Source organism: Canis lupus, chromosome 1, assembly GCF_011100685.1.
Source record: "Canis lupus familiaris isolate Mischka breed German Shepherd chromosome 1, alternate assembly UU_Cfam_GSD_1.0, whole genome shotgun sequence".
Taxonomy (NCBI): domain Eukaryota; kingdom Metazoa; phylum Chordata; class Mammalia; order Carnivora; family Canidae; genus Canis; species Canis lupus.
In genome coordinates, this window is record NC_049222.1 from 12786704 (window position 1) to 12930882 (window position 144179).

At 36.4% G+C, this 144179-nt stretch overlaps 2 long non-coding RNA genes across 9 annotated transcripts; one reads left to right on the top strand and one right to left on the bottom strand.

The window, feature by feature from the left end:
* Positions 1-2495: 2495 nt before the first annotated feature.
* On the bottom strand, positions 2496-52503 carry LOC119870704. 2 transcript variants are annotated; one of them, XR_005353359.1, is made up of 3 exons: positions 52244-52503; positions 51124-51207; positions 2496-3334 (listed from the first exon to the last, which is right to left on the bottom strand). It is a non-coding gene; the product is annotated as an uncharacterized LOC119870704 (long non-coding RNA). The 2 variants fall into 2 exon arrangements; XR_005353358.1 differs by lacking the exon at positions 2496-3334 and adding an exon at positions 36566-37464.
* On the top strand, positions 52126-117521 carry LOC111093764. 7 transcript variants are annotated; one of them, XR_005353364.1, is made up of 8 exons: positions 52126-52332; positions 53009-53094; positions 53429-53573; positions 60516-60561; positions 92652-93171; positions 93253-93433; positions 97797-97911; positions 116286-117521. It is a non-coding gene; the product is annotated as an uncharacterized LOC111093764 (long non-coding RNA). The 7 variants fall into 7 exon arrangements; XR_005353362.1 differs by having other exon boundaries at positions 92652-93433; XR_005353366.1 differs by lacking the exon at positions 97797-97911 and having other exon boundaries at positions 92652-93433.
* Positions 117522-144179: the final 26658 nt, after the last annotated feature.

Genomic DNA, 144179 nt, shown 5'->3' on the forward strand with positions numbered 1-144179 from the left:
GGTCTCTGTTTGCTTGAGTCCAAGAATGTTAGAGTTCCAATTTGGTTAGGGCCAAAGGGAATCAATGTCTAGACCCTGTCCTCCACCTCTCCAAGGGATAAGGACATACATGTGCTTCATCACTTATGCTGGAAGCCCTAAACATTTCCAATCGGACTTAATACTAGATCTGGGAAGCTTTAATTTGGCTCCTTGACACTGATGGCTTTTCTTTTGAGTTTGGTGTTAGTACAGGCAGGACTGTCCAATGATGTGAGTATAATACAGCTTCCCATGGAAAAGTATCTTTCTACTTTTAGAAAATAGGAATAGAATATTCCATTCACCTCCATGTCCCTAGTTGTTTGACATCTGGTATTCCTTAAAATTCCTATTGAAAAAAAAATGCCCCTCAAATGTAGGCTATCTTGCAACAGAGTATACTTTGTAATGTTTGTACAATTAAAAAAAGAAGAAGAAAGAAAGGAAAAATAGACAGTGTAAGCTAAATTGTGTCCTCCATCTCCAATTTGCATGTTGAAGTCTGAACCACCCCCAGTGCCCTAGAATGTGACCATGATCATATATGGACATAGGATCTTGGCAGAGATAATGAAAATGATGTCTTTAAGGTAGGCCCTAATCCAGTCTGACCAGAATCCTTATAAGAGGAAATTTGAACACAAAAACATACAAAGAAAAGATGATATGAAGACCCAAGGTGAAGACAGTCACCTACAAGCCATGAAGAGAGGTCTGGAACAGAGCTTTCCCTCACAGCCCTCAGAAAGAACCAACTCCAACAACACATTGGATTTCTAGCCTCCAGAACCATAAAAATAAAAAATAAAAAATTCTATTGTTTAGCCCACTTGTTTGTGGTTCTTTGTTACTGCAGTTCTAGCCAACTAACAGAGTAAAACAGTAGAGGAGCAAGTCCACAAGAATAGAGACATACACCCCGTGCCCAGCAGAGCACACTCACCCGGGCACATGTCACTGGGGAGAATGGAAAAGTAATAGACTCGTCCCTTCAATTAGAGGCTTCTCCTTGTTAATGTGTTCTCTCTCCTATAAAGCCAATATCTTATCCCAGCCAGGAACTAATGTCTTCAAATTGATATTAGTATTCAGGCAATGGTAATCCAGGGGAAACCCATCTAGTATGAAAGTCATTATCCTTTAGATTTAGAAGTACTCAATTATCTATTTCTGCATAGCAGACCAGTAGTGTAAAACTACACTGGGTTAGGCTCACAAATTTTGGGACCAAGTGTACTTGCAATGGCTTGTCTCTGCAGGAGGATACCTGAGGTCTGGGCTGGGAAGAATCAAAAGGTGGGAGGAACAGCCTGCAAAGGAGGAGATGGTGCTCAAACTGGGAACCAGACAACCACACAGTGGAATTCTGGCTGGAAGCTATAAAGCATGAGTTTGACTCCAAATTCACAATTGGTTTGTTGTGTGACCTTCTGTGGGTCATGCAATCTGTATGAGCTTATTTCTTTACTTTAAAAATGAACATGCTAGTGCATACGTTTCAGTAATATTCATACAAATTAAAGATTAGACACAAAATTTCCTAATAGGGTATATGATAAAGAGTAAATTTTTGTTCTAATAACTTGTTGAGGTATAATTGATGTGCCATAAACTGCATGTATTTAAAGTATATAATTTGATAAGTTTCATCAGTGTACATGACCTATAAGCCATCATCTCAATTTCTTGTGTTCTTTTATATTTCCTTCTTCCCACTGCTCCCCAAATGTTCCACTGAATTGTCCCAAGACAATCACTGATCTATTCACTGAGACTATAGACTTATACGTTTAGAATTACTCAGTGCATACTCTTTTTTCTGAATTCTTCTATATTTTGCTTAATATAATTATTTTTGACACATCTATGTGGTTTCTTAATCATAATTTGTTTATCCTTTCACCTGTTGACAGACATTTGGGTTGTTTCTAGTTTGAGTGGGGTAACAAAAAATAAAGAACTATGAACATTTTGTATAAGTTGATGAAATTCCCTTTTTTATTTATTTATTTTATTTTAAAGAGAAGAGAGAGAGTGTATGTGCGTACAAGTGGGGGAGGGGGGGCAGAAGGAGAGAATCTTCAAGCAAACTCCCTGCTAAGTACAGAGCCTATGTGGTTCAATCCCATTATCCATAAGATCATGATCTGAGCCAAAACCATGTCAACTGACTGAGTCATTCAGATGCCCCTTAGCTATTGAAATTTCTTGAAAGTCTTGTCAAAAGTTTAGGACGTCATCTTGAAAACAATGGCAAGCCATCCAAAACTTGAGAGCCAAAGGTGTTCGCTTTTTCACATTTTACATGTTCATCCAAATCTGTGTAATGACTGATTCAAATCCTATTGATTTATTTATTATATTATTTGGATGTTTTAGAACATTCCTCACAAAATTGTCTAGCTTCGGGGTTCTAAAAGATTGAACATCCAGCAATGACCATTTCTCAATTTATTTAATTTTAACTACAAATAACATCAATATTTACAGACCTCAAAAAGAACATTTTGTAAAGTTTTGCATGAATTCAAGGATAATATCTACAATTTATAATACAAATAAATATCCATCTTTTTTCTTAAAAGCATTTGAGAACGGAGTTCCTATTTCTCATAACTGGGCATTTCACATGAGCTCAGAGAAATATGAATTAAATTCTGCGCTTAATTTTTCTTTATAGGTTAAAAATAATATTCTATTGAATTTTACTTTTTCTTAAGATAGTGGAAAAATTAAATCTATTAAATTAACTGTATTGCTGTATTTTCAGAAGATAGCTCATGGGCAATGCTTTCTCACTTTATCATGATATGCCATTGTTCATAATTATTTTAACTTGCATCAAGTGTATTGTAATTCATTCTTATTCTTGAAAACCTACATTCAATACCTGAGCCTCCAGAGCTAATCCACGAACTTCTAAATGGACAAACTAATCACATTTCTAGGGTATTCAATTTACCTTTGTCCTCCCATTTAATTTACAATAGGCGTTACAGTATTTTGCATCTTATCTATCAGACAGAAGCCATCTCCCTAAGTAACTGCTCTGAACTTGAAGATGACATAGAAAACAGAGTGACTCCTGAGTGATAAATTTACAATAACCATATAGAACTTGGCTATAGAATAAGTTATTATTTCTAAAGTTTCTCAGTTTTCAAAAATCACTCCAAAAAGGCATAGCATTGGATCAGCGTTTTAGCTCATTTCAATGGGAAACTGCTGGAAAGTAACTCTTGTTCACAGAAGACTTGAAGAAAAGTTCAACTTTTCAGATGAATCAAATACTTTTCATTCTCAAAATATAGTCCTGAAAAAAAAAAAAAACTGAAATCACTAATTTTAAGTTCTTTTTTTTTTAATTTTAAGTTCTTATGTGTTTTTAATGCCCAATCCATCTATCTGTAGGTACATTATACACATTTTTGAAATTATACACATTTTGTTCTTATACTACTTTTTGCTTATTTTTGTAAGTTTGGGGCCTTTACTCCACATTTCAATTAACACCAACAAATATCCAGACAACAACAAATATCCCAGAGAAATACAGCACAGAAAGGGTTTATTTTTATCACTTTACCCACCAAAATAGTGATGTAATTCTGAACAAGTGCTGGGCAGAAGCACATGCTGTGTTTTCCATTTGAAGCAACAATTAAACCCATGCTGCAACTGATAACCAATTAAAAATAAGCATTTCTAAGAATCTAGTTTGAAGCTGGGAATCCATGAAAGAGATTATCATTTAAAAGACTAGCCCAGGTAAAATGAGTTCATGCTGTAGGAATACAGAGAGGAGAAAATATAAGAAAATAAAGAAGAAAGAAAAATAAATAAATAGCTTGATACAGATGGGGAAAGAATAAAGATACGAATAGGAAAAAATATAGAAGAAGGAAGGACAGACAAAGATATTCAACTAAAAGGACTCCACAGTGCATGAATAGGCACCAAATGAAGCTATTGGCAAAGTTAGATTCAGCAGTAATTTATTTAAGAAATGTATTCTCAATGCCAACCATGCACAGTGCCTGAGTTCTTTTTTTTTTTCTTAAGATTTATTTATTTATTCATGATACACAGAGAGAGAGAGAGAGAGGCAGAGACACAGGAGGAGGGAGAAGCAGACTCCATGCCGGGAGCCCGGTGTGGGACTTGATCCCGGGACTCCAGGATCACGCCCTGGGCCAAAGGCAGGCGCCAAACCGCTGAGCCACCCAGGGATCCCCTGCCTGAGTTCTTTATACAGAACTCTCAAGAACCCAACAATCTAATTGGAAAGATCCAACATAAGCCAAAACTCTGCTTCTCAAAAGTAGCCTTTAACCACCTTGGTCAGAATTAGAAGAGTTGCTTATTAAAAATGCAAATTGGAGCCCCAGTGTCCAGTCTAGATCTACTGAATTTCAATCTGAACCCCTCCCCAAGTCCAGTGCAAATGCACATTTTATTTAAATCTCCTAGTTGTCACAGACAATGCCTGTTGAAATCTGAGAAATCCTCAGGAAGAGCACATGAAGTAATCTGAGGAAGGTACAGAAAAAAATGCATCAGAGATCAAAGACAAATGACTCTAACAAGAGAATCCCTGAAGTCCCTAAATCTGTAGAAGTTACATCTAGAAGGCCCCTAATAGCATGTTATTTATTTCATGCAGTCAGCATTCAGTTTTCCCAAAGAAAACAAAAACCACTAATTCTCATTAATGAAAACCTTCCTAAAGTCTGTGTGAATTGGGCAGGTTTCAGAGATCTTCTTTCAAGGGGGTGAGGATATTTTTTTTCTGACTATATATCAACAAATCTCCAAACTGATCTCATTGTTAAAGGTAATATCTATACCATGGGTTTTACTAATCTTTTTTCAAACAGCATTCCCAGAATACTATTCCAAGAATACTATCCTTTTTCCCCATAGGGCCGTAGGGATTTGGAAAAGGACTAAATTATTACATGTCATACCTTAGTTTCAGAATGTATTAGATACCATAGAGAAATATTTTAGGGAAATCTTACTTATGTTCAATATTTACAAATGTGCCTGGCACTGGACCAGGAATAAAACCTATACAAAGAAAAGAGTCTTGAATCAACTAATCCAGAAGCAGTATTCTTTAGAGATTGAGACTATATATAATATGTTCCTAAACATATGTTTCTTTTTATATTCATAGGCAGTAACACAAAATTAAACAGGATTGGAATGGTCCTGTAGATGGAAGTGTTAATATTTCAAGGAGATAAATACTAATCACTAAACAAGAGAAATTATCTACTGCCCTATTTCTAACTACATAAAAAAGCATATTAAAATTGCAAAACAAAACAAAACAAAAAAACCCTAATACATAAAGGTTTGATCCAATTGACATCTCAAATAATATTATAAGTTAAAGAATGTTTATCCCTCTGGTGGGACAATTCTAGAACAGAGGGGTGACCTGCGTAGCTTTAAAGACAAACCTCACTTATCTCTCCAAATGGGATAGCAATGCCAAGCTTTATCTTGCATTTATTTGAAAATAATTGATTTTCTTACAGACTGGCTCTCTAGTCCTCTAAGTAAAAAGAATTTCCCGCGCCTTCAACCTTTTGATTACAGAAATCATTTTTTTTATCCACATATCCTGAGAGAATAGCAATTGCCCATTATGGTTCATACTGTCATAAAACAGTGTTGAGCCAATAGCAGCAGGCATAGAATTCCTTGACTAGCCAAAAGAAAAAAAAAAAAAAGTTTATGTGAAAAAAAATCTAGTAAATCGAGATCAAGCAGAAAACCACGTTATTGAAGGCAAGTTCAACAGCATGTAGAACTTTCCTTCTTTGTGGCTGGGACGATGTCCTGTAAGATGACACCCCTTCCCAAAGTCACTGAGTATTCCTCTTGAAACACTGTGGACCAGACAAGGGAAGAAGGGAAGAAATCTTGTTTACTCTTTTGGTGTTGTGCACCTCCCATCTCTTACCACAGGGAAATATGTTGAAGAAATGCATTGATTCCTTGGAGTGCAAATGACATAACTTCTACGGACTTTTTTGCTGTAATTTTTTTCTAGTTCAAAATAACCTTTGAACTAATGATTCAAAAAAATCCATAGTTTTCTTACCTTTGAACTAATGATTCAAAAAAATCCATAGTTTTCTTTGACTTCTACTCTTAAATAGTTCTCCCTAAGATCTCCAACCTAACCAAATCTTGCTAATCACAAGTTTATTTTTTTAGTTTATAGCTTTTTTTTTAAGATTTTATTTATTTATTCATGAGAGACACAGAGAGAGAGAGAGAGAGAGGCAGAGACACAGGAAGAGGGAAAAGCAGGCTCCTTGCAGGGAGCCCGAAGTGGGACTCGATCCCAGGTCTCCAGGATCAGGCCCTGGGCTGAGGGTGGCGCCAAACCGTTGAGCCACTGGGGCTGCCCTAATCACAAGTTTAATACTAAAAGTTGTACTAATTTAAAATCTGAATAGTTCTCAGTCTGTAAGCATATTTACTCTTCATTATTATTCATTACTCTTCTTTATTATTCATTATTGATCTTTGGGATTTTTCTAGATTAATAATATGATGAAAAACATAAATATCCTCATTTAAACAAAAAGCTACTAATATGTTCTATATCTTTATAGTTCGCTTTTCTCAAAGGCCTTCAAAGAAATAATCTACATGGCCTATAATGGGAGAATGTTTAAATAAGGTATGACACATTCATAAACTTCAATATCACGTAGCCTTTACATTTACTAATAATTTTAGTGGCATATGTGTTTGTAAAATAATGTAAATATGAACTTACTTTATTAATACATATTTTTATTCTATATTTTGAGAAAATAAAAAATAGGTAACAGAAAAAACTACTAATGAGTATTTTAAGATGATGAAAATATTCTACACTCAGACTGTGGATATAATGGTGTAACTCCATTATATACTTAAAAACCACTGAATTGTACATTTTAAATATGTGGAAATTATAGTATGTGAATAGTATCTCAGTAAAGATGTTAAAAATACCAAATAAGATTATTTCAAATAAATTTATTAAAGAATAATTTACATAAAATACCTGTTTTATCTACACAGTTTGATAAACTATAACCAAAACAAATGTTTTTATTAACAAAATCATGCAATAGAAGATTTCCTTTTGCTCAGAGTATTGTCCTATACTCCTTTCTAGTCAATTTCTTTTTTAATCCTCAACTTCAAGAAAGCATTGGTCAGATTTGTCACTATAGATTTTTCTGGAGTTCCATATAAATGGAATCACACAATACGTATTCTTTCACTTGGCTCAGCATCATGTTTTTGAAACTATATGCATCAATTTTTGCCTCTTTACATTGATGATTCATATTCCATTCATCTCTTGACAAATTTGGGTGATGTTTACAGAGCTCTAGTATTAGGCTACTACAAACAAAGCAACTACAAACATTTACACATATATATGTGTTGCTACATTTTTATTTCTCTTGGGTAAGCACTAAAAAGTAGGATTGTTGGACTATATGGTAGTCTTGTTTTTTAACTTTCCATGTAACTGTCAAACTTTTCCAAAATAGTTGTAGCATTACAAATCTCATTAGCCATATACGAACATTCTTTCTCAGCCACATTTTCTCCAGCTCTTGGAAAATGTCATTATTTTGTAGTATTAGTCATCTAGGGAGCTATATAGTGATTTGTGTGTGTGTGGTTTGAATTTACATTTTCTTAATGAATAATGATGTATGCAAATATTATATTCTCTCTTATAATAATGAATATAATCGTTATTACTGGACATTCTTGCATTTTTCATTTGTGAAGTATCTGTTCATATGTTTTTATTGGGTTTTATCTTATAATTAGTAGGTTAGGACTTGCAACCTATCTGTGGGTTACCTGGTCAACAGACAGCAACATGAGTGTGTGCCTTAGCTGTAGAGAGCCACCTCATGTGAAGACATACTAATCCTATGGAAGTTTCTTTACAAATATTGCTTTCTTTTCTTCTTTTCAAAGGAACTGATCCCTAACATCTCAGAACCGTAATTAAAAAACCCAACCTGCCACATGGTCTAAATATGCTTCCTGTTTTATTTAGTTTTTCTTGTAATTCTTTTTTATTTATAGCTGTATGGGCAACAACAAAATTAAGCGCTGCATTTCTTCATAACTGGTTCTAATAGTTGAAAAGCATAAACCACCAAGAACATTTGGTAGCCTTGATATGTCAGACCCTACCTGAAAATATGTTCTTTACCCATAAATGATGGGACTTAAGCAGCTGTGAATGAGTTCCAGTTTTGAAAACTTAAATAGCATAAAAACTGTGATAGCCTCTTTGTAACACTTTGAAAACCATGATTTAATTTATTTTTTTTATTCAAAGAAATACTCAGAGAACTCCTTCATTTGCATGGACTCCTCACCCTGGAAAGTAGATTAGTTTAGTCTTTATAAAAATACAAAACAAAAAGGCTTTGTTGTTCTTTGCTCCATTTTTTGAGCAAAGCTCAAGCTTGAACCCTGCTTGATGCCTGTGCTCAGCCCCCATTTCTCTTTATGTGCTAAGAACTCAGCTTGGCAGTCTAACATCTATTTTCTAAGCCTGCTTCTTTTACCTGACTTCCATCTCTGGATTTTGCTGGACTTTTGTCCTTCTTAATAATCCTTTGGCTCAGTTCCTGGGCCCAATCCTGGTTCAGACTCCTGTGGTGTGCCCTGTCATTGCAGCCTTCCATAATTTAGTGGTTATGTTATGCACATGAGATGACAGTGAGCATTTATACCAATAAAGTATCTAGTCTTATTATGCCATTTGTGCAGTCACACAAATATACAGAAAGACAGATTTTAAAGAACTTAGTCAATGAAGATTATATATGGTATGTTCAGTATAGTTGTATATTAATTAAGTAAATGTTCCTCTACCTCAAGCATTATTTAATCTTACTAAATTTGCTTTAATTGGTTCTCTAGCTCCAAGCACATCCTCTCCTTCATAATTTATGTCCATTCTCTCAATCTCAGCAAAATCCAGGCCATAAAACCACAGAGAGCAGGGCAATGAAGGTCAAAGAAGATTCCAGAGCCATGCAACAAAAAAAAAAAAAAAAAAAAAAAGAAAGAAATATAATTACCAGAATTCCAATCACTGTAAACAAAAAATGCTGATAAATCAAAGTCCCAAGGGCTTCCAAAATTTCAATCACAACTACACATACAGATTTATCCATAAAAACACACATGTATTCATACATAGACTCACACACAACACACACACACACACAAATACACACACACATTCTCTATATTTCTTTAACATCAAGGAATCAAGTTTCCTGAATTAGCTAAAGAGAATATAGGATATTCAGAGGTGTCAAAAATAATAATAAAAGGAGAAAAATGTATCTTGCATCTAAAACACACCTTTTATTCCTTCTAGAGGAATATCGAAAAAGAGAGAGAAAGAAAGAGATAAAGAGAAAGAAACATATACTCCTCATGCAATGACCTTTTATAAGGGCACAAAAAGTTCTCAGCACCACCATTATTCCCTGAGTGCTGTTCTTTTGCACTAAATTACCACCTGAAATTCTTCTTTTTTATCCTCCCTCTGCTGAACCTCAGAGGTGAGTCTGGGTACTGCTGACATGGCAGGTATAATGCAGTCAGTAAAAATGCTTCACAACAAGCACTCTTACCATTGACCTTCATCCCCTGCTTTGGAGGAGAAGCATCTGGCAGCTTTGTATTACAATATGGGCAAAGCATTGTACACAGCCCTAGGACTTCTCTCCTTCATGTCAGAAACCCCCTTTAGCAAAAATTAATGAAAGAGGAAATGGGGCATGAGGCCTAACTATACTGTTCTCTCTCAAATTGAGGATTTAAGGCTTTGAGTCATATTAAGCATAAGCATCTTAAAGAGACATTTCCTGTCATATATCATCATTTTAGTGGAACAGATTTTCACAGAGAATACAATCTGATTAACCAATTAGAAGAGTTACTTTATGTATATGCGACAGTATGAACTAGACAGTGTTTTTTATAAAATGTTCTTTTTCCACTATCATTTGCATATAAACCAAGTATTCCATTTCCTTGACTTTTGAAGTGTTATTAGTGAGCACATACAGCCTGCCTTTGCTATGTAGATTTCTAAAATTTGATATTTTACCATTAAAAGTTCCCCCAATACTGGGGCCATTCAAACTCAAATTTTAAAAACTCCAGGCTCTCAAACACCCTTCTGCAAGAGTTGTGGACCCCAAGTGGAAGCTGGTGAATCTGGAGACAAAATGTGTCTATGGAACCAAAAAAGGATTTGAGCTACTGTGGAAGCCTAGAAGCTGGTAGGAGACAATGTAAGGTGATCAAACATACATTTTGTTAAAAGGAGGACTTAAATCTGCTGATTACTTCCATCAGAAACATAATTTAGTCTTACCAAATTCACTTGAATTGGTTCTTAATTGAATTATTGAATGTTGGAAGGCAGTTCTTCATGGGTCTTCTACATTGCTGCAAGTCTTGCAATGCACTGACTGCTCTTTGTTCCAGACTATTTTTACAAGGTTGTTTGGACAGCAAACAGTCTTTGGAAACAGACTGACTATGCCCTTCTATAGCAAAAGGTAGATATTCTTACACTCTAGTATCATAAAAGATAATCTCTCCCTTCCAGAGCTAAGGGCAGTCATGCTTATGCTATTTATAAAAGATGTGAAATCCTGAACCTGAGTTCTTCTCCTGTAATGTATTTTTGTGCAAGCATCCTCTGGTCCTTGTCTTATTTGCCATGTGAACTTGGGCTCAAGGAATTGGCACAAACATGCTGATACTCGCTACTGTTACGGCTGTGAGTCATTCTTCTCTGACCTGGGTTTTGTGTCTCCTATCAGCATCCATGAAAGTAGAGAATACTGTGTGCTCAAAGGAATAAAATCATACACTGTTCAATTTTCTGGACAGATTTAATGATGAAAATGGGATATTAAGAGACAAGGCTTTTTAAAAAAGGAAATATGAGGGTCTTGTGGGCCAATTAATAAGATCTAAGGGAAGTCCCTGGGAATCAGTACTAAACATTTTGACAAAATTGTGTAGTCTAGTGGTAAGTAAACGTTTTTTTTTTTATTTATTTTTTATTTTTACTTTATTGCCAATTAAATGAGGGGTACTAACTAGGGAGGTGGTTACAGAGTACAAGAGGGCTGCCCAAAGTATGGTTAACACCCCTCTGGGTGAAGAACTTCCTAGCTAATCTGCACCGTTGGCTAATAAACCCATGCAAAATTCAGAGACCTGCTATCTGGTTTAAATTTCCTGAGAATATGTGAATTGATGCGAAGTACTTACGCCCTCTGGCAGCCAGGGAAAAAGTGTTATCTCATCAGCAGTTGTAATAACTAATCTTAAGAGATGTCCTAGATTGGCAGAAGGTTCTTCTTCCTTTTGGACAATAGTTACAAAGATATGCTTCCACACCAAGCATAAAATGGAAAAAAATTTTCACAATTATGAGCATAAATCAAGTAAATCATCAGAAGTCTGTATGGGTCACTAGTGAAATCAGTAGGAGATGCACATAACATCTGGAAATATTGGAATGGAATGGAATGGAATAGAAATAGCTGGGTTGTCTTATAGCTCCTGTATCTATGATGTCTATCATAGCAATCTTAGATATATTCAGAGAAGACAGTAAACAGTCTCAAAGCTTTTGGCAGCAGGTCTTGCTGTAAGGGAGTTTTGTCCCCTATCTAGAAGACTTCCTGAGACAGACAAACTTTTGTGGGAAACGTTGCCGAGGCACTAATTAATATTCAAAAACTCTTACTACTCCAGATTGAGTTTTCAGTACTGATAAAGGCAACCCATTATAAAATAGAAATAGACACACAAAAAATTTAGATAAATTATTGAAATTATCTTTCACATCCTGGAAAATTTCTCTCACTTGCAGAGAGAATTTAAGCAATGCTATCTTCATAATGGGGACAAGAGACGCTTTGGATTAAGGAGGACTCCTCAAAAAAAGTCACCCTATGTGATCCAAGACCAACTTAGCCAGAAGGCACAAAGGACTTTTAAGAGGTTTCTAAGTCCAAAAGAGATAGGATCAGCTAGGCAGCTCTTACTGCCCAATATAAAGCACTAGGCAAGCCTACTGGAAGTTTGTTTGGTTGACCATGAGTTGCCACCATGAGGCTCAAAACAAAATGGGAAGGCTTGTTTGATGAAGTGGTGCCACTTTCTATGTGTCCCTAATGCCTCCCACGCCATTCACCATTATCTAAGCTATTTTAAGTGGAATAAAGCTGTCTAAAGGAGGGGCTAATATCTCCATTACTCTAAGAGAGATCAAAAGCCATATATCTCCTTCTAACTATGCTGGGCGATTTGAGGGGGAAGAGAATCAAACTCTTATGGCTTTGATAGATATGTGTGCCCAAATCACAATCTTCTCCAGACCATGGAAGAAAAAGACACCCATATTTAACTAATAGGGTTTGAGTGAGATGGGGAAGAGAAGCTAACGTGACCTTGTGGTGGGATGGTTTGGGCCAATTAAATGTAATGTTATTTCTCCACTTAAAAGTAGGGTAAGAATTGATGTATATGCATATTCTTCCCCAGCACGTAAATGTTAAGGGAGAGTCTTCAGATCAAGAAGAGCCTGGGAAAACACAACATATAAATCATTTCCCTAAATCCTCCTTTGCATCATTTGCAATTGATGGTTGGTCAGCATCTAGTATGAATGCCTCTAACTCTGATGTTCAAAGCTTATGTCCAAAGCTTTCACTATATACATGACATCTTGCTGGTTAGCAAATCAGAATCATCAGTCGCAACATCCCTGACTGTGACGGTATCACAATCCCATGTGCAAGGGCATTAATAAACCCTGAAAATTTCAGACCAGCCTGACAAATTAAATGTCTTCAGACTAAGTGAATGGATTCAAAACACTTGGTACCTCTGCCCCCCCCCCCCCATATGTGTGTGTGCATGCTCTCTCTCTCTCTCTCTCTCTCTCTAAAAAACAAAAACAAAAACAAAAACATTCTTCTTGCTTTTCATATTGGACAATGCATCCTTTGTGTGAACACAAAGCAACAGTCTGCGTTGGAAGTGATCCAGGAAACTATGTATGGTACAGTCTCTGTCTTTATGCCTCCACAGAGCACTAATGACTTCTTTGACTGATGACTCTGTCAACTGGGCATTTGTCAAAGAGAGAAGCCTCAATGTAGAGGCAGCCCCTGGGTATCAGCCTCATTCCATCTATGACAGGATGGTCAGGATTACTCCCTTTGAAAGTGATTATTGGGGGCAGCCCAGATGGCTCAGTGGTTTAGTGCCACCTTCAGCCCAGGGCCTGATCCTGGAGACCTGGGATCAAGTCCCATGTCCAGCTCCCTGCATGGAGCCTGCTTTTCCCTCTGCCTGTGTCTCTGCCTCTCTCTCTTCCCTCTCTTTTTCTCTCTCTCTGTCTCATGAATAAATAAATAAAATCTTAAAAAAAAAAAAAAAGAAAGCAATTATTGCACTGCCCTTGGGTTCTTGTTGAAACTGCTGTCTAACTTAGGTTAACTTGGACTTAACAACTAATGAGGTAGGAAGGACCCAATAAGCCTCACTTTTTATTTATTTTTTTATTTTTTTATTTTTTTTAATTTTATTTATTTATGATGGTCACAGAGAGAGAGAGAGAGAGAGAGAGGCAGAGACATAGGCAGAGGGAGAAGCAGGCTCCATGCACCAGGAGCCCGATGTGGGATTCGATCCCGGGTCTCCAGGATCGCGCCCTGGGCCAAAGGCAGGCGCCAAACTGCTGAGCCACCCAGGGATCCCAAGCCTCACTTTTTAAATAGAAATGTTATATTCAACAGTGCAACTGGCCTGGCATTGTCCCCCATATCTCCACTTTACTTGACAAGTGGCAACAAGCACTTTGGGAGCAATTTAATTCCCCACACCACTGTCTTACAGAAAGCCGTTTTTGTTCATGGGGCTCTTGATTCCTACAGGATGCCCTCAATGTCTAGGCCTGGTCCATAGATGGTTTAACTAAGCCAAAAGCTAAAGGCATCTACTGGGCTTCTGCATTTGTTCAACCTCAATGCTAGTAGTAAAGAACAGAAAATGGTACGGTCACTGTGTCCAATGGACACAACTCAAAACATTTTTGTAACTCTGGCCTTTACTCACCTTGATGAAACTTGATATAATTTCATTGAAGCTTGGGTACTTGTCAGTACTCTAGTGTTTGGTCTGCCACTTGGAAAACTACAGACTGGCAAATTAACACTCTACTCATTGGGGCCATGAACTGCAGAAACTAATCACAGCTCCTGATCAAACCATCTGGATTCTTCATGCAAATGCCCAAGTTAAATGCCCTTTATCTGATGAAACCAACTGAACTCAAGCTGCTGCTTCAGCCTGCATCAAACAAAATACTACCATTTCTCCCTGAGCACAGCAACACATCCTCTACCATAGACTATTTTTGATGCAGAGATACTGCTCTACGCCAGACTCTTGACTTCTGGAAATGGTTGACCCCTTTGTCTCACACTGAGGGAGGCTGCCCTGCATGAGGTTCTGCTTTTATCTGATCTCAGCAGATTTACCAAATCATACTTTAGGCTTTGTCTCAGTATTATCAGCAACGTCTTACCACAGCAGACACTTTTACAGTTTATGGTATCCTGGTTGGCCCAATCAACCAACTCAAGTCACACAAATGTGATTCATGAAACTAATCTGTGTCACATGTCTGGCATATCAAAATATTTACAATGTGATAATGATGCACATTTTATTACAAAATCCATGCAGCAATGGACTTTCCATTCTCCCAAATATCCACAGTTATCTCTGCATTTATCTAAGCATTTGGCATTGTTGCTATTTTCACTTTAGCGATTCTAGTATTGCGTAAGGATATATACCATTTTGGTTTTAGTTTGCATGTCCTAAATGGCTTATGATGTTAAACAACTTTCCATGTCCTTGTTATCTGTATATCCTCTTAAGTGATATGTTTGTTCATGATTTTTGCCCTTTTTCTAAATGAAGTACTCGGGTTTTTCCTCCTGAGTTTTGAGATCTGATAAAAATCTCATATGTATGGTATTCAAATATTTTCTCCCACTGCACCTTGTATTTTCAACCTCTTCACTGGGTCTTTCTTGAGAGCATTTTTTGTAAATTTTTTGAAGTTTAATTCATTTTTTTTCTCCTTTTTTGAGTCATGCTTTTGACATTAAATCGAAGAGCTCTTTACATAGTCTTAGATTCTGGAGATTTTCTCCTATTTTTTAACCTAAAATTTATAATGTTAGATGCCCAACTACTTGAGCACCACTTATTGAAAAGACTATCTTTCTTATAATGAATTGCTTTTGCACCTTTGTCAAAAATCAGTTAGGTATATTTGTGTTGGTCTACTTCTGGGTTATCTACAATTTTTCTCTTCCTACATTTCTAGTCTGTGTTGTTGGTGCTTACATATTTAGAATTATTACATCTTCCTGGTGGATTCTTTTATGATAATTATATGTCTATGTCCTAGTAATTTGTTCTAAAGTAGATTTTGACTATTATTTGATTTCATCTTCCTTAAACTTACCTTATAGCTGCTACTGTCTCTCCTGGATACTCTTCAATCTCATGTCAGTATATTTTTATCCAAAGTAAATTCTACAGTAACCAGTATTTATACAAATATAAATTTGTATGTTCACATATAATATGAAGTTTAAAAAAAAATCCATTCCTCCAAAAAGTCAATACTTTTACATCATATCTTAACAGAATTATTCCTATAGTATGATTTGACATGTGCACAAATTCTAGGAATGTACAAATCAATTGTGCATTCATGGGATATTATTAAATATAAATATAAATATAAATATAATGATGCCTTAATTTTAAGTGCATTTGCCCTTCAAGGTAGAATGTGAACGTTTTCAAAGTTATAACAATTCAAATGTTACCACCAGGCAGTGTTTTCCCATCTTAAAGCAATAGTTTAGATGAGGGTGTCTTACCACTATTAACAAAACATCTGTTGGAGGCTCAGCAATTAAGACAAATAGTTTCCTCTCTAATTGTTTGAACGTGAAATGAACATTCTGTTATTAAGAGAAGCTCAGGCCATGACAGATATGAAGCTGAGGGAGGAAGATATGAAGCTATGGGCAAGAGGATCCTACCACTACTGAGTAGCTGAGAGGCACCTTCTGTTGTTGACAGTGAGGTCAAGGAAAAACATCCAGGCATTACTAAGAGATTGCTACAAGAACAAAACAATTCTCTGTCTTAAGAGGAAAATGAGCTGATGCAGCACTTTTCCTGTTTCTCAGTAAACTCTGAGTAACCCCACAATGATGGATATACTAGTGATGACATAAACCCTTCCGAATTTAATGTCTTGTTTGAGGTGATCCTCTTTTAGGCTTAACGATCCAAAAATATATTTTGCACATTCTTCAGCCTAAGTCACCACCTGATTAAATTTTATCAATGATGTCATTCAATTATCTCAAATGATTTAAATCCTTTTTCTAATAATTTAATATATAATAGTTTTAAAGATGATCACTACTAAAATGCCTCATTGAAATCTTTCTCCAAGAGCTGTTCTATTAGCACAATGAAAACCAGGATTTCATTTTGCAATCTCATGATAGAGAAATGAGCTAGGCTTTCGGCATATCCATACCAAATTGTTGAAAAGTCTTTGGAAGTTGTAATGCAGATCTAAGTTGGCAGTTTAAAATCTTCTGACCTCTTTGTGACTCTCCTGAAGTGAGCTCCTTCAATGAGACCAATGACAAGAGAAATGGTCCATGCTGGATTGATATTAAGGCTCACCTCTTTTCAATTCTTTTTTCAGTAGTCTCAGAGGAGGGAAAGGATCAGACATGCTCCCTTAATTTTGTTTCCTGGCAATTAACTCCCAGAATAACACCAAATAATTACAACCATAACACTGCAGAGAAAGTTAGAGGAGCAGTAAATGTTGCTAAGCTGTGAACTTTGACAAACAAGCCTCCATAAATGGTGCAAGACTGCCGGCTCTGTGCCTGGTTACATGCTCTGCACTGATACTCGAAAGAGTTGTGCAAGACAACTAACTCATCATGCTGAACGAAATCTAACTGCTTGAGGTATGACATTGTTTTGGGAGTAGAGGACAGGAAAATAACACACAGAAAGAATCCATGACGAGTGAAACCAGCAGTACCTCAAGTTAAGCATCTATTCATTTACTGATCTATTCCTCTATTCATCTTATTTTCTTTGGAGAAGGAGAAGGAAAAATGAATAATCTTCGTGTGTTGTTCTCCCCAAGGGTACACGGCAGAGTGGCCCTGAGCTCTGGCATGCGCTACGTAAGTGGGAAGGGAAACATCTGTTTGCCACATCGATGACCAAGTATCTCCAGACCCCCAGGGCCCCTCGACTCCCGCAAACATGTCAGTCAAAGGCACCACTCACACAAGTTCACGTCATGTGTATTCTTTATTACTGAGAATCTAAATCTGTTAGGTGTTTTAACTTCAACCTTGCTCCATTCCCTTCCAATTATCCCTCTTTCTTTCTTCAGTAAATGTTTCTCTTTTACCCAGAATTTCTCCACCTCAGCAATGCTGACCTTACTCAGGTCACTTTGAGGAGTGATCTTTGCAGGCAGTGAGTGTTCTGTTACCAAGGCCTTTGTCAGTTTTACCCATTCTCATACCAAATTTCATTCTAGGAAGGCCATGGATAAAACAATTAATAGACAAAAAATTTGAGGTAAGCTTTTAATGAATTCATAAATACCTCCTCTAATTAATCTTTCATTTCCATAGGCAGCTGTATTACCTTAACCCTAGAGTGAATAACAGGGATCTCACCAGGGGGGTGCTAGACAAACTGTTTTCTGGAGATCTTTGCGTCTTTTTTTCTTTTTTTAAAGATTTTATTTATTTATTCATGAGAGACACACGAGAGAGAGAGAGAGAGAGAGAGAGAGAGAAAGGCAGAGTCACAAGCAGAGGGAGAAGCAGGCTCCATGCAGAGAGCCTGAGGTGGGACTCGATCCCAGGACTCCAGGATCACGCCCTGGGCCAAAGGCAGGCGCTAAACCACTGAGCCACCCAGGGATCCCCTGATCTTTGCATCTTTAAAGAAATTGCAAAGTAATTCCATTTAAAAGATTTTCTGTTAAAAAAAAAAAGTTAAAAGTTTAACTTGAAAGTTAAAAGCTTTCTTTTAATAAAAGCTTTCTTCTAATAAAAGTAGGATTTTTTTAAATCTTAGAACTTTAAAAAACAGTTTAGGATCTAATAGTCTCATGTAGTTTGGGAACAGCCATTCAGCAAAACACTCCTAAGAGTTCCAGACTTCAAATGAAGAATGAAAGGGGCAGTCATGTAGAAGAAAAGCCCTATGCTAGTTGGGAGATGGTGGTACCTGCATCTCACTGCATATAATAAATACATGCAGGTGTGTTCTTCCTCTTGATTTCACTGAAGAAACAGTGTCAATCTATTTGGGCCCCAATCTTGTCATTCAAAAAACACATGTTAAAAAATTCAGAAGCAGCAATCCAGTAAACTTCGTAATTGGAAAAAAGTTTAATAATTCAAAAACCAAATAGAGACAGATAGAGAAACTAGGATTCACCCTGGCATAAGTAAAAAGCAAATTCGCTGGAAATGCATCTATAAGTACATGGAACTATATTCCCTAGAATACTGGAATATACATTCCCAGGATTTTTAAATGAAAAACCATATATTGAAAAGAAAAAGTAAATGTGATGAAGATGTGAGGAATATAATTACTTGGATGTAGATATCTATATGCTCCAGAATATAACCTAGTTTTAATTATGATACACTGATAGGAATTTTCTTTTTTTTTTTTGCTTGTGTTGATAATGTTTAGTTCTTGATAGTGAAAACATTATTAATAAATACGTTGATCTTTGACACAGTTAACATGTCTGTGAGAAAACAAATTTTCAGAACATGAGGCTAAAACCCAGACAAAGCCATCCATTGTCATGTATTAGGTAAAAATATACAGGTTTCAGATTAAAATCCTGGAGAGTATCAGTCTATGTAGTGTCATTAAATATCATGGTATCTTTTCAAACATGATGTAACCTCAGTATGCATTTACCTAAATTCCACAACATGCTTTTTAATCCAAATTTCCATAAGTTGTTCTCAAAAAGAGTCAAGTGATAATAAAGATATCAGTTATGAAAAAGTGCCAGAAGAGTTCACTTCGGTTTACATGGGTTGTGATGTGAATTAACTTGAGAATGACTCCTTAGATACATTGCTGAATTCATGTCCCCAAAAGTGTGGGATCTAAACAAATAAAACATTAAATCATAGTAAGGTAGTCTCTTGACCTAGCATTCTTTTGATTTTAAAGTTTTATTGAGTTTTAGATATCCCTAAATATGTAAGCCATTATAACCTCATGGTATAGGTCCTGGTATGGAGTCACAGACATGCAAAAAAATACTGGAAAGGACAATTCAATACTGAAAATATTTAAAAAGTAATTAAATATTTCTATTTTTAATAAAGCTTACACAAAAATGTATAAAGTTGATCCCTTTATAAAGTAATTCAAACTTCTTGAAATTTGTATTCTCTATTCTTTCTCTTTCTAAACATGTAATATATGGATATATGTATGTGTTTATGATATCCACACTGAATATGTATCTGATATATTTATGTTCTATTTATTGAACTCTCTCTACAAATGTATTCAGGTATATATGCAGACATAGACACAGTAGCGCATATATGCTTGCGCACACACACACAAATCTCGTGTATTCAGCAGCTGCCTTAGGCAAAAAATGTTCACCTAACCTTCTCAGTACCCTTTCTCTTTTCATTAGGTAGATCAATTTAAACTACCATGCTTCTTTAACTGTTTTCCTAATTTACTCATTAGCAGCAATTCTTTCTCATTTGGAGGGTGAGAATTGTAAAGATGAAGAAATAATTTAATTTCCTTCTTTCTGTCTAGTAGGTACTACTTCTTAAGTATTTCTGACTCTCTCCAACATTTTTTTTTCTCTCCAACATTTGTATAGATTCCACCCCTTTAGTGATTCACAATCCAATCAAATCCCATTTTTCTATATCTTTTCTACCTCACAGGAGTTGGTCTTCCTTCTGATTCCTGCATTAAGGGGGGCAACTCAAGATCACGCTACTTAATGAGTGGGAAACTTTGGGATAGGACGCAGTTTTCCTAGTCCCTCTTAACCTCTGGTGTGGAAATAAAAACATACAGCATTCTGAGTATGAACTAGCCTATCTTTTCTACTGTCTATGGAGAGAAGTCAAGAAGAAATAGACCTTCTTGCTAAAGTCAAGAGTGATCTCAGTTCTCCTGACGTAAGACATTTTTACAGGCTTACACTTTTCAGAGATGAGTCAAGAGGACTCAATAGCTGCAAATAAGACTCCTCCCATGTTCATTTTCAGAATCTACAACACGTCCTAAACCTTTTCTACTTGACCCATCCCTCTATACTCGTAAAATTCACAATCTTGCAACCACCTCAAAAGGTTCTCCTTCATCTTTTCACGTATACAATTCTCCACAAAAAGATTTAGACTCCTCACACAAACATGGCTCATATTCCACTCCCTCCTTTGTGTGTCATAACTCCTGAAACCTCTCCATTGTACCCTTTGTCAGCAGTCTCACAGATCATCACTCCCCCATCACTTGTGTATAACTGTAGCTACTATCATTGTAGCTTTCCTCAACACTACTTTTCTCTTAATTCTGGATTATTTCAATACACACGTAGATAATTGTCCTAACTCTCCTGCTTCTACATCCTTGGTGATCTTGCCCTTTACTTCTCCCCTGCCACTCATTTAAATGGTCATATTCTAGACCAGTGGTTCTCAATCCGGAAACAATTTGCTTCTCCAGGGAATATTTGGCTAGATGCATTGTTGGTACTCACAACTGAGGAAGGGAGGGTGGCTCCTACTATTTAATGAGTAATTTAGTGAGCATCCTGCTAAATATCCTACATGGCACAGGGTAACCTACACACATATACACACATGCACACACACACACAAACACACACACACTTCTTTAGTCTGAAATATCAATAGTTCTGAGGTTGAGAGACCCTGCACTAGAACTTTTCATTCATTACCAGTAAGTGTAAACTCTGTAACACAAATTTAAGAAATCCTAAATTCAGACCATCTCCTGCTAACTTTCTAGCTCATTTCATCACATATTCCAGCTCTAATAATTCTTCAACTTCACTTGGACTACAATTTATAGAGTCAGCTTGCTTTTGCCTTTGTACTTTACATATCTGATGTTTATTTTCCCACCTCATGCAGAATAAATTCTATGGACAAACATTAAAATCTATCCCTTGTATATAGTCCTGTCTCCCTTGCTCTTCACTGGCCTTATTGAACTTCAGTAAAAGACCATTCTTTGGCAAATCCATAACCCTAGTACTTTTACCTTTGCTGTTACTACACAAGTGCACTTTTGTAGCTAAACATGGCTAGAGAAAAACACAAATCTATTTTGATTGGTGTCTTTTAATCTGGGAGGTTGAATCTTAATGGCCAAAAGTTATGCCATGTCTCCTAGTCCATTTATTCTCTCCCTCTCCTATAGAAATAATTCATGTTTCCCTTTCTTTTTACTCCTCAAATATCCAACCTACCTCCACAATCTCATATTTCTATAATGGCATACTTGCTACTTTTCTATAAAATTGAATAATCAGATAAGGACTTCCATGGACTCCTACTACACTGTTCACTTGCCGCTGTACTCATATGCTTTTTCATTCCTATTACTAGCGATAAGTGCCCATTTCTCTCATCTAAGATAAAATCTCTATGTAGGCACCAGATGTTTACCACTTGCTAACAATAACTACCTAGTAACAGAGTCTATTCTATCCCACACCCTGACATTTATGTTCTCTGCTGTGTCATTCTCATAAGCATATATAAAATTTATAATCTCCCCCCCTCACAAAAACATCCCTTTTGGCTCTTCCCTCTCCAGCCATTCTAATATTTTACTGTGTCCTTTTTTTGGTAAAAGTTCCTTGAAAAGCTATTTACATTCACTTTCCCCATCTAACCAAAAAGGGTTCAAATGCATTAAGAAATCAGTGCTTTTGAAAACTTAGGTAAAAAGTAGATCTTGGGATCCCTGGGTGGCGCAGCGGTTTGGCGCCTGCCTTTGGCCCAGGGCGCGATCCTGGAGACCCGGGATCAAATCCCACGTCGGGCTCCCGGTGCATGGAGCCCGCTTCTCCCTCTGCCTGTGTCTCTGCCTCTCTCTCTCTCTCTCTCTGTGACTATCATGAATAAATAAATAAAATCTTTAAAAAAAAAAAAAAAGTAGATCTTGTTTCTTAAGGTTCCTCCATTTCCATAAACTCACATAGGACATATTTTAATTCTCTATATAGTATTTTCTGGTAAAAACATAGAATAGTTGAAAAATTATAATTTTTATCTCAGGACTTCTATTTTCCTCTATTTTTGTTGTATTCGTCTAAAAACACTCACGTGCCCTGTCTGAACAGCCTCAATTTATTGGCATGACAGTTATGATAATGGCAACAATGTGCATCTAGGTTCAGAATTAGTCTGTAAATTTCAGGTGCAGATGAACATTTGACTACAGGTCCAAATTTGGAGGTAAGAACACACAAAATAAAAGTAACCTAAACAAACCGGAAGTATTTTGAGGTCTAATCCATGTATAGAGTTATAATAACTAGTGTGACAACTTCTATAGAGATACTTAATTCTCTCCTGAAGTCTTTTAAAGAATGGCAGTGGGTAATGGAATTCCGTAATAATCCAGCAGATGGAACTTTTTTCATCTTATCTTCTCTGTTTTTCCTCTCTTTTCACTTCCACTTCTGTGTACGTAGATATGTATTCTTACACCCTCAAAAGTTTCCCCAAAATCATACCTTCATGTTCTTAAAAATCCATCCAGAAAAGAACACTTTCCTCCTACTTCTCATGTACTAACATAATTTTATATAAAATAAGTTAGTTTACTTAGATGTCTTCAACATCTTTCTTATTTACCTCTTATCAGTATTTGGTATTCAAAGGGATAATGAAAGATTAATCCAACAAAAAGATATATTCCCCCAATATAGTCCCCCAAATACAAGACAAACATGATTTTCCAATCTCAAATAGGTTGTGCCAACCCCTTCTCATTTCATTTATGTCTAAGACTCTCCAGAAGAATATGGTTATGCCCAAATGGCCAGACTTGTCTAATGCCTCAAAAACAGACATTTCTAAATACTACCAAAATGTGATTACTCTAGAATAAGCACTGTGAAATTAGTTCAGCAACTAAAAATGAACATCTGATGGAAGCCATTATGGACTGAACATTTGTGTCCCTTAAAAATTCATAAATCACTGAAATCACACCATTTCAACAGCACAGAAGGTATTGATGTTATCTGTCAGGTAAAATGGTATATAGCTAAAATGAAGCCTTGGCTTGATCTCTGCCACAAACACGAGTACATATCTCTTTCTATATTGCAACAGTTTTTAAACTTGTAAGGTAGGGCCAGTCATCATATACTCACTTAAAAAAAGTCCCACACTAAAACTTATCCAACCAACTCTACATTCTCTCACTCATCTATTGCTTTGAGACAGCAATTGGCCAGCCAGTACCATATCTGGATTTGGACAGAGGCTGATGTCTGTAACTTTATAGATCTAGTGTCAATATTTCACTTCAAGTACTAAAAATTTTACCTCACATCTTCTGTTTAGTGTCTCCTTCAATCACTATATATCAATAGCTTACAAATCCTTCACCATGAAAGAATCCAGGGTTATTGTTTTCCTTTGGTAGGATTATGGGTATAAGTAATCAATCTTTCATTATTTCTTAAGAAATTTTAATGAAAAATGAACAGTACACCTAATCTATTCAATTTTGCATTTATCAATAAACTAAGTGACATAATTAATTGCCATGAAATGTCCATTATCATGGATTTGTACAGTTATGGATGCTCATGTTAATATTTAAGTATAGATGTATTTTTTATTTAGAAGCAAATATTCAAAACTGAAACATTGATACAGAAAGCAAGAATTTTTAATGTCATTTTCCTGACTGTTTTGGAGTGATTAAGTATGGCTATTAGTGTCCAAAATTTAGTATTATGTTTCTATGCTTCTAACTCTATATATTCTGTCTTGGCTGTATTTGAACAGAATTATTCATTATTAAGTTTATTAAAGAGTAAAATCACAAAATTTTAAATTTCATACATTATAGTAAATTGAATATTTGAACAACAAAACACCTATAAAAACAAATGATTTAGCTAAGTATTTCTTCATATTTCCCAATAACTCTGGACTTCTCAACAGTTTCTATATTATCTCAGAGTTAAATGACACTGGTATCTGAGATGTCAATATATTGACACCACAACAAAGTGTAAGTACAGAAGCTAAATTTAGAATCCCTTCATATTTATGAAATGTGCATATGAAAATTTTCCATTCTAATATTTAAGTCATCCTGGACTGCTAAAAACTGGAATAATCCTGAAAATGTAATGTTTTCACCTAAAAATAATTACTTAAAATATTATTATGATGATACATTCACATTTTTCAAAGTTCTCAAAATTGAATTTTCTCCCTTTAATCATTTCACCCTTTCTCTCTCCATTTCCAGACAAGTTAGAATTTTTAAAAGCTTAAGAATTCCAATTCTTATGTAAATGTTTCGGTTTCATGAATTTGAAATTGTACCTTTGGTATTAAAGATAGCACTTTTTATGAAGTTGATTATTTCATAAAATAAGTAAACCCTCCTAAAATTTGTTTTCTAATTATATTGATTTGGTGAAACAAGAAAGTTATGATTTCAATAATTTTGAGAGCCTAATCCACTTCACTTTTAGTTTGCACTGAGAATTGTTTTCATTATTTATCCTTCCAAACATAAATATTTGCAAACATAATCAGTAACAAACAACATAGGCATGAAGTGATATTAATGCTACTTGGATACATCAACATAAGTGGTCTAAAATGAAACAGTATTAACAGAATAAATGAAACAAATAGAATACATTTTTTTCTGAAAATTTTATAAATACAATTAACAATAAAATTGATATTATTATCTTCAATCCATCTACAAAAATCTACTTCATATATATTGGGAATAGGGATAGTTATAAATTATAAGTGTGTACTTTCATAATAGTTATATTTCAGAAACCATAGAAGTTTTAAATTTATTTCGCATAGTAAAGGAAAATACCTATCATTAATGTTTTGATTATACTTCTTATATTTGATTTTTAAAAAGACATTTTATTTAATTTTGTCACACAAAATGTTTCATATTTGACAAATTTACTCTTACCCAAGTATTTTATGCTAACCTAAGTCTTTAATATTTAACACAACATATCAATTACAACTATGTTGTCAGCTATGAATGTTCTCCTGTATATGAATGATTTCCACTTGAATGTGCAATTAAATCTCTTTTTCCAGTTTTATTGAGAAATAATTGACATATATCACTCTATAAGCTTAAGGCATATAACTTGATAGTTTGATTTATATATATTGTGAAATGATTACAACAAGTTCAGTTAACATCTATCTTCTCATATAGAGACAACAAAAAGGAAAGGTAAAGAAAAAAGAAAAACATTTCTTCCCTGTGATAAGAACTCATAGGATATTCTCTCTTAACCACTTTCTTCTATATTATAGTGTTTGCATGCCAGTATATTGTACATTATAACCCTAGTATTTACCTTAGAACCAAAAGTTTGTACCTTTTGACCATATTCCCCAATTGCCCTCCCTGTCCCATCTGCCTCTGGTAATCACAAGTCTGATCTTGTTTTCTATGTTGTTTTTAGATTCCACATATATGTGAGATCTTACAGTACCTGTCTTTCTCTGACTTATGTGACTTAGCACGATGCCTTCAATGTGAATAAATAAAGAAGGTATTATATATATATATATATATATATATACTATATATATATAAAATTAATACATACACACACATATATATAACTTCTCTCTCTCTCTCTCTCTCTCTCTCTATATATATATATATATATGCCTTCTTTATTCATTCATCCATCACTAGACACTTAGATTGTTTCTATGCCTTGGTTACTGTAAATAGTTTTGTTATGAATATAGGGATAGAAGTTATCTTTTTGAATTACTGTTTTCATTATCTTTAGATATATTCCCAGAAGTGGAATTGCTGGATCATGTGGTAGTTCTGTTTTTAATTTTTTGAGGAACCCCATACTGTTATCCATAGTGTCTACACCAATTTACAATTCCACCAATAGTATACAAGTGTTCCCTTTTCTCCATATCCACACCATTTGTTATCTCTTATCTTTTGATAGGCATGTAACAGGCATGATGTGGTATTACATTGAAGCATATCACTAATAAATAACTAGTGATGTTGAGCATCTTTTTATGTACTTGTTGGCCTTTCATATATCTTCCTCTAAAAATGTTTGGGTCCATTTCCCATTTTTAATTGGATTTATTTATTTTTATTTGTAAATTTTTAAATTTATTTTTGCTATTGAGTTGTATGAAGTTTTTTGTTTTTATATAGATGATATGTAATGTTACATTAGTTTCAGGTGTACAACATACTAATGTATGAGTTATTTATAATTTGAATATTAACCTCTTATTATATATTGTTTGCAAATATCTTTTCTCATTCCATAGGCTATCTTTTCACTTTGTTGATAGTTTCTTTTCCTGTGCAGAAGCTTTTAAATTTGATGTAGTCCTATTTATTTTTAAGTTTGTAGTTTGTGCTTTAGGTATCATATCCAAAAAATAATTGCCAAGAACTATGTCAAATAGCTTTATTCCTATGTTTTCTTCTAGGACTTTCATAATTTCAGGTCCTACATTTAGTCTTTAATCCATTTTGAGTTAATTTTTGTGAGTGGTATATGACATAGGCCCAGTTTCATTCTTTTACATGTGAATATCAGTTTCACAGCACCATTTATTGAAAAGACTGTCTTTTCTCCAAAATTAGTAGAAACACTACTAATTTTTGTATGTTCGCTTTGTGTCCTACTTTACTGAATTTGCTGATTAGATCTAACAGTTTTTTGGTTGAGTCTTTAAAATTTTCTAAATATAAATTCATGTCATCTTCCAAAAGAGACGATTTTACTTTTTCCTTTCCAATTCTAATATCTTTTATTTGTTTTTCTTACCTGAATGATCTGGCTAGGACTTCTAGTCCTGTTGAATAAGAATAGTGAAAGGATCATCTTATCTTGTTCATAATCTTAGAGAAAAGCTTTCAACATTTCACCACTGAGTATGACATCAGCCTTGGGCTTGTCATATATGGCCTTTATAATGTTGAGATATGTTCCTTCTATCCCTAATTTGTTAAGATTTTTATCATTATCGTGAATAAATGTCAAATTTTGTCAAATGCTTTTTCTATATCTGATGATATAATTCTTCTCCTTCATCCTATTAATGTGACTTATTACATTGATTGACTTGCATGTATTGAACCACCCTTACATTCCAGGGATAAATTCCACTTGATCATGGTGTATGATTCTTTTAATGTGCTGCTGGATTTGATTTGCTAGTATTTCACTGAAATATTTTGCATCTATTCCCATTAGAGATATTGGCCAGTAGTTTTCTTTTTTAGAGTTTTGGTTTGGGTATCAAGACAAGGCTGGTGTTTTGGTATCTCTTCTGGCTTAGTATCAGGATAACGTTGGCCCTTCTCTTTGATATTTTATAAGAGTGTAAGTGCATCTTTTATAAATATATTTGTACATTGCCTACAAAATATAACAAGAACTAAAAATATTTCCTATATATTGGAAAGATAGCTATTCAACTCTAATTATTTATCTAAATTTACATTATTTAATTTAAAAGATGGGTATTTAAATTACATTCATTACTACAAATTGTGTTAAGAGTCAAATTATATAAATCCCGTAATAACACTCATAATAATGAATAGTATGAGTTTAGACACATTAAGTAATTGACAATTGGCTCCCAAATCCTGAGATATGCAGGCAAGCTACTAATGCAGCCATCCCTAAATCATTTAAAGTCTCAATAATACCATCCTGCATTTTAAACAATTTGAGACTCTTATTATGTGGTACACACTACAGTGTTTTACTGTTATATATGGTGTTGGTGTCTATGTGTATATGAGTATTTGAGGATGGTGTTTTCATTGTATATAAATGCTTTTATAAATTCAGAAGTTTCTAGTCTTTCTCAAACATTTAAAATAAGTAGTAAAATACGATAACTGATAATCATTTGGGGCACCAGGTATCTAAAGAACAATTCAGGTTATATAAAGAAGATGTTAAATCTAGCGATTTTCCCACATTTATTTATTTATTTTTTTAGCTTCATATCAGTTCCGTGTCCTTCAGTCACTTTATCTACTTTTAATATTTCAAGTATAGTGTATCATCTGTAATTCATTTCCCTGGTAGTATCTCATCCCTTTTTATTTAACTGCACAGAAGCCTCAAATAACTTGGAATTTACTTCATGAAAGGCAATATGGAGTAGAAGCAGATCATGTGGGAGTTTTCACTACCCACTTTCATGTTTAATGCTAGTGTTTGTCATTACCCTAATTCATGGACTAATGTAAATGAAAACATTAGTACACACACACACATTAGATACTAGTTTCTGTCTGAACTATAAAAAAAAATTTCTATCAAAATTTGAACATCTACTTATGTTCAAACCATGGTGTTCACTACTATGCATGTAAGTGAATGTGGCACCTGCAGAATCTGCCTTACAAAGTTCATAAGCTCATGGCCAAGGTCAATCAGGCCCATACTTAATACTAAGCCCATAAGCAACATAAATTGAGCGTGCTATATTTGAAGCTATAATCTATTTTGATAAAACACATTTCTCTTACATGAATTAGCACTTACTGTGATTGTTAAATAGGATAATTTTGCCAGTGTAAGCTGAGCATTGTTGGTCCATATGCAATTTGAAGCTAGGATAGTTTGTACAGAATTTTAATCTTCTGTGGGAAAAAGAAAAACCCTCAATGTGGCTACTCCACAAACAGGGGCACTTTAAGCTGCACAGAGCCTTCATCTATACAGAAGCACACCTTGCTGTCACCTCTGGTAGCTGGCACTTTCTCCTGTGCTCTGAGCTCTATGTCCATCTGTATTTGCTCAGAGCTCAGAAGCTATCATCTTGACACTATTTTTAAATGCATTTTAAAACTCCTGAAGCAGCATTCAGCCACACTGAGGTATCTGGCTACTCTTCAAATTACCTGTTGACAAACCAATAATTGCTTTCGATAATATTCTGAATATAAAGTGGCATAGATTTTGAGTGGTCTGGCTCAACCTTAAACTTCTCATGGGACTTGTTTATGATAGAATGAGATTATTTTTTCAGGAAAGCATATACTCTCTTACAGCAATTCAGAGTACCTTCATTAGAAAATATTTATAAGTATACTATCTAGAATATAATTAAATTTATTATTGAAACAAGCAAGAATGATCTGTTTAAATAACAAAAATAATGCACTTACTGTCCTTAAACACAGATTTACAAAAAGTGATGCTCTATGTTTTGGGTTTGGGTACCCATTAAAAGGAAATATGACCTATTTAAGGCCTCTTAACAGTGGAAAACAGCTTAGAAGCAGTATGTGGGTGAGGGTCAAGTCACTGTGCATCATTTCAAAGGTCAGACACAAAAAGGAAAAATGGGAACAGGACTCTGGAATGCAGGCACACAGTGGCTGATGTGAAACAAAAACGGAAGCCCAGAAAGTAGAAGTCTCAGTTAAGGTTTCAAATAAACACACATGCACACACACACACTACCACCACCACCACCAACAAAAACAACATTAACTTAACAACAAACCTAGAGGTGTTTTAAGGCTGCAACATGACTTCTTATAAATAAAGGATATTAATTACTGATTACCATTTGCCATGTATTCTTTCCCCTCCAGGGAAATCCATTCCTGTTGTCCACCATCTATTGGCAGACATCCACTCTCTACAAGGTATGCTACTTCCAATAAGACAAACTATCCCACGTAATTTTGCTAGATAACACTAGTTCCTAAAGGGTCTTTACCTCCTGCTCACAGGTACTTCCAAATCTTACTGACCACTACCATGTCTGTGATGTGTTGGAGACCTAGAACTGCTGAAGCAATTTCTTTTTTCCCTCTAGGATCTTCCATATAAATCATAATCAGTCAAGTGCTAATATATCTGTGGTGGGCACTGAAGTGTACCACACAGACACTCAGGGCAGAACACTCATTCACTGAGGTGCTGGGAAGATTGGGTGGTATGAGCCCAAAGCCCAGTTTCTGCAGATGTTGCCCTTAGCCAAAGGAAGGGCCTTTGCTTGAGGCTGTAATTCTCCTCCAGGTGTAGCCCCCATTCACTGCTTGGTTGATGTAGGGGTAAGAAGGCCTACTTCTTTTCTTTCATGAACATCTCAAGTATTATATGGATATTGTCCAGAATCAGAAAATTCCCCCTTTTCCATTTTTTTCCCAGAAGAGTTTGTATAGAAATATTATTTCTTTGGTAGCATTCCCCACTGAAGCCAACTGGGCCTGGAGTTTGCTACATGAAAAGGTTCTAAAATACAAATCTAATTATTTCAGTGTAAGTCTATAGTTACAAGTTACAGTGTTCACAGGGCATCAAAAATAGTGTTGTTTGTACTCCAATTCCACAGTTTTTAAAAGAATAAGGTTTTCTTGGTTCATAGGTACTCCAGACCCTTGTCCCACTATTCTATTACTTTTCTTATATAAGGCAAATATGGTATAGGGCAAATTTGGGTACAGGAGAGCCTAAATTGGGAATTAAATGATGCCATCCTATACTTATATATATATATTTTTTTTCCTTTAAACTAAGCTCTAATGACTAGGTTAATCTTGTCCATCTGATTATCTCTTTCTTTGGTTAAGTTCTATTTTAGATCTAATTTCCTAGAAAACAGAACTTGAGACCAAGCTCACATGGTAATGCCTCATTGAGAGGAGGGTTCAATTGAAAGAAACAAGAATGAGGGAGAAAGGAAAGTAGGGGATAAAAAGAAAGTATGCATAAAGATAATGTTATATATAGTCAAACTGGCCACACAATATCTCAGGAAATTAGAACTAATTTTTGTTTTTCAGGATACCTTTAGGAACACTATGTAAAATTGCTGTTAGAATAGGCCATAAGTAGAAAAGTAAAAAACCTTCTCTTCCAGTTCCTTTATATCACTTCTCTTACATCAGTCCAAATTTACTCAAGAGAGAGAACTCCAGTGTCTCCAACTCTCCAGGACTTACTTGAGATATTCAGAGGTTCTGTGTGTCCCATTACATTGGGGTTTGGAATCAAGAACTGCTATGGTTTCCAAAATCTTGTCATTGCCACCAGGAAGTCTGAGTCACAGATCATGATAGAAGATGAGCTAACAATGGTGGGATGAAACTTCATGACCCTGCAATGATGACCCAAGGCATTTTTGATCCTTTCATCCAGGAAGCAGGGCAAGCAACCAAGAATAAATTGGCATCTAGAGTGAAGGACATCTATCTGCAAGGGCAAATAAATCCAAACTGGGGCAAGTTCACTCTGATGAACTTCTCACAAAAACAGGCTCTGCTGAGCCTCAAACACCATCAGTTCTTCTTCTATGTTTCAGATGTATCTGCCCAGGAAATGACACAGCTACATAGTTTAGGCTCAAGTTAGGAATTCCTGACCAGAACCCTCTCTAAGATGAGATCAGGAACCCAACTATTTATTTGAATTTTAGTACTGCTCTAGTTTTCTAGGTTTCTTCCATGTTCTTCAGACTCTTATAAAATCAGCATTTAGGAAGGTTACTCTAAGCCCTAGCCCCAGATATCTGTTCATGCTAGATTTTGGTATTAGTAATGAAGCTCAATGCACCTGCATCCCAGGGAAAAGGTGTGTGAGCTTACAAATAGATAAACTGTTACTTATATGGCTAGAAGATAGGGTGCCATGGTGGCTTCGTAAGGTCATAAATACAGATGCATATCTTTCATCTGAAAGAGCGCTTTGAAGCCATATCTGTAGATACATTCCATGCAGAAATATCTATCAATCCAACCCTAGGGTAGAAAAATGGAGTTCTCTTTCTCTAAACGTAACAACAGACCTTTTGTAAAGATTCTCCCTAAGTTAGGTTTCTCTAAATCTTTCTCATCTGACCTCTCTGGAAGACTTTCTTTTAGAATTTGAGAATTTTGGAAAAGCATTCATTCCTTTCATTTAGCCTGGCTTCAGATAGGAGTTTATTTTTCTTTTTCAGAAGTTTATATATTCATTTTAAGGATTTAAAAAGATGCAGTAGACATAAACTCGTGTGTTCATTTTCTCAATTCTCAGTTGCAGAAATCTCCTATGAGTGCTTAAATAAGTCATTTTATCTTGTAGCACCTGTATAGTTGAAGACTAATTCTCACTGACTTCAACACAAGTCATTATGGTAAGTTTAATTTTGCATCCATTTTAAAAGCAGAGTACACAGCTGGGAACTCTCTTAAGGGCATCTGTAACACAAACTACAGCCTTCTCCCTGTAGACTCATCATGTCAGGCTTAAGACTCATGGCCTATGGCTGCCACAAAAAGCTATGAATATATAATACAAACTGAAGCTCAAGAGCCCCCAATGAATTATGCTGTGAAACAATTTATTGTGCCTACCCAAAGATTCATTCTAAAGAAATAAAAAGACCAAGCCATTACTGGGTTTTCTTTCCTCCACTGATACTGACTCAATATTTCAAGTGGGATGAAAATGTATACAGTAATTGTTTCATTCCTGATAAATGATAAAAAGCTGTGCAATTTCCCCCATACACACACACATACACCTGATTCCAGAATTTCGCAGAGTCTAGAGACACTGTGCAGAACTCCTCCCATTCCATAACAAACCATCCTGAAAACTTAAGCGTCAAAGAAAACTCTCAACTCTTTTGTGCCCTCTCTCATACTTCCAAAACAAAAGCAAGCTACGTACATATGGAATACAGAGGGTCCCTGACTTAATGATTCTTTGACTTTACAATGGTGTGAAAGTGGTACTCATTCAGTAGAAACCCTTCAGATTTTTCATTTTGATCTTTTCCCAGGCCAGGGATATGTGGTACAATCTTCTCTCACAAGTAAGCCTCAGCGCCCAGTAGCCAATGATCAAGACGATCAACAACCAATACACTGACAACAATCTGTGCCCGTGCACGGTTCTGTTTTTCACTTTCAGTGCAGTATTCAATAGATTATATGAGATATTCAACACTTTATGATACAACCAACTTTGTGTTGATTTTGTCCAACTGCAGGCTAATGCAAGAGTTCTGAGCATGACCAAGGTAGGCTAGGCCAAGCTATGGTGTTCAATGGGTTAGCTCTATGAAACGCATTTATGACTTGTGTTATTTTCAACTTATGATGGATTTAGCAGGACATAACCCCAGTGTAAGTCAGGTGAGACCTGTACTATTTGTTGGAAGCTGACAGCTGCATCATTTTGGTTTTTGGATACTTTTTGGTTTGGGGGGTTTTTTGGTTTGGTTTTTGTATCATTCACTTCTTTTTCCATACTTGTAAGTGAATGCCTCAGGAAGATATTATTTGACAGAAATAAACTCACCGGGCCCAGGCTTTCTGATTGTTACCACCATACCTAAAAGCTGTGGCTGGTATCCGATTTCATTACAGTCACTAGCAAATATCTAGAAGCAAACAAACAGCAGCCAGACAAAAAGCATTAATTGAATTCCATTCAACCTGACTTAATTAATCAGTTAACCAGCAGACATAAGGTGGTAAGCATTTACTGTATCTATTATTGTGAACTTAAACTGATGCAAGCAAACAAAGGGAGGTAACAAACAGATATAATTCAATTAACAGCCACTGAATTCTTTGTTCAGATGATCTGCCTGTCAGAAATTCTTAATTATCCATAGCTCCAGCATACCAAATCAGGAAACATCTTCTAATTACCTATTGAACATTATTTTATTAGTTCTACTTTCCCTTGTATTTATCAATGACTAAATTACATGTATATATTTTTAGGCATTTCCCATTAAGTTAAATCAATATATTGCCATCCTGATTTTAAAGATGAGTCCATGTAGAAACAGAGAAATCCAATTTGTGCAAAAACACAACTAATTAGAAAACCTTTGGTCCTCAATTTAGAATTATACTACCTCCTGCATATCACAGTGAAAAATAATTTTTCTTTCTTACCTTATTTATCAGATGTCTCTCTTCTACATTGACTAAGACACTTGCCCAGACCATTTCTCTACGCTAAAATATTTTACTTTTAGGCTTCATACTTTCTATGACATTTCCAGGGTCATAACAGAGTTGTCACCCTCAAACCTCATACAGAAGCTTATCTCCATTCTTCCATCTGCAAACAAGAGTACAATTTCCTCTGATTCCCTATAATAATGTCAAGTTGACTCATTGAAGCTGCCAGTGGAATAGCAGAAAAAGTTAATACCTATTTCCAAGGAGTATAAAATTATTTTTTTTAAAAAAAGGTATTTGTAAAAGAAGAATAAATTAGTAATACTTTCTAGTGCTATTGTGGAGGATAATATAATTATCAAATGTAAAATGTGAGTCCCACTTAAACATGCAGGCACTTAGTTAATGCTTGTTATTGTTGAAGATGTTTTTATTATTAAAGGCTATCATGAGGCCAGCTCATTCCTCTACATTCTGTTCATTTATTAAAATTAGACATGTAAATCATATTTCAGGTCCTCCCCAAATTATAGTTTTGAACAGACCAGATATACCAGATGGGAGACAAGAACTATTTATTTTAAAATATCTATGGGAGAAAAAAATAAAATATCTATTTGACATAAGAAAAATCATTCATTTCAAAATTTCTTAAGTATTACATCCAAAAAGTACTTGTGTCTTGGTAACATAAGGAAATATAAATGCTCTTATTTTTGTCCAGTTATGCTGAAAGGGGTACAGAATACCAACACATTTGTAATGGTTAATCTCCAACCATGTCTAATCATTATTTTCCATTTATTTTTAGGCCTAAGATTGTCAAACCCCAGTGTTGAAGTTACAGAAGAAAATTAAAACAATTCTGGGACAAAAAAAAAACTTCCCCTAACCTTGTAGTTCTTGAATTTAAGGTACTTATTTCTCTTTTTCTACAAGACTCATCTCCTCCCTCCTCCCTTTATTGAACCAATGGCTAATGTTGCAACAATCATGGAGATTAGGGGGACTAATATATTTGGAAAAAGAGAAAAACTATAATAATGTGTGTGGTAGAAAATTGTGTAAGGAAAAAGTTACTCATACATAATTGATTAAAATGCGATTATTTAAACCCATTCTGGAAGGCTACTGGCAATAAAATAGAAGTATAAACTATGAATGTATTATGAGCAATGTGTGTACTTCCAGTACTTCTAGTAATCCAGTCTATAGAAACAGAAAGACAGAGATTTTTGCACTTGTGAGAGACCTCTAACTCCAGCCCAGGCAAAAAGGGAGACTCACTGATTCATAAACTGTGAATTAAATCTGAAGAAAGGCTGGAAGGTTACCCTGAAAATATGAGAAACTAAGGGCTAGAATGTTTTCAGTGCTTTCTCTCCCCACCTTAACTCTTTCTCTCTCAGTCTTGCATCTTCCACATTGTTTCTTAGACATAAAGGTAGATCCCAATCTTTTCACTTTGGAGCAACCACTGCCAGAGAAAGAATGGGTAATTCAGAACAAGTCTCTATAACTGATTCAAACAATTTTAGCAAAGAAACCTGGGTCTTCAAGGAAAATCACTGATGTCAAGGTTACCATTTATATGGGGGTGAGACGTACAAGAGATCCTTGTAGAAAGAGAAAGGAGGACATTGGGCGCAAAACATGTATGTATTACAGATGTAATATATGTATCATATACATTAAATATGATATAATGCATCATATATAAAATCAATACACATGGATTATAGAGCTCACCATGAAAAATAAGCAAAATCCTTCTGTTTTTTAAAAAATATGTTATTTATTTATTTATTTGAGTGAGAGAGAGAGAGATGGGGATGGGGGGAAGAGGGAGATAAGTAGACTCTGTGCTGAGTGCAGAGCCCCAGGCTAGGCAGCTCATTCCCAGGACTCTGAGATGAGGACCTGAGCAGAAATCAAGAGTTGGAAGCTTAATCGACTGAGCCACCCAGCTGCCCCAGGCAAAAGCCTTAATATAAAATATCTCCACAATTTTTTTTAAGATTTTATTTATTTATTCATGAGAGGCACAGAGAGAGGCAGACACAGGCAGAGGGAGAAGCAGGCTCCACATAGGGAGCCCGACGTGGGACTCCATCCCAGGTCTCCAGGGTCATACCCTGGGCTGAAGGCGGCGCTAAACCGCTGAGCTACCCAGGCTTCCCTCCACAAACTTTTTATAGGAAAAGATTCCTTTACTGAGGCACAAAAATAATTACAAATACAAAGCTTGAAAAATTAGACAACATTAAAATCGGATCTTCTGTTCAGCAAACCCATGGGTAAGAAAGAAAAATGGCAAGGTGAAATGAGATGATATTTACAGCACATGTGAGTGATAAAGTAATTGTAATTCCATCATATAAAACATTTCTACAAATTAAAAGTAAAACACACAAAGCTGATATCATATAAAACAATGAAACTTCAAGTATCACTTTATAAAAGACGAGTCCAAATGGTCAATAAACACAAAACACACTTTGCTCCATTAGTTCTCTTGAACTTGTATCAGAACTGTGCAACTCTCTAAATCCCCTCTGTTTTACCTTGAAGTTTAGTCATGCCTTTCAATCTGGCTCAGACAGTGTCTTGCCTTAAGAGTGTGTCACATATTTCTGCCTGCTTCAGGGCTTCTCCAATATTGAGAACACCAGCAGAACCTACTGTGCAAGTGTGGAAGTGCAAGGAAGGCTTGGGTAATCTACTACTGGAAGAGGACTACAGTCAATAAATAATTATCCTTCTAGTAGATCCTTGAGCAGAGGATTCTGAATGGTATTCTGTACACTTTTCCTGAGGTCCAAGAAAGGAATCAGCCGTCGTTGCTTTCAGTGGTCTCTAACATTTACTTATGTTCGGTTTTCATTTTTTCAGTCGGTCACCAAGGTCATTCTTTCCTGGTTCCATGGATTGCATCCTGAATGTAAGTTCTTTTCTTGGGCTCTGTTTCCAAGAATAAACTCAAACTAAGATAGACATACAAGTTGAGGCCACAGTAACATTCCTTTAAACACACACCGGAATAAATTTAAATTAAAACCCACAGTTGGTAAGGATATAGATCAACACTCTTATACAGTCCTGGTGGGAATGCAATGAGTATACATATTTTGGAACATTCACCAAAATGGACCACCTTACTGGACCATAAAACACATCTTAACAAGTTCAAAAAGGCAAAAATCATAAAATGCCTATTTTCAGTTGGAATTAAACTAGAAATCAATAACAGCTTAAATTCAAAAACACTTGGGAGACTAAACAATATACTTATAAAAATAGCACATGGGGCAAGGAGAAATCTCAAGAGAAATTAAATTCTATTTTGAACTAAATGAAAATGAAAACTCAACTTGACAAATTTGTGGGAAATACTGATAGTGCTTAGACATAAATTTATATCATTGAATCCATCCATATATTACAAAAAAGAAAGATCTAAAATCAATAATCTAAGCTTCTACCTTAGGAAACCCAAAATGAAAAACAGAGAAAAATAAAATTAATTTCAAAATAAGCAGAGAAAGAAAAATAAGAATTGTAGTAGAAATCAATGAAATTGAAAACAGGAAGAGTAGAGAAATCAGTAAAATTGATATTATTTCTTTGAAAACATGGCTAATACTGACAAGCCTAACATTAGGCTAAGAAAAAAAGAGAGAAGAAACAAACTATGAAATATCAGACATGAAGGAGACATAAATACCAATCCTAAGGACATTAAAAAGATAATAAGGGAAAACTACGAACAAGTCTGTGGCCACAAATTTGATAATCTAGATGAAATGGGCTAATTCATTGAAAGACAAGATCTGCTAAAACTCACATAAGAAAGAGATAATATGAATACCCCTCTACCTACTAAAGAAATTGATAAAATAATTAATAATCTTCCAAAACAGAAAACACCAAGTCCAGATGAGTTCACTGGTGAATTCTATCAAGCATTTAAGGAATTTTTTTTTATTCCCTCTAATCTCTTTCGGAAGACAGAAGCAGTGGGAATGCTTCTTAATTCATTCTATTAGGACAGCACTACTCTAATACAGAATCAGACAAAGACATTATAATAAAAGAAAGCTAACAGATTAATATTTTCCATGAACATAGATGCAAAAATTCTCAACAGAATATTATAAAATTGAATGCAGTAGTGAAATGTATGAATTATACACACCAATTGGGATTTATCCAGTTGTGCAAGATTGGCCAACATTTGAAAACATATTAACATAATGTATCACAACATATCATATCAAAAGAAAAGAAAAATCACAGTCATTTCGATAGATACAGAAAAGGCATCTGACAAAAATCCAACACCCGTTTATAATAAAAACACTCAATAAATGAGCAATAACAGGGAACTTCCTCAAACTGATAAAGCACATCTACAAAACTTATGGCTAACATCATACTTAATGGCCAGAAGCTAGAAGTTTTCTCACTAAGATCCAGAACAAAGCAAGAATGTCCCCTCAAACCACTCCTTCCTAAAACTGTACTAGAAGACCAAGCTATTACAATAACAAAGGGAAATAAAAAATAGACTAACTGGAAAGGAAGAAGTACAGCAATCTTTGCAGATCATATTTATGCAGAAAATTCAGAAGAATCAACATAAATAACTCTAGGCACTAATAAGCAATTATAGCAAGATTATAGGATACAAGGCTAAAGTATCAAAATCAATCTAATGCCTATTTACCAGCAATGAACAAATGGAATTTGAAATTAAAAACACAATACCTAATATATTCTCACCCCAAAATAGAATCCTTAGGTGTAAATCTAACAAAACATGTACAACATCCATAAGAGGAAAACCACAAAACTCTGATGAACAAAATCAAAGAGTGAAATAAATGGAAAAATATCCCATATTCTTGGATAAGAGTCTCAATACTGTCAAGATGTTATTTCTTCCTAACTTGACCTATTGATTCAATGCAATCCCAATCAAAACCCCAACATGTGATTTTATGGATATTAACAAACGGATGTTAAAGTTTACATGAAGAAGCAAAAGACTCAGAATAGGGAACACAATATTGAAGAAGAAAACAGTTACAGGACTGGCACTACCTCAATCAAGAACTTACTATAAAGCTACAATAATCTATAAGATTTAATATTGATGAAAGAATAGACAAATAGATCAGTGGAAGAGACTACAGAACCCAGAAATAGACCCATATCAATAACATTCCTCTGATCTTTGAAAAATGAGCAAAGGCAATACACTGGAGCAAAAATTGTCCTTTAAACAAATGCTACATCAAAAACTTCTGATATATGACATGCCACCCTTCCCAATACTGCTGTCTTCATGGGGAGCCCTCCCCACAATCCTGACTCTAATCATTTGTGCCTTTCTCTTGTCACTCTGTACACTACTTATACTCACTGTAGTTTAGGGAGAGCTAATTTTAAGCATGTTCAACGGCAGCTCCCCACCGGTTTCACTGTCACTGTTAAAGTTAATACAAAAGCAACTTCACTGGACGTTTTCTTAATGGGTAAAGGTCTTTTCAAAGCTAACCCTTCCCCACATGTGGTACAATATGCTGTTTTATATCTACTCCTCAACAAAGTATATTCTCTGCTAAAATAAAAATAAATAAAAAATTTTAAAGAATTTTAAAACTGGTGCTATGTGGAATATGCAAAAAAAAAAAAAATGAATCTAGACATAGACCTCATACCCTTCACAAAAACTAATTCGAAATGGATAACAAACCTAAATGTAAAATGCAAAACTACAGAACTCCAAGAAGATAAGAGGAAATCCAAATATTCTTGGGTATAACGGCTTTCTAGAAAAACACCAAAGGCACAATCCATGAAACAAACAATTGATAAGTTTGACTTTACCAAATTAATTGATTTTGTCAATTAAATTACTTTATTAAAATTAAGCATTTCTGTTTTATAAAAGATACTCTCAAGGAAATGAAAAAAATACTTGCAAAAAATATCTCATAAACGACTGTTATCAGAATTCTTAAATATATAAGAACTCCTAATGTGTAAGAACTTTTTTAAAGATTTTATTTATTTATTAATGAGACACACAGAGAGAGAGAGGCAGAGACACAAGCAGAGAGAGAAGCAGGCTCCATGCAGGGAGCCTGATGTGGGACTCGATTCCGGAACTCCAGGATCATGCCCTGGGTCAAAGGTAGATACTCAACCACTGGGCCACCCCGGCGTTCCATGTAACAACTTTTAACGTATAAGAACTCTTAAAACTCAAAATTGAGAAAATCAACAACTACATTAAGAAAATGAGTCAAAAACTTTAATAGACACTTCACCAAAGAAGATATGCAAATAGAAAATAAGCATTGAAAGAAATGGTCCACATCATATCATTAGTGAATTGCAAATTAACACAACAACTAAAGTTCACTATACATCTATTAGAATGGCCAAAATCCAGAACACTAGCAACAGATGACACCAAATGCTAGGAAGGATGTAGAGCAATAGGAATTCTCATTTATTGTCGGTGGTAATGCAAGATAGTACCGACACTTTGGAAGATCATTTAGCAGCATATTATACACTGACTGTATGATCCAGCAATCATGCTCCTTGGTAACAGGAGCTGAAAACTTGTATCTACATAAAAACCTGCATACTAATGTTTATAGCAACTTTATTCGTAATTTCCATAATCTAGAAGAAACCAAGATGTACTTCAATAGATGAATGGACAAATAAACTAGAGTACATCCAGACAATGGAATATTATGTACAAAAATGAGCTATTAAGCCAAGAAAGAACAGAAAGCAACTTCAATGCATATCACTAAGTGAAAGAAGCCAAACTGAAAAGACTACATAATAATTATATGGTTCCAAGTATATGACTTTCTGGAAAATGTTAAAGTATACATATAGTAAAAAGATCAGTGGTTGCTGGAGTTCAGGAGGGTGAGAAGGAAGTATAGGTAGAGCACAGATTTTTAGGGCAATGAAACTATTCTGCATAAAACTATAATGGTGAATACATGTCATCATATATTTCCCAAACCCATATATAAAATATCAAGAGCAAACCTTAATATAAGCTATGGACTTCAGGTAATAATGATATATCAATGTAGGTTCATCGATTATAACAATGTTATCACTTTGGGGGAAGGGGTTGTTGATAATGGGAGTGGCTATGCAGGAGTGGAATCCAGGGATACTAGGGAAATCCCTGTGACTTGGTTCAATTTTCCTGTGAACTTAAAACTACTGTAAAAAATAAAGACTATTTTTTAAAAATCATGGAAATTAAAAAAAAATAAAATAAGGATAGAGGGTACATTCTGTGGAAAATGAATAACTGGAATGGAGCACTAGTAGAGTTTTAAGAGTATGAAGACTATTTCAACTCTGTTTTTTACTTTGATGATGGTTACCCTAGTGTTTGTTTTGCTGCAAACCATTTACCTTTACATTTTTATTTTGTGCACCTTAAGTATATAATATTTCAAGGCAACAAATACTGAAAAGCAAACAAACAAAGATGAATAAGGCAAGAGTCTAGAGAGTAGAACAAGTTTACAAGGAGAATGATTGAACAGTATCCCCCCATGGAGCTAATTAATTCCTCATTTTTGTTCCCAAAATAAAATAAGGCCACTCAGTTGAACTTGATTTATCTCTAGGCCCAGGACAATAAATGGAAAAGGTTATATCTAGTACTCAAGTTTGACTGCCTCCCAGGAGCCATGCACCACCCCTTACATCCCAAAGCCTACCCTTGGTCTATAACATACGTTTATGGACATTATTTTTATCGCTCATAGCTACAATAACATTCCTTGAGGCTATATGGCACTAAGGTCTAAATATAGATGTGAATGGTATAATCCGGACTCTTGCTCATAGCTGTCCTAAACCTTGAGGCTAATTCATGAACAGTTTTCCTTGGGTTTACTATGATTCTTCTTTGATTTTATTCTTTTGTTCTTAATATATCTTGATTTTGATCTAAGACACTCGTAGAGCAACTGCAGACTCTTTTTAAGGTAACATGTCATAATCAATTCTCATCATTTAGAATGGCATTATTAGATATGTTTAACTTATCCTCAGCATACTAGACTTACACATTCATGTTTTAGAGTTGCTTTTGGACAGGATTGGTCCTGTCTGAAATAATAGCAAATATAGGTTGACTCAGATGGTTACATAGAGTAAGATTAAAGTGCCAGGTGAAATATCAGGTTTCCTTCATTAAAACACACACACACACACACAAACACACACACACACACACAAAACACATAAAGCAAAATTTAAAAAGTATAGTGCTTTAAATTACCTCTTTAACATTTGATTCTTCCAGAAGTCTTAAAATAATATTCTGAAAGTGGAAACCTTTCTTCAGGACAAGTACTGATTACTTTAGATCAAAGGTTGACTCTTTTTAATGATGTAACAGTATGATTTGAATGACCACAACAAAGTCATAAATCATCTGGAAATACCAATAGCTACTTAATGATGTAACAAAGTATTTCCATGAAAAGTCTTTCTCATTTATGTGTATGGAAGAAGGGGTTTCTTGTGACTCTTCTTTTATTCTTAGGTAGATACTAACTTAGAGTCAGTCCTCTGTGTTGGCATGAGTCTAGAAGGACCATGATTTCCCACCATTCTTTGCTGGTGGTAGAATAGTAATCCATACAAGAACCAGAAGGCTAGCTTCTACGTGGACCCACATTATTTTATACTAGAATTATGTTTGGCATATCTTGCTTAATTTAGAAAGCAAATCCCAAGATTTTTCTAAAAATCTAAGAAAAATGTTAATAATACCCAGGGAAGGTAAGTTTGTGGTAAATCATTTGTCCTGCAGAAACATAAATAAACTATCCAAAGAAAAAGTTCAATATGTGCGTAAAGAAAAAAACTAGAAATATTTATATTCTGTGATCCATTAATTCTAATTCTAGAAATATTGTGGACATGAATGTGTGCACAGAGATGTCCATGTTTAACAATAGCAAACCAGTTGAAACAAATTAAATATCCAAACATAGTAGAATTATAGTTTTTAAGAATTTTGAAAATATTTAACAATTTTTTAAAAACAATATATAGTAATAATTATAATATATTTACCTACCCCTAAAAATAGCAAATTTTCAAATATAAATGACATTTGCAAAAAAGTACTGAAATAGAACTATATTTGCCAAAATATTAACAAGTAATATCTCTGGATTTCAGATGTATAAAGACAAGTCTTTAGAGAAAGGAGTAATCCTGAGACTATCTTGTTCTTGAAGAGAGTCCTTCCTTCATCATTGTGTCCTGTGTCCCCATAGATTTAAGAGGTACAAGGTTTCAATGCCACATGTAGTGCCCATGGAAACTTATGTTTAATACTCCAACTGCACTCATCTTAATGTGCACTTTGGCACTCCTGTGAAGCCAGAATTTTTCTGAAATTTGCAACATGTTTATCCTAGAGCCTGTTTTCTCTTGCTTTCACACATGTATCCTTAGGTGACTCAATTAGCTCTTTTACTTTGCTATTCTGCAACCAGGACACAGCATTATTGAATTTAGCAGCTCTCCTTGCCCCACTATTGAGGTAAAGGTGTTTGACAATGGAACATCTTAACTCCAGATTAAAAAAAAAAAAAAAAAGCTGTCACGTTGACAACTGAGTTTGATGAAAAGTTAAACACACACACTGACAGTTATTTGAGGGTATTAACAGTTCTGTAAACATATCCAGGATTTTAAGACAAGACATAAATAAGTGATGAAATTCTCTGAAATGATTCCATTTTTAAAACACTGGGTTTGGGGGCATCTGGGTGGCTTAGTCGGTTAAGCACCTCAGCATAGGTCATGATCTTGGGGTCATGAGAACAAGTTCTGTAAGGCTCTACACTCAGCGCAGTCTACTTAAGGCTCTCCCCACTTCCTCCTCTCTCTCCCCTCCCCCCCTGCTTGTATGCACTCTCTTTCTCTCTAAAATAAATCATCTTAAAAAAATCCAGCATAATAGTATGCAATTAATATTCAAACAGAAAGTGTCTAATATTTATATCTGAACTTTGGTAAATTTGGAAAATTCTGCCATTTTTACACTTCAATACATATGAAAAATAGAACAAGTGCCAGAGTGTTTATGGAAGGCAAGAATTCAGAGTTAAAAAAAAAACAAAATGAACATTGACAACACTGGTGAGAAAGAACTGACAACAATAATGTAATTCCTGATATTGCTAGTGCTGTTGCATTAAGCAAATTTGGTTTCAGTGACCCAGTCTTAAGGACATAACGTGTAATATCACAACCTTGGGTGAAGGTAGCCCCATTTCTGCCTGTCACTTAGTGGAAAAGCACTAAGAGAAGAGGATTTGGTCATGATATGCAGCTGCCCTGGCACACATGCTCTCTACTTGGATGATACTTTGTGGTTCAACCCAACTCCTTCTCGAGATAAGTGACTAACTTGGGAAATAAGTATTTCTAAAGCCATTTTTCCATGAGGAGTCATGCAACTGACATCTATCCCCAGCCACCTCTATCTTGAAGGACAGTGCTGGGGCCATGATATTATGATGCCTGCTAAGGGTTCAAGAGTTAAAGGGACTAGAGAACATGTTTCTCTATGTCCTACACTTATTCACAATTATTCACTAAAATAAGTAAGTTTATTTTTAAAAGACTGGTTTTAAGGGCTTAATTCTCAAAGCCTATGTTACAGAGTTAGAGATAAATTGAATAAACTATACCCATTATCTATTATTCCTCTATTTTCAATTACTCAATAGACAGCCAGAAAGCCTGTACTAATTATCATTTAATGATCAAAATTATGGGAATAACCATTAAATCCCTACAATGATGATATTAGGGGAAGAAACTAGAATGCATGAGAGTCAAATATCACAGCGAAAATTTGAACACAGGCTCACCAAATTTTGGGCCCTTATTGTAATTCTTCTTCTTCTGAAGCCCCCCTTTTGCATTCTTATATGCAACTTCTCATATATCTAGAATGATAGAATGAATTCTGCACACTTGCTCCAAACAACTAAACTTTACATCATGAAATAAACATGTAATATATTAATAATTTTTATTTGTTAAATATTGCATATGGTTCCACATACAGGTGATATTTTTTGTGTTAATAAGACAGGGATAAAATGCAATAATTATTTGTATTTCACATATACATACATATTTTTATACAAAACCTATAAAATATATTTTATATATTTTATATATAAGAAATCCACAACATAAATAGACAATACTGAATGTATCAAACTCTTCCTAATAAAGTGGGGTCAATTGACCTGTAATTTGGTTTATTCCTATAGGAACTGACTTGGATCTGACGCTTTATAAAGATTCTTATATTTCCTTTTTATAGGTTTATCTTCTGGCTATTAAGCTATTCATTGGTTTTCTCAATGAGCAGCACATAAGTCTTCCCTTCCTAATTTGTTCTTTCTAATTGCCTACAGTCTGAGATCTTATATAATCTTGATTGTTAGACTCTTTGCAAACTGCGATAAGACGATGTGTGCAGAGATCTGAGAGGCTCATCTATTGGTATAGTAGAAGTGAGTTCCATTTTTCATGAGAGTTTGTATTATTGACTTGAAGTCTTCTATTTTGGCTTCTTACAGATATTAGAGTTTGTTACTGATGTAGGGAAGTAACAGAGAATTGGAAAAATGAAAGTAAACCGCAAAAGAGAGAATAGAAAACTGTTCTCAGAAAATTCATTAAGAATATAAACACTCAAGTATTTGTGCAATTTAAAAATCTCCAGAAGCTATCTACCATTAACGAGCGAAGTGCACTATACAAATGCCAACATACAAAATGCCAAGTCTTGACCATATTCCTATGATCATACAGAAAGAATAAGAAAGTATCTCATTCGAACACCTGTCTAATCTGGTGGTCAGCGTTTGTTTCTGTAGGAGGAAAAGGGAGGCTCTCTGCTCCACAAAGAGGTCTCTCCTGCCTCTACTACTTCCCTCTCCCTTCCTCCATTCTCTCAAGATGAATAAAGCATTAATCTATTGTTTCAGGATGTAGAATCATATTTGAGGGCATATACACCCATGTGTAGGAACTAACTGAATTTCCTGGCCTCCTTCCAAGATATGACCACCTACTGTCTACCTTTATATGATGAGAAGACCCAAGAGGCCTTAACATAAAAAGCCATGTCCTCTTTCCCTGTCCTCTCCCATAGGAAATGAAGAGATAAATTGGCCCAAGCCTACCATCCTAAGATAGACATCTTTGGCTACATTTTTCCCCATTTGAAGACTTAAGTATGCTGGCAATTCCTTCACATTCCAAGATTACGCAGGCAACCAGAGGATTGTACTTTCTCAAAATTGAGATTTAAACCTTAAGGGCAAGAATGGCTCCTGAAGGCCTCCAACATAAAACTTGTGCCTCTAGCTGCTCACTAGAACTTGGTTATCTACCCAACTGGCAATAAAATGACACCCTGATTCTCATTTACTCTTGCCCCTTTTACACAGTTCCCCTGAGGATTTCATTAGAAGAGAAGTGATTGGCAGGACAGGACTAGAGGAACTCATTCATTCTTTAAATAAGCACCATCAAATATAACATAATCAAACCCCAACCTGGCTTCACAATCCCCTAAACATATACATGAGTTGTTTTATTGAGTATCTACCACAGTGTTATTGAAAATAATGATGAATGTGGATACATTTAGAGTAAAAAATGATGAATAAAGGAAAATTTTTACATTTATCATCTTATTTAGAGAAATGGTAACATTTTATGAATCTCTGCTTTAAGGATACACGAAAGGAACTCATAAACTAAACTCTGAATGAGATACACTATACCTTCTAATGAAATTTGCTCAGTCCCTCTGCTTGTTCAATTTTCCTTGATTTGTTATGAAAAATAATATTTTCATCAACCTATTTCACAGTAAGTTGGAGTACCTTCTGGCATAATATGTTTTCAGTTAAATAATAGCATTCATTAAAATTCAAGTTCCCAGAAGGCAGAAACCTTGTACTCTATTTGGTCTATATTATACTTAATGGGTTTGTCTTTTACAGCACCAATGGTTATGATGATAGCACACAGTCTCCAACAGCAAAATAGCATACACATCATGGTGAGCTTGTTAGGAAACCCGCAGTTGGGAGATTCTAAGAGTTGCCTGTTGGCTAGTATTGACTTCCAACGTGAGATAAAAATGCATCACATATGTCTTCCCCACCGTGATGGGCTTACCACAGGAAAGATTAAGTAATGTTTTACAGTCCAGTAACAACTTGACAAAAGAGAACATAAAAATGGGTCCTTACATGTTGTTAAAACACAGAGATACCAGAAAGGGACTTCTCTCCAAGAGAAAAATAAGTTACTGTATAGAACCTTGGTGTCCTCTCAAAATCAAACACTGTTGCTCTAACTAGAACTACAACCCGGGGTGGCAAGAGGGTGCCAAAGCACAGACAACGGAGCCAGGTGTTCTCCCTGCAAGCAGCTGCTGCCTAGTGATTCACAGTTTGTGAAAGCAAATTTCCCAGTAACAGAGATGCCTGAGTTCACCCACGGCCAAGAAGCTTTCTATTTCATTTGAACAATTCTGTGAATGGGGAAACATAGACAGTGACTTCTCCAATCCAAAAGGCTACAGGGACAAACTAAATATATCTGACATGGCAGGAGAGACCCGACAAGGGAATCAGCTACTCCTGGGACTTCTGCGAACTGGTATTGATCAAACACATGTCATTTCAATTCTCTACCTCTCAGTTCCCTAACACATAATATCAGAGGATTAGATAAATCATCCCGGCTTTTAGACTTCACAATTCTAATGTTACTAAATACCCACAACTCTTTAATATTTAATAAATTATATCCTTTCATGTAATATCCATGTCATAAATAAGGTGACTGATGTATTCAAAGTATCTGGACAAACAGATAATGGCAAGAAAGGAGACAATCTCTCCAAATCCAAGGATTACACTTTTGAAGACCATTAACAAATTTGTTCACTGAGAAAACTAAAATTACTAAAAGGAGAAATGTAAGTAGAGGAACAAAGCAAAAACAAACTGTAGTGCCAAGTCTCCATGGAAACTGTGAAGAGTAAGCACGTATGCCACTATCATGCTGAGAAAAAAAGTGTTATAAGCATACAGTTTGCTAAATTGCTAAAATTTAAATTTTTTTAAAGATTCCAGCAACTATATTCTAGATAGTAGTACTCTCTAAATATTTGATTGTTCCATCAGCATTATTATTTGATGACATTGCCTGTTGTTTCACTGAGATCCTGCTGATTCCTGAGCATCATACAGTCCTGGAAATGGAAAGACATAAAATGGCATGTAGTCCACACCACTTGATACTTAGCATCCTACCAATGGGCCATTTTATGTACCCCCTGTTTTTAATTGTATAGGGCATGGCAGATACTCATGCATGATCAAAGCTTAAGGTAGGGATTTACTTGACTTAGGAAGCAATGCTCAAAATAAAGAGATGGGAGCTTACAAAAATATTCTGGTCTCACATTTATAATGAAACTTTCTATAAGCATGGAATATGGGAAATTCCCCAAGTTGAGAAAAGTCATTTAAACCTTGTCCCTTGCCAAAAAAGGAAACTCTCAGAAGATCATTTCACATTCATGAGACTTCCACGTCCCAGCAAAGACCCCTCTGAGAAGAGAACTACTACATCCTCGGCAGGTCAGCACGGAACCTGTATGAGACAGCTATCTCACTGCGTGCTAGAAACAATTGCTTTTAAATTATTTTAAAATGAGAAGAAACACTTTAACCCCAAAATAGATTGAAGTTAATAGAATAAATGAAAGACCTATGCCAACCAATTTAACTTCTTATCAGACAGGAAAAAGGAGATGAACGTCAATCAAAGACATGTTTTACACAAACACTAAGCAACTCATTTGTTTCGATTCACAAGCCATGCTCTCTATCAGCTCAAAATGTGGTCTGTTTCCCATGCTACCCTCAATCAATTTTAAGGGAATAGGAATTATATTATTTATTTATTTATTTATCCATTATTTATCAAGCGTAATAACTTGCCCGCTTCTCTTTCACAGAATAGTTTTTCATTTCCATTTTGGCTTTATAGTAATGAGTTTTAGGAATTTTTCTTCTTTGTGTTTTATCTTTTCAAATTTCTTTTTTCAGTATTCTTTCTCTCACTGGATGCATAATCACTAAAGAATAACTATGTATAGTCACAGTACTAGATACTAGGTAAATACATATATAAGTAAGACACCATCCCTGTCTCAATTAGTTTTACAGTGGGAGAGACAATGTAAATAAAGCATTCAATGAATTGTTAAAGGTACAAAAATAAAAGAATTATACTGTAAAATTAAGAAATGCAAAGGAATGGCTAGGCATTGATATCTACGGGAGGAGTGGAGGTCAGAAAATCATTGGGGGTAAACACTGGAGCTGCAGGTTGAGCAAGAAATTAGATGTAGTAGTAAAGCACTCTGGGCAGGCAACGTATTAGCTCTAATATTAGCCCAATTACATACACATTAGGAAGCTTCATCCTGTCCCACAGCTGAAACTATTGTCTTTTTTTTTTTTTTGGTTCACTTTATATGCTTTAATTTGAATTAGATTATCCATATTTGCCTTCAAGACTTGGATTCTGTAACCTGTTATATCCATGCTGCTGTTGAATCTCACCAGATGGATTTTGTAGTTCAGTAATGTCCATTTGATACTTTAAGACTGTAATAAATTTAATTAGACCAGAACATAGGCAAGGGACTGGAAAACTGAATTAGAAACTTTCTGAAAAGTATTGACTTTTTTGTTATTTTCTTTGAACAGAAACAAGTCTACTGCAATTTCTAATGTCAACTTGGTTTTACTTAATACTTTTCCTCTTTTTTAAAGGAAAACTATCTTTGCTTCCTAAACGACACAAAATTTAAGAGATTTATAAGTTTCCGGATTTCATCACTTCTAATGTGTGGACCTTAGATGTGTGGCTGGTCTTAGAACAGTACAACACACTAGTAAGGTCAGTGAGCTCTGTACCATACCAGACAGAAAAGTATCTGTAATTCCTTACACTACCTCTTTTTAATTGTTCTTCTTCATCTCCAAAAATGAGAGCAAGAAAGGTAGGCTAGAAAGACAATATTTAGTTTCTCCATGAAATACTATTTTTAAAAGAGATTAACCCAGGAATCGTGGTGTCCAATGGTAGTCCTTAACGTTCACAGATCAGAAAATAGAATATCCTCTCATTACCCAAACATCTTACTTATTAACCAATCTACATAAACAATTACATTACTGGGATCCCTGGGTGGCTCAGTGGTTTAGCGCCACCTTCGGCCCAGGGCCTGATCCTGGAGACTCGGGATCGAGTCCCACGTCGGGGTCCCTGCATGGAGCCTGCTTCTCCCTCTGCCTGTGTCTCTGCCTCTCTCTCTCTCTCTCTCTCTCTGTGTGTGTGTGTGTGTGTCTCTCATGAATAAATAAATTTTTAAAAATCTTAAAAAAAAAAAACCAAAAAACCAATTACATTACTCACACTGGAGGCGTGGAGTGTGCCCCATTCCTTGTTCTGATGCCAGCAGGCCACAGGGTTAAGTTCTAGGGCCAAACTTCCATATACCTTAAGAATAAGTGAAGGATAAGTTTTCTTGAAATATCAGAAAGATTTTTCATCACGGCTGAGGCCATTTTATAGTATAGCAATTCCTTTTTCCTATTTTAATTAATGAAACTCATCCTTAAGAACATGTGCAACAAATAAAAGGCTCTCAGGGCTTGGGACTGGTCTGTGATGGATACTGACTCCGCCGGGGTTATCACCCAACACCCTAGAGCGGCATTTGCTGTGCACCCGTCTCCAGGATGCTCGTTCCAGGGTCAAGAACCAATTCAGAAAATAAATCTTCCAACGGCCATGGCAGCTCTTGATCAGACACGGCCTCCGGTGCATCTATGCTACCGAGGAAGGCGATGCGCTTCCGCACACGTCTTAGCAGAAGCCGGTCCTCTTTGTCCGTGAACTTCCTGCTGCGTTTCTGAGAACCCCGCTCTCGCCTCTCTCTGACCCGCAGCGGCATTAAGTGAAGAGCTTCGGGCACCTTCCTACCGAATCATCTTGCCACCCAACAAAGAAGGGACAGAATTGGGTGGAAAAATGTCTTCGGTCCACGTAGCCAAACAGCGCCGCCAGCCGTACTTCACGGGATTTGTTCCAGTTGTCATTACCGGAGCGTAGACTCCAAGCGCGCCTTTCCCTCCACCTGCGGCCCAACTGGGAACCGGATATGACGTCGCCTAGCCAATCAGCTCCGCGCTGCCGGGCCTGACCTCCAGGTCGGGCGGTAGAAGAGGCCCGGGCCCGGGGTGTGACGCGGACCCAGCCGTGCCCTCGGGCTCGCAGCCAGCGTGGAGCGGAGCCCGCCGGGAGCCCCCCCCGCCGCCCCCGTCCCCCTCCCTCCCCCCCCGCCGCCCCCGTCCCCTCCCCCCCCCTGCTGTCCAGCACCGCCCCCCTGTGAGGAGCGCGGCGTCGGCCATGGCTGACGCCAGGCGCGGCTCAGGCCCCAGGAGCACGTGGCGGTGGCGCTCCCAGCAGGGCTGTCGCTCGGTGGCAGGCTCGCTGGAAGTGAAACAGGCGGAGGGCGCGGCCCGTGCCCTACCTGAGGTGGCCGTGGTGTGGACTCCGAAGCAGATGGTCTGGGAAAAACTGCCCTGTTCATGGGGCAAGAGCTCTTCCTTCCCTTCTCAGGTAAGAACCCCTTGAGCTTTTGAATATTCTGCGCCGCCAGCAACCGTGAGCCCCCGAGCGGCATCACGCAGCCCCGTGGGCCAGACTTCTGATGAGCCTGGGGTGTCAACCCGCCACCCTGCCAAGGCGAAGCAGGGGGCCATGGGCGCCGCCATCTTGGTGGCAGCGCGAACGGAATGCTGGGATCTCGAGTCCTCTCCCCATTCTCGACTCACCTACCCTACTTGGTACGTTGTTTAAGAGTTTGAATAAAGTACTGTCAGAATGTAAATGTGTACTATATAAAACCATCACCACGTTCAAGACAGCAGACATTTCTGTCACCTTCAAAAATTTCTTGGTATTCCTTTGTATCACTTCCACCAATACATCCCCAGGCAATCACTGATAGGCTTTCTCTCACTACAGATTAGTTTGCATTTCCAGGAATTATCTGCAAATGGAATCATGGACTATAACCTTTTCTCTTCTTATTTTTTTTTTCCTGGCTTCTTTCAAAGAGAATAACCATTTTGAGATGCTTGTTTATTTACCAATAGTTTGCCACGCACACCCACACCCTCACCTTTTTGTATTTATTTTTAAGTGTACCATACTTACAATCCATCACACTTAAATAATTCATCAACACTTAAAATTTGTTGATTTTGTCTCATGATAAACACTTGGTTTCCAGGTTTGGACTATTGGATATGAAGATGGTACAGCTTTGATGTAAACGTCCTTGCACACGTTTTTGGTTTTGTTTTTAATTTCTCTTGGGTAAGTGCCAAAGAGTCACAGTAAATGTATGCTTCTCTTTGTAAAAGAGTACCGAGTATTTTCCAACATGCTTAGACCTTTTCCACATTTCTACCTTGAGAGTTCAAGTTGGTCCACAACCTTGAGAACAAAAATCATGGTAAGAGTCTTTCAAGTGAGTATTAGTAACTATGATTGGTTTGTGGTGCTATGTCATTGAGATTTTAATTTGGCAGTTTCTTTCCTAAGTAATACTGTGCATTTTTTCATGGGTTTATTGGACATTTGCATATTTTGTGAAGTGTCTGAGGTTTTATCAAATTTTTTTAAAGATTGATTTGTTTGTTTGTTTTAGAGAAAGAGCATCATCAGTGCACATGTGTGGAGGAGGGGCAGGATCCCAAGCAGCCTCCCTGCTGAGGGCAGAGAGTGAGAGGTGGCTGGATCTCGAGGCCCACCAGATCATGACCTGAGCCTAAACCACCAACTAAGCCACCCAGGTGCCCAGGGTTTATCAATGTTTTAAACTCATGGTTTGTGGTCTTAACGTTGAATTGTAAGAGATACTTTTACATTCTACGTACAGTTTCTTTGTGTGATAAATGTCTAAGTACTTTTCTCCCAATCTAATTCTTGCCTTTTTATTTTCACAATAGTGTCTTTCAGGAAAAAAAAAAAAAAGATTTCATTTTCGTGAAGTCAGACTTATAGATATGTGATGATGTACCCAGTTCTAAAGCTATGTTTTCTGTTATCTGTGTTCTATCTGAAAGAACATTGCCTACCCCCAATTTTTAATCATTTTATTATAAGAATTTTATGATTCTTAATTAAACATTTAGATCTAGAATCCATTTTAAGTTAATATTTAAGTATGGTATGAATTAATGGTCAATTTTAAGAACTATATGATATCCAGTTCAATTTGTTAAAAATAATAATTTCCCCATTGAATTCCTTGAAGCCTTTATCAACAATTCCAGACTTCTAGAATCAATTTAATGGTGTGCTGAATTATAAAGAGCATTGTCCCATCCTTTAGTAAAAGAAACTGCAAATTAACAAATTTTTCTAAGCTATCAGAGAGGGTGGTACAGAGGAAATTGGTTAATGAAAAAGGGGCTACCCAGGAGAACTTTTCAGGTTATGTAACTATTCTGTATGAAACCGTAGTGTTGGGTACAGTGTTGGCATTTGTGAAAACCCATAGAGAGTGAACATCACGGTATGCAAGATTTAAAATATCAACCATAATGTCAAGGGATCCTAACCAAGAGTACAGAAAGTGACATATAAAACTAAACGTATTACAGTATATAGTGCAGTATGACTTCATTGAAGAAAGTGAAGGTAAAAAGTGAAGGTAAAAATGAAATGACTGGGGAATCCCTGGGTGGCTCAGCGGTTGAGTACCTGCCTTTGGCCCAGGGAGCGATCCTGGAGTCCTGGGATCCAGTCCCACAATGGGGTCCCAGCATGGAACCTGCTTCTCCTTCCTCCTGTGTCTCTGCCCCTCTCTCTCTCTCTCTCTCTATGTCTATCATAAATAAATAAATAAATAATAAATAAATAAATCTCTTTTAAAAAATGAAATGACCTGAGTAGCTTTGTAAACAATGTTTCTATTATATATTGTTAAGGCTACAGATAAAAAAAGAACCATATATAAAAATTGTACTGTACTTATTAAATTGATTTCCCACAAGAGTATGGATTACCAGCTGAGACTACTTTATATGTATTCTATGGTTAAACAAAAAAGTAAATAAATCATAGTTAATGGTAACCAGTTTCCTCATTGTCAAATAAAACAGTTAAAATTAAGCAAGAGAGGAGGTCTAGAATATCCCGTGGTTAGATTAGCACTAGAGACACTTCAGATGTGTGCATAGGCATAGTGTTGGGTAGATAAATGTATTTCTCAGCTCTGTCTACTGACAGGGCCTATAAACAATAACATATCAGTAGCTCACACTGAGAGCTTAGCTCTTGGTTTCCAAATACAATTCGCCAGTAAGTTTAACCAAGGTCCTGTGGAAAAACAACTGATTCTTGGGTCTTAGGAAATATGGCAAGATGATTTGGGAGATCTTGAAGTGCCCAAAAGGAAGTTAGTTCAAAGAAAGCAAGGTGAAGCTGGGGGGTGAATAAAAAGGACACAGAAGCCAATTAAGAAAATTCCCAGTGGCTATACCTGGAAAAATTTGAGCAATAAAATAAATGATAATAATGTATTACAACTCAGGCACCTGGATGGCTCAGTGGTTGAGCATCTGCCTTTGGCTCAAGTCGTGATCCCAGAGTCCCAGTGTGGAGGCCGAGAAAAATTAAGGCCATCCCACCTAAAGTTTAGCATTAGCACAAGTACAACCATCTTAGGTCCCTGTGAATAAGAGCTGAACTTTACAGGAAAAACTGCAGAATGTCCTCAATGTCCTCAGCAGGTAATCCCATATCAGAAAGACAACAGAGCCCACGCCCGTGGTAGAAAGTCCCATCTTAGAATGAGAACAGAGCTCAATGCCCTTGAAAGCCCCATATCAAAATGTAAACAGAACTTGAGAAATTCTTCCATCCCTTCTGAAAATCCCCTAGACCAGCCTATAAAAAACCCAGCTGTAACCCACTTCGGGGTCCAAGTCTCTGCTCCGCTGTGTAGGGTATACTTGGACCCAAGCTCAAGCTTGCTAATAAACCCTCGTGCACTTGCATCAGTGTCAGCTCCTTGGTGGTTTCTCAGATTCGCAATCTTGGGCACAACACCTAGGATCGAGTCTTGCATCAGGCTTCTCCCTCTGCCTGTGTCTCTGCCTCTTTCTCTGTTTCTCATGAATAAATAAATAAAATCTTTTTTTTAAAAAGTAAAATTGTACTACAACTCAAAGAACAAAGTAAGTATATATTCATTGATATTGATATAAATAAAAGGTTAAATGAATAAATAAATATGGAAGAAGGAAAAAGTCTTCCTTAGTGAAAAATTCCAAATAATACATGTAGACAGTCGCCCTTCCAAGGGAGTCGAACTTAATTCCAATCTGCTTGGCTATACATTGGAATTAACAATTCATTTGTAAAATGTAGAGGATTATACAGGAAAAAGAGAAACTTTACAGAAGAGGAACCTGGCAGATATCAACTTCATCAAGTGGTCAAGGTTAACAACTCTCCCATCATGAGTCATGTTCATACTATTTATCTCCTGTTATCATGCAATGAGAAGATGTATCAGTCAGTATTCTCCAGAAAATAGTAACAGCATCAGATAGATAGGTGAGTTGGAATGTAGATACATGGATAGTAGACAATAGATAGATAGGGTGATATAGCAATATAGATTTATCTAAAGGATTTGGCTCAGGTGATTTAGGGGACTGGTAATCTAAAACTTGTAGGTCAGTGGAAACTCAGACAGAATTTAATTCTGCACTCTTAACACAAAATTCCTCCTTTTCCAGGAAATCTTTTTTTGCTCTTAACGCTTTCAAGTGATTGGATGACATCTACCCAAATTTTTTAGAATAATATCCTTAATGTCATTTGATTGTTGATGTTAATCATATACACAAAATGCCTTCACAACAACACCTACATTAGTGTTTGATTAAAAAACTGGGAAATATAGCCTAGCCAAGTTGACATGTGAGACTAACCGTGGTAGAAGTGCACCTCACCTTTGTGGTATTCTTTCCCCCACACCTGTAATAATCTCAATGTAATCATGTCAGGCAAACACAACTTGAAGACCATTCTACAAAATACTTGACTGGTAGTCTTTAAGAGTTTCAGTCATGAAAAACAAGAAGACAGAAAAATTCTCACAGGATGAAGTAGACTAAAAAGTTAAGATAACAAATGAAATGACATATCCAGGATTAGATTCTGGAATAGAAAAAGGACATTAGTGGGAAAACTGGTGAAGTCTAAATGAAGTCTATATATTCACTAAATGAATATATTGTACCAGAGTGAAATTCTTAGTTTTCTCAAGTGCACCATGGTTATGTAAGATGTTAACATCAGGGGAAATTAGGTAAAGGGTATACAAGAACGCCGTTTATTATGTTACCTAATATTATGAAAAACTAAAGTTATTCCAAAAAATTAATTAAAAATAAAGTAGTAGATCAACTGGAAATATTTTAACATATTATAGGCAGAATAAATATTAACATTTTATATAAAAATAATCCAATTTTTTAAAGTACCATTTGAAAAATAAGTAAATGAAAAATAGCCAATTACCTAAAGACACTTAAATCCACTTGTAATAAAAGTGACTTTAAAAATTTGAGATAATATTAAGTGTTTATCATATTTCCAAATAGTTTCCTATTCATTGTTCCCCAGATACAGTGAAAAGATCCATTATGGATACTATTCAGCCATGTGTATTGGTACAAGAATACTAGAGGAATTCGATATTCCATATAAAACCTCAAAAGATACCTATCATGTGATCTAGAAATTATTGAGTTAGACTTTTAATTTAAAAAGATAGGGGCAAAAAAAAATAAAAAATAAAAATAAAAAAAAAAATAAAAAGATAGGGCAGCCTGGGTGGCTCAGCGGTTTAGCGCCACCTTTGGCCCAGGGCCTGATCCCAGAGACCTGGGATGGAGTCCCACATCGGGCTCCCTGCGTGGAGCCTGCTTCTCCCTCTGCCTGTGTCTCTGCCTCTCTCTCTCTCTCTCTCTCTCTCTCTCCCCCCCCCCCTCACCCCGTGTCTCTCAGGAATAACTAAATAAACAAATAAATAAATAAATCTTTAAAAAAAATAAAAGATGAACATAATTTATGCCTAGATAGACAAAGAAGTGAGAAGCAAAGCATATCCAAAAATAAGGAATTTATTAAATGTAATACAATAAACTCATACAATGAAAAATTATATGGGCATTAAATTACCTGGTAGAGATATATTTACTGCTATGGAAAAATGTTTGAAATATATTGACATTTGAGGGGCACCTGGCTGGCTCAGTTGATAGAGCATTCAACCCTTGATCTCGGTGAGTTCATGAGTTCTAACCCCATATTGGGGGTAGAGATTATAAATAAATAAATAAATAAATAAATAAATAAATAAATAAATAAATAAATATTAAAATAGATTGGCATTTGAAAAACAGCGTTCCATGTATGAATGTATATGTGGCAAGTTGAAATAAACATCTGGGATATGTGCTAAGGTCTCTTTATCCTTAAGTACACTAAAATCACCTCACGATCCCTCTATTAACTGTTGCCAAAAAAGTTAAGCGTTCTGGTTCATGGAATCTGAGCCCCTCTGATGCATTCTCAATCTCTTTGATACTCAGTCAAGTTTCTTCACCTCTCCTCTCCCCAGGATTAATCTGAATTCCCACAAGAGATTAAGTGTCTGGGTCACTCTAGGGAGGGTCATCTGGTCTGAGTGCTGTCCTCCATTCTAGTAGGTAGCTCATTGTTTTGGCTCTTGTTTTTTGCTTAGAGTTCTGCTGATGCCTTCCAACAGGGCTTCTGGTCCTGGAGAACTCACTTCTGTTCCTACTCCCTGATTTATCTAGATAGGCAAATTTACTTCATGCATTTCTGTTCTGTTCTAGTGATACTCATGGTAACTTTTTTACACATTACAAATTAGGTGTAGAACTGGAAACATAAGGGATTTTACCTGTTCCTCAGTTATTGCAACTCTACTTTTTTAGGTACCATATTGGCAAAAGAGTTGGTTTATCCTCTATGAAGACAAATATTCACCTAGCTCTGTGGTGAGAAAGGAAAGGAAAACTCTCAAACTTGCTCAAAATAGTATCCCATTAGAATTAGTAGCATTCCTTTCCAGATGAAAAGAAAATGCAAAAGAAAAAGAACAAATGGTAATATATCCAAATGTACACAAAAATGACCCCTAGATACCAAATATTAAAGATGATTCCTATTTTTATGTATATCAGGGTGTTCTAGTTTGATTTTTAAAACCCGAATATTTATTTTTTTTAAATATTTTTTCCCTAGGAACAATAATTCCTAGGCCCCTTCCTTCAAAATTATAGTTCTATTATGTTCAGAGAATTTTTCAGCCAGGACAACTCAAAGATCTTTTCCAGAGCTGTGTTGCAAGCTTTGTAATTGTTTTAGAATTGATTGCTATACAAAATAGGTTTATGTGTTCTGACAGTGTGTTAATACAATAAAAGGAATTTTTAGTAGCAAAGGAGTTACAATTTTTCATTTGTTGTAATAAGTTTTTTTTTTCTTTTCATTGCTGTCTCTTTGTAGATAAAATGGGATTTCATAAGTTCTTGTTTTTCAACATGGGTTTCTAGGAAATTTTTTCATCACGATGCCTTGTTCAAGGCTAAATACAGCTCAGAGAAAAATACATCCAAAAAAAGCCTTAAAAAGATTTATTGTGTTGTGCTTAATGGGAAATATTGTTACCATAAAAATACATTGTAAGTTGTAACCTTGAATGTTTGTTTACCAGAATACTTGAAAGTAAATGTAACAGTCTTATTTTCTAAAATAGATAAGCTACTTTTCCTCTGGTATCTATGCAATAGTTTCAAAACAATTTTCTTAGGAATTAAGTACCTGTTTTAGCATCAGTCAAATATTTTAAATTTATTTATCATTCAAATGTAAGCTATGTAGTTTGGAATATTCATCCCCTAGTACTAGAAATGCTTTTATTCCTTTAATGTGAACCATACAGTCCCCACTGATTGCCAGATTTCTTCCTCACTTTTAAGTACCAAAGTTTCTATTTGTGAAATTTCATAGATAGACAAATGTATATGTCTGAGGAAGCTAGTAGCCACCAACCTCTGATAGAAGCAAAAAACTGACTTACATGATATCTGGCCCCTTGTGCTTACAAACCTGGACACAGGAACTTTGGAGTGAGCCGCTGTGCAAAACGAAAACTTTCTATGCCCAGTTTTGCCAGTGAAAACTGGTAAAGAGATGGGAAGTCTTGTGTGGCATTCAAAACCTTGTAAATATTTAGCAATTGGTGAAATAAAACCTGACATGAGAAGGCCTGGACAAGACAAATTTGTCCAGCTTAATTTCCTACCTCACAACTGCTGAGTAGGTGACCTGAGCAAGATATACTCCTCTGTCGGCCTCTGCTTCCTGGTCTAGCTGCAGACACTGGTTAATTCAAGGATTTTCACCTCCAGCAGTGGAGAGAAGGCTATCAGGAACTGTCTCGTTCATTCAACAGTAACTGCGGTGCCAGTCACAGTCATGGGCATTGGGCGTGTAATTTAGAACAAAATCACATGTGACCCTCTTCTAATGGATTAAGCGGCCTAAGGAGGGTGATAAGTAATAAACAATAATTAATATTTATTATGTAGTAGGTAGTATTACAATTGCCATTAATAATCCTATAATTATTGTTTAAATTAATCATCACTATTTTTACATACCCAACCTATATTATTTTCCAGAAAAATTTCAAGACTAATTTATTCAATCCTCACATAAACCAGTATGGTAAGTACCATCATTATCTTCTCTTCGCAGAGAATCTGGGGCACAATGCATTTCCAGTAAAACCACAATTTCCAGTAGCTGGTGGTTGGTTCTAAAGAGGAATCTGACACAATGAAAGGGGGCAACAGGGATAGGATGTTCGGTATATATGTAGTTAGTTAACTGTAGGAATCCCCTCTGAAACTTGAAAGTTGAGAAAGAAGCCAAATGAAGAACAGAGAGAGGATTGCTTAAGGCAGAAGTAATAGCAGATGAAAAGATTCAGAGGCAGGGAAAGAAAAAAGGCCTGTGAAGTAAGTGAAATGAGGCATTTGGCTTTGAGAAAATATGCACGAGAAAGGACAATTAGATTGAGTCCAAATTGGACAGACATTTAGGTTCTGGGACCAATTTCCTTTACACTCACCAAAACCCCTCCACCCTATGCTGAAAATCAATTAGGTATGCCATCTTGATGGAAGTGCATTATACCTTTGAATCATATGGAAGCAAAATAAAATTTGAGTCCAGCTCACTGCTGCAATATGAAATTCCTAAGGCTGTTTCAAACCTTAGAATGTTTGCAAGATAATTTACTGATTCTATGCATCTTCTAGGAAGGTATAATCATATCTCATATCAAATTACTACCCACACCCATAGCCTGTTTTGCCTTTAAGCAATTCTGGTTTCCCCTAAATACATCTAGCTTATTCCCAAATCCATACTTTTGAGTATGCTTTCATTCATCCAAATATACTTATTAGTGCCTACCTTGGGCCAAACACTGTACAAATCCTAGAGATGCAAAGATTATCAAGATAGATTTTGCTGCTACTCTACTGCAGTTTATAAGCCAATGGGGTAACAGGCAAATACATAACAAATAAAATGTAATAGGAAAAATAAAGTATTGGAAACACATGCAAATACAGGCAGGTAATATCTAAGTTGAGATCTAAAGAAAGAGTATCCTTTAGGAAAAAGTTTTGGAAAAAATGTTGATTTAGTGCAAGCATTGGCAAACAAAGGAAATCTGGCCTTTACCCTGTTTTATTTCTTTAAATAAAGCTTTATTGAGATACATGCATGACCATTCATCTTTATTTTGCCTGTGAGGGCTTTCATGCTAAAGTGGCAGAATTAAGTAGTTGCAACCGTGACCGACCGTGTGACTCACAAAACCTAAAATAGTTACTGTCTGGTCCTTTACAAAGAAAGCTAGCTGGCCCCTGCTCTATATAAATGGGAAGGTGTAGAGATGAATGAAAATGAAGAGATAAAGAAAAGTAGAGATCCCTGGGTGGCGCAGTGGTTTAGCACCTGCCTTTGGCCCAGGGCGCGATCCTGGAGACCCAGGATCGAGTCCCACGTTGGGCTCCTGGTGCATGGAGCCTGCTTCTCCCTCTGCCTATGTCTCTGCCTCTCTCTCTCTCTCTCTGTGTGACTATCATAAATAAATAAAAATTTTTAAAAAATACAGAAAAGTAAAGAGTAAGAGTGATAGCCTTAACTAGAGTTAATAAAGATGAGGATCCTCAACATGCCCTCAACCCTCCCCCCTAAAAAAGAGAAAGGAGTGAAGGAAGAAGGAAGGAAGGAAGGAAGGAAGGAAGGAAGGAAGGAAGGAAGGAAGGAAGGAAAAGAAAAAGAAAGAAAAAAAAGAAAGAAAAAGAAAGAAAGAAAAAGAAAGAGAAAGAAGAAAGAAAGAAAAAAAAGTTAGAATACAAAATGTTTTTGAAATAGATGCAATAAGACTTAGTGATTCACTGAATCACTGAATGTTGGGCACATAAATGAAAGTTGTAGATCCATGTGGGCATTCCAGTTGTAAAGCCAGTAAGGAGTTCCATTTGTAGATGTTGATTAGAGAAGAAAAATGTTGGCTTGACGGTGCAGTTTTCTGACTTAAGCAGATGGTTGGTAATTGAAACCATGAAAATGAATCAGATTTTTTCATTCATGTCTAGGGAGATCATGTGTACGTGAGGATCTAGTACAGATCCTAACATAGAGCAACATTTAAGAGTTGGGTGAAAGAAGGAGCACCTGGGTGATGTAGTCAGTTAAGCATCCGACTCTTGATTTCAGTTCATATCATAATCTCAGATGAAGCCTCACATTAGGCTCCATGCTGGACATGAAGCATGCTTAAGAGTCTCTCTCTCCCCCTACCCCTCCCTACTAGCTCTCTCCCTCTCTCTCTTTCCCTTTCTAAAAAAAATAATATATATATATACACACATATATATGTATGTATGTATGTATGTATTTCCATATATTCTCTCTCTGTATATATATAGAAAAAAAGAGGTGATGGAAAATGAGACTGTGAAGAAAATCAGGGGGATATATTGACTTCAAAGACAATGAGACAGTTTCAAAAGGCATGTTAAATGTTGTGTGCAGGGTGCTAATTAAGGGGCACTTAAAGGATCTAGCTTTGGAAAAGATGGGAAGGGACCATTATTAGAAAGAAAAAGAAGGAACACTATGTGGCAGATTTAATGACAGCCTTGTCTCATCACATAGGGAGCTCTGGAGCTAGAATGGCCCTTCAAATTGATCAAGGTCTATACAGTCCTACTATGATTAGTCCCTGGGATTGGTAAAGATGGGAATTGGCAGAGAAGCTCTCTGTGGCTAAGACTGACACTGAAGGGGTTTTCAGCTGCAGACTGTCTGATAATAGCACACCCAGAAGCATAACCATCAATTCCTTCCTTGAAAGGGAATTTGAGAATCATCGTGCATGCATTTAAGTTTGTTGGGATGTTGAAAGAAAGTTCAAGGAATCTTTTTCTTTATTGACTTTGATTTTATTTTTCCTGCAAAGGAGCAGGTAAAGGTAGCTTTCTTACATTGACATCAAAAGAAGTGATAGATTTGTGGAGAATGTGGAGAATGGATTTTAAATGATCTTTCTTTAAACTTATGATTATAACACCAGCTCTTTCAAAGAATGGCTCGGAAGAGACTATTCCACAAGCATCCACCCTTTATTCCCTCTGTACAGTTCAAACCACGTCTTTAATTTGTGTATTTCTCATACTCAGAAAACCTACTTTTTCTAAAATAGGAATAAACTTTATCTTCCCAAATAGAATTTAATACCTTAAGGATGATGATCATGTTTCCCTTTGCTTATTTATAAATAGAAAACTGAATACTATAATCCCTCCACAAAACCACCTACTGAATATCCCTTATTCTACACAAATAACATTGAATTTCCCAGTAAATAATGAAAATAACCATGTTAATATTAACTTTATGTTCATGGCTAAGGCTACAAACACTCTCAGCAGCACCGTGAGTCTGGATGGAGGAGGATTTATCTGATTTCTTTAATATAATCATATTATATTATGATTCTAATATTTTTAGAATCTAATATTCTAACTTCTAATATTTTTAAGGAGACAATTAAATGGTTCTATTCCTTTTAAGATTAAAACTTGATATTTAAATACAAGAATGCATTTCTTATCATGTTCTTCCATGTTCATCTATGAAATATGAATTTTTATCAGAACAGGACTCATAAAGGAAAAATACTAATTACATAATACTGTTTTTATATTCTCCTTAATTTTTGAAAATTTAGAGCTAATCTGTCACTATGTTAAATAGTGTGAGGAATAATTAACCAAGTACATGATACTCTAAGTAGAAATTGAATGTTTTGTTTGTATCAGTATCCAGATAACAAACATAAAGGACAAGACAAGGAAAAAAATGGAAATTTGATGGAAGGAGACCTAACTGCATTACTATAGGGATGTAGGTTATCGACATGGTCATTTATATTCAATTAATACATTTAATTTACTTAAGTAAATTTATGTGTTTCATTATGACCTAGCTTAATCTGACAGCATGATGAAAATTTAGTAACTAATAGAAGCAAATAAAGGATCAGTAACTTTATACCTTCTGAAAATTATGAACTATTACATTCAGCATAATTCTTAAAGCTAGAATCATTCTAACTCACTAGCCTTTAAACTTGAAGAACAATAGTCAGAAGTACTCACACAGAGATAGCAATCATTATTTCTTTATCATCTCCTGTATTACCAGCAGCTGATTCCTGAATTTGAAGCCTGGTTTCTCTATTTAACTACATAATCTCAGTCCATTGATTTACCTCTGAGCCCTACTTCTCTCATCTATACAATAGGACCATGACAATGCCCATCTTAAAATGTTGTAATAGAGACAGAATGAGTTAATATATGTGGAGAATGGAAAACAGTTCCTCACAGAGTGAATACTCAATAAGTGCTATTACGCCTATTCTTATTTTTATAATCATTATTATTATTCATTATTCCACATGCTGTTATTCATTAATACTAGTATTAACATTGCACTCTTAATGTCAGAAGCTATGGCACTTGACATACGACTCAGGCTGTATCTCATTTAATCTATACAATGCCAATTTTAGGAAAGCATATTTATATTCATTTGAAGGAGGAGAAAACAGAGCCTCAGAGAAGCTAAGATGGCAGCTTAGAAAGAGTAGAGCTGAAGTTTGAATGCAGGATGACAGGAATTTTACTAGATCAAAAGTTTCTAAATATCTAAATCCACCAACATCAAAAAATTAAAAATGGCTCCTTCTTTCTTTTTTTTCCCCTTCTTTCTCTTTTTAAGATAATTTGTTTCACAAAAAATAGGTAACCTTTTATTTTCCTGCAAAAAATAATAATAATAATAATAATAAAATAAAGCAATGCATTAGATTCAGGTTGAAACCAACTTTCTAGATGGATAATAGGATCACTCACATGTTGATAAACCAAATTGTTACGACTTTGCATGACATTAAAAGTTGTACTATCTTCCCTTTCACAGAAATAAACAACTGGTATGTTATATGTAGTATTTGCTCATTCAACAACCCTTCTGGAAGATCACTGCCCATAGGCACTATTCTAAGTGTTTAGAAAACTATGATAAATAAGACACAGCCCTCCCCCCCCCAAACCATGCAATAGTTTAGGTGAAAGAAGAAACAAATTATCTTAGTATAAGAAGAGGAAATACTGTGGTAAGTACAACGTTAAAACCACAGAAAAATATAGAGGAACCGTGATGCAGAAACTAACTTTAGATGCTTATCTGGGGCAAATTCCCTGGGTAAATTAGAACCAAGGAAAGCAGTACTTACTGTTAGCTGCATTTTGGTGAATGATGGTTTTAGAACTAGCTTGCTTGATCTCACATGAATTTGCGGTACTCAGACTCTATTTGTGGGAAATGTGTTCTCTGAGAGTTTTCTTCCAGAGGAATTTGTGTGTCCTGCTAATCACATTGGTCAAACCCCAGGAATCAGTAGAGGAAGAATTATAGTAACCAAATCATGAGCACATACCTTTGATATCATACCTGATAGTGGAAAATCAGGAACGTTTTGATATACTCACACTAAGGGTTATAAAAGAGATGTTTAAAAAAAAAAAAAAAAAGTTAAAAATACTGATAGACTCTAAGTACTGACATGGAAATACTTTTAAGTATTTAAGTATTAAGGGCATATTTTAAGTAGGAAGAAAAGCAACTCTCAGGAAAACTAAACAAAATAAAACTATCTAATGATTTCATTTATATATGTAGATGTATATAAAATCTAGAATAAATGTGAATGAATAAAATATTATTTATGTGGTAGTAAAAACACAGAAAGAGTTTAGAAGGATATATACCAAGTTTTTACAACTGGTTCCTTCAGGTGAAGAGTGGCTTCAAAAGAAACAGGAAGAGAAAGGTTACTAAATATATTTTATACTTTTAATTTTTTTGAAAATTATATGTAATTCAAATATATACATATTATAAATAATTTTAAAATATGTATTATATTTCACAAATTCCTGGTACATAGGTGTTCAGCAAATATTTATTAAATGAATTTTAAAATATGTTTTATTATATGTATATATATGCCATATTTTTATGTTACCATTACTTGGGATTGCCTGGCTTGTCTCCCCTTAGAATTATTAGGTCAAATTGAATCTGGTAAAGTTTTATTGAACACTATTAGGGGAAGGGAAATTTGGGGATACAATTTAATACCCCCAAACAGCTATTCTGCTTTTTCTTAGTTCTTAAAAATGATGCTAGTAAACTTCACACTATTAGCAAAGTAATTTCACCAAATGTAGAATAGTGTCTAATAGATACTATTTGATCTGTATAATGAAATTTGGTCGAGCTTTGATTCTACTCCATCACAAAGGAAAGCAAATTATTGTTCCTATATGCAGGCTTTATTTGCTAGTGTCATTTATAATGTTAATGGAATGGTTTTTGAAAGCACTACCTTAAAAGAAGACAATTTTCAAATGTTTCATCTCTTCAAATATGTATATTTAATAAATTCAATGGAAATATGTATAATTATGAATGATGGGAGTTAAACTCACAAATTTAGAAAATTCAAAAGCTAATATTTAAGAAACAAAGCCAATTTTGAACATGCAATAAAGTGATACACATAAGTTTTAAAAGTTGATATACTCTAAAATATGTGTAAGCTTATGAAGCAATACAGTAGATCATCACAGTAAAGAATCTGTCTGAACTAATTCAGAGACTATACCTAATTATTATCTAATAATTAGGCTCAAAGAAATATAGACTTGAAGCCATGATATTTTCTCTACCCCTAATCACCAGAAATAAATAACAGAGTTTTCAGCAGGGTATCCTAAATGATTAATTCATTTTGTTTCCAATCAAAGGGAAAAACTGCTACTGGGAAAACATTAAATCATATAGGTCAAATACAGAAGAGACTCACAGAAACCCAAAATGGTTTTATAAACTCAAATACAAATAAAACAATTTTACTTGGTCAGGGTAGGTGGGCAGGTAGTGTTGGGATTTTTTTCTAGTCTGCTGGTTTTGAGACTGTGAGGTGATGTCTATGTATCATTGTTCATCATGTATGCATAATTTCCTAGAGACATTTTATAAAAATTCTTGCTCATTATCTCATTACATTTTAGGTGAATATTTAAGTTTCTGTCTCCTTCCAGTATCTAACACTACAAATGCAAGTCTCTCCTATGAATCAAAAGTAAGCCAGCAAAAGACGTTTGATATCCAGTTTTAAAATGGTGGTAGCTTAGCTTATGATTCTTCGTAAATAATATTTGGTCTTGAGACTTTAGTTTCTATAAAAAGTAAAGGAATAATTTGCCTAGATGCAGTTTATTTGTTATTAAAATAAAAATATTAATTTCATATTTGTTAGGCATAAAGTAAATAGCTTTATATATAGCACCATCTGTAATACTTAAAATGGGCAAACTGGGAATATTAAGGGTTTATATTCCCACTTAAGTATTGTAGATCTGCATACAAAACGTTTGTTACAGATGCTTATACTCAGAAAATACACAAAGGGAGTTACGAATGTAGAAAACTTTCTCCAATAGTAAAAAAATGTAGAATAATATGTAAGCATGTACAAAAGTTTATTACTATTCTTTCTTCCGGCTTCTGAAAATGTAAATTAAATATTTTAGTATACCGATGCTGACCTTTTCCTCCATTAGTTCTTGTAGTGGATGACTTTTATTTCTGTAACCTACTTTTGACTGTTATAGATATTTTGCAATGCTAAAGAAATTTTAGAATCAGCTTGTCATTTTCTACATCCTTCCTAAATAAATAAATTTAATTTTGACATCCTGCTAGCATTTTGAGTGGAATTCCTTTGAGTCAGTTGATATATTTGGAGAAAACTATCATCTTGAGGATCCCTGGGTGGCTCAGTGGTTTTGCACCTGCCTTTGGCCCAGGGCGCGATCCTGGAGTCACAGGATCAAGTCCCATGTCGGGCTCCCGGCATGGAGCCTGCTTCTCCCTCTGCCTGTGTCTCTGCCTCTCTCTCTCTCTCTCTATGTCTATCATAAATAAATAAAAATAAATCTTAAAAAAAAAAGATAGAAAACTGTCATCTTAACAACATTGACACTTTTGATCCAAGGGTAAGATATATCTCTCCATTTACTTAGATCCTCTTTTATTTATCTCAACAGTACTGTTTAGCTTTCATTGTACAAGTCTTCCACATGTAGTTTTAACTTATATCTAATCGTTTCATGTTATTTTTAAGCTACTATAAGTAGTAATTTTTAATCATCCATTTTCTGAATTTTCCTTGCTGGTATAGAGAAGTACAGTTGATTTTTGTATATCGAGTTGTGATTATAGATGGTATTTTCCAAGAATAGCCATACTAATATATACTCCATCTGCCATGCTCTTCTTATAATGTAATACTGACAGTATGCATGTGATTTGTTGAATATCATAGATCTAAAAGTTAAAATTTTTCATTAATTTTTTAGAAATATGACCCTTATTTATTCAATTTTATTTGAATATCATAGATCTAAAAGTTAAAATTTTTCATTAATTTTTGAGAAATATGACCCTTATTTATTCAATTTCCCCTACTTTCTGGGACTTACATTCTATCTCCCTTTGTATTATCACAATGTCTCAGAGCTTCTGTTTGTACATTTCAACCTTTTTCTCTCTCAGTGTGGATAGTTTCTATGTCAATATCCTCATGTTCAATATCTCTTATACTGTTTTTAAAGCTTTGTCTTTGCCGATTCCACTACTTTATCAATTCCGAATCTCTTTATGATTTTTCTCCAATTTATGCTAAGATTTAACTGTTTCCTCACATATTTAGCAATTTTTATAGGATGGTGAACATTATGATAATTATATTATCAAGAGTCTGAGTTTTGTGTTCTTATTTAAAAAGGTAGAATAGAGTTGTCTTTTATTAGGCAGTTGAGTTTATCTCTTAATTGGCTTATTCATTTTAGACTTTGCCAGAGTTTATCCACAGTAGTCTTTATTCCAGGTATGTTTTATCCTTTCCAGTAAAGTGTGTCTCCATTCTGGTCTCTGGACTTAATGCCAATGTTTAATAAACAACTGTCCATTATTCCTTTGTTGGCACTTTAATGTCTCTAAGCCCTTTTTCCATCTGGGAACAATTCTTCTTACAGCTTCCTGATAATTGCTCTATGCCAGTTCTCCTAGAACTAGCTTGCTTCTAGAATAAAGCCAAGTTGAATAGATTCTTCTAGAACCAGTGTTTGCACAGCTTAGTATTCAGCAAAGACTCCAGAAGATTCCAATAAATACTTGTTGATGTCCTCTACATGCGTTGCTCTAGTCTCTATGCCATTGCACCCCAGTTACCTGCCGCTTCAGTCTCCCTAGTATCTGATCTTTACCTCTTCGAGGCAGCAGTATTTCTGCGATCTACTTGAGCTTCCCCCTTCCTGTGCTAGAGCCCAGAGCAGATTCACAGTGAAAGCCAGGGCCATCAAAGGACCCACTTTGTTTCTCTCCATTCAGAGTCACAGTCCTGTTCTGTCATTCAGTATTTGAAAACAATTATTCAAATATCTAATTCTGTTTTCTCATTGTTACTGAGAGATAAAAATTTCAGCATCAATTACTCATTATGTTTTGTAGATAATAAGAATCAAAAAAGTAGAAAGATATTTCCAGAAGAAATCTATACCCAAAATGGGAAAAAGAAAAAGAAAGAAGAAAAAAAAGGAAAGAAAGAGAAAGAAAGAAAGAAAGAGAGAGAGAGAGAAAGAAAGAAAGAAAGAAAGAAAGAAAGAAAGAAAGAAAGAAAGAAAGAAGAAAGAAAGAAAGAAAGGAAGGTCAAAATTGGAGGTGGTAGGGATGAGGTGTGTGGAAGTAATGTTATTAAAACTGGATTTGACTTAATTTTCTAAATTTCCTGTATATACTCATATTTCCCTTTTAGGGAAACCTTTCTTAATGAAGCTGTCTGTAAAATGGGAAGTTCTCATATGCTATGGAAGAATAACAAAATAAATGGAATCAGGAAATATTGAGAACCATAAAGAGAAAGGTCAAAAGGAAAGAAAAGGCAGTTAAAAACATCAGCCCACAAATTTAATGTAAGAACACTGTCATTTATTGAACATCAAAATTTCTAAGTATCATCCTTATAGAGCTATAAGATTAATTTCCCCCCTTCATGTTGCTGTATTGTAAGAAAGGTTTAATTAATTTTTTTTCGGTTCTCAAATGAAAGGCACACAGTAATTTGTTGGGGTATCCAGATAACTTCTGCAACATCCTTCCATGAATTCCCTGTAATTATTGTGCTATTTAATGTTCATAAGTAGTACACTTCACTTTAAATATCTCTAAGCACATGAAAACTAAAAGATGCTAGTAATTAAAATATTTAATTACGCCATGTGAAAATTATATAAGATTTGAAACTCAGCAGATGGAGCTGGTTTTGTGGAGAACACTTTCCCCAGCACTTAGGGATGCGATAATCAATGACTACAATCTTTGTTGTAATAGCAAGATGCAAAGCCAAAGCAAAATCTTTAAAATGTGGCTCCTCCAGCTAAAGATTTTCAGCTCCTCAAACCCCTTCCATGTTGTAGGAGTTCGTTAATATTTCTGAAAATGAGAGCTTCCAAAAGCTGAACAACAGGAGGGCATACTTTCATGAAACATGCTTGTGATTATCACCCATTATCACTTCAAAAAGACATGATTTCTAAAGCTCTTTAAAAGCATGCTCCTCATATTTTCTTCACCCAATAGTTTAATGTCTAGTATGGAATTTATATATGGACCAACAAAATTCTGTTAAGAACTGAGGAACAGAATCTGAGAAAGAAACTTTCAGTGAGGAAACCGACGGAGGGCAACACACAGCCTGAGTTAGTGAGGGGAGTTTTTAAACGTTGAAAGTGAAAGAAAAAAAAAAAAGGGCAGAGAAAATAAGGGTCTGCTAACAAATAGGGAGGGACATAAAAATCAATGAGCCATTGATAATGGGTTTTATATGGCTCTATTTTTTAAAGAGAAAAATGAAGAAAAGAAATTTGGGAAATTGGTAAATAATGACAGCCTGGTTAAAGTTGTTATTGATGAAATGTAGGTCAGAGGATGCTGGTCATGGGAACTGAATAAATAGCTCACCATACAGTTGGAGAGGAGTGTCTAATGAGGTACTATTAGGATGGATCATCATCCTTTTCCAATTCAGCATTATTCTTAATGACATAGAAGGAGTGAATAATACATGACTGAGGTTAGTATAGGAGTTGAGTCAATTGCTGCTGGAAATATTGCAAATAGAAAAGAACCATAAAGCCAATGGATTTAATAAAAGCAAGTGTAAGTATATAAGCCAAAATTATCTCTGCCAAACAAATAAGATAGCCAAGAATTTTAATAGAAGAAGAAGGAGAGCAAATAGAACCCCATTGGATATTCACATATAATTTCTTAACTAGTCATGCACACACCTCCTTTGTCCTTAGACTGTTACTCAAAGTAGATCCCCTACAGACACTTCATATACATCAACTGATGTCAGAATAATGGTATACCTGCAGACAGGGCATCTACACCAGGGAAATGCAAGTCCAGCCCTCAGGTATAGATAATTCTGGATCATACAATTAGCCACTATTAAATAAAGTAATTAATGAAGAGAACCCTAGAGCTCTGTATTCTGTAGGATTCTTTAAGTAGTACAAGGGGGAAGAGAAATTACCTAAGGAAAACTTTCACATGACTACCTAGAAATGAAGAAAGTTAGAGAAGGTGATAGCAAGAAAGTGAATAGATGACAGAGTTTTAAGAAGGAAGTGATAACTTGTGCCATATGATACAGAAAGGTCAAATAAGATAGGAAAGAAATGTTGGTGTTGAATTTGGCAATTAGGATGTCATCTAGGAGAATTGACAGATGGTTTTTGTGCAGTGGCTGGAGTACAATCTGGAGAGCTGTGATGGATGAGTGCTTGGTTGTAAGAAAATAGAGCAGATAAACTATTTTTTCAAGAAAGTGAGTCCTGATGAGAAAAAGTGAAATAGGATGGTAACAGGAGGAAGACATAAAGAATAAAAGTGATATTTTAAAATCAAAGCTTTTATTGAAAGTAAAAGTAGACAGGGAAAAAGAGCTTAATAATTTTTCATGACTCAGGTCAAAAGCCACCTCCTTCGTAAAGCTTTTGTGATTGCTCCTGATTCCACCTCCAGCTAATGTAGGGTCTTCTTCTTTTGCTGTGCCTTCTCTACCTTGGCACACCACCTTGCCCACACCTCAATCTTAACACTTTCCATAGTGTGTTCCAGTTCTTTTATCCACGCCACACAATTGAATTTCTTCAGAGCAGAGATTATGACTGCATCCTCAATTTCTATCACAGTGGATGTCACATCTACTTTGATTAATAAAGTTGTCATGATAAATGAAAAAATTAAGAGTCAATACTATTTTCTTTACCATATGGAACTCTTAGTTAAAACTTCACTTCAAAGCAAGAATATGGATTCTGGCAAAGTAATAACAAGAAACAAGCTGAAGAATCAATAGGGCATAAGATCAGAAAAATAAAACTGAAAATGTGAATCCAAGATTAAGAAGGGAGCCACAGTGATGAGTAGACTAAAACAAACCACCACAAATGTTATTACATAAAACACTGAAAATCAAGGATCTTGAGGATAGAAACTAAATCATAAGGAGAACTTTTGAAATTCTGAAACTTCATTCCTTCTTACATCGAAACTTCCTAAGTATATAAGGGAATGGTTCATAGGCCAACAATTGATAGAATTCCATTTTCAGTCTAGAGAGCTAAAAGAAATGTGCTTCTTTAAATATTGATATAACTTGAAAGAGGAGTGGTGATTTATTGAGAACCTCTTTATTGGAGAGAGTTAAAGTCATATGGAGCACATAAATGGGAGAAGCTTTTCTTTGAAAAGACAACGTTGGTAACACTAGAAACAAAAAAGAAATCTGTAAAGCGCTTAAGATCAAGATGTTTAATAGCGGGCTTAATATAAGATCTTGGGATCCTTTCCATCCTGTGTCATGTTAAATAGTCAGCAATGAAGGATTTAAGATCTTTGCTAGCATCAGAATTCTTGAAAGACTGTAGCGTTGTCAACATGACATGTTTACGACCCTGAAGTCATGAGCAGTATGACTTCAAGTTCTTAAGGCTTTTATCATCCTTATGGTGCAATAGACATGATTTGAAAATTAACGGTGCTAAAATACAGATCAGCCATGCCACCAATTGAAATCAACCACAGGTAAGGGATGTATGCACTCCACTTACCAATGAGTCCCCCTAACACACTACATGAATTATTAGCCAAAAAAAGTGAGATCATAAATCTTTTTGGTCCCTGCGGCTAATGTTAAAAATAATCTGACAAAAAAATTGTAGATATGTGGTTTATATGAACAAAGACCTTGAAACTTTGACTTTTAACTCTATTTTACTATTTGTAACAAGCTAAGTGTCTTACCACAGGCCACTAACAAAATACTGGGTGACCTGTAAACAACAGAAATTTATTTCTCTCACTTCTAGAAATCTGAGGACAGAATTCTGGTGAGGGCTTTCTTTGGTCTGCAAGTTGTTGACTTCTTGTATCCTTTCATGGAGGAAGAGGAAAGAGAACTCTCTGGGGTCTCTTTTATAAGGCCACTAATCTCATTCATATGAGGGCTCCACCCTGAGGACTTGGTAACCTCCAAAAGGTCCCACTCCCTAATACCATCACATTATGGGTCAAGATTTCAACATATGCATTTTGGGAGAACACAAACATTCCACCTGTAATAGTAAGCATCCTCTATGTCAAGGAATACTCATGAAAATTTGTTTAGTAAGCAATGAAAATCCAAAAGAAATTTTCACTTGTTAAGACGATTACATCTTTGCAGTTCTGACAGTGAATAGGATTCTTTTTCTTTCCCTATAATTTAGCAAAAACAAAGTTAATACTTATGTTTCATGAGCAATTACCTTTCAACCATGACATGTTGTTTATTCTATTTGCCCACATTTCTTAATATTGCTCTTAAATTGCTGAGCCTACATGATGAAACAATGTGATAAGATTCCATGCAGTATGAGATTTTTGAGAATATGGCAGGATTCTTTGTAAGCCTTATTTTTAACAGAATCTTCTTTCCTTAAGTCCATATCATGTAGCACCTGCAGGGGGCAAACATGATGCCTGATGATAGGAGACTAGACCCTCGGTCCACTCAGGATACTCTCCAGTTACCACCAGTGTCTTTAGCATTCATAAAACAATAACCAAAAAAAAAAAAAAAAAACAAAACAAAATAAAACAGAATTTTTGGGTAACTGGAAAATAATAAAAGCAATAAGAAAGGAATTTTATTAACATAAAATTAGGCCCTCAGTATAATTTAAGATAGAGAATACCCTATCCCAGCGTATGCTGCCTCTTCCTCACATCCCATCCCTACCTCAGTGCCAGGCTATGCCACAAAGGTAAATGGAGAAAAAAAATGGAAGAGAGAAGAGAGAAAATTCTGATTGAGTTAAGAGATGGTCTAAAACCACTGCCAGAAGTACTTAATCTGGTTGGCTCAGTTATGCATCTGACTCTTGATCTTGGTTCAGGTCTTGGTCTCAGGGTCCTGAGTTCAAGTCTCACGTCATTTTTTTTTTTAATTTTTATTTATTTATGATAGTCACAGAGAGAGAGAGAGAGAGAGAGAGAGAGAGAGGCAGAGACACAGGCAGAGGGAGAAGCAGGCTCCATGCACCGGGAGCCCGACGTGGGATTCGATCCCCGGTCTCCAAGATCGCGCCCTGGGCCAAAGGCAGGCGCCAAACCGCTGCGCCACCCAAGGATCCCCCATTTTTTTTTTTTTCCATTTTTTTTTTTTTAAAGAAAGAATGAAATGCTAAATCCACTTCAAATTTGAAAACACAAAACCAAATGACATCAAATATAAACAAAGGAAAGGAAGGCATTGAAAATTGCACATGTTTTGAAGAGGCTGTCTTCAAAACACTTGATTCTGAAGGAGACAAAAGCAGGCAGGATGGAAGTAGCCCCCTTTTTCAGATTGGGTAGTATAAAGCTAGGAACCTAAAGACAAAATGGAACCAGAGTCAGAGGACTCATGATTCCTCTCTGTATCGCCAAAAATTCTAGAGAAAAATAAACTAGATTTTCCAGAGTTTGCTATACTGATTATGGAAAAATTGACAAAATTCAACTGAGCCCTACATGTAGATTAGTTAGTAGCATTGCATTAGTATTGATTTCCTGGTTTCAGTAATTGCACTGTGGTAACATAAAATGCTGATTAGGAGAAGCGGGAATGAATGATATATAAAAGTTGCAACTCTTTAGTAAGCCTCCATTATTTCAAAATTAAGTGTTAAAATGAGTGTTACACACGCAAAATTACTCATGCAGTTACCCATATTTTAGAAGTGTGAAAACAGCATAGCCCGTGTGCTCATCGAGGGGGTAAAAGGTGGGAGTGACATCTCCAAGTGACCTAATTGGTGCTGTTCTGGGACTCAGCACCAAAAACCACCTGTTAGAATTTAGGAAGGCGTGGTGTTGGCAGGCAAGCTAATTTATTATTTATTTTTTGATCAGAGAAACACCTTTTCTCATTTTCTATTTTTGCTCTGTTTTCTATTCAATAAGACTGCCAGATCTGGTTCCCTTGTTCACTTCTGGTCCTGTTCTTCTCTAGATACTCAAAAATATCACAGCCTTTTTTTCTGACTGACCCTCCTAAATCTCAACTGTTCAACTCTCTTCCTTTTGCCATTATTATTCCCTTTACTCTGGTTTCTGCATTCTAAAGTGACTCTAAGACTATCTCACAAAGTCTGTGAGTATAATAACTAGGTGGACTGTTTCTGAAGCTAACAGATCTGTAGCCACTCTATGAGCCAACTGAGAGACGCAAGCATTCTTTCTTTAGTCTCACCAACATGAATACAATTTAGCTTGGAATCTATGGATTAACTAAAAATTAGAGCATCAGAATAGAAATCACCTTTTTTTTTTTTTTTTTTTAAATTTGTGTCAGGCTAAGAGCTTCACACTTTCTATTTGTGAGGTAGGTACTAACCCCCTCCTCATCCTAGAGACAGGGATACTAGGGCACATACGCACCAGCGATTTGCCCAAAGTCACAGAGATATTAAGTCATAGATTCTCTAGGGTTTGAACTCAGGAGGTATGACTTCAGTATCTATGAACTATTTTGTTTCTGTAGTCCAATATTTGATACTGTTTCTGAAATAGAGCGAAAACATAGACTCCTTTAGTCTAAAAATGTCATTTTCCTATTGATGCTAAAAATTTCTGCAACAATATAAAGAAAACCATGCTGAATGTTTGCAAGCTTAAAGGTGCACCTAAGAAAGGCCCTCTTTTTCACAATACTATGGATTTTAGTTTCTTGTTGAAAAGTACAAAATTGGGTCAAGGATAAGAAAGCAGTGGATGTGTAGGATGAGAGGAGGGTATATTCTCTGAGGTCAGAGAGCACTGTGTTCTCTGACCATTGAAAAATGGAAAGGAATAAAAATGATAAGTTAAGCCTTGGAACAAGCAAATTCCAGCAAGAGACAGCCCCACCCTGAAGAACCTCTGAAGGAGGAGCAGTGGGAACACCCTGCCGCCAAGAGACAGGCCTGAGGGGAGTCCAAGGGACATTACCCCTCTGAAGTAATGAGTTTCCAGCAAAGTATGGGCTCTCTATCCATCTTGCAGTTGTTTGTGGACACTGGGGAAGAAAGGTGCACATCTTAAAGTCTGCTTTGCCACTCTTAGGCACAGATCTCCATCCTGAAGAAGACATGGTCAGACTCCTGACAGAGCAGCGCATGCACACGAGTCTGGACCCTGCATCATCTCTCCTGTCAGTGTGCCACAAAACTTGGATTTGTTTATTTTCCTTTGATCTGCTCTTTGCATAAATCCTTCATGGGGATTCCTATGAGAAACTATGACAGAGGAAGTTGTTATCTCTAATGGCTCTGTAAATTGTTAACTTTAATGGATTAGAACTGGAGGCATTTTCAACTCGGTGATTTCCAGGTAGCTGGGGAACAGAGCAAAAGACGTTTTAGGCTCTGGCTGCAACTTCAGAGTTCAAATCACATTAATGCCATTTGGTCAGATCTACTGAAAGAACAATCCAAGCACAAATCCTGCCATTGCCCTGCGCTCCCAGCGTCACTGGCAGATGACTCATCTATTTTTAAGTAGGTTCCAGTTTGGGTAGCTCTGATTGAAAATCAGAATGATTTTGTCCCATTGCATGAACATTGTATATATCATTTTATTTTATTCTCAAAAATTAATAACAAGATGGATTTTTCTGAATATATAGTTTTTCACCCTAGTTTCGTGGTACCTGAGGGTGACCGCTCCACACACAGGCTTTGTTTTACAAGTGTCACCTTCCTTCATGATTTTGTCCAGGAGTACTCAGGTCACGTAGCTCTGGCAGCTGTACTTGACTTTGGTTCCCAGAAAAGGATTCTCGTAGGATCGTGTCAACTTTTTAAAGGGAAATGGATTTTCCTGGGTGGGGGTATAGCCAAGTATAACAAGTTCTTTCCAAAAAAAAAAAAGAACTGTCATTTATCTTGAAGTGAGAAAATGGATGACTTCTGAGGTCAGGAGAAGGTAGTTCTGGTCCTGGGATTGCTGGGAGCAGAGATGAAGAAGAGGAGCCATTTTTCCGTATAGTCTTTGGCCAAAACCACAAACCCATCAAAGCCCGCCCTCATGTGTTTTAATACCCAGCAGCCTGCTCAATCGTCCTTGCTCTGACTCCCTTTCTCTGAGAAGGCAGGGGTACTGGTAGGAAGGGATGGGTCTGCGAGCCGTGGAGTGGATAGCAATAGGTAGACATGAGGCTCAGTACTTTGAAGCCCAGCATTCCCCTGATCCTTGCTACCAGCTGAGCCAGTCCATGTACCCCTCTCTGAAGAAGCAAACTTTATTATTTAAGTCACCCAGTCTGGGGTACTTTCTTATGACAGCCCTGGCTAACTAGTTACAACAGCTTTGAGTACAATAATAAATTCTAGCAATGTGAAACTGAAACGTTTTTATAGGAGTATTATCTCTGAATCTGCTCTACAAGCACGAAAGTTGAATTGATTCCTTCCGTTATTGCTTCCAGTGTGCTAAGAAGTCTCGTAGGGGCTAGAAAGAGCAAAGAGCAACATCCAAAGCAGTCCCCTAACCTACTCTCAGGGACTGTCTCACCCCAGCAGCACTAACACAAATGGCTTTCCTTCCTCCGGAGATTTCAGAATGTGCAAAGTTCCACCAGGGCCACAAATCAGACATCTTAGAGGCTCCTCCTCTGGCCTCTGTTGTTTTCCTTTTTTAAGTTGTTGCCTTGGGAATTGAGGGAGTATTTACTCTGAAAGTTTAACTCTACATTTACTGCTTAAAAATCAAAACAAAACAAAAAACTGTTGGGTAGACCAGAAAGTTTTTGCAAAAATGTCACATTTAGCCCCCCTAGTGTCAAGAAAAGAGTGATGTATCAAAAAAAAAAAAAAAATCACTGTTTAAAACAGTACATCGTTACAAAGATTCTTGATAATTTCATGGCACAGTAATAACACACTAAAAATTTAATCACTATTCAGGAAATATAAAAATTAAGCGGTATTCAATTACTTCATTCCTAATGTCATAAAGTAAATGTACTTATAATGAAAGGAACATTGGATAATAAGTTAGGAAACCATGACTTTTGTCTCAATTCTGCAATTTTCCTTGAAACTTAGGCCAGTGGCTTGACCTTTTTCATTCTCAGGAGCCTCTTTTGCGTAAAGGATAAATTGTAAATAGTCATGAGGTTCCCTTACTGCTTTAAAAGGTTTATATTGCCATGCTTATTCTTGTAATTAGTAACATTATTGAATACTGGCTAGTTTATTTATAGAAAGATTTTCCCCTCCCCTTTATCACACAGAGAAGGCAGGACTTACTCTGGCAAATCATTCCTTAAATAACACACCCTTCTGATCAGAATGAAAGCTCCAGAGTGGAAAAAATTTTATACCTGAGGAGTGGCCTATACTTCCAGTGTCCTTTGCAGGACAGTGGCAGTCATTGCTTGTGTCTACTAAGTCTTTATCATTCATTCACTAATTCAGGCACACGCTGTATTTATTTAGTCATCCAACAGACATTTATTGAACACCTACTGTCTACTGACTCAAACAATCAGTGACCTCGGTGGAGACTAAAGGACTTCAAGATATTCCTTACCATAGAGATAAACAGAATAGTCAAGGAGAAAGGAATAGAGGAAGGATCAGCTGAGTACAGGAGCCAGAATAACTGGTGGAGAGTTTCATGTTTCAGCATAAAACAATGTATCAATAACCAGTATGGATGAGTCAGTGCCTTAAATACATTATACCTGAAGGTTGGTTGTTGAGAACTAGTCCTGGGCACTGAGATTAGATTGCATATCTAACAGAGATTCACCACCTCTAGATATGTGGGAAGAAGATATGTAGAAACTGGCAACTGAATAAAAGAGATGTCTTCAGGGACAGGACAGTGGCCAGGGCCTGACCTCTCAATCATTTTAACATCTTGAATAAGAGGGCTGGGTGACAGAGATAATTTAAGAAAGAAAGTAACAATACTAGCCCTGGGCAAAGAGTTATAGAGCAAGAGGAAAGACTCATTCTTCCCAGTTGATTAGAACTTTGAGAAAAAAGTAGCATTTTCCCGGAGCTTGACCTGAATAGGTTTTGACAAGTGCAGACAGAGGGAAGTGGTTGACCCTGTCAAGGTAAGTGTGTGCTGTGGAGGGGGCAGATATGGCAGCCCAGAGTGAGGTTACTGGAGAGTTAACAGATTTATTTACTGGAGGGGCAGGAGTGATATTAGATTCGGCTAGAAGCACGGGCTTGAAGAAGGCATTGGAGAAATGAATTAGATAGTATATTTTTATGTAGGCCAATGGGAAAGATTTTAAATGATGATAGTATTTTATAGTATAAAATACTGAAAAATAATCAAATAGGTTAAGGACTGAGAACGAGCCACACGATTGCATTTCAAGAAGCCTGGCTCTTGAGATAAAGCTGTGAATTTTCATGCATTGGAAAATGACAAGAACTTAACCATGTTATGTAAGGCAACACTTCTACTACAGTTTCCATGATATTTACAGAGGATACTATTGTTGAATTACAAGTTTTACCTCAACTTTTGTGCATAATGATGTTTTTAATTTTTATCCTCCTTGATTGGCTTTTATCCTGGCCCTATGCCTAATCAACTATTGCTTGGGACCATGCCCTTGCCTACCTCCAGTATCGCCTTAGCTTTGCCTATGTCCCTACTTCACACACATCCTATGTTCCATTAATTAAAAGTTAGCTGTTATTCCCCAGACATACTTCTCTTCCTCCTATCTTCATGCTCCCTCTACCTGGAATACACTTCCCAAATTCTAAGTCTTCTATTAAGCTGAGCATCACCTACCTTGAATAATTTTCTAAATCCATATGCCTGAAATACCTAATAAATAAATATATTTCCTTAACACTTTTTAATACCAGGTGTTATCATTAGTTCCATGATTTAAGTTTATCATCTATTGTATTTTCAAACACTAGGGCTTAAAGCTACCTAATTAATATAGAATAGTATAATAGTTATCTAATGGGATTAGAGTTTAGCTGTATCAGCCAACATTTATTACTGACTCAGTAGATTACATTACTCATACTACTACTATAAAAGAGTATCTCCCTCCCTACAAAGAGTCAAAATGTGCTGAGCTGCTCCTTGTGACAAGTGATTTTATAGAATTAGTCACAGTCATTTAGCGTGTGTTTATGCATTACCTTTAAGAGATGAGAAGCAGTTTTATTTATCTTTTGAAAGCTAACTAAAAATCCATTGTGGGAGTCAGCTCAGAGAATTGTAGTACCTATTCTGTGTTCTCCACAGAGAAAAGGCACCTGTTGCCAAAGTGCTAATAATGTGTGCAAATTTGTGCACAGCGTCGCTTGTTAATGCTACTTTCAAAATAGACTTTTCTTTTTATGGGAGACAAGTAATCAGCATATCAGCACCCCAACTCTGGAATTATTAGAATAACTTTGAGTCAACACAGGAAATACGGGGAAATATTTGCAGCAGTGCTCCAAAAATACAACTCAATATGCAAATGTAAGTTGTTTTCCTTTTTTAATAATATACTTATTAGATTTCCTCTTGGACTAGTATTTGAAAGTAATAAAAGACAATAATAAATTCCACAGAAATTTTAACCAACCTCACAACTTTCCTCCTCTATAAGGTGTATATGCAAACAGGGAGAGAGAGATATTTTATTAATGAAAAATATAGGATGAATTCATGAGCAAAAGAAAAGCAAATTTTCATTTCTTATCTTTGCTTACTTTCCCTTAGGCTTATTATTCACAAAGATCCCACAACTTACCTCAAGCTCTAGATTCCTAAACTCCAGGCAGGCATCAGAAGATACTGACATAGTCCCCAGTATTAGATAACAAGAGGCAATATTAAAATAAACATTTAAAAAAATCTACTCTAGCCTTCAAAAGGATCTTGCTCTGATCCAGATTCTTCAACTAAGTAGCCGTGTGCCCTCAAACAAGTTATTTCTCTCTCAGATCCCATGTCAGGACTTAAAACTACAATATTTCTGTATTTTCTTTTGATCCCCAAACCCTGCCTATTCTCAAATTCATGGGCATCCTTAAGTCTCATAAAATTTACACCTTTTCTTAACAGACAATTTCTTAAATGTGAAATCATGTGAAACAAATCTACCTGAGAGATTGTCCTCCAGAACCCTCTTTCTAATCTTGTATTCCCATCCTCCCAAATCTCCCATGATTTCATACATACCGTTCTACTCTTCGGTTGCAAGGAATTTAAAGATTTTTGATCCCTTTATTCTTTTTCTACCAACTCCTACTGGCCTCTCTTCCCTCCCAGTACCACCTAGAAAACAGGAGCAACCATCAACCCTACTTCTTTCCCCTCTGGTTTCTCAATTACCTTGTTTTACTGCACTTTCCTACTAAAACTCTAATTCAGGAATCAATGTCAGTGCCTGCCTTATCATTTGCAGTTGTGGTGACCAAGGATTATTGGGGGATATTACACAACCATGCAAGTTGTTTCCCCAAGAAGTTTGTGTCTTCGTTCTGATGACTTGTAAACACTCTCATTCTCTTCCATCCCCTTCTTTGAATATTCCAAGCTTTCACAGATGTCTTTCTTTCTTTTTTTTTAAAGATTTGTTTATTTATTTATTCATGATAGACAGAGAGAGAGAGAGAAATGGCAGAGACACAGGCAGAGGGAAAATCAGGCTCCATGCCAGAAGCTCTATGCGGGACTCGATCCCGGGACTCCAGGATTGTGCCCTGCGCCAAAGGCAGGCGCTAAACCACTGAGCCACCCAGGGATCCCCCACAGATGTCTTTCTTAATACTCAAACCCCTTGCCTACAATTACCAACAGAAAACTTACCTCATTCATTAAATTTAAAAAAAGAGAGAGAGAGACTACCTGTGTCAATTAACATTGACTAGTCCCCTTCCTACAAGCCAATCTACATCCACATCTGAGACCATCACAGTCCTCTGGCCTCTCTTGGTCCCTCCCATTCAGGTCTTTATCCCACCCTTGAATATTGTGTCCAGAGTGTTTCCCCTTCCATCAATCGCTCTCTCTCTCTTGTATCTTCAACATTCTCCTTTCTGCTTCTCCTTTTAGCTTCTAAATATTCCTAAGCCTCCCCTAGCATCTCCCAGCCAGCTACTGCTTCATGTACGGCCCATTTTAATCAGCAATTAATGAAAGCTTTGTTGCCACACTGTCCACAGTTTCACAGCACATTCAGTGCTCCAGGGCCCTGCATGCCACCTGTTTCTCTCTCCAATGCACTGAAACTGCATTAGTGGTCTCCTAATTTTAAGTCCAGTGAAAATTGTCATTTCTGAGTTTACTGAGCTTCTCTGCTGCTTTTGGGAACTCTACTTACTCTGTCATTCTTCACTTTCTAATCTTCTGGTTTACCTTATACCACAGTATGCACTGTGCTTTTTGGGGAAGTGGTGTCTCTGACACTTTCTTCTCTCTATAGAACTATCCTATCTACAAGTGTTCCAAGTTCTTGTTCTCAGTGTTATTCTTTGTGCCTTGATTATCTTGACTTTATATATTATCTTGGTTTATCTCATTTATTTCTAACGATTAAACACTTCAGACATTGAAAACTCCCAAATGTATTTTTCCATCCTGTACTTCTCTACCAAGCCGTATACTGAGATCAATATCCAGAATATATTCTTCTAGATATCTCACATAGGCATCAACATTCATCAGGTGGAATGTTAATTTCTCATCTTCTTTCTACTGATTTCCTCTAATATTTCTTTATCACACCATCTTTTGTATTTTCTCACTTTTAAAAATATAATCAAAATTATTTTCCCTAATTTTGCCTCTTAAATATTTTCTATATGTCCGCCCCTTCCCATTCCAAATAAATGTTTTTTTTAATTTTTTATTTATTTATGATAGTCACAGAGAGAGAGAGAGAGGCAGAGACACAGGCAGAGGGAGAAGCAGGCTCCATGCACCGGGAGCCCGACATGGGATTCGATCCCGGGTCTCCAGGATCGCGCCCTGGGCCAAAGGCAGGCGCCAAACCGCTGCGCCACCCAGGGATCCCCAAATAAATGTTTGACATAGAGTACCACTGTCTATCATTTGGCTATTGTGCATTTCTAATTGTTTTTCCAATCTCTGGCTTTGTCCCCCTCAAATGTATCCTGCAGTTATTTAGTTGCCAGAGGAAATTAAAACCTAAATGTATGTAAATACTTATCCCTGTTATTATGACAATCTGTATGTATTTGCCTTATAGCTAGAAAGTGTACTCATCAAGGTAAGAAATCAGACTTTATTTATGTTTGCATTATTAGCAGAGCATCAGGTGCCAAATAGAAAAAAAAAAAAAAAACAATAGGAAGATGTTGAACAACACAGAAAGCAATGTGATTTTTCTTAAAAGAGTATTTAATTTATCCATCGGAGGGGAAAAATTATAAGTTCCATGAATTCAATTTATTGTATCCATCCAATAAATGTCTGTTGAGTACATATTCTATAGTAGACTCTGGTTATTCATTGGTGAAGAACATAATCTATGTTTTTGAAGTTTAAGTTCTTGATGGAGGATATGAATAAAAAGCAGGCATCATGGAGAAAATATAAGCAATGGGTTATAAGAACTCTTGTAGAAGGTGGCTGCCATTCTAAATATTGTAGACAGGGTATCTTGCTTTGATGTCTGACAAAAAAATTTTTAAATGAGATGAGGAAACAGACAACTTAGGCAAATATTTGAGAGCATGTTATAAGGGAGGGAGTAAGAAGTACCATGACCTGAGGATGTCATTTTCCAGTGAGATTGAGGAAAATTAAGGAGACCATTGTGGTTGGAGCAGATTTAGTGAGGGACAGGAGATATGTGGCTAAAGCAAATGGCCTCATAATCAATGGTACAGACTTTTAGGACCATAGAGGGATTGCATCTTGAAATTGACAGTGGGGACAAAGAGAACACTTACCCAGATTCAGGCACGCTGGGATGAGGGCTGAGGGAGTCAGAACATCTTCCACCTGAGTACCTACAGAGGAAGCCACATCCTTAAGGGAGATTTAAGTTTCATTGAGAGTGGGTGTAGGGTAATTTTTAGAGAAGAGAGCAGGGAGTTTTATTTATGATGGACCATAAATTCCAGAAAGCTCACTAGAGAGGTTTTAGGTTTAGGGAAGATGGAAGAAAGAGACATAATAAAGGATATGCAAAGATATATAGTGATTAAAATGTGTGCAGTGAGGGAAAACCTGGAAGCCTGGGACTCCCTGTGGTGATTGATACAAACAGGTAATGGGCTTAATGAGATTAGTTCTGGCTGGTTTCAGAGTAGGCAGGTGTAGGGAGGCTGTGTGATGGGGGAATGGGTTTGGGGATAAAGTTTTGGAAGCTCAAATGGGAAGGTTTTATCCTGAATATGTGCTCTTATTATCCCTCCAGATTTCTATCGATTTGTTGTTGACAATTTCGGTATGAAAAAAAATCTGTTTTGTTCAAATGTAAAGAGAAATGAAATATCCTTGCGTTTAGAATAAAAATTTTGTAACATAAATTTATATTTAAAATACCTCATGGTTTATTTAGAAGTCTGAAAAACACTTTAACTAAATTCATGTTGTACCTGTTTTAAGCGCTGAATTATTTCAGTTGTATTTCAGCTCTCTAAAATATATATATTTTCCCTTGCCTGCTAGAATTTCCACTCTTGAGTTCATTGTCTCAATTTAAGTCACATTCTCAGAAAAGAGATGACCTCTATCATTTACACAGGTGGAAGTCATTTTTCCAAGTCCTCCAAAAGATGTCAAGATGATTAGATGTGCAAGAGATTATTGGGAGAAATGCCTGTGAGGGGAAATGAGAAGGGGGCCAGAGGAGGATGGGAAGCCATCAGCCTAGTGCAGATCTCAGCCCTGTGATAGGGAGAGATAGAAAGAAAGTCTTAGATTACAGAGCAGCTTAAAGACATTTTCCAGAGACTGATGAGAATCCTCAAGCCAAAGTCTCCAGCCAGAGGAGCACTGTGTCTCATAGGAAAGAATCTGCCTTGATATCCTTGCTGCATTGAGTCATTGGCTGGGAGCAGCCAACAGGAGTATCACCTTGGTGCAGATGCAGCAAAGGATTCAGAGCACCCCAGTGTGGCCTTTAGTCAATCGTGGTTACTGCAGTAGGAAATCTGAGAGGCACATTCTCTCATCTGCTACAGTAAATTAGCAGGCATTTTCAAATTAAGTTCAGTAAAGTATCATGTACGAAGGGCATGAGATAATGCTCCAAAGACAAGTATTGATGTAGAAGAGGGTATCCAGAATGCAGGAAGAATCCTTTGGGCAAAGAATGGTGTTATGATTGAATTTGTGTCCCTTCCATATTCATTTGGTGAACCCACATTACTACAGGAGGTGATGGTATATGGAGATAGGGCCTTGAAAGAGGTGATTAAGTTAAAATGAGGCCTCTAGGGTGAGCTGTAATCCAATCTGACTGGTGTCCTTGTAAGGAGGAGAAATGTGGACACACCAGGGATATGTGTGCACAAAGGAAAAACCATGTGAGGACAGAGCGAGAAGGTGACCATCTGTAAGTCAAGCAGAGACGCCTCGGGAGAACCCAGACCTGCCAACACTTTGGTCTCAGAGTTTTAGACTCTAAAGTTAGGAGAAAATAAATGTCTTTTGTTTAAGTACCCAGTCTGTGGTGTTTTGCTACTGCAACCCCACCAAATGAATACAGATGTTTCAACACCTAGAGCTTTGAACGATGGAATGCCTACCCTACAGAATAACATGCCATTGTCACTGGAGCTGCTGGAATTTTCTTTCATTCATCAGGGAAAGTTTCTGAGGAAGTACTATTTGAGCAAACTCAAAGTCGAGGCTCTACGCATGCAAAGGTCTAAAGTCACAGTTACTCTAGGCAGAGAGAAACACAAGAGCAGAGGCTCTGAGTAAGGAAGAAAGACTGGGTGAGCACCTGTCAGTGGCAGGAGGAATTCCTATAGTATGTTAGCTACTTCCAGGGGCTCTGGGTCACAGGTACAGGAGTCGCCATTAACAGTAAGGCCCACTAGTGCCACAGAAGGCATCATCTACTTAGACACTTCCAGGGTGGTCCATGCAGGAGTTGGAAAACGGCTGCTCATTGTGTGTGGCTAGATAATCTTTAGAGACCTTTCTTAATTGTATTGCGGAGAGTTTTGTTAACATGCAATTTAATGAGATTACAACAGATTGGCAATGTATGTAATCCTCTTCTTTAAAAAATAAACAATGTGGGAAAATGTAATTTGTGTCTTACCTGGCAGCTATAAAGAGCGTTGTTTGTAACACATTCTAAAAAAAAGGATCTGATTCTTTCCAACTTTGTTCAAGAAGTAATGCCCTTAATCTTCCAAACTTATTAAAACTAGTATAAATACAAGATAATACGCTTGAAAGGGTTCTTATACCTAATTTAGTAAAAGCAGAAAAAGATTTAGTTTTTCTTATTTATGATGCATACTCTGTACAAGTCCAATTAAAGACAAAGTTTGTTCTTCATATAACAAGCTGAGAGTTATCAAAATTAACACCTGAGGCCGTCGTGAAGTAGAAATAGATGTAGGTCAGAAATAGCCAAAGTAATAGCTACACATTTAGAGACTAACAAATTGAGGATATGTATATAAAGTGAATCATGTAATTTCACATTTTGAAAAGAATAAGCTCAGACCTACATTTGGATTAATATTTCACAGCCCATTGATCTACAATCTATGTGGTACCAGGAAAGACACCTGATTGTCAGTGTCGGTTATATTGGTCAATTCCACTTTTAAGCCATACCCAGGTAGCAGTATAATAATTTACTTGAACATACAGATTATATCTCAATAAGTAATGGACTAATCACATGTGTTACAGTGTGGTTTTACTTTGAGGATAAAGAGGCAAATAATATTACTGAAAATTGGAAATGGGACACATTCCAATTGGTGGAAAGAATAAAAAGAATTACACTGAAATGTTTACCAATAATGCTCTGCCTTTGTACGGGACTTTGACAATCCATTTCTGTTGTCCTACTGGTATTCAAGGAAAAGTGGAATTCAAGGAAAAATGTTCTTTAGAAATAGTAAAAAACAGACCATGGTTTATCTTAACTTAAAGATTACATTGTTTATGCTTACTTCCCCTGAGCTGTCTGCAGCAGAAATTTAATTAATCTAAACACAATTCCAAGCTTGAGTATTTATGCAATTTCCCTGAAAGTGGCATCAATGAGAGGGTTAAGAATTTGAATTTGAATTTCAGCACCACCCTTTATTATCTTTGTAACCATGAAACACTTACCCACTTTGCATCTCTCAGTTTTCATATCTATAAAATTTGAGTAATAATAGTAACTTATCAAGGGGCTCTTATGAGGATTAAAGGTATTAATTCACGTAAAGCACTTAAAGCAGGCATGCCGGAGATAAGTGTTTGATACATATTAGCTTTCCTATTGCCTGAACTACAGAAAACATCCAAAGCAAAAGGATGCGATGGCTGGTATGCTTGGATGTTTGGTTTACAGCACAGCCCAGCCCAGGGACACATTCTCTAGTTTCTGGAGCTAGCTCAGAATCTAATTCTGATCAAAAAATGTCACAAAACTTGCAGAGGCTCAGAGCTTCCTGAGATCTGCAGACAGATGGGCAGGTGAGTTCTGTTGAGCCTTCTCCCTCTCTTGACATAAACCTTGACCAAGGGGTCTCTTTGCTGTTTAACACCTTTTGATCCCACACTATAAAACAATGAAGCTACTAACATTCCATTTCTGTGAACAGTTTTCACTGCTTAAAAGCCTCCAAGTACCCTCCACTGGAAGACAATGACCAAACTCCTTAGCGAGGCCTATCATACTTATCCAACATGGTCTGCCTTGCATTCACCTTTCCCCAGAATCATTACCTGCCATGGTATCTTCTTCCCATAAGTCTCTGTTATAACATGACTGACAAAAAAAATCACATGAACGTGCTTGAAAATGGACTTTTCTCCAGCCAAGACTCAATGGCTCTAGCCTTTACTCATACTGTAACTACAACCCCTGTGAAAGACTTTGAGACAGAACCAACCAATTCAACTACTCCCAAATTCCTGATGTGTTGTTGTTTTAGGCAATGTGGCACTTCGTTACATGGCATTTTTTTTTTTTTTTGGCTACATTGTTAACATGATAACAGATAACTGGTACGCTAATAAAAAAAGAGAAGAAGCCACAGGTGAGAAGCTTGGAAGTTGTCACTCCATCCTAACAAGTAAAACATGAACAGACTGAAAAATCAACAACTCTTCTTTTTTTTTTTTTTTAATTTTTATTTATTTATGATAGTCACAGAGAGAGAGAGAGGCAGAAACACAGGCAGAGGGAGAAGCAGGCTCCATGCACCGGGAGCCTGACGTGGGATTCGATCCCGGGTCTCCAGGATCGCGCCCTGGGTCAAAGGCAGGCGCTAAACCGCTGCGCCACCCAGGGATCCCAATAACTCTTCTTAATGCATAAGAGAGTGGCGAACACAGGGCAAACTGCTGCCCCAGGATTGGATAGGCTGAAGCTTGAGTTAGGAAGGTGGAAGAAGAGTCGAGGTTAGAGGACAAGGTGCAGCGTCCACTACTCTACCGCCTTCAGGACGGGCAGGCAAGGTGAACGAGCAGGAGAAGCAGTTGGAGATCCTAGTGTGTACTTCAGCAAAGCTAAGAGGGTGACAATGAGAGGCTTAAGGTCCAGGTGCTTGTGACAAAGCCTGATTGGGATCCCAAAGGTTGGAATCCCTGGAGGAGTGAAGAGAGTGGAGCGGAGGACATTGTGGTGATCAACAGTGGAACAGACAAAACCCCTGGCAACCAAGAAGTTAATGTTTTGGCTAAGGTATGAGCCCTAGCAACTAACCCTTCAGAAGATATAATGGATTGGGGATCCCTGGGTGGCGCAGCGGTTTGGCGCCTGCCTTTGGCCCAGGGCGTGATCCTGGAGACCCGGAATTGAGTCCCGCTCGGGCTCCCGGTGCATGGAGCCTGCTTCTCCCTCTGCCTGTGTCTCTGCCTCTCTCTCATCTCTGTGTGTGTGTGATCATAAATTAAAAAAAAATTAAAAAAAAAGAAGATATAGTGGATTAGGTGCATAGGAAAAGCAGCTGCTGTCATGCCCAGGTAGGATGATATGTTGCCTAGGACTCCAGATTACCCTTGAAATACAGTGCTTGGGTAGCTGCAATAACAGAATGTCCTCTGTGGTCTCAGCAATAGTCAAAGCAACTGTCAAAGGAGTCTGGGGCCATCCACTGGAGTTTCCAACTGGTGACAGATTGGCAGATTGATTATATTGGCTCCTTCCCTTCAAATAAGGGCTCTAAGTATGCCTTGGTTTATATGGACATTGTTTCAGGTCTCACCCAGGCTTTCCCCTGTAAAGGTGAAAACCAGGCTGCCACCATTAGGGGATTAGGAAAACTGAATACCATAAATGGATACCCATGTTGAACATGTTTGGAGGTCATATTTCACAGGCCATGATGTACAAGACTGGGAAAAGAACATGCCATTGAATAGAGATTCCATCTCCCCTATAACCCATAAGCAGAAAGGTTTCCTTTCCTGTAGAAAGGAAAAATGAAGTATTAAAGCAGTAAATTAAATTACTAACAGCTAAAGCCATCTCTTGGCCAAGTTGACTAAAGCACTGTCCCAGGCTTTGATACATTTGAATGATCAGCCAGGAGAGCCTGCTGCCCCATATGCCAGATTAGGAGCGCCTGCCAAGTTCCCCAACACCTCAAAGGTGTGGAAGTCACAGAAGATGAAGTTGGCCAGACTCTTACTATAAATCAATGTGCTATGCTGCAGAGAACACCAGGCCCCTCAGGCCTAGGAAAGGTGTCATCTACTGGAGTTCACAATGGAATATCCCTCCATGATGGGCGAGTTACTTTGAACTCCTGGGTGAGGGAGAACTACCCAGTCTCCACTAGGATCCCAAAGTCCTGCTGCAAGCTGGACCTATGGAAACACACTGTACCTGGAATAGAACACACAGCATTGCAAGAGGGGAGAATGCAGTGGTCCCGATCTGACGTATCCCATCCCCATCATATCTCCTCCTGCGTGAGGGGAGCTCTGCCTCCCCGCCACTAACGTGTATGAATGGACAACCAGATGAAGTTTCTAACACAGCAACCACATCTAAGGATCAGGCCACAGACACAATTCTTATAGAAGGGGAAGGCCTTCCCATACAAGTTCCTACTAAATATCTTTCTTTTCAACTTTGGACTTTTGCTCCTTCTGTGGTGTCTGGTCCTGGGTGGGCACCTGATGAAAATGCCTTTCTATAGTGGACCCCCTTGTGGGCCTGGTGGACTGTTGAATGTGTTGGCAGCTTCTCTAGCTTTGTCCCTTTGCCATGATGGGTATCACCGCTTCAGGCAGGGGACTGGAAACAAGCTAGAACTAGTACTCCATTTTTTTTTTTTTTTTTTTTAATGATAGGCACACAGTGAGAGAGAGAGGCAGAGACACAGGCAGAGGGAGAAGCAAGCTCCATGCACCGGGAGCCCGACGTGGGATTCGATCCCGGGTCTCCAGGATCACGCCCTGGGCCAAAGGCAGGCGCTAAACCGCTGCGCCACCCAGGGATCCCTAGAACTCCTACTCCTATTGCATCTGCTATTACCAGTGCTGATCCAGAAGACTGCCTGGTGACACACATTATCTATAACACCAGGCTTGGGTATTCTTTTTCTGTCAGACAACACAGGCAGCCCATCCAACTGCTGATCAGGGAGGCCCTAAAACTACCACCAATGGAACCATGGGTGGCCACACTCAGACTTGGGATAAGTTCACGTGGCTCACCCCAGCGTATGGCCATCTGACCACCAGGGCTCCCATCTGCTGGGAACAGAAAAATCACTTTAAACAGAATCAACCCAGTTGTATCAGGAATATGAGATAGAGATCACTGGAACCATGCAGTCATTCTGTCACATTCAAGGACAGCAGATGGTCTGGCAATGACTCACTACTCGTCCTCAGGTATTCCTTGGGTTGCCCTGAATGGGACCCAGTGGCCATGTGGCACAATCTTTGACCTTGGGCTTCCACTTCTGTGGTTGGGCCGCTGCACCCCAGTTTCTCCCTGGACACAGAGGAGAGTCCACCCCTCAGTAACAAATCTTCCCAGCCTCTCCTCAAGAGAGAGGGCATATTCTATTTCTACTCATATGATCATTCAGCTGCCATTGTTGCCCTCCTCATTGGTTTGAGGATTGTGATAGCACATTTAGAAGCCCTACAAAATTCACTAACAAGCCTTAAATGATAGCTTGGCAATGCCTGTCCTTACCGAACACTGAAAGGTCTCTAATTGGTAAAAGCTGTCCTCCAAAACAGAATGGCCTTGGCCATTATTATTGTGCAAGAAGGTAGCTGTGTCATTAATGAAACAGACCATTGTGTGTTCATACCTGATGACTCTGCTAATGTATCCTTTTTCTATTAAATCACAGGAGGACGCAAATAAACTCTCTGTGTAACTCAACTCCCAGCGTGGAGGACTCAGTAAATCAGTGAGCTCCTGGTGGAAAAAAATTACATATTTTGGGAATCATTATCTCAATCTGCATTTTCTCTTGGGTGAACCTGTGTTGTTGTGGTATCTGCCTCCACTACAGCCAAGGGAGCCACCTCCAAGTGAAGTCCCTTGCTGACGCTGCTGGGCACATTGCAGAAGATTGTAAGAGGCAGTCTTGAGGGTTGGAGTGTCTGGGAAGGTCATTGAGAGGACGTGGCCTCGGGTCAACCCACCAGTTGGCCCTGGGCTCCTGCACCTTCTCAGTCTTTGGAACAAGCACGCTGCCTCCCATTTCCACAGCCAGCTGTCTTCAATGGTACAGCCTTGAGCAAGCAAGTGTTTTTGAGCAGCATACGTGGTGGAACCCCACTCAGGCCTCTTTAGAAACGTTTAGGATTCTGGCGAGTAGGTGCAGAGATCTATAGATCTTGCGAGCACCAAGGCAATCCTCCTAAGTAAGTGCCCTTGCTCATTAAACCTGTGCCTAGGGCTCTGGAATGGCTGTCTCTCTCTTCATCTGCCTGCCCTCTATTTAGGAGGCCAGTTCCAGATCTTACCGAAAGAACCCCCCAGTTTGTGAACCAGCATTTCTGGCCAGTGGACCTGCTTTGCCTGAAATGTTAAAAGAAGTTCTTTAGAGAGAAGAAAAATAATACAGGTCTGAAACTTGGGGGCTACACAATGAAAGGAAGAGCATCAAAGAGGAAATAAGTGAAGGTAAAATAAAGACATTTATTTCTCTTATTTTTTTATATCGCTGTGCTATACATTAGATTCTTAGAACTTGTATCTCTATAACTGAAAATTCGTGCCTGTTTGTAGATCTACTCACACAGAAGTAAAAATGAATGACAATAATACAGGGACAGGAGGGAAGAATCAGGATTATTTTGTTACCGTAAGAAATGTATTTACTTATTTATTTAAACAAATGCTTATTTCTTATCCTAGAGAAGGGAGTGGGGAATCTTAAAATTGGCTCAAGATTTTTTTTTTAAAGAGATGTTAAGGGGTGCTGGGGTGGCTTAGTTGGTTAAGTATCTGCCTTCAGCTCAGGTCATGATCTCAGGGTCCTGGGATCCAGCCCCGTGTAGTTATCAGGCTTCCTCTGCTTTTCTCTCTGCCCCTCCCCACTGCTTGTTCTCTGTATCTCTCTGTCTCTGTCTCTGTTTCTGTCTCTTTCTCTCTCTCTCAAATAAATAAAATCTTTGAGAGGAAAAAAAGTATCAAAATATAAATGAACAGAAAAAATAGTGGTTTTTTTAAGTTGACAAATCAGGTAAAAGAGAAAATATCTTTTAATTTTCTTGTGAGAACGAAAGCTTAACAATCAATATGTTCCTAGTTTCAAAAGAATCTACATATGTCAAAAGTAAGAAGGACATATGGACATGGAAAGCTGAAGGTTAACGCTGACATATCTGGGAACCAGAATGGGAACACAGAGAAGGGGACACGATCTAGTCAATTAGTATTGTCGGTGGCCACTGCTGTGATATAAGTGTGTGATGTGGCCTTTTGCAAACAATGTGACATTTCTGCAGATAAAATAAATATGGGCAATTGCATATGTATATAAGTCCTATGAGATGTGTTCTAAGAAATGATCCGTGTTAGAAGTAAAAGAAGCCTTTAAACTGGTAAGTGCAATATATGTCCTTGGCTTTTCTAAAAGAACCAAATATTATATTATTTGAATATTATCCAGTGATGTTTTCTGGAGTTTTTAAGTGTTGGGCTATTCACTAAAAGCTAGAGTTCTTTGTAAATACTTTAACGAGGAATCTCAAATAGAAGATGCGAATGTTGTGTGATACTCTGATCTGAACACAGAGACGGATATAAAATCTAACTTTGCAAAAGTAATATTGATTTTACTAGTAAAACCAAATTAGAACAAGCACACAAGTATTTTCATTCTTAAAAAGGGAAGTGAGCTTATATGGTTCCAAAAGTACCCTAATGACAATTAGAAGATACATTTGTGTGGGAAAGGGAGACAGAACATAAAGACTCCTAACTCTGGGAAACGAACTAGGGGTGGTGGAAGGGGAGGAGGCCGGGGGGTGGGGGTGAATGTGTGACAGGCACTGAGGGGGGCACTTGACGGGATGAGCACTGGGTGTTATTCTGTATGTTGGCAAATTGAACATCAATAAAAAATAAATTTATTATAAAAAATAAATAAAATGATGCAAATATTTAAAAAAAGGAAGATACATTTGGACTCACCTTAACAATTCAACCAACAAAATCCAAAATGAAAGAAAATTTTCTTCTTCTGTAATAATTTGTCATGAAACAAAGATCAACTATCAGATAAGGCAATTATAATATTTTTGTATGCTTTTAAAACTTCAAATTAAGTGCAGTAACTTTTTTTTAAGATTTTTAATTTATTTATTCATGAGAGACACATAGAGAGAGGCAGAGACACAGGCAGAGGGAGAAGCAGCTCCTCGCAGGGAGCCCAATGCAGGACTCAATCCCAGGACCCCGGAATCATGCCCTGAGCTAAAGGCAGATGCTCAACCGATGAGCCACCCTGGTGTCCCAAGTGCAGTAGCTTTTAATTATTAAATGTGTTTAATTTCTAAATGTGTTGTACTTTCTTGAAATTACTAGATTAATATATTTAGCATTTATTTTATGTGTATATATCATGTAAAAGTTATGTTACATTTTATTTTTGATGGTTAGTTTTATGTGTTGGCTACTGTACCCTTATTTAATCAACGCTAATCTCCGTGTTGCTATAAAGGTATTTATAGATGTTGTTAAAATCTACAATAATTTGACCTCAAGTAAAGAAGGTTGCTCTCAATGATACAGGTAGACCTCATCCAATCAGTAGAATGCTTTAAGGGCAAAAATTGAAATTTCCTGAAAAAAAAAAAAAGAAATTCTGCCTCAAGACTAAGACCTCAGACTGTCCAGCCTATAGGCCTGCCCTACAGATTTCAGACTTGCCAGCCCTAACAATTACAAGTTGATTCCTTAAAATAAATTTCTAAACACACACACACACACACACACACACACACACACACACCATTGATTTTTGTTTCTCTGGAGAACCCCCACTGATACAGTATTGAAATATAGCCTCTTACTACAGTATTTGTACATAGTATTGACACCTGCTATTATGATTACATTTTTTAACAAAAAACCTTTAGAACTGCTAGTTAACCCTAGAAAAAAAAATGACTTATTGCTTATCATGGTGATTATCTATTATTATTCTTGAAGATTAACATGTAGCAGGAGTTCAGAAACATGAACAGGCACTTAACCACAAAGAATGGAGTGGAATGGAATCTGAACAAGTCAAATCTGGTTAAGAATATGGTTGGGGGCATTCTTCTCATGGTTTCCTTGGAGACTTAGGGACTACAGAGTGGGGAGGAGAAATCATTTATAGTGGGCTTTGTTCCCTACTCACAACTTCCAGTTTTCAACAGTCTAGCTGACCCTGCATTTGATTTATAGATCAGGTCTCTATACACAACTTTATTCAAACATAGGATCCCACTGCTGAAGATTGAAAAGCATTGCCTTGCCAAATAAACTGCAATCAGCTTAGAGAGGAGGCATATGGATAATAGAAGTGAGGACATGGATATTGCATAAACAACCTCTTCCTCCTCTTTTTAAAGAAAATACCGCAGATTCCTGAAGTCTGAGTTTGAGAGTTTTTTTTTTTTTTTCTTTTCTGAAAAACAGGCATCATTGTAGATAGAAAAGTTTTCCTAAGTTAGAAACTTTTTTTGGAGGTTTTTTTTTTTTTCTTTCTTTCTTTCTTTTTTAAACAGCCTCTCAAAGAGAATTATCAAAATTAATTTTACCAAAGGAAAATATAACCATTTTAGTGAGAAATAAGTATGAGTAAACATAAAATTATTAATTGATGTTTTCTTCTCTCTGTTGTCCTAATGGTTTAAGAATCACATAGAGCCAGTGTTCATCAGAGCCTTTGCCACATTCTGCTTCTGTGGTTATGATTCTGTCAGGTTTTCCACTCTAATAAAATCTCTGTTTGGGGATTTATAATTTCATTTCAAGTCTTCCCTACAGAATGACAACCTTTGCCTGGGAGACAGCTTCTTTATTTTAAATTCAGAGGAATATGCCAAGTAGGTTTTTCACTAATACATGTATAGTTCAGTTTTCCTTTAATAAGATGTTGTGTTTATTTTTTCATAATTCAACAACTGATTTAATATCAGGCCTCTTTAGGAAGTCTGAACTCAAGAACACAGCAAGTCCTCACTCAACCATCATCAAAATAATGCACCGAGGTTTAACTTTTTGATACACTCAAGCCTCATGTCTCTAAATCTCTAAATAATTTAATGTGACCTTACATTCTTGGAGAATGGAGAAATTTCCTGAGGCTAAGCCAGTTAAAGTTGCTTGGCATTTGTGCTATTTTGGGAGGTAATAAGCTATTCCCTTCTTGTTCAGTGTCACAGACCCCAGTGTTTACACCATATTATAAAACCTGATGACAGACAGCATAGCACCAGCTGGCAATGTGACCTTTCTTTCCCTTAGTGATTCCATACAAAACAGGCACTTTCCTTTCACTCTGTCTTTCTGCATTCTTGGCCTCCACTTTTGTATGTTCCATAAATTAAATGAGATTATACATATGAGACACAGTGAAGTGTGATTGGAAGACATTTGCATGATTAGATGGCTGCCTGTATTCTTAGCTTCCTCCCCTGATGCCTGCTGCCTGCATTTTATTTATTTGGTTGATAGGCAGCAGGGTAAAGCGAGAAGTGTGTATGTTGTAACAACAGGCAGATCAGGATTTGAACTCATGTTGAAACATGAACCAGTGGTGTATGATGGTATAGTGGTTTGACCTCTCTGAGCTGTCGGGTCCCTCCTCTGTAAACTGGGGATTTAAAAACTCACTTCTGATCGTATGTTTATGAGTTTTATAAACTGTTGGCATCCAGTAGGCACTCAGCGCATTACAGTTATAATAATAATTGTAAGGATTAGTTTTTACAAAAAAAGTAGTATTGATGAACACTTTCATCTTGATCATTTCAATGCTTGCCCACAGTAATGGGGTAAACTGGATCATTCATCACCTGCCACCACCAGAGGATGGAGGAAACAATCACCAGAGATAACCTGAAATATGGCCAAATGGAGAACTGCCTCTAGATTGTTGACTGGTAGGCACTCAGAGCTTTGTGTTATTTACACTCTTTTCTGACACTTGGTGGATAACTTTATGTTAATTCCTGTGTTCATCAGAGTCTAGATAGTGGCAGAAAGAAAAGGAGAAGGGAAAATATTTTTAACACTTCTAGCTTAAAAAGAAAACTCTAATAAAACTGCAAGTTCCTGGAGGAAAAAAAAGTTCAGATTAATAAATGGAATACAGTTCTAGTTTCTCTGTACAGCATGAAGCATTAGAGAGATTACAGACTTAGCATCAAATAGGCCTGGATTTAAACTTCATCTTGGGGCACCTAGCTGGCTTAGTCAGTAGAGCATCTGACTCTTGATCTCAGGGTTGTGAGTTCAGGCCCCACGTTGGATGTGGAGCTTACTTAAAAAAATTATTAAAAATAAATAAACTTCATCTCTGCAATTTCTGCTTCCCTTCCCTTATTTATTGCAAGGGAATAACCTGAAAAATACAAAAGGGGACAGAGTTTATGAGGTTGATGGACAATATTGGGAAATACTGTCCTCAAATGTTAAATCTTAAAACTTGGACCTACTTGTATAAACTTGGAAAGAGTGTCTTCACATATTGGGATATCACTATAAAAATTCCTTTTACCCATAATATCAATGCTCGGATAGCAGAACAAGCTATTACAGGAATGTTCAAGAGTCCATTACAACCTAAACTGGAAAAAAATTTAAATAAAACCCTAAATTCTCATTGATTCTTTCCCATAACTTATAAATTTTAGAGTTAATGCTGCTCAAGTACCTGTTTGCATCCTGCTTTTAAAACCCTCAGTGCTCAGTGGGTTAGCTGCTCTTTTGTATACTCTAAGCAACCTTGGCTTTCCATCTCAGAAGGAATCAATGGGGGTGAGGGGCAGGAATCTTCTCAGCATATTTTGTTCTCTGAGACAAATACACCAGTCATTCAAAAAATTAAAAAATGTTGTTATATACCACACGCTTTCAAGTAACTAAGTAACAATGAACTCAACATTAACTCTGTAAACATTTCAATTTATAAGGCAATATTCCTTTTTATTTTGTTGCTGACCTGTATAGAGACACCAAAAAATTCTAGAACACCAAAAGATAAGTCAAAGAGTGGTTAAAATAAACTAAAAATAGTTTTTTTCCCTAGAATACATTAGTATCAAGCAAAAGGAGATAGAAGTCAATAATTATAATTTGATTTTCTACAAAATGAAAAGCATTATGATAAAAAAAAAACTATACTCCTTAAGTCTTTACCAGCAAAAACCTTCTCATCTAATAATTACCCTTTTACAACAAATGTCATATTGGCTGTTACTCCTTTCTCGGGAAAGGATGTAAGCCATACTCTTAAACAGTGACACTGGTCGCATTCCACATTGTCAGTATAAAGACAACCTCACTATATGCCTGAAGAAATTAGTTTTTCTTAAAATTAAGTCTTCTAAGTGATAATTTTGTCATAAACATTTAAAACATAAGACTACTACATTCAAAACAAGCAGTAACATAAAGAACAGCCTTCAAACTCAAACACCTGGAGATTTCATTATCTGCTTTGTGCGTTTCCGCAACTCCATGTGCCTTTCATACAGAGGAGTTTATTAAGAGCAGGGTAAACAAAAGGCTATTTTGCTAGGCAGGGAAAATTATTCAGCATTTTTGGGAAATATCCAGAGACTCTATTGTTTTCTCATGTGCTGCATCAGGAAGAGTTTTGGGTTATCAAACATAACCCCATGCTCTCAATTGAATCACTCCCTCATTCATATGTAATATCAATAATGTCAATGGCAGTGTTGTTTCTGAGTAATATATCGATGTACCATGATTCATGTAGAATTGAGGAAGGCAGAAATTGCTGATAGGAAGTGCATTGAATTGGTTTTGTTTCTAGTTGGTAGCTGTGGTGGTTGGATATTTGAGGAAAGAAGGCAGAGGAGGAAAAAGATAAGAGCTCCTTTTTCTATAAATCAAAAAGTCAAACTACTGTAATGCACTCAATTGGAGTTAAGAATTAAAACAAAAAAAGAGAGGAAAGTAAAGAAAAATTGATAGGAGAGGCTGATTCAGTACTCTAAATGCATACTAATAATTTTAGCAGAATAAAGAATACCTATTACAAAGTGAGAGTTACCATTAAACTTGTAGAAAATAATAAGATAAATCCAGAGTTACCATTAAACTTGTAGAAAATAATAAGATAAATCCATTAAAATCAGAAGAATTAAAGAGATACCTAGTTTTATCATCACTATTTAATATTGCATAAACATAATTCAATGCAATGAGATAAAAATACAGAAATCAGACCTACATATTGGAAATGAGCAGATAAATTTGCACACTATGATTATACATAAAATTTGCAACGAACTCAGTAAAACACTGTTCAAATTCATTAAATTAGAGAAAATGAGCAACATAAAACTAATACAAAAAATGGATGTAAGATAATTCTAAACAGAATGAAAGGGTAATGTGTATTGACATCAGGTGCTAGTGCTAGAGAAGGCACAATATACCAGACTTTATGCAATGCCCAATGTAGTATTCATGTATATAAGCCCAAATCAGTAGAAGTACGAAAAGAGAATGATAACTCTGTATCGTAGAAAATGAAGTATATTAACTGTTTGTGGATAATCTATAAAAATCTATGATGATACACTATATACATCCATACATACAGATACACATTCAGAGTATAACTTCAACTCATTCTCTAACACAGAAATTTAGAAGGCCACATTCTCTAACCACAACTCAACAATAGTAGAAATTTAAAAACAAAAGGATTTCTAAAATCTAAACACTTGAGAAAATTAATATGCTCTTTTATAAAAATTATTATGTCAAAATAAACCATAAACTAAGAAAATGTGAAATGTGATATAATAAAATGTCAAAAGTTGTGACATTATCTAGCTGTCCTCAAAGGGAAATTTCAATCTTTAAAAGCTTCTGTTACTGAAACTATGAAACTATTTATGAAACTAAACAGTGCATTTAGCATAAGAAATAAATTTTTTTTAAAAAGGAAAGCAAAAGATATGGATAATGAGCAGAAATTAGAAAGGAAAATAAAGAAATAATGCTGATAAATGAAGCAAGAGCCAGTGCTCTCAAATGGTCATTAAAACATCCAAAATCCTAGGAGCACCTGGGTGGCACGGTCAGTTAAGTGTCCAACTCTTAATTTTGGCTCAGGTCATAATCTCAGGGTCATGAGCTCGAGGCCTGCATCAGACTCGGTACTCAGCTCAGAATCTGCTTGAGATTCTCTCTCTGTCTCTCCTTCCGTCCTTCCCCCATATCACACTCTCAATCAATCAATCAATCAAATCTTTAAAAAAAAAAAAATCCTGGCATGAATGTAAAAACACTCCCCTCAAAAAGGTATTGAAACAAAGGCTGAGTGAAAATGAGTATAAGAACAAAATCACTAGGGTGCCTGGGTGGGTGGTCAATTAAGTGTCCAATTCTTGATTTCAGTTCAGGTCAAGAAATTTCACACTCAGGGGTTTGAAATCAAGCCCCCTTTCAGGCTCCACATTCCATGCAGAGTCTGCTTGAAATTCTCTCACTCCCTCTTCCTCTACCCCTCCCCATTCTCACCTTCTCTGTCTCTGCCCCTCTCTCTCAGATGATAAACAAAATCTTTTTAAAGAATAATCTAAAACCTTAACAAATCTATAAAAGGGAAATACGTGACAGGAAATGTACTTCAGGGATCCCTGGGTGGCGCAGCGGTTTGGCGCCTGCCTTTGGCCCGGGGCACGATCCTGGAGACCCGGGATCGAATCCCACGTCGGGCTCCTGGTGCATGGAGCCTGCTTCTCCCTCTGCCTGTGTCTCTGCCTCTCTGTCTCTCTCTGTGTGACTATCATGAATAAATAAATAAAATCTTTAAAAAAAAAAAAAAAAGGAAATGTACTTCAAAGTATACAAAGTAAAGTCAAAGAAAATGAATTATATTTAAGGAACAGGAGAAAAACTTTTTTAAATGAAGGGAACACAGCTATAAAATACTAATATATTTTGAAATGCAGACAAAATAGAAAATTTTCTGTGAAAATATGAATTACCACTATTTTTCAAGGACATTAAGAAAATGAAATAGAGCCACAACTATGACGATCAAACAGCTACTCCCAAAGTACACTAATCAAGAGTTGTCTTGATTAAGTTTTATCGTCAAAGAAAAATTATTCTGGTGCTATTCATATTGTTATCGAGTGAAGAAAAATATTACCATAGATGCAGATGTCCTAAATAAAATACTAGCAAATGGAATCCATCAGGCTATGCCTTACACAGAAGAGTTTATTAAGAATGCAAGGATTACTTAGCTTTTGGAAATACATTATTATTAATTATTAGTATTATCATAACAAGAATACATTTAGAGTCAAATGATTTATTTCAATAGCTACTGAGAGGTAAGTTGGTAAAATGAATCATCTTTTAATAATAAAATTCTTTAATAAATAAGAAAAAGTTATCTTCTTTCTTAACACAATAAAGAGTGTCTTTAAAACAGTGAATATCGGGATCCCTGGGTGGCGCGGTGGTTTAGCGCCTGCCTTTGGCCCAGGGCGTGATCCTGGAGACCCGGATCGAATCCCACGTCGGGCTCCCGGTGCATGGAGCCTGCTTCTCCTATGTCTCTGCCTCTCTCTCTCTCTGTGTGACTATCATAAATAAATAAAATTAAAACAAAAACAAAAAAACAGTGAATATCCCCTTAAAAGAAAAAAAAATAATAAAGATAAGGCTATCATCTGTAATCATGGCTTTTAGCTAACAGTCTTCACTAGGTCTAACCACTTTATGAAATATATAATTTCCTTCTAGGAATATATATATATATACATATATAATAAAAATATGTAGTATATAAAATAAAAATTATACAAAAATACAATATATATAAATTATAAATATAAAAATATATATTATATATGTATATATATAAATGTTCTTCTAGGTAGTTATACTACTACTCAGTCTCAGACACAGTGAAGACATTTTGGAGGGGGCTAAGATATCCTTTATTATATTTATGATAGACCAGCAGGGCTTCCCTATTTAATTAATTCTGCAACAAATATTTAATGCCAGATCTCTGCCTCTCACTAAATAAAGTCTTACAACTTTTAGCCACCAAAGTATGTTTTACTGAAAAGCAGTTGTTTAAGATCATAGCACCAAACAGCCCGAGGGAATCACCACTGTATCACTTACTCATATGACTCTGGGTAAATTATTTACTCTTCCTGTGGATCTGTTTGCTCCATAAATGGGGATCATAATGATACTCCTGTTTCTTAGGGTAGTTGAGGATTAGGGGAACTGATGAGCTAACAAACATATAGAATGGTGTTGGGTTATGATAAGAACTGTATAAATGAATGCTGTTACTACTTAAAAACTGAGCATGATTTATTATCCCAAGGATAATTATTTTCATTTTTTTTTCATCTTATTCTCATCTTAAGGCTTAATTGGGAAAATAAATGTTTTACAGTGAGTAAAGAACACTATCTCCTTCGATATTTTCATTATAGTCTTCATCAGAAATCAGAGAACCCAATGGGATTAGATAATAGTAATAATAATAATGAAGTATCCATTCTTATTATTTCTATGTACCAAAGCACTCTTTTTGGGAATTTAAACTCCTTAGTGATAATGTTAGAGTAAGAGAATATGCATGTATCCCAACATATCAGGAAAAGTTACAAATTATGGTATCTATTTTGTTCTTCTGCCTTATTCAAGAGATTAAAACACACTCTGAGAGTCATATGTCAACATATATTGAAAGGTAATTCACAGGAAGCAAGAAAAACTGGGTGTGAATATAAAGGACCCATCCTATAGACTATAAATACTCCTTTAGCTTCTGAAGGCTCTTTTTAGGGTTTAGTCTTTTTGGTTTCACATGATTGCTTCCGTACCATTAGCAGTGAGTCTATTCAAATAAAAATAAAAAGTAGCACTTAAAAATGCTCTTTGGCACTTCAAAAGGCCATATATTAGAGAGCTAATTGGTATAGCTTTTACAACTTTCACATTGATTTTTTTCCCATTGATTTTTTCCCCCTCCTTTGAGCTGTCTTTTCATCCTGCCACTACTATGAATTCGGCTTTTCAGTTCTTGGGGAGTAGATTGCATGCAAGAAAAGATAGTCAGTGAAAGTGACAAGCTTCCCAAGAACTTTTGTTCTTCTGTTCTGCCATATTTTAATTTTGGGCAGGTAGAAATACTTGAGATTGTACTGATTGCATTACATTGGAAACCTTTCTTTGGGGGCTTAAAAATTTCCATGAAAATGAGATGTTTTTGCAGTTCAGCCTGGGAGCATTGAATTTCTCATGGAGAAAGAGTCTCCCATCTTAAAAGAAAAATTGAGGAATGACAAGATTTACTTTTGAAAGCTAATTTCCTTCTACATGGAGTCATGAGCTAAATAAATATAAGCATTTCAGGCAGCCCGGGTGGCTCAGCGGTTTAGCGCCGCCTTCAGCACAGGACATGATCCTGGAGACCCGGGATCGAGTCTCACATCAGGTGCCCTGCATAGAGCCTGCTTCTCCCCTCTTCCTGAGTCTCTGCCTCTCTCATTTGCTCTATGTCTTTCATGAATAAATAAATAAAATCTTTAATATATATATATATGTATATAAGCATTTCAGAAATAGGTATTCTGTTCTATTTTCCATCATCACTATCATCATCAAAAATATGTTATATATCTGATTATGTAATTCTCTTGTTTTATAACAATAACTTTCAGTACATTATAAACATTCAATAACATGAAACAATAGTTGAAGAAACACATTGCAGAAGGTCCTGAAAACAGTTTGATGAAAAAAATGTAAGAAATGCTTCCAAAACACATAATTGCTTCCAACTTAGTATAAAATGTGGTGGAGTCTCCTCAAGGGTGTGTCCGAGTTTCCTCTAACTTCCAAATGAACTAATCACCCTCCTTCTCCTAGTTAATGTTTTTACATTAAATAAAATACATCTCCTAATCACCCTCCTCACTTTAGTCAATGTTTTTACACTAAATAAAATACTTAGTTTTGTATGAGATAAGGCAGGGCTAGCAGACATAGGGAAGATAGATCTGTTGAAGAGATATTTAAAGGGAAAATCAACTGGTCTTTGTGACAGGTTACAAAGAGAAGGGGAGAATGAGCTGACCAAGAGAGCTCCCAAGTTTCTGGTGGCTCTGCAGTGTGGGTGGAGGTGCCATCCATTAGGAAGAAAAATGTTTGAGGAAGATGTGATGGGGAGTGAATATCAGGAGTTCAGTTTCCAACATGATGATTCTCAGGTATCTTGGTGACATCCAAGCAAAGATGTCCAGTAGACAGTTGGCTGGAAAACTGCAGAAATCAGGAGAAATCTGAACGAGGTATGTCATTTGGTTAATGTTAAAGTTTGGATGGAGGATGCCATCAGAGGGAAATATTGGTGGAAATGGAAGAAACACCTGCTTCCACTGTAACAGGAATATAAGACCTAGAACATAAATTGTATCGTCACTCTCTTTTTTCAATAATTTCTCTTCTACCACTACAGAAATTTCCAGATCTTTAGAATGCTCTTCTGTTCTTTTTTATTTCAATGTCTTTCCTGCAATTCTTGAATCATCAATTTATGCTAAATATATTAATACATTAAAAAAAAACCTTGCTTATTTTATTGAAAGTTCGTTTTTGTTAAATAATGCAAGTATATTTTTAAAGCACTAAATGTTTCATATAAAAATACTAATAGTAGTTCCCTTCTCCATTCTTCTTAATCCTGAGGTCTGATACCCAGAAGCAGTGTATTCAACTCTTTTTCTTGTTCTAAACGATGTGCATATGCTGACATTTTTCTGTTTACAAAATCCAGATAGTATTTCCTGGATTTCTCTTCTTGTAGTTGAGGATTTGTCTCTGTTAAATATTGCTCCCATACACTTCCCTGAGTTCTATCTTTCTTATATGTTAAACCTCTTGAATTCTTTTTTTAAGTGTTTATCCTCTAAAATGTCTAATATTTCCCTTTTGTTCTTTAATTATTCCTTTTTACTCTGGTTTCAGGGATAGGCTATCTTTGCTTCTCTGAAGTTACTAATTAAATATTTTTAAAGATTTTGGTTTGTTTCCTGAGCTATCTTTTTTTCCACAAAACTTGTTTGTTTTTTTGTTTGGTCTTGCTTCTCTCTTTTATTATAGAAGCTTCTTCAAAAGCCTGATGGCTTGGGGCTGTCTTTGCATCTTTAAGAACAAGGCCCCTGGAAAGGTGATTGAAACTCAGTGTGGGGATCAACCTTGTAGGCTGTGACTTCACCTTAAGGTGATCAGACATGTGTTGCCAGTACAGGAAGCCTTTCTTGGGGGAGCTCAAAGGATAATACTTTCATTCTCTGTGGTATAATTGTAGGTGTGCATAGTATTAATCCCTGGATTCCAGCAGGTTCAGGGCTTAGAGAAGTTTGGCTTGCTAATACATGGATTTTATCAGAATCTTCCTGTTTCTATCCTTGGAGATCATCCCTGACCTCCACTATGCTTGGGGTAGACCTTGGACATTTTAGAATGCTTTTTAAAAATTAAATACAGAGGAGTTTCAGTTGCTTTGATCAGTACCAGGGGACAGCGCAAAAGGCCATTGCAATTAATTTTAGAACTATACAAGGACACTTAACTGAACCCTTGTGAAAACACAAGTATGTATTAAGAATCCCACATTTTATACACACTACATTTCATACAAAATTCCATTTTAAAAATTTGAGGTATAGGTGACATACAATATTGTATTCGCTTCAGGTGTCCAACGTAGTCATTTAGCATTTGTCTCAATCTAGAACTTTGATCGTCTTCTGTATGCAATCAGTTACATATCCTCTATCTGAGTTATTTTTAAAAAATAATAATAATTTTACTATTTTAGAAAGAAGGGAAGAGGGAGAGAGAGAGTCTCAAGCAGACTTTCCACTGAGCATGGAGCCCGACATGGGGCTAGATCTCATGACCCTAAGATCACAACCTGAGCTGAAACCAAGAATCAGATGCTCAGCCAACTGATCTATCCAGGCAGCCCTCCTCCATCAGGCTTGTACCTAAAATGTATCCAAATTTGTCATCCAGAATTGACTTCAATCACATTTTCTTTGCCCATTTTAGAGGTGCTTTGATGGAGAGAAAAGATAAATAAATACACAATGGACCTAGTATAACCAGATGTCTTCCTCTTTACTTGACTGTAAATCACTGTTGTGTTTCCAAAGCCTAGCATGTTGTGTGGTCTATAAAAGGTAACCAATACATGACCTGAAATGAACAGAACTCGTGGTGGTTTTGATAAAATTAACGGATATTTTCTTTTATGAAAAAATACTACCCCCCATTGCCATGAATATTATAACTCTGCCCTCTTCCCTTTTTAATTGTTAATTTCCGGGCCTTTTGAAATTGTGGCACCAAAGAATAATTGTTTTCAGTAAATGATATGACACCACATCTATCTTGTAGGAAATTCATCGGTTCACTGCATGGTCTTCCCCTATCCCACAGCACTAAGAATGGAAAATAGTTTTATCATACATTTTTATATTAGGCTGAAGATCAGTTTTACTTTACATTATATGTCACGATGGATCTCCAAGGGAAGAAAAATCTAAAATATATCCTAAATAGAGTCATCAGTATGGGCAAAAGTATTTCCGAGTTATATGTAGGAAAATGAAGGACAATAATTATTTCACATGATGACATTATTTTTGAGTGGAAAATAGGATTTCTAAATCCTATTTCACAGGTAAGAAAAAGATGAGGTCCAAACATTGCAGATTTATCTAGCTAATTAGTAGCTGAAAGAGTCCATCTTCCAATTTAGTCCAGTGTTTTTTTTCCATAATATCACATTGCATCTAAAATTAATCTGAAGGTCTTTTAGATAAGTTGTTGCATAGTTGTAGGAAATTTCCTGCACAACTCTGCCCTTGTCCTAACATCATGATTAATGAACTTGGCTTTGTGTAAAGTTTTCTTCTCATCACACCTTCACATGATCTAGAATCAGCTGTTCCTTTAGAAAAATTACTGATTTCACTTACATGTTATTGTTCAGATAACATTATTAAAGCCATTTAAAAATTCTATGCTCCACATTTCTTTGATGCCATGTAATTACATTGAGATATAATTTACTCTCTCAATCCTCCTTTCTTTTTTCTTCGGTGAGGAAACTTGCCACTGGCTGGTAGACACTGCAAGTGTAAGTTTATTGTTTTGCTTCCCTGTGTCTTCCAAAGAAATGTTTAACAAATTATTGCAAAAGTATAACATTCCCTATTTTAAATAAGGAAATTTTCTGGCCAGCTCAAGGTCAGAAAGTATTTTCTAATTACTATATTTTTATGTGGGCTCTAGTATCATGCTCTCAGAACAGACCAGCCAAGTTAATAAAGATACATAGCTTATGTGTTTAAAAATAGGATTCATCAAGCTTTGCAATAGAGGCTGTCATATCGATATTGTAGTTTCACTAATCAGCTTGAAACATCTATCAAATGGAAGGAAAACAAGATATGCTTGCAAGTAAAATCCACTATCTAATCTTAGAGGAAATCAGTTAATTCTCTGTCCTTCCATTTGCACTGCTTAATAAAAACAGAACAATATGGCCTATTTCCTATAGCTTGAAGGGTTATGTGTACACTTCTCTCAAAATATTTGGGGATTATTGTATCTAGTGTTATATAAGATAATTATGTTATCTGACATAAACTGGGAAATTTTTAATTCAGTAGGGAAGCAATAAAAATATAACATTGAGGGATCCCTGGGTGGCGCAGCGGTTTGGCGCCTGCCTTTGGCCTAGGGTGCGATCCTGGAGACCCGGGATCGAATCCCACGTCGGGCTCCCTGCATGGAGCCTGCTTCTCCCTCTGCCTGTGTCTCTGCCTCTCTCTCTCTCTCTCTCCCTCCGTGTGTGTGTGTGTGTGTGTGTGTGTGTGACTATCATGAATAAATAAATAAAATCTTTAAAAAAAAAACAACACTGAGGTGTACCTTGGTGGCTCAGTGGTTGAGCATCTGCCTTTGGCTCAGGGCGTGATTCTGGGGTCCTGCAATCGAGTCCAGATCAGGTTCCCCTTGGGGAGCCTGCTTCTCCCTCTGCCTGTGTCTCTGCCTCTCTCTCTCTGTGTTTCTCATAAATAAGTAAATAAAATCTTTAGAAAATAATAATAATACAACATTGAGGATTATTCATTGAAATATGATCATTTAGATGGGGATTACTACATATAAAATTCATTTTTGGACTATGTCTAACAAAACTATACTAATAAACTCTTTTACATATGTAAATATGTAAAAGAAACACATATTTCACCTACAGTAGATTATTTTAAGGCATTCTTTTGATGATTACAGTAGCTGCCTCTATTAAATGTATAAGGTTTGTACAATATGGAAAGGCACACAGACATAAAAAGAAATCACCTGTAATTCCACCAGTCCACCATAGGCTCTCTCTCCTTTTTTTTTTTTTTTTTTTTTTATAAGATATAATTGACTTTATTCTTTTTTCAGCAATTCATGACTTGGGCAGTATCCCTTCCAGCAGATGGAAGGGAGCTCCCAACACCATAGGCTCTTTTAATAGTTTAGTGTATTTCTAATTTCTCCCCAATTTTTCCAAAGTTAGAGATAATTATATATACTATTATATTTGATGCTACATATTTAAAATCTCATTTTACATTTTAATTTGAACTCGTCTAGTCTTTAATAAAAGCATAAGTGTTTTCCCAAGATTTTTAAATTTTCTTATAACATGTTCTCAGTATTTTGTTGTTTAAATATGCCACAACTTATTTTATCAATCTTCGGGCATATTTCAGAAGCATTGTTTTAGTCACAGGGAAACAACATGCTCATTATACATAATTTTAATCAATTTGTAAAATGGTTCCCTGAAGGATCTCAAAGTAGAAAGGGCAGTTGTTTGTTTGTTTAGGATTTGGGTTTTTTTTTTTTTTTTTTTTGGTGTTTTTATTTTGAAAATCATTCAAATTATGGTAAATATTTAAAATGAATCAATCTCTTATATTTTAAATATTTGCTTGAATTAGTCATTAAGTCAGTTTGGATATAGCTTTAGAAACTTATTGATGTTTTATTGCTCTTAAGATAGAAAATAACTTCAGTGAAATTTTGATTTCATAAAAATTACACCAAGGAGGATATCTGTAAAGATATAAAAATGCTTTTTTATTCTAAATGTCTATGTTCACATGTCCTTGTATTGATATCAGGAAAATAATTGCTCTTTCATTTCTAGTAGGAAAAAAAAAAACATAGAGGGAAAAAGAGACTATTTTCTTTGTCTAGAGATAATTCTCATAGAGATAATTTTCATATCTCCAGTTTTATACACAAAAGATTCCATTTTTCTGGAATTTTCTAAAAGCACTTATTTGGCAATAATTCTGCTCAAATTATTTATTTTTTCAGAGGGAAGTTTCACCTCATATAACAGGAAGCCTGAAAGGATCCTCTTTAGGAGAAAACAGTACAGTGGACATGTTTGGAAGGGCAGGGAGTCTTTGGTTATGCTCTATGGAGTAGAAATCTCTTTTCATTTAAAAAATAGATCGTTCTCAGGGAGCTCTGTTCTTTCTGCTGAATAAAACAGCTTGAATTTCTGATGAGGATTCTTTAGAGTATATTTGTCTTCTGCTGACACGGAGATTCATGGGAATACTTGCCATTAACACAAATGGGAACTAAACACATCAATCGCTTCATGTGAAGATTAAAATGCTTCTCTTCATTTGAACCCAATACATTATTGGTAATTACATTATGTGTCAATAATAATTACTCTTATTCTGTTTAACACTGCTGCTTAGAAACAGGCATCTTACTGCACCACAAGGGTCATAAAAAACATGAAAAACAGAGATATTTTCTTTCAGAGTTTTGTGGGGCTTAACCTAATGACAAAAAGATATATTTAATTCTTCTTTTGTTAATATTACTTGTATCTATTGCCAGAAGATACAAAACAGAATAAAATATTTAACATGTTTACATAAAATGACATAGTTACAAGATTTATGTTTTTCTCCAGACTGGATTCTCTTCTAATACGTACGCAAAACAATTTGAAGACAATAAAGAATTTTTTTAAATATAACGTATTCGAATACCAACTTGTAAAATAAAATTAATCCAAGATTTTTCATGTGGCTCTCATTTTTTAAAATAATGATCAAACTATTTACTTAGTGATAAATTAGTATGACTCTATACTTTTCCTGAAAACAAGAAATTATTTCCTTATAAGCCTATGCATATACATATATATCATTATCTGTACATTTTAATGGAGAAATATTTATTTCCTCATAAGTTATTTTAAAAAGTAGTGTATTTTATCATATTTCATTGAATCTATGATGTCGTCAATCTTAAGGCATATCTGTATAGTGTGCACCATTAAGAAAAAAAATTATTACTTGTTAAACTATTACAAGATACCATCTTATCACTATTTTATTTTATACTTTTGAAGCATATTTTAGACATAGTTTATTATTTATCATGCCAAAATGTATATGAGAATATAAATAAAATAAATTTATTACAGTTTTTCTAAAATACTCTTCATTCTAAGTCAGACCTTTCAGAATCTCTTTTTGAGAGTCATCAAAGTTTGTTCTTAACTCTAAAATAGCATACTGTACTATCAAAAACATGGGTGATGCAGAATTCTTTAAAACAATATTCCACCATTGTCTCTCACATTTTATCACAACCCAGTGACACACATTTGGCAAATTCTGACATTAGTATTTTTTGCTCTTCTGAAAGGATCTTATAGGAAGAGTTCCAGAGAACTTCTAGCACATTTGTTAATTTGTTACATTTGTTAATTGCTACAATCATTTGTTCTACAATCATGTGTTAATTTCATTTGTCCTACAATCATAGAGAACAAACAGCTAATTTTTTCACCCATCTTAGTCAATGTAAACCATGCCACCTGAACAACAGTGATTGTTGAGATGCCACTATTTGTAGGATTTATTTTAATGAAGAAGAAATGTTAAAATATGAAAAACTGAGTTTTCTAGTTAGTGATTTATGGTACTTTAATAACTTAAAACTTTAGCCTGCCTGTTTGTCTGTCTTTCTTTCTCTCTTTAATTCAATTTTTTTCTGAAAACATTAACGAATGTTTCTCTGAAGTTTCCAACCAGACAGCATTGGTAATATTGCATATCACCTGATATTTATCTCCATGGCTAAAAAAAAAAGTTGAATTGTGAGCATTGAAATTGTGTCTTCACACATAAAAGGAAATGATAACTGAGGTAGTTTCTATTTACTTTAGGTCATATGTAATTTGTAAAACAGAAACTCTAAGCCCATTAAACAGTAATTCCCCATTCTTTCTCCCCACAGTCCCTAGCAACCACCATTCCATTTTTTGTTTCTATGATTTTGACTACTCTAAGTACCTCATATAAGTGGAAGCATATAGTAGTTGTCTTTTTATGACTGGTTTATTTCACTTAGTATAATGTCCTTAAGGTTTGCCCATGCTGTACCATGTATCAGAATTTTCTTCCTTTTTTTTCAAACTGTTATACCACAGTTTGTTTATCCATTCATCCATCAATAAACACTAAGTTGCTTCCATGTTCTAGTTTTTGTGAATGACACTATTGTAAACATGGATGTACAAATATTTCTTCAACATCCTGCTTTCAGTTCTTTTGGATATATACCTAGAAGTGGAATTGCTGGATCATAGGGTAATTCTATTTTTATTTTTTTAAGGAACTGCTATGTTGTTTTCGCCCCTTGTTGCACCATTTTACATTCCCACTAATAATGCACAAGGATCTCAATTTCTCCACATTCTTTCCATGTTATTTTCTGCTTTGGGGTGTGTGTGTGTGTGTGTGTGTGTGTGTGTGTGTGTCTATGTTTGATAGTAGCCATCCTAGTGAGTAAAAGGTGGTATCTCATGGTACTTTTGATTTGCATTTTCCTAAACCATTCCTAAGTAATGAGCCAAACAACCAAAACTAAAAATATATATCAAAACTAAATACATAACTGTAAATATAAATGTATGTGTATATATATAATATAATATATATAATCCATTAGCCATAAAATGAGACAGACATATTGTGCCATATTCATACAAGGGGTACATTGATGAGGATGAAGGTACAGAATAACCTAGTTTCATAAACATGCTGTTTCATAAAAGTAAACCTCAGCTTACATTTAATGAAAGAAACCAGACACTCACAAATATAAACTATATGAAAGAAACCAGACACTCACAAATATAAACTACATGGTTCTATTTTGATAAAGTTCAAAAGCAAACAAAATTAATCTATAGTCTTAATAGTTGGAATAATAGTTACTCTTGGGAGAAGTATAAATATATATCATACACTACAATATAAATATAAACCCAATAAATATATATATCACTACATTTCTGTGACTTTCAAACACAGGCAAAACTATTTTATGATTTTAGAGCTTGGCGTAACCATTGCTTTGGGGAGGATTTAATGACTCGGCAGGTGGGGGCTTCCATTTCTTGATATACGTACTGGTTACATGGATATGTTAGTTTTTGAAAATTCATTGATCAACACAGTTATTATTTATGTACTTTTCTATTAGTGTACTTCAGTACAAAAATTTTAAAATACCGTGACCCTTTCTTTTTTCTACTATTAAATCTTTCTCTAGCATGTTAGTGATTTTAACACAAAAACATGTAAAAAACATACGTACAGTAGATGACAGAAGAATGCATGTGAAGTCAAAGGCAATATCTAAATAAAATCCTTTATTTTCCTGTATTTCAGCCAAATAGACTCACTCAGTGGTAGAACTTGGGGAAAACATTGTTTTATGAACCCACCTAAAATAGCAGGGAAGGGACACTGTTGAGGCCAACTTCTAAGATGCTTTTATGTTAAAAATTAATTCCAAGTGAGAGAATGACAACATACAAGCAACCATTGCTAAACTATTTATTCTGTGCTTTTATGTCAAAATAGATTTTACTTTATTATTGCCAGCAAGAGTACTTTAAAGATCTGAAGATTACTTCAGAACTAATGAGTCCTCTTAATTTTTGAAATTCAAAATAGAAAATAAACATTAAGGAGCAGTATATAAACACTCATAATAACTTAACCAGATCAAACTTTCAATACATATAGTCTTTCAATAGATGAGAGAGAAGGAGAGAGAGAGTGAGAGAGAGAGCAAACAGTATTTCACCCACTTTAAATAATAACCAACTCCTCTTCGGGGACCAAAATATTCACATTTACCAAGTTTAGAGATGTTGTGGGTGGTGTTTTTTTGTTTTTCTTTTTTCAGTTAGCTATTATGTATGTATATTGACATGTTCTCTCTCAGCCCCTTTACTATCCTGAGCAACTTCCTCTTTCAGTAGTCTTTTGGTCAGACATATAATGTATGTCTGAGATATTTTTTGATTATAACAAACTTTAGTCATAAATCCTTGGGATGAAACCCAAATTGCCTATAGCACTTGGTTGATATCATAGTCCAGTCATATACTCACAATATCATTATTTATTTCCGTCATCAAGTAAACTCTTCACTTGGGAGTGGATTTTACTAGTTTACTTCTAAAAAAAATAACCTATTTCCATGTCTTACATTTTTATTGTGCAAAAAATTAAGAATATAACAGCATACCATGTATGCCTGTTAATGATCATTTTTACACGGTGTGAGGAAGTTTGTACACATTTGGTAAGTGTTTTCTTATTATTTTTATCTCTAATCAGAGTTCATCTTGGATCATTTTCTTTAATGCTATCTAGAATAGAGCTCATGTTCCTTACCTTATGTGCACACAGTTAAAATAACCCCAAACCAGGACCCCTCCAGGCTGTAGGTCTGTGCTCTAAACAAGTACATAACCTTGAATCGAGACTTTTTTCGGGCTTCTTGTCCTCTGGCATCCCATCTGTCTCTCCCTTAGCATCCATGAGTAACAAATGCAACTGCTTCCTATTCTTTGCTTTTCTGTATTTTACCCCTGTCTGGGGTGGTGGTAGGGGGTGGATACTAGTGAAGAATATATTATTTAAATTTTAAAAACCTGCAAAACTACATTGGAAACAAAGATGAGATGTAGGCACGGTCTTGAAGCATTTGGAAGTGAGTAGAGAAGAAACCTGAGACAAAGCACACTTGCTGGGCAGGAGGGTATAGGATTCTTCTGTCAGAACAAGCGTCAGTCCCTTCACATGGTATGCAAGACCCTCGACAGCTTTGCTTCTGCTCTCCTCTCTTCAGCATCCCCAATTATGCTTATCTTGTACTGCACAAGTACACTGGGCCCTTTTATTTCCTTCACTATAAAGCTTCTGTTGTACCTAGAATGCGATCCCCCAACCACCCTAACTCTTCCTGGCTTAGCCCCTTTCCACTCCTACTCCAAGCTTTCATTCTCTTATCCAGCAGGTCAGGATGGCTACCCCTGCCTGGCTTTCTTTGTCATACTCACCTGTTCATTGGAAGCATCACATTTGGACCAGTTCTTGGGTGTTGAATCTTCTCGCTTCCTTGTTTAGAGATTTATCTCCAGGGCCTCACACATAGAGCATTTGTTATGTAAATCAAAGCTTTTGACAGCAGAGGTAGGAATAAGCAGGAAGGGAGATGTTTTTCTCAAAGCTATTGAGAATAACTGATGAAGCATTTGTATTGCGAGGGGCAGACATGGCCGCATACATCTTCTCAACATTCAACTTTCCAGGAATTGGGGATTCTTTAATAGTCAGAAACTTGGGGATCCCTGGGTGGTTCAGCGGTTTGGCGCCTGCCTTTGGCCCGGCGCGCGATCCTGGAGTCCTGGGATCGAGTCTCGCGTCGGGCTCCCGGCATGGAGCCTGCTTCTCCCTCTGCCTGTGTCTCTGCCTCTCTCTCACTCTCTGTGTCTATAATAAATAAATAAATAAATAAATAAATAAATAAATAAATAAATCTTTAAAAAAAAAATAGTCAGGAACTCACATGAGCTGTGAAAAGTATGTGGAACCAGCATCAAAAATGTGCAGTGGAGGCTGTGGTTCTATTTGTAGTGGGACAGCGTGGGAGGCTGTGAAATTGGTGTCCATCAATGATCATGCCCTCCACATCATGTAGTCCCTTGAGTACTAACTCTGGGCTAAGTATGTGCTTTCTTTAGCCAACGGGAAGTAGTAAATATGACATAAGCAGAGGATTGATGAGTGCTCTGTTATTCTATCTTGCCTTCCAGAGTATTCCTACCACCATGTTAGCAGTTCAGTCTGTCTGTTCATGGGGCCACACAGAGGAAAACTAAGCTCTCCAGCCAAAAGTCCCAGCGAACTAACCGACATGTGAGTGAGACCGTCTTCCACTATCCAGCTACCAAGGCTCCAGATGCCTACAGTCACATGAGTGACTCTAGAGAACACCAACAGATGTACCACCGAACTGATGTGAGCCCAAATAGCAAAATTGAAGCAAATAAATGGTTGCTGTGTTGAGCACATAAAAAGAATATGAGGGTTGAGCAGAAGTGGGTGACTTGGACAAACTAAGGGGGAGAGAGAAATAGAGAAGGAGAAGCTTTGCTTGGGGAAGATGTTTTAAAAGGGAAGGAAAATAATAATGACAAGGTAGAGAAATGAATCATACTGACTTCACAGTTCTGCCCAGGATTTTCTCTGACTGACTGAGCAGTAAGATCTCTGAAGCAATGAGACCCAATGACATCAGATTGACTATTTCACTGAATTTCCCCCATCACAGACTAATTTTCTGATGGAACTGATTTGTTATTTTGGAATTAAAATTTATCAATCCCTTTTCAATGATGGAAGGCTGAGGAGATTGCAGAGATCCCTGTTCTACCCACTATATTATTGTATAATAGAAGAGCATTCCAGTTGCTCATTGACTACATGAAAACAGAACATTTTATAGGCAGGGATAAAGAACTGTAATTCTGTATTATTGCTACAGTAATTTAGTTTATTTAGAAAAATAAGGAAAGCCTCAGTCGTATTTGTCTGATACTAAAATATTACCTACTTTTCACAAATCCCCAGAGATTTCTGAATGTCCTCTCATATATCCATAATTTAACTTGAGGAATTATCAAGACACTCAAATTATTGATTTGAGTATCAGAGATTATAACTCTTCTCAAGAATTATTTACCTTGGAATTAAATTATTCAACTCTCAACATTTAAGAACTGAATGCAGAGAAAAGAAAATGATCCTTACATCTGTATCAAAATATTCAAAATCAAAATATGTGGATGAAAGTTTATATTACCTTACACCAGTGCCAGTAATAGGGATTTGGGGGCTATTTTGTTTTTATTGAAGTATTACATGCACATATTTCAATACTACTGAACAAACTAATATTATAGTATATGTTAACTCACTGGAATTTAAATAAAAACTTGAAACAAAACCAAAAAACAAACAAACAAAACCCATTTGCAAAATATAGTATAATACCACTTTTTTTCACTGAATTCCTTTGTTTTGGAAAACATAGCTATTAGTCATAACATATTTTATGTTAACATGCAGTGAGCTTATTAATGTATTTTTAATGAACAAATAAATCATATTTTTTAAAAAAATTACATACTTGAACAAAATATAATACAGAGGAATTTGAAAGAAAAGCCACTTCTGACTAAGTTAGAAGTTCTTCATGTTGTCTGGTTTCTGTGTCTTTGGAAATACCTTCATCTTTTTGTTTTTCTTTGAGCATTTTCTTTCTGGCACAATTTGTTATTCACCTCCCTGTCACTGGTATCAATTATATCACCAAAGAGTCCTAGTTTTCTTTGGAGCAAAATAGTATTTGGAAGTCAGTCTCCCCAGGTAGCCAATGTTTCTTTTATAATGCTATCCATTTAATATATATAAGGATCAAGGTGGGGGGTAATCAAGGGGTAACAAAGTGTGGAAAGCCAGCCAACACAGTTGTTCTATAAAGACTATTTTAATCGTCGTTCCAATTTGATTCCTGGTTCCTACTTCTGCCCTTGGGAACCAGTTGACTTTGGTCTTAAAGCCTCTGAGAAGTTCTGCTGGCTCTTTCTATTCTGAGTTGTAGTCTCTATATTTTGTTATCCTTTGGCAGGTGTCCACTTTCTCTGTTTTAGATGTAAGTCAAAATCTTTTGTGCACTGATGTCTTCTATACCACTATCCTACTCTTTTTGCTCTTATGAGGTTTAGGAAAGAACAGAGAAAACTCCATAAATTCACCCCATTATAAATTAGGTATACAAAGAAAAACAAACAAACAAACAAAAAAAACAGAGGAAGGTTATCTATGTCTGTATATAAATACATATATACACATAAACCACAAAGGGTAGCTACAATTAGAAATATAAGATGCTGCACTTAGAAACTATGGATATGGGTAATTTGGAAAGATGAGAATTTAAAAAAAATAGTTTAGGAATGGAATAGTTTACATTACAGATGAGCTGGGTTGCACAATTAAGTTGAAATAAAAGGATATACATTCAGTATTTTGGTAAATGTATAAATAAATCAACTCACTGGCTAATAGAAGTATTGTAACTATGTGATGTTTTTACACTATTAATATTTACCTTTAACAAAGGTTCTTTCATAATGCTATAGTTTGAATGTTTGTTCTTTCCATTATTGTAAATTTGAGGTCATGAGATGTTCAAATTAAAATAATATTTATCAAATTAAAATAGTAAATGTAAATAATATCCTAATAAAGCTAACTTTGTGGTCAGTAGTTACAAAGTAGAAAGGAAAGTTGACATACAATTCATGCGGTCTGATTCTTTGTTTCTAAAGCAGGTAAGGAACAGATAGAAAATAGGAATCAACTCAGCCACACATTGAACATTAATCACATTAATTGTCTTACTGTTGAAAATTAATGGATAGAAGTTCAGCTAATTTTACATGTGTCTCAATCCATTTGGGCTACCATAATCAAACATCACAGACAGGGCAACAACAGTAATTCATTTCTCCCAGTTTTGGAAACTGGAAATTCCAGGTCAAAGTGCCAGTGTAGTAAAGGCCCTCTCCCTGGTTTATTGCCAAGGCCTAGGACCTTCTCATGAATCCTCACAAGGCAGAAGGAGCTGGTGACCACTGGACCCTTTTTTTATAAAGCCCTAATCCCATTTATGACTAACGCACCTCCCAAAGTCCCCAACTTCTAATATCATCATCTTTGGGGGTTAAGATTTCAACATATGAATTTGGAAGGACACAAACATTCAAGCTATAGCATTATGAAAGAACCTTTGTTAAAGGTAAATATTAATAGTGTAAAAACATCACATAGTTACAATACTTATATTAGCCAATGAGTTGATTTATTTATACATTTACCAAAATACTGAATGTATATCCTTTTATTTTAACTTAATTGTGCAACCCAGCTCATCTGTAATGTAAAGCAAATAAGATCTTTGTATCTAGGTAGCGCAAATTGAGCTGATTCATCAGCAAAAATAAGAGTCAATATATTCATTCCCAATTACCATTTTATGGAGACATATTTAAATCATAAAAATACTAAGATTCCTGGAATATTAAGATTTAAACTCCCAAATGAAATTACTGTCATCTTAAATATACAGAAGTTAAGTTAACAAAATTTAGACTTCAGCTCTGTAGTTGAATGAGCAAAGTCAGAAGGAAAAATATAACACTAGTAGACTTGCAGTGGATGTCAATTCTTATAAATATAACTTATAATAATGCAATTGATTATTTCCTAGTTGGCTCTCTAACACAATATTGCTGAAGAAAATTACTGGATGTTTCTGTTAGTCTGCAATTAGATACAATCATGTTTATTAGTGTTTGGAAGTGAAAACTATAATTTACTGGTAGCCCTTCTGAGAATGTCTGTGTACAAAGAGATTTTTAACAGATCCCAATGTATAATGGAACTTGCCAAGCTATACTAGGGAAAATAGAGTTGCATAGTTTTTTTCTTATAAAAGAACTCTGTTATAAACTACATGTTTATATCCCCCCAAAATTCATATATTGAAACTCTAATCCCCAGTGTGATAATATTTGGGCATAGAGCCTTTGAAAGGTAGTTAGGACATGTGGGTGGAGCCTTAATATTGGAATTACTGCCCTCATAGGAAAGAAATTGCTGTCACTCCCTGGCACATTCTCTCTCTCTCTCTCTCTCTCTCTCTCTCTCCTTCCTGCTCCCCCATGTTGCTATGCAACGAAACAAGAAAACAGACATATGCAAACCACAAGGAATGTCCTCACCAGAACCTGACTATGTTGGCACCCTGACTTGGGACTTCCTAGCCTCCAGAACCATAGAAATAGATTTCTGTTGTTTTAGCCACCAAGCCTATGGTAATTTCTTTTAGCAACGCAAACAGACTAAGACTTCTAGCTCTACCATGTGTGATATACCACTTCTTCGAGTAAGTACAGAAGCAGGACTTACTTTGTACAAGATAAGTAAGTAGTGGAAGCTTGCACTTGCTCTTTTTCTACCAGGCCCCATGAATTACTCTACTCCTCTAGCTGAGAGCTGATGACAGATCCACATCAATGATCCAGCTGTCGCCTGGAAGTATCTTCTACATAAGAAGTTTCCTGCCATTTCTCAGTCTCAACTTTCTTTTACTTAACAAGCTTATTTTCTGCAAACAAATTCAATGAGTAGGAAAAAATAATCTTATTGAATGCCTATTTTATTGAATTAAATAATAATTTATTGAATGCCTGCATATCTGCCTGCAGTAAACAACCTTGTAGAAGCAGTATTAACTTGCTGATAAGAAAAGGATTTGGATCTGACTGCATGGATTTGAATCTAGTTCCACTACTTACAAGCTGGATAACTTTTGACAATACATCTATGCTATTTGAACTTCAGGTTATTAATTTATAAGTTGGGGATAAGCCTAACATCTAATAGGATTGTTGTGAAGATTTAATGAGTTAATGCCCATAAAGTCCTGGTACAGAATATAGTAAATGCTTAAAATGGCTTAACAAATGCTTAACAAATGACTTGCATACAAGTCAAATGTTCTTACATTTGCACTAGAACTGGTATTATATGAAGATGAGCAGCAAATTTCACGCTAATCCCTTAAAAGTTTAATTTTCCTTTACTATTTATTTTTATTTTATTTATTCTTTTCACTATTTTTTTATTTTAAAACTTCAATTCTACAAAGCTAATCAAGAAGTGTTGGAGGGAAAAGGTATACAAAGTTATTCTTGCATATTTGGGAACAGCAAGCACTTAGTTTGAGAAATGAGGACTAATTTTCCATTAAGTAGCAAATGAAAACCCAAAGCACCATGATGAGTTGGGAAAGAGATTGTGAAAGAAAGAGATGTTTTTTTTTAGTGCTTTTAATGGTGGCTTTTCCTTACTTTCTAAATGAAGTGGCCCTTATTTTCATTTTGCATGGCACCCCACAAATATAGGCAGACCTGAAGTGAGATATATATAATACTTAGTACAGTAGCTAATATGCAAATTATGCCAAATCATGACACATCATTGAAGTTTTTACTTTATTGAAAATTTTACATTAATTCTCCAATTGACAGAAAGACTATTCTCCTCCTAACTAGCTTTAAAATAGGGAAGTAGAAACACAGATTTCATACACCACACACACACACACACACACACACACACACACATCTTGCCCTCCCTTTAAACAAATGTAGGTATCCATCTTTCTGAGTGTGCACTGTTCAGGGTCTTACACCAGACACCATTTTGTATTTTCCATTTATCTGAATACATTCAGTTACATTGTCTATAATTCTGGAAGGTGCGGGATCTGTTGCACTCCCTCATTCTGTTTTCCCAGAACTGCACTCTAATCCCTTCTATGTAGGGCCAACTATACTGTCTTATCTCAGAAATTTATCCTATCTGGTTCCCCATTCAAAGCATCTGGTAAGTTTTTATCTCCTGAAATCCTGGGCAAAGAAGCTGAAAATGGAAAATAGAGATTCACTTCTATTCTCCAATAGAGAATCTGGGCTACCCTGAGTAACCAGAACTCTGTGATACCTAATATATATTATTGAGTTTATATACATGCATTTTTCTTATGTTCATGGATATCCTGTGGTTTATTTGTTATCCTCAATGTTTTACAGATAAGAAACATAAAGACTCAGGAGGTTCTTTCATTTTCCCTTAGTAAAGTAATAGAACCAGGATCTGATTCCTAATTGACTTAAGAATTATCCAATAAACATGGTGTCTCATAACCCATTAGGTATTCATGCTTGGGTTATATTTCTTTTCCTTCAAATAAAATCTCTTTGGGACATATGCATATTAGTTGAGGATCCTAGAGAAATAGAATACTAATCTTTAAAAAAAGAAGCCTCCCTATTGGTATTTTAATAATTTATTTTCCCCAAATTATTCACTTGTCACCTAATAGGTGATAGGCATTGTGTTCAGTGCTACGTTTTTCAAAGTGGAAAGGCATCACTTCAGTTTTCAAGTACTTTACAATTTAATAGCAAGACACACATACAACCTGAAGTTCGGTGTTTTTCAAACTCTAATTTGTATCCAAATCACATTAGGGTTTATAAAACCATGGGCTGCTGAACCCAATGCCCAGAGATTCTAACTCAGTAAATCTAGGGAGAGTCCAATGATTTAAATTTCTAGCAAATCCTCATGTGATACCAACACTAGAGGGGTCTAAGGACACTTTAGTAGGAGAAACACTGCCCTAAAGTAATTGTTATGAGGGGCATTTGTGCATTGAAACAGATGACGAAGGAGAGCTATCAAGTCTTTAGGGTGAAATCAGGAGAACAATCACAAAAGAGGGGACATTTGTACAGAAAATTAGGCATCTGGAGTGACCAAGTGAAAAAACAGAAAGATGGAGGGGATGGGATGAGGAAGTCCTCACAAGTAGAAGAAATTCACGTGTCCTTTCTAAAGCTGCAGGGATAAAACACTCAAGTTATACTATTGATAACATATCAAGCTCCCTTAATTTTGACCCAAGATTACAAGATAGTGACTAATGAACACTGTATCAGATAAAATGCTTTGTTCCAGAGTCATTTTGATGTATCTCTCTTTAGAACTTGTCACCATGAATTCTACTTGATGTTTTGCTTGGGCATCTCCCCAGAATATTGAAGATTCCTTGAGAAGAGAGATCACGGCTATTGCATTTTTGTGTCTCTAGTCTCCAGTGCCTGGTTCACAGAACACTAACAAATGTTTGTTTATTGAATAGTTGAATAAATAAGTGAAGTAAACCTAAATAGAAACACCATAACTCACAAAACTTATCTGAGGATGAGATCAACTCTGAACCATCCATTTGGGACACAGGAACACGTTCCAATCCCTAATTTATGGATTTTATTCTCTCGAGTCTTAATAATTGTTAGGAAATAATGAAGATATTAATTTAATAACTCAAAATATACTTTGGTATTCTAACTGCCTTTCCACTGTTAATGCAATTGAAGATATGAAAACACTGGATGGAATTAGTAAAAAGGAATATAAACAGCTTGAGACAGAATTCAAGACAGCATGCTGGGCAATTACCAATCTACATCAGAAATGATGGCCGTGATGTAAGCGCCCTCAGAGTCAGACTGTTGCAATCTGTCTGCAGCAAACATAGAGCCACATGCTTTTGAGCACACACATGGCCCCACAGCATGCATGGCATGAAAGCCACTCACAGGTCTTTTCATCAGATGCTTTACTTTTTTCTTTCCTTTTGTTTTGTTTTCCAGAATGATCTCTATTTTGAAATATTCAGATGGATTTATTCAAAATAGCATTTATGGCAGAAAGGTCAATATGCCTACATTGATTCTAGAATGTGAAATGATCTTGTTTTGGAATATGTGTTTCTTTTTTCTAACCCTTCAGCAATATTCCATGTTTCTTACATAAAATTTTGTTTTCTAGAGGTCTTACAAACCACTGAAGTTTCTGGCTCCCATTACTCCTAAATATGCTGCTTAATTTATATATGTTTTTAAAATCTGCTTTGGCTGTGGTGAAAATGATTATAGAATTTTAAAACCACTTTAACTGGTCCAAATGAGAAAGTGGGTTGTTATTACATGTTGCTGTTTGCTGCTTTTTAAAAAGTGTTTTCAACTTTGAAGGTCAGAACTCTGCTCTGGGTTTAGAGGAAAGGCTATGCTTTTCTCAGATAGTCAGCAGAGAGTAGAGAGTTAGCAGAAAGCATTAGTAACTCAGAGCAAAACAGAGTGAAGGCAGATTGCCAAGAGCCTCCTCTGCAAGAATCGGTAGCTTCGTTTTCCAGACCAATATCTCCCAGTCCGTTTAATCCATCAGATAAACCATTCTTGCAAATGTAGCCATTTTAATCCCTGTGATCTCAGTGTTTGTATCTTAACAGTTAGAAAACCTTGAAAATATGCTCCTTTTCATTCTTACCCCATTAGTTGAAAATGATGAGACTATTCACTGATGATGGATTCCGGCTGAAGAAGGAGCAGGCTTAGGTGTTAGAAAGGAGCTGACAATTGGCCATCCATCTTCTCTACAGACAAGTCATATTACAAAAATGCATGTTACTATTCTAACTGTCCCTCTTACATATTGGATATTTTGTTTTCCACCCTCCTCAGGACATAGCACCATTTCACTAAAAATTATAGTATCCATTCTAACTATTACTTGAGTTAAATTAGGATTCCATGGTTTCGGTTGATGCAGCAAAGTCTGTTTCTTGGTTAGTTGGCTAGTGTAAATAAGCAGACGTGACTTAAAATAGAGTGCTTCTCATATCCTCAAAAAAGGAAAGACAAAAGTAGAAACAAACAAAAATAAAAACTCCCAAATAATTCTCTCACTAAGATTATTATGGAATCTAATAATGATAATAATGCCAACATCACAGTTTTGTTAACATCCAAACACTCTGCTAATCACTAAATATGTTTTAATTGGCTTAATCATTGTAAAAAACAGTGCACCGAAGTAGGCAGCAATATACTCCTTTAACAAATAAAGGCACTGAGGCTCAGAGATACTGTGTAACTGGGGATTTGTCCTCAGTTTTTCTGTTCCTTATTCATCTGACCCCAACCAATATGTGCCTATACTTATTTTTTTAAACTACTAATACAGATAATGCCAATATTGGCAAAATAATTACCATTGTCTAAAATATCACACTTTTCCAGATGTCTGCTTTATACTGAAACTACTGAGTAATAGAATTCCTTGGGTATCCTGCTACAGAAAACTCTTTCCTAATTAGGTGGGGTGAGAAGGGAGGGTTATCATTTCTGTCTGTTTTAATTTTTTTAAGACTATTTTTTTTTCCAAGCAGTTTTCCATTTACAACAAAATTGAGAGGAAGGTACAGAGATTTCCTGTATACTCCCTTGCCTTCACAAATGCATAGCCTCCCCAGTTATCAGCATCACCACCAGAATAGTGCTTCCTCACTTCCCCGCCCCTGCCACCAGGAACGACCTACACTGACACATCATTATCACCAAAGTCCATAGTTTTATTCTTGGTGTTGTACATTCTCTGGGCTTGGACAAATGTATCATGACATACATCCACCATCATAGAATCATACAGAGTGTTTTCTCTGTCCTGAAATTCCTCTGTGCTCCCCCTATTCATCTCTTCCCATCCATACTTCTGCCAGTCACTGATCCTTTTACTCTCTCCTTGGTTTTGCCTTTTCTAGAATGTCATAGAGTTAGACTCATGCAGTAAGTAGCCTTTTCATATTGACTTCATTCACTTAAAGTGCATGTAAATTTCCTCTATCTCTTTGTGATTTATTTCTTTTTAATACTGGATGATACTCCATTGTCTGGAAATACCATAGTGTATCTAGTTGCCTACTAAAGGACATCGTAGTTGCTTCCAAGGTTTGGAAATTATGCATAAAGCTGCTGTAATAACTCTGTGCAGGTTTCTGTGTGGACACAAGTTTTCAACTACTTTACGTAAATTCCTACCAAGGAGAATTATCTCTGGGTCATTTGGTATAAATATATTTAATTTTGTAAGAAACTGCCAAACTTCCTTCCAGAGTGGTGGTACCATTTTGCATTCCTACCAGCCATGAATGAGAATTCTTAGGGTTCCACATCCTCTATAACATTTGACGCTGCCAAAGTTCTGGATTTGGGCCATTCTAACAAGTATGTAGAGGTATCCAATTGTTGTTTTAGTTTGCACTTCCCTGATAACATAATGTGGAACATCTTTCCATATATTTATTTGCCATCTGTATATCTTCCTTGGGGAGATATCTGTTAAGGTCTTTGGTCCATTTTTTATTTGGACTGTTTGCTTTCTTATTGTTGAGTTTTAGCATTCTTTATATATTTTGGGTAACACACCATTATCAGAGGTGTTTTGCAATTATTTTCTCCCAGTCTGTTGGCATATCTGCTAATTCTCTTGACGTTCATCTTTTGCAAGGTAGAAGTATTAATTTTAATGAACTCTAGCTTATCAGATTTTTCTTTTATGGATCATGTCTTTGGTGTTATATCCAAAAAGACATCACCACACTCAAGGTCATCTAAGTTCTATGCTGTGTTTATTCCAGGAGTTTTATAGGTTTATGTTTTATATTCAGGTCTGTGATTCATGGGGGCCATCTTTTTATTCATGTTGAAGTGGAAAAACCCTCAGCCCACATGTCAGCCATTCCCATCAAAAACAGTGGTAGAAGCATTTAGAATAACTTCGACAGATTTGAGAAAGTGTGTTTGCACTCTTCTTGCCACTTTATCTTCACTCCAGGGAAGCAGAAGCAGCCAGTCTGATTGGTGAGGGCATGGGCTAGGTGAGTTAGACTCATAGGCCCAGAGCAAAAGACCTGAGTTCAACCTCCAATTCTGCTGCTCACTCCCTCGTGAACTTGAATAATTCATCTAACATCTCTTTAGCTTTGTTTTCTTTACAGCAAAGTAAGGTTCAGCACCGTACTCACCTCATAGGTTTGTCGTGAGGATTTCTTGAGTCAAAAGATGTAAAGTACTTGGAACTATTCCAAGCACATAGCAAGTATTCAATATGAGAACACTTACTGATTGCTGTTTGGCTATATTACCAGCGGGCATTGTGATTGGGTTTCAAAATTAACCACAAGGACAAAAACAACCTTTTTGACTCTGCTAAGGTGCAACATGTACCTGATCTTATCTTTTACTTTCTGGGGTCGAGAGCAGAGGTCTCCGGATTCTGGTGTGGTAAGTGCAAAGATGCCACCAGTATCTCTATTCATCACATGGTTGGTGTGGTGAGAAGACAACAGAAGTAGGCCCAGTTGAGACACTTTGAATAAAGGCGTATAGGAGAGATTTGTTTTGGATGTAGATGTGTCTTTAACTGAGCCACTCACATATTTGACTTCAATTTGATTTTCATTTAACTGCCAATTCTTATATATGTTCTGTTGGTAAAAAAAAGCAGGAGAGAGGACTGGATTAGGGGAAGAATTAGTCACCTGATCCTGTGGAAGTCCTGTAAGAAATCGGTAGAATATAGAACACTAATTATTTCTAGGTTGTTTTTCGCTTGATCTCTGGAGAAACAAAGTATGCTTTTATGAGACTTAATAAGCCATGAGATGCTAGAGGTCAAAGGGACTGTTGTCACCAAGTAGTCTAGAGATTTCCTACTTCCTCTACCATGTGCCTCTTTTTGCAGTATGAAGTTTATGAACACCTTTACAGAAGAATGTTCATAAATCCATAACATAAATACGTGAATTTAAAAATATACTGAAATAAATTATAATATATCTTTACTAATGAATAATGACTAGGTATACCAGTAGGTCTGATAACCATTGAACTTTTGAAATAGGGATGAACTTACATGCTGTTTTGAAAAATCTACGCTATCTTAATGTGAAAAAGTCTATGATTTCTATTGTTGATCAAATCACAGGTACTGATAATACCTTTTTGGTTTAGAGTTTATATCAAACACCTAAAAAATGCTCAATTTCAGTTGGAAGTTCATTAAAATTCAGTAGTTATGGTTTTCTGAGACCACATTCTCTTGCCCACCACTAAGCCTGATCCATGGGCAGATAACTTGGGGTCCTTGGACCTTAGGTTAAGAACCTCTTATGTAGGCCAACGTGATTGCCTAGATGTGGGAACTGAGGCTCAGAGAACTGGAGCTTGCCCAACCAAGTTCACATATTGTTAATTTCGGGCAAAGTTGAATTCACAGGGAAAAGTCCCTGATGGCTAATCCATTGTTCATCATCCCATGCTGTTCTGTCTACTGTGAAGCCATTTCAAATGAAGATGAGGAAAAACTCCTTTTCATTATTTTCTGACTACTGAATTAACTTCATTGTAGACTGAATATCATAAAGACCCTGTAAAAAATAGGCAACTTCAGCAGATTGGGATCCAGTGAAAATCTAGTTTAAAAAAATAATAATATCAAAATAAAAAGGGGTCAACTCCTTTGAGATTTTCCCATAACCCTCAATTTTTTTTTAATTTTTTTTATTTATTTTTTTTTTAATTTTTTTTTTTATTTATGATAGTCACACAGAGAGAGAGAGAGAGAGGCAGAGACATAGGCAGAGGGAGAAGCAGGCTCCATGCCGGGAGCCTGATGTGGGATTCGATCCTGGGTCTCCAGGATCGCGCCCTGGTCCAAAGGCAGGCGCTAAACCGCTGCGCCACCCAGGGATCCCAACCCTCAATTTTTATATCACTAAGCCCAAATTAACTTTGTTTTTGAGAGAAAACACTAAGCAGGGATTCCTGGATGGCTCAGCGGTTGAGCATTTGCCTTTGGCTCAGGGTGTGATCCCAGAGTTCTGGGATCGAATCTCACACTGGGCTCCCTGCAAGGAGTCTGCTTCTCCCTCTCCTTATGTCTCTGCCTTCTCTCTGTGTCTCTCATGAATAAATAAATAAAATCTTTAAATTTAATCTGTAAAAAGAAAACACTAAGCACAGCTAAATTCACCTTCTTGAAAAGTTGCTTGAGCTTAGGGGAAAGAACTATTTGACTCTTCTAATTAACATATTTAATTCTGAGATAGTATTTCCTGTCGGATTTTCTTTTTTCCTGTTTTTATTTTCCCTACTAATGCAGCCCTTTGCTTTATTTGCTTGGGCTCTCCATTTCTCCTACTAACCTGGTCCAAAAGTTATGTGATTCCTTGAGTGTTCTTTATTATTAAATATATCAAATGAAAACCTTTGATTCAGAGAAGAATGAAAATTCCTATGTTCATTGAAAAAAAAAAAAGAAGAATGTGGTCTAGTTAAGCCTCTCAGGGCAATGTAAATTAGAGAACAATTGAGAATTGAACATGATGGTTTATCCTTAAGGATGCATTTTCAGAAGTCCTATTTTGTTTTTTAACTGACCAATATTTAAATGGTATTCCTAGGTCATACTTGGTGACAAAAACTTCTCCTATCCTGATGATGGAATCCTAGTGCAAAATCCCAGGGTCCTTCGAAGTATTTACAATAGGGGCTAGGATACACATATTTTGGTGAAATTCATAATCTGGCAGCATTGCTTATGTTACATTATTTGCAAAATATCAATATTACTTTCTTTTAATGTTTTTTTTTTAGAAAAACTTATACCTTAACTCCCTGTTATAAACTAGATGGTAACAAGTGTTTGGAAGCAATTATCAGAAAGCTCTTAAAAAATAGCATGTTCCTTTTGGCCTTGCATACAAATTATACATTCTATACAATAGGCAAAATTGGAAAATTTACCAGGAAAGACTGAGGGAATGAAAGAGTTGTGAGCACAAAACCAAAGCCAAGGGACAGGTCAACAGTCTGTACGAAAGCCGTGTGAAGTGGGTGATAAGCAGTTGGTGAAGCAGGATGTAGAGAGTCATTGCCTAAATCCAGTTATTCATCTGGAAAATGTGTTGAGATGTCTAGCACGGCCAGGCAGCTCAATCCACCATGAACTTAAATGTTGCAAATGTTGGAATAAAGGATGCTTTAGAAGCAGCATTTATTGGAGTAGACAGGAGTGTTGGATACATAAAGATGTGACCGCTGGAATGTAATCAGTAGGCATGAGTGTTGTTTCAGTTTCTCTCACTTCTTTCTTTCTTCCTTTTATCCCTAAACACACACCTGTTCCCCTCCCAACCTCACAAACAATAGGCCACCAATGTCTTGTGTGTTTGTATGTATCTGTGTGCTTGTGTATTTGTATGTGTTCTTCCAAAATGTGCATTGTCTTTTGGTAGACAAATGTCTTCAGCTTTTACTATTACTATTTACTATTAAATCATTACTATTATATTGAATATCTTACTAGTTTCTTTACTTTTTTCAATAAACACTATATTTTTAAGGTCTATCTAATTTACTTTGTGTTCACATAATCCTCTGCTGCTTCTAGGGGTTGCATATTGCTCTATGGTGTACATCTAACACATTTTCCTCTCTCTTCTCTTATCAAGGATGTAATTCCAAGTTGTTTCCAACTCCTTACCACCAAAAATAATACTGCAATGCACATTCTTATATATTTGAGGATTCTATGTTTTATACTCAGGCATAACATCTGATACTTTTCTTCTCGAGTAAGCATGTTCATAAGCACCCCCTTTTTCATCTGGAGTCTATTTGTAGTCATCATGGGGCAAGGGCATATTGTAGGAGCCAAGTGGAGCACCATGGTTTAACTCATATTCTGAATCTAACACTGATTAAAAGTCCTTCCTCCTCTTGTTGATTGGGATCAATTACTCAAATGAAATGGGTGACTCCTTCTTGCTTGTGGGTATTTGGACACAATGAGTCTAAAGTGCACTGGGAACAACCATAATTTGTAGTTCAGTTAGAACTTTGATGTCTCTTATGGCAGATGTTATGGACAGAATTGTGCCCCCCACCCCAAATTCATAGGTTGAAGCTTTAACCTCCAATGTGACTATTTGGAGATGGGGACATTAAGGAGGTAATTAAGGTTAAATGAGGCCTTAAGGTGGGACCCTGATGTATTAGGACTGATGTCTCTTTAAGAAAAGGAAGAAACACCAGAGAGATGTGTCTCCCCCTATACACAAAGAGGAGATCATGTGAGGATACAAGAAGGCAGCTGCCTATAAGCCAAGAGGAGAGTTTTCAATAGAAACCAATCCTGATGACACTTTGATCTCAGACTCCTACCTCCTACCCTCCAGAGCTGTCAGAAAATACATTTCTGTTGTTTAAGCCACCCAGTCCGTGGAATTTTGTTATGGCAGCACAAGAAGACTAACACAGTAGGAATGTACCCCTTTTGGAGGCCAGGACCCTCAATCCTACAGAAGTCTAAGTTGTGGTAACGGGAAGCACAAAGTCCCTTAGAGCATAATGTGGGGTGATGGTTAGTTGGCTACTCCTGCCTCCACCTTATGATCCCTGGATCCTGTTGGGAGCATTGTACATGTTGAAATCTTGAATTTGATATATAAACTGCATCCTGAAGGATGACACCAATTCTATCAAAGTGTTGCTTTTGCATTAATGTTTCAGCTGAGTCATTATAAGGCCATTTTAGCACTCTATGAGACTGGGTACCTTTGGATGTTCACCAAATCAATGGCCACATACTGTATCTCAGACCTCTTTAATCTTCTCTAGTAATGATACTGCATCTGGCAAAGCAGCTTGATCAGGCCTTCTGCTTGGTTAAGTCTGCAGTGGCTTACAGTTATTCTCCAGGATTCATTCAGTTTCAGTGTAGACCAAATGAAGATATAATTGGAACTAATACCCCTGCATCATTTATGTGCTTGTGGTGGCTATCCTCCATGGATACAATATAGTTGTTCTTTTTTTTTTTTTTTTTTTTTTTTTTTTTTTATTTACTATCTTGGCTGGGTGGCTGGGTGGGAGTTGGGAGGTGAGGAGGATTTATGTTCCACTTGGTCTGTCCATTCTAATACTTATCTGACAGGATAGAGAACCAATATGGTGGCTTTACCAAATGCCAAGTATATAAATTTCAATTAGATTGTCAGAGACTGGAGAAAGAGCCATTGATGGGTGGACATACTGGGCCCTACTGTTAGTGGACTTTAATCATATATTCATAGGACCCCACTTTAATAGAAGGGGATTGATTCATGATGATACTTTGGGACTCCAGGTCCCAAATCTTGTTAACATATTTTGTAACCAATAGTCAATACAGTGCACCAGATATCTGGGTATTACCCTTTCTCCACTGAGTAAATGGTTGTAGGGAGTTTGTAGCAAAACTGGGAGAATCCTCACTTGCTATGGTCTTAGTTCTTCCTCCTAGAGTCCCAGCTTACCTCCTCTGGCAATGGATTTGGGATCTGAATATTGATTTGGATCTGAGAATGAAGAAGGGAGAGTTTTAATTTTTTTAATTGGGGTAACCAGGCTCACCCTACTGCTGTTCCACTAATGATTTTTATTTGTTTGTCTTATAAATATTAAGGAGCACTCTCCAAGACCCCCTGTCTATCTGTCTTATCCCTAAGAATACCAAGATCTGTGAAGTATCTCCACAACTCCATGCAAGTCAAATTCCCTGGCTACCCTTCCTGTTTTGTCAGGCAACTGTGACCTCCTAGCTTCTGGTGGCTAAATCCTGCCACCTGCTCTCATTTACTTGGTGGGGGAAGACATCAAATCCAGCTCTGTGACTGTCTGTCCCACTGTGGACCCTGGTATGTAGAAGAAAGCCACCATGCAACTTAACTAATACTGTAGCTCTCTGTCACACTCCCTGCCATTAGAACTCTGGCCAACTCATCCTCATGGTCATCATGCCTCCACTATCCTGGGTTATAGGGGCAGAATGAATCTTTCTCTTTATGTTCTTGGAATCAGTGACTCAATTTCAAATGAAACATCAATATAAAGGCAATAATGCATGCATCGAGAGAGAGGAAAAAAGAAGTTAGAAACTACACATATATCCCATATATCTCCATCTTAAATTACTTGCAGGATAAAATTGGTGGGTGCTAACAGTTGAACCAGGTAAAGGTTTGACAACTTAATGTAGGTAAAATTACATATTGGGGAGACTGGATAAAAATTTGAACAGAAAGGAAACCATAAAAGAATACTAGATCTATAGACTATATGTTAACTATATGTTAAGGGGAGTGGAAAACACATAGAAAAGGTAAATGAGAAGCCAAATAAATGGAGTGAGAGAAGATGGGTAGAGAGAAGAAAGAGAGGCAGCCCCAAAAGTCATTGTTCATAAAAAAAAAAAAAAGGCAGTTGGAACATGTAGTGGGATTTGAAGGCTAGGATCAAAATAATATAAAACTGAAGTCTCTGCTGATGAAAAGTTAATGTCATGTTAATTATGCTAGTTTGAGCCCACTGAATAAAGCAAAGACTCCAAAACCAAAATTGTAAACTAAAATTAACTCATGCTTATTTCACACATACAGCATGTTCTGGTATCACATTTATTAAAGTCACTAGCAGTCGAAAACAGTGAGCAAGCTACACTGTTCCACTACCTTAATAAATGCATGGTAATTATCCAGAGACTGGGGGGGAGGGGGGCGGGGGGAGGGAGCTACTGATTAGTAAATCGGTAAATCGTATCTCACAGAATATCTACAAACTTCAAATCAACCCCTTATAATTTGAAAGTTATGTGCTGTTCAACCCAGACATTAAGAATTCCTTCTTCTATCACTGATTTCCATTAATTTCTTAACCAATTCCCTTAACGCTCACTATATCCTGAGAGATGTTCTAAGATGTGGGGCTGGAATGGTGGACACTACAGATGCATTCCCATTTCCCTAATAAGTGATCTACGATTATCCATGATGTACCGTCTTCCATGTATTTATCACTGCTGTATTAGATTAAATGTTCAGATTTACTGATATTCTAAAAAGTGATATATATTCCAATACACGTCAATACATATGCAAAATCCCTGAGTGATTCTTGACTTCTCTCTCTCTCTCTCTTTTATATATCCTAGGTTTTACCCACTAGCAAGCACAGCTACCCTCACCTTCCAAATACATCCTGACAAAACCATTGGCTATTCCCTCTGATACTAACAAGGTAGCGCGAGTAACCATTATCTCCCACCCAAATCGCAACAACTATCTAATGAGCTTCCATTTTTCCACTCTCATTAGTCCTCCTCCCTACAGCCTACACTCCACACAGCAGCCAGAACTAAAAGCCAGATTACACCTCTCTTTTGCTCACATCCCCGGTGGCTTCCCATCTCAATAGGAATAAATACTTACTATGATTTAAAAGATGCATTCATAGGCTCCCGTTCCTAGAAACTCCATTTATTTCACTTGAAATAAATCTTCCCTGGTGCTCACTCTTCTTCAGCCTCACTTGCCTTCTTGCTGATCCTCAGACCCAGCAAGCTGGTGTTTACCCAGGACCTCTGAACTCCCTGTTGCAGCTACCTAAATTACTTATCCCCTGGGGGTGGCTGCTTCCCTCACTTCATTCTGGTCTCCTTTCAAGTGGAGAACACCAAGCAATAACTATCCTATTTTAAAAATTGTCTGTCCCCCTGCACCATTATTTTCTACTCCATTACCCAGCTTAATTTTCCTTTATGGCACCATTTGGTTATGTACTTTTTGGTTCACTTGTTTATTGTCTCTCTTCTCCTAGTGAAATGTAAGCTCTGTGTAGGCAAATATTCACCCATTTCATCTACCAGTGTCTCCAGAGCTTGATACATAGTAGGTACTCAGTAAAGAATTGTCCAGGGAATAGAATAGAAGCTTTTATTAAACACCTGGCCATAATTCAAGTTTATTAGCCCCTAGATTCCAAGTAAGCAAGCCTGATCGTTTATTCCTGCCACCTTCCCCCACGCCATAAAGAAAAAAAAATCCTTTTCTATATAGAGTAGCATGAACCTTGGAGACCTGGGGAATGAAAATTGAGGTAGCAAATCATGTGTCCCCCGATTCAGGTTATTCCCATCTTCTTCATTCTTTATCTTCTCTCTCTTCATGTTAATTGCTTAGCTAAATTTTAACTAAACCATGCCTGCTTTTTTTTCTTTTTAGCTAAATCATGCCTGCTTTATATTTTATTATAGTACACATCTAAAAAATATTTGTAACATGTTTGTAATTGAAGGATAAGAAGTAGATCAGTTAAAACAAGTTAGCAAGGGGGATCCTTGGGTGGCTCAGCAGTTTGGTGCCTGCCTTTGGTCCAGGGTGCGATCCTGGAGTCCCGGGATCGAGTTCCGCTTCGGGCTCCCAGCATGGAGCCTGCTTCTCCCTCCTCCTGTGTCTCTGCCTCTCTCTCTCTCTCTCTCTCTCTCTATATATATATATATATATATATACACACACACATATATATATAATGAATAAACAAATAAATCTTTACCAAAAAAAAAGTTAGCAAAAAATTCATATGAATGCCTATTTTGCAGGCATGTGACACCCATAATATCTATACAACCCCTAATATGAATATGATAGCAATTAATATAAGGAAAGTAATGTTATTCCATCTAACGAGTGGGGATACTGATAGAATGGATTAAGGATTCACTTGATTATATAAGGCTAGTAAGCCAAGGTGTGGGCATCCAGAAAAGGTTTTCAGCCCAGACTACTTCAAATTATTTTGTTATTGGATAAAAGGTTGCACAATAAAAATTAATTTCAAAACTCACTGTATGACACCAGAACACCTCATACCCCTTTACTTGTTCTCAAACATGTTGGTGTTAGTATATTCACTGAATGACAACCTATTGGCTTTGTGATATTTGTATATTTCTCATTCTATGTATTATGCTCTGAACCTAGTGTTTTGAGAATGGCTGAACTTTTTGGGGTCTCCAACGAGTTAGTCATTACAGTTTTAATTCACATTGAGAATATATGTATGATTATGTAAATTCAGTAACACTTCTGAATGAATGCACTGAATTAATTTCAGCCACCTCTACACACGAAGGAAAATACATTGATGGAAAACACTGTGAAGTGTTCTATTCACGTATTCTACACAATGTTCATTCATAATCTTCACAGAGATGCCAGGACAGCGGATCAAGGACTACCATTTCAACTCCCAGGAAAGAGGGACTTCTGCTTACATTTTTTTGTTTAGTTCTGGGAATTCGCCAGGTCTCCGCTCCCAGAGGAGATGTGGATTGTGATGGTTAATTGTATGAGTCAACTTGACCAGGCCAAAGGATGCCCAGATGGGTGATAAAACATTACTACCATCATTACTTCTAAGTGTATCTATTTTTATTTTAACAGTTCTTTTGGCATATCACCTACACTTAAAAAATGTTATAGTTGTCATTTTAGAATTCCCAGTATACATTAACTAATATATCTCTACTTTCAAATAATGCTGTACCCCTTGTAGAGTAGTGCAGGTACCCTATAACAAAGTATTCCTGATTTTTCTCTCCTATTCCCTACAATATTGCTGTCATTCATTTCACTCACCCAGATGCTTTTATCACCCAATATATTGATACTATTGTTAGTTCAAATGGCTATTCTTTACATCAATTAAGAATGAAAAATAAAATGTCTTTTAATTTATGCTATTTATTTCTTCTTTGATGCTTTCTTTTTATACATCTGAGTTTCTTCCTTTATCATTTTCCTTGTCCCTGAAAATTTTTGTTTAATGCTTCTTGTAGGACAGGCCTGCTGGTGATGAATTCCCTCAGATTTTGTTTTTCAGACAAGTCTTTAGTTCTCTTTGACTTTGGACAGATAATCTCACACTGTATATAATTACATATTGGCATTTGCTATTGTTTCCTTACTAGCTTCTTTCACTATATTCTCTTCGTCTTTCATTTTCTACAGTTTGAATACGATTCCTAGGTATAGTTATAGCTATTAGCTTGCTTGATGTTCTCTGAGCTTCCTGAATCTCTTGCTTGATGTCTGTCATTAATTTCAGAATAATCTCAGCTATCATTCCTTTAAATTTTTTTTTCTTCTCGGTTCTATTTTTTTTCCTTATCCTTCTGGCATTTTTAACTAAACATATGTTACACCTTTGAAATGTGCCCCACAGTTTTTGAATATCCTATTCCGTTTTTCCTTCACTTATTTTTCTCTTTGGATTTCAAGTGGGACATTTCCATTTATATGTTTTTAAGCTTGCTGATTCTTTCCTATGTCAAACTGAGTCTACTGCTGTACCCACTGAAGGCATTCTTTGTTGCACACATTTTATTTATAGCACTTCATTTTGATTCTTAGGGTTTCCGTTTCTCTGCTTATATTACACATCTCTTGTTACACACTTTTTCCAGTCCAGCCCTTAACATACCAATCATAGTTATTTTAAATTCTCTGATAATTCCAATACTTATATCCCATCTGAGTCTGGTTCTGAGATTTATTTTTAACTCTTGAGAGTATATATTTTTCCTCTCCTTCCAGCATGATTTATAATTTTTTTTTTTGTTGAAAGCTGGTTAGTTTAGGTTGAGTAATACGAACTGAGATAAATAGACCTTTAGGGTAAGGATCTACATCACTTTTGCTAAGAATCGGGCTGTGTTGAATGTTGGCTGTAGCTGTGTGTGTCAGAAGTTTAAAATTCCTGTAGTGTCATCTTCTTTATCTCCTTAACTCTGGATTTTCCTCGGCACTCCTCCTCCTCAGAGACAGTCTGCCTCCTGCTGTAGTATGCACTTACCGGAATTGAGCACTATTTGTTTGACAGCAATGTGTGAGAGCAGGGAGGATTTCTGTTACATTAGGATTAAATTTCGGTTTTCAGTGGGCCTCTCTCTGTCTCAGACTTGTAACTCTCACAAGTGTTTCTCTAATGGTAGAGCTCTTTCCCTTGTGAGGCAGGAAAGCTAGAGGAGTCCAGTGTGGGAGCAATATCCTTCCCTGCTGGGATAGGGCTTTGGAAAGTCCTCTTCCCCAGAATGTAGGCCTTTGTTTTGAGAGCACTTTGGGTATATTTCACAATGATTTTCCACTCCTCTACCAGGTCAAGGGCGGGGGGGGGATTATGGGGATCTTCACCTTTAGGACCTAGTGGAGTTCCTAGAAGCAAACCCATCAAACTGGTGAGTGCCCCAAGACTTCCAACTCCCTGCTTGAGGTTTCTCACCTCAAGGGAGTCCACACTCAGCTCCTAGCAATTTGTCAAAATTACTGTTTAAGTTTTCCCATCAGTTTATGGCTGCAGCAGCGTCTACTCCAGGTAGGCAGATCTTAACTTTGACTTTCTGCATTCATCTTTCTCTCCAGATTGTGAGGTAGTTTCTTGCCCTGGAAACTCAGTGCTCTGAAAGAATAAGAGAAGCCATGGCTTTTCATTTTATTTAATTTTACTCATTTTAAGAATCAGAGTGATGACTTCCAAGCTTGTTACATGTCAAAACTGGGATCAGAAGTCCTCGAGGTGTTTATATATATATATTATTTCATTTTCCTTCTCAAAGCTCCTGTGAACTCTAGGGCAAATTACTTCACCTAAAGAACAGACTACTTCTTAACACAGACGTAGATCATTTAATTTCAAAGAACTTGGTGACTGTGAATTTACAACAAATAAAATATTAGAATTCTGTTTTCCATATTCCTTCTGTGATACATATTTATGACATTCCTTCTCTGAAAGTAAACAAAAACTGGCTCAAAAGCTTGTTTTCAGTGTACCATTTATTCATTCATTTATCAGATATCTATTAGGGATCTACTGTGGGCGTGGCATTGTGTAAGATCCTGCCAATACCACAATATCATCCACGTTCTGAAAGACCCTGGGTCAAATGGGAGAGGCAGAAATCTAAGCAAATAATTTAAATACTTTGAGATAAGTAACAAAACAGAAGTTTGTACAGGTGCAATTAGGTTTGAAGGTGGGAGAAAGTAACTTTGGAAAATCAAAGTTTCTTTCCCAAAAGAATGAATGTCTCTCCTTCCATGAAGTAGTGCCTAAGATAGTGTCCTTTATTTTATTTTATTTTTTTTTGGTCTTATATTCTTTCTTTTTTTTTTAATTTATTTTTTATTGGTGTTCAATTTACTAACATACAGAATAACCCCCAGTGCCCGTCACCCATTCACTCCCACCCCCCACCCTCCTCCCCTTCTACCACCCCTAGTTCGTTTCCCAGAGTTAGCAGTCTTTACGTTCTGTCTCCCTTTCTGATATTTCCCACACATTTCTTCCCCCTTCCCTTATATTCCCTTTCACTATTATTTATATTCCCCAAATGAATGAGAACATATAATGTTTGTCCTTCTCCGACTGGCTTACTTCACTCAGCATAATACCCTCCAGTTCCATCCACGTTGAAGCAAATGGTGGGTATTTGTCATTTCTAATAGCTGAGTAATATTCCGTTGTATACATAAACCACATCTTCTTTATCCATTCATCTTTCGTTGGACACCGAGGCTCCTTCCACAGTTTGGCTATCGTGGCCATTGCTGCTATAAACATCGGGGTGCAGGTGTCCCGGCGTTTCATTGCATTTGTATCTTTGGGGTAAATGCCCAACAGTGCAATTGCTGGGTCGTAGGGCAGGTATATTTTTAACTGTCTGAGGAACCTCCACACAGTTTTCCAGAGTGGCTGCACCAGTTCACATTCCCACCAACAGTATATGAGGGTTCCCTTTTCTCCGCATCCTCTCCAACATTTGTTGTTTCCTGCCTTGTTAATTTTCCCCATTCTCACTGGTGTGAGGTGGTATCTCATTGTGGTTTTGATTTGTATTTCCCTGATGGCAAGTGATGCAGAGCATTTTCTCATATGCATGTTGGCCATGTCTATGTCTTCCTCTGTGAGATTTCTGTTCATGTCTTTTGCCCATTTCATGATTCGATTGTTTGTTTCTTTGGTGTTGAGTTTGATAAGTTCTTTATAGATCTTGGAAACTAGCCCTTTATCTGATATGTCATTTGCAAATATCTTCTCCCATTCTGTAGGTTGTCTTTGAGTTTTGTTGACTGTATCCTTTGCTGGGCAAAAGCTTCTTATCTTGATGAAGTCCCAATAGTTCATTTTTGCTTTTGTTTCTTTTGCCTTCGTGGATGTATCTTGCAAGAAGTTACTGTGGCCGAGTTCAAAAAGTGTGTTGCCTGTGTTCTTCTCTAGGATTTTGATGGAATCTTGTCTCACATTTAGATCTTTCATCCATTTTGAGTTTATCTTTGTGTATGGTGAAAGAGAGTGGTCTAGTTTCATTCTTCTGCATGTGGATGTCCAATTTTCCCAGCACCATTTATTGAAGAGACTGTCTTTCTTCCAATGGATAGCCTTTCCTCCTTTATCGAATATTAGTTGCCCATAAAGTTCAGGGTCCACTTCTGGATTCTCTATTCTGTTCCACTGATCTATGTGTCTGTTTTTGTGCCAGTACCACACTGTCTTGATGACCACAGCTTTGTAGTACAACCTGAAATCTGGCATTGTGATGCCCCCAGATATGGTTTTCTTTTTTAAAATTCCCCTGGCTATTCGGGGTCTTTTCTGATTCCACACAAATCTTAAAATAATTTGTTCTAACTCTCTGAAGAAAGTCCATGGTATTTTGATAGGGATTGCATTAAACGTGTATATTGCCCTGGGTAACATTGACATTTTCACAATATTAATTCTGCCAATCCATGAGCATGGAATATTTTTCCATCTCTTTGTGTCTTCCTCAATTTCTTTCAGAAGTGTTCTATAGTTTTGAGGGTATAGATCCTTTACATCTTTGGTTAGGTTTATTCCTAGGTATCTTATGCTTTTGGGTGCAATTGTAAATGGGATGGACTCCTTAATTTCTCTTTCTTCAGTCTCATTGTTAGTGTATAGAAATGCCACTGACTTCTGGGCATTGATTTTGTATCCTGCCATGCTACCAAATTGCTGTATGAGTTCTAGCAATCTTGGGATGGAGACTTTTGGGTTTTCTATGTAGAGTATCATGTCATCGGCGAAGAGGGAGAGTTTGACTTCTTCTTTGCCAATTTGAATGCCTTTAATGTCTTTTTGTTGTCTGATTGCTGAGGCTAGGACTTCCAGTACTATGTTGAACAGCAGTGGTGAGAGTGGACATCCCTGTCTTGTTTCTGATCTTAGGGGAAAGGCTCCCAGTGCTTCCCCATTGAGAATGATATTTGCTGTGGGCTTTTCATAGATGGTTTTTAAGATGTCGAGGAATGTTCCCTCTATCCCTACACTCTGAAGAGTTTTGATCAGGAATGAATGCTGCATTTTGTCAAATGCTTTCTCTGCATCCAATGAGAGGATCATATGGTTCTTGGTTTTTCTCTTGCTGATATGATGAATCACATTGATTGTTTTACGGGTGTTGAACCAGCCTTGTGTCCCAGGGATAAATCCTACTTGGTCATGGTGAATAATTTTTTTAATGTACTGTTGGATCCTATTGGCCAGTATCTTGTTGAGAATTTTTGCATCCATGTTCATCAGGGATATTGGTCTGTAATTCTCCTTTTTGGTGGGGTCTTTGTCTGGTTTTGGAATTAAGGTGATGCTGGCCTCATAGAACGAATTTGGAAGTACTCCATCTCTTTCTATCTTTCCAAACAGCTTTAGGAGAATAGGTATGGTTTCTTCTTTAAACGTTTGATAAAATTCCCCTGGGAAGCCATCTGGCCCTGGACTCTTGTGTCTTGGGAGGTTTTTGATGACTGCTTCAATTTCCTCCCTGGTTATTGGCCTGTTCAGGTTTTCTATTTCTTCCTGTTCCAGTTTTGGTAGTTTGTGGCTTTCCAGGAATGCGTCCATTTCTTCTAGATTGCCTAATTTATTGGCGTATAGCTGTTCATAATATGTTTTTAAAATCGTTTGTATTTCCTTGGTGTTGGTAGTGATCTCTCCTTTCTCATTCATGATTTTATTAATTTGAGTCTTCTCTCTCTTCTTTTTAATAAGGCTGGCTAATGGTTTATCTATCTTATTAATTCTTTCAAAGGACCAACTCCTGGTTTTGTTGATCTGTTCCACAGTTCTTCTGGTCTCGATTTCGTTGAGTTCTGCTCGAATCTTTATTAACTCCCTTCTTCTCTTGGGTGTAGGATCTATTTGCTGTTTTTTCTCTAGCTCCTTTATATGTAAGGTTAGCTTTTGTATTTGAGTTCTTTCCAGTTTTTGAATGGATGCTTGTATTGCGATGTATTTCCCCCTTAGGACTGCTTTTGCTGCATCCCAAAGATTTTGAACGGTTGTATCTTCATTCTCATTAGTTTCCATGAATCTTTTTAATTCTTCCTTAATTTCCTGGTTGACCCTTTCATCTTTTAGCAGGATGGTCCTTAACCTCCACGTGTTTGAGGTCCTTCCAAACTTCTTGTTGTGATTTAGTTCTAATTTCAAGGCATTATGGTCTGAGAATATGCAGGGGACAATCCCAATCTTTTGGTATCGGTTCAGACCCGATTTGTGACCCAATATGTGGTCTATTCTGGAGAAAGTTCCATGTGCGCTTGAGAAGAATGTGTATTCAGTTGAGTTTGGATGTAAAGTTCTGTAGATATCTGTGAAATCCATCTGGTCCAGTGTATCATTTAAAGCTCTCGTTTCTTTGGAGATGTTGTGCTTAGAAGACCTAACGAGTATAGAAAGAGCTAGATTGAAGTCACCAAGTATAAGTGTATTATTATCTAAGTATTTCTTCACTTTGGTTAATAATTGATTGATATATTTGGCAGCTCCCACATTCGGGGCATATATATTGAGGATTGTTAAGTCCTCTTGTTGAATAGATCCTTTAAGTATGATATAGTGTCCCTCTTCATCTCTCACTACAGTCTTTGGGGTAAATTTTAGTTTATCTGATATAAGGATGGCTACCCCTGCTTTCTTTTGAGGACCATTTAAATGGTAAATGGTTCTCCAACCTTTTATTTTCAGGCTGTAGGTGTCCTTCTGTCTAAAATGAGTCTCTTGTAGACAGCAAATAGATGGGTCCTGCTTTTTTATCCAGTCTGAAACCCTGCGCCTTTTGATGGGGTTATTAAGCCCGTTCACATTCAGAGTTACTATTGAGAGATATGAGTTTAGTGTCATCATGATATCTATTCAGTCCTTGTTTTTGTGGACTGTTCCACTGAACTTCTTCTTAAAGGGGAATTTTAAGAGTCCCCCTTAAAATTTCTTGCAGAGCTGGTTTGGAGGTCACATATTCTTTTAGTTGCTGCCTGTCTTGGAAGCTCTTTATCTCTCCTTCCCTTTTGAATGAGAGCCTTGCTGGATAAAGTGTTCTTGGTTGCATGTTCTTCTCATTTAGGACCCTGAATATATCCTGCCAGCCCTTTCTGGCCTGCCAGGTCTCTGTGGAGAGGTCTGCTGTTACCCTAATACTCCTCCCCATAAAAGTCAGGGATTTCTTGTCTCTTGCTGCTTTAAGGATCTTCTCTTTATCTTTGGAATTTGCAAGCTTCACTATTAAATGTCGAGGTGTTGAACGGTTTTTATTGATTTTAGGGGGGGATCTCTCTATTTCCTGGATCTGAATGCCTGTTTCCCTTCCCAGATTAGGAAAGTTTTCAGCTAGAATTTGTTCAAATACATATTCTGGCCCTCTGTCCCTTTCGGCGCCCTCGGGAACCCCAATTAAACGTAGGTTTTTCTTTCTCAGGCTGTCGTTTATTTCCCTTAATCTATCCTCATGGTCTTTTAATTGTTTGTCTCTTTTTTCCTCAGTTTCCCTCTTTGCTATCAACTTGTCTTCTATGTCACTCACTCGTTCTTCCACCTCGTTAACCCTCGTCGTTAGGACTTCTAGTTTGGATTGCATCTCATTCAATTGATTTTTAATTTCTGCCTGATTAGCTCTAAATTCTGCAGTCATGAAGTCTCTTGAGTCCTTTATACTTTTTTCTAGAGCCACCAGTAGCTGTATAATAGTGCTTCTGAATTGGCTTTCTGACATTGAATTGTAATCCAGATTTTGTAACTCTGTGGGAGAGAGGACTGTTTCTGATTCTTTCTTTTGAGGTGAGGTTTTCCTTCTAGTCATTTTGCTCAGTGCAGAGTGGCCAAAAGCAGGTTGTATTGGGAAAAAGAGAAAAAGAGAGGAGAGAAAGAAGGAAAGAAAAGAGAAAGAGAAAAAAAAGGGAAGAAAAAAAAACGGAAAAAAAAAAGAAGAAAAAG